Raw genomic sequence first — 143,757 nt, forward strand, 5'->3', positions numbered from 1 at the left:
AAGCTCGGCCCCGAAGCTTCGATTGCCAAAAAAAGCTTCGAAGGTCAGCCCTAAATGTTACACAGTATTGGTTATCTATCTTTTTATCTTGTAATGTTAGGAATCACAGCAATTATGGGGAATTGCCAACATAATTGCAAAGATGTGCCAGAATAACCTTGATCTCCACTGTAACCAACACATTAAGCCATGCCCTCAAAGTCTTGTTCCTCACATACCCATTGACGCAGTGGCCTGGCTTACTTATTTATAATTTTTTTTATCTATATTATATATAATATATGTATGGAATTTCTGCTTCATTAGATAGGACAGTGAGTGACAGGAAATGGGTGGTAGAGAGAAGGGGGATGACATGCAATGAAAGGTCGAACCCTGATTTGAACCCAGGATGTTGGCCATTACATGGTATGCGCCCCCATTGTGTGGTGAGCCACCAGGATGCCGGTCTGGCTTTATTAAACACCTGCTATCTGGAGCCTGTCTCCCTACATGATGGTGGGGCAAATTGCTACATAAATGATAAATACATTTGATTTCAACATAAATCTCATTGACTTCAGCATAAAGAAAAAGCATAGTCCCATGGCCATATATAACACGCAGATTTACTTAACTGATGTCTATATACAGTAGATGGATGACTGTGGATGGATAAATGTCAGGTATTTACGGTTTCTCCTCTCAATCTGTCCAGGTCAACTATAAAGCACCAGAGCCCATGGGCGAACACTTCTTTGCCGAGTCCTTTGATCGTGGAACACTAGACAGGTGAGCACACATTTTAACACATTAATTCCATGTTATGGACCATGTTGTGTTTAATATTGCCGCTGCACATAAGGCTTTCACAAATTGACTGCAGCATTTACATTTCTGTGGTTATTTTCTTGAGCTGAACTTGGGCATCACATTCCTTTGGGGGAAATCATCTAAAGCTGTGGATGTGGTGGTGATCAGGCTGTCTGTAGCCCACTACATTATCCTATTTGGTTATGGACTTTACTACATTATTCTATTTGGTTATGGACTTCACTACATTATTCTATTTGGTTATGGACTTTACTACAGTATTTCGTTATGGGCTTTACTACATGATTCTATTCGGTAACGGTAATACATTTCAGTAGCCTACTGGTACAGCAAGCAGTACATGATCATGCTTTTTCATAAATTGCCTGTATAAACAAAGGAAAATATATATTTTTTAAGACTAACTATATTTGCATTAACCTCTTAACTCATTCAGCGCCAGAGGCCTAGAGCATCTTAGTTCCTACCACGCCAATGCTCTAAAAGATAGGAATAAGTGGCGGTGTTTGCTGGGCTATATATATATATTCTATATTATAGCTATGGATACAAATACAATACTATAGCCCATTTGACATCAACTATCGTTCAATATGTGAAAAAGAATAAAAATGTTCATCAATAAGTTCACGTCTTATACAGTGGTGAATATAAGTATTTCCAAATCAAATGTATATAATAGGTATTATGTTTCATCATGAATGCATGAAAGGGGGGGGCGGGGGTCGTTTTTTGATTCTTTGATCGTCACCAACGGCATACGTTGTGGAGTAACGTTGCGCACACGTTGCGATCAAGGTGAATTCATGGTTGGATCAAAGCAGGATTGATATAATTTAGTCCTTACCTTCACTAGGAGGTACCCCAAAAAGAATATTCCAATTGTCTGATCGCGAGTTCAAGTACTGGTGTCCATCGTGTCGCCAACATAATCCACCACAACAGATGCATCAGTGGCATTTGACACTTCTCAATGCGATCGAGATACCCGCTCGACTCACCTGACAAAAGTGCGCCCGGAGACATTTGATTGTTGCACAGGCCAAGATAATGTTTCAAAGGGTACTGCCACCTGGGAGGATGCGGCCGGTATTGCACTTTGGCATTCTCAGGATGATTCCCCATGTTAACCCCGATTCTGTGTGCCTGTAATAAATGGAAATATCGAATAAAAGAAATAACGATGAAAACCCGACTATACTCGGGTCTGGCGCTGAGCGGTCGGGTCGGCGAGATAACCCGACTATCCTCGGGTCTGGTGCTGATTGAGTTAACAGGCACAGAGAAAAGTGGCCGTTTTAGTTTTTGAGGACTCCATACTTTTTTTGCAAAGCGTATCTTTATACTTGTAGCACATGATAAGCTTGGTCTCTTTTGAAAGATAACTTTCTGATGTTTCTTCCACAATAAAGAAAAATCTTAGTGCTAATGAAATAGAGTTGTACTTTGTACTCATGTTTTTCTGTAGTAGTTGCAATATCCAAAAATATTTAATATAAATCCGTTCAGAAATGGCAAATTGGGTGATTTAGAGCGATTTTGGTAAACTGTGTAAAATAAATAAATAAAAAAAGTTCTCCAGTAATCAAGTTTCAAGTTCAAGTTTCTTTATTGACTGCAATGCATCTTTTACTTATGGTTTTCGCTCGTCACTTTTCACCTAGATCCCTGATTTGCACACCCCCACGTGGGGTGTCATTGGAAGGCTACAATCATTGGCTACAACCCTGTCCAATAATCCTCGCAATCGGCGAATGATTGACAGTTCCAGAGCCTCTGGAGTCGGGGTTGGTAATCTGACACTTGCGTGTACAAAGTCGCACGCCTGACATATCGGTATGCAACTCGAGAACCCCTGAACGGATTTTGTCGAGTGAGGTAGCATTCGAACGGCAACAAATAGGGCTTTACTTCGATATATAATGTGTTGTATAAAGAATATATTATTCTAGAGGCTCGCAAAGTGCCGCGTTCCACCGGTGGGCAAATCGTCCTTAAAAGGGCCCGGGCCGTTGCCAGTTAAGTGGTTAACTATTTGATAAAAAAAGAATATATATATATTAGAATTAGAGGTGGGCATAGATTAATTTTTTTAATCTAGATTAATCTATCTGCAATCCTGGATTTAATCTAGATTAAAATGGCTAAAAATAAAATAAAAAATCTGCCGAAGGCATTCAAAATATGTGTTCTACCCAAATAATGACCAGAAGTAAGTCCTTACTTTTTCTTTCCTCCTTATGTTTCTCAGGCCAGGTGGCCCATTACACCATGAGCCCATCTCCCGTTTCCAAAATGCATTACAGACTGTTTGAAAAAGCTGTTTTGCTATGATAATTGGTAATGAAATATCAAAATAATGTTCAATAAGATGTACTTGTGTTTAATAAGTTGTTTTATTCAGAAGTTAACACAAATAAATAATATTACCAGTACAGTACAGTAGGGGTGGACGGTATAAACGGTATACGGTATAAACGGTATGAATTTGCTCTACGGTATGGATTTTGACTATACCGTCTAAACCGGTAGTGCAGCTCTAAAATACCAATGACGTCATGTAACCACAGCGCGACTATTTCACTCGCATTTGCCCCTAAAAATAGATAGAATTAGTCATAGATAATAGATATGTGCGAACTGGAAAAAGTTATTTAGGAGGCTTCGCGCAGTGGGCGTGCCAGCCCCTACCGCACGCATGTAAACACGGATCTAGTAGTCTAGTGGGACGGGACACGGGAGCTCAGCTGTCGGCGGCGTCTCCCTGAGCTAACGTTAGCTTAGCTACCGTTACAAAATGACCCAGTCAACTATTCACTTTTAGTTTAATACATGATGAGGCATTGTCTAACCGAACGGTATCTAGTCGGCCAGCTACCGATAGCTCCTGACATCAACAAACGCTCCACAAAGTCTAGTAGAGAGAGACGTGTGTGTGCTACCTGTTAGCCGTTAGCTCACGTTAACGCGAGTTAGTTCACCGTTCAAAACGAAATGTCCCATTGAACTAAATAATTCACTGAGGCGTTGTATTAACGTTATATATCCGGCTTAGCCGGATAGCTCCTGATATCAATGTCTTATAACACTGATTCGATGCGTATTCGAGCTGAGGGCTTGCTAACGTTATTCCAATATAATAGGGTCCAGGTGCAGCGCCGGAGAATCCTGGCCGTAGCTCTGCTCGAGGCTACTGAGTATAGGTCCAGGTGCAGCTCCGGGGAAACCTGGCCGTAGCTGGAGGCTACTAGAGTACACACAGACAGTGGAGCTTGTTGCGTGGTGGCGATGTCTCGCAGATAATACAAGTACAAGTCTAATTATATAATATATATATTTTATAAAAAAAAAAAAAAATTATATAAAATAAAAAAAAATTTTTATCAAAAACGATGATACCGTGATATATACCGTTACCGTCTATGCTTCAAATTATACCGTGATATAAATTTTAGACCATACCGTCCACCCCTACAGTACAGTATCTAGCACACTCTCAGGAGAAAAACAGAAAGAAGCATTTCAAACTTGAACTACGGTATGTGACATGGCTTGACTCGATCAGTCCAATCTCTATTTCTCCTTCTTCCACCAGTCACTCAGGCAGACCAGCTTGTTTTATGCAACAGTGTCTACTTATAGTGCCTATAATATTTTTCCCGTTGGGTGCCAGACGGGGCCAAACCCTGCCAATGCAAATCAACTGCTCCAGTGGAGTTGCTCAGTGGCCAATGGTGTCAACTGTGGTTGTACTGGGCAGCTCCCAGGTGTGAATGGAACTGTTTGAATGTGAAGCTGGGCGTTCCTGAAAAAGAGCATCTGTGCTCAGCGAACCTACCCTGGGTAAATAAAGGTATTTTTAGATTAACTGCGTCAATTATATTATCGCGTTAACGCTGTTAACGGCCCAGCTCTAGAATATTCTATTAGCTAGCCACAACTTCAGCATATCCATATCAATAGGCTATGAATGCTACACTAAGTGGGTGACCGGTTGTTGGGCACAATTTGGAAATACACAAACATGAACCACTGTTATCTTTTAGACGCTGTTTAGCTAGCTGTAACAAGCTTTTTGCAGTAACGTTACTCCTTCTCATGTTCCTCATAAAGGCAAGTAATCGAGGAGTCCATGCACTCAAAAGCTGCAAGAAGCACTGTGATGGATGACATTTCAATGTTTGATTACAGGAATTGTGTATTTATTCACAGAATTTACATTTTATTTGTGCATCACAAACTGCCCAATTGTACATGAAACCATGTACAACAAATTTCATAGAGCCTCTTTAACACACACTGACCGCAGCTTGACTATTATGAACTATTAATTATGTCCCCAACAGAAGGTTTTCCGTCTGTTCTCATCATTCCAATCATTCTATTGCACTAAAATGGGATTGTCAAGCAAAAAAAAAAAAACACAGCCCTAACCCCGCCCCTTGAACTTGAATGTGTGGTTCTAAAACGTTATCACGCCGTGACCCAAATAGGAGATCCGAGTCCAACTGAAGTGTTTTCTTTTCTTCCCAGCTGGGTGCTGTCCAAGGCCAAGAAGGAAGACACCGATGAGGAGATCTCCAAATATGATGGTAGGGCAGGGGGTTCAATACACAGCAAGCAACAGAAAATGTCCTAACATTTTTCAGTGATGGCCTACTGCGTGTGTCATTTAAAAATATTTAGATGAGTGAACTGACACAATCTTTTTTTATTTATTTTTTACCACCAATTATCAAAAATACCGTACTTTTCGCACTATAAGCCGCAGCAGCTCAATTTAATGATGTTTACATATATACGCTGCACTGGACTATAAGCCGCAGGTGTTTTAATTACCATATGTAAGGGTTCGTGCACAGAGGGGATTGTCGGGAAAGAGATGGCTGTTTGAGAAAGCTCCCATTTATTAACATTTGTTTAAACAGGAACGATAGCCAGTTAGCCAGCGCCGGGTACAGTAGGTAGCAACGTTAGCTCTCATAACGATAGCCAGTTAGCAGCGCCGGGTACATATAGGTAGCAACGTTAGCTCTCATAACTATAGCCAGTTAGCAGCGCCGGGTACATATAGGTAGCAACGTTAGCTCGCATAACGATAGCCAGTTAGCAGCGCCGGGTACAGTAGGTAGCAACGTTAGCTCTCATAACGATAGCCAGTTAGCAGCGCCGGGTACATATAGGTAGCAACGTTAGCTCTCATAACGATAGACGGTTAGCAGTGCCGGGTACATATAGGTAGCAACGTTAGCTCTCATAACGATAGCCAGTTAGCAGCGCCAGGTACATATAGGTACCAACGTTAGCTCTCATAACGATAGCCAGTTAGCCAGCACCTGCGAAATCGAGTGCCAAACTGATGATATCAGACGTTGATATCAGGAGGTATCAGTAGCTAGATAACATTAGACAACGCCTCATGTATAAATAAACTAAAGTGAATAGTTCGTTGACTGGGTCATTTTGTTTAATGCTTCAGTTATGTTGAAAGAGGAGCCCTGAGCTGCTCATACACTAGACAATTGCCCTAATGGTTTGTTGACGTGGTTATGTGAGGGGGAGGAGGAGGGGCAAGGCGTGCACTGCTGCAGCAGATTTAGGAGTCTGATCTGACGGTCACAGAGCTGAGGGAGTGCGTCCAGTTAGCTGTAAAAATCCATAGATTAGCCGCACCGTTATATAAACCGCAGGGTCGAAAAATGGGGGGGAAAGCCGCGGCTTATAGTCCGAAAAGTACGGCAATTCCATTATAATTTTGCTGACTGTCTGAGAAGAGTGCATAAGTGTATTTCAATTGTTTGTGTATATCGATAAAATGTTCAGAAAATGCCTAAATCAGTTTGTTTGTCACTGACTTCTCAAGCATTTGACAGTAAAGTGTGGTCGACTTTCCTCTAATCTCCCCGAACACCAAGATCAAACGCACATGTTGAATGACAAAACCCTAAGAAACATATTAACTGATATTTTAGGACTTGGAGAAAATTGTACGTTTATTTGCTCAAAAGGGTGGTTCTTGCCCTATAATAATCATGGTGTTTGTGGAAATAGGATGGTCAAATGACGACAGAAGCCCCCATAGTCAAGTGTGTTATTGTCCCTCTCCAGGAAAATGGGCTGTGGAGGAGATGAGGGAGACCAAGCTACCAGGAGACAAAGGTCTGGTCCTCAAGTCACGGGCCAAACACCATGCCATCTCTGCCCAGCTCCTCAGACCCTTCATCTTTGACACCCAGCCCCTCATCCTTCAGTAAGTTCCTCTAGGCCAAGCCTACACACTTTTCATACGGAGGGACTCAACCTGACATCACATTTAGCATTTAACATTTGGAAATGTAACAAATAGGGTTGCCAGGGTGGTGCCCCACGTAACGCACTTCAGTGCAACTCTGCCGTCCCGGGTTCGACTCTCGCAAAACAATGCTAAAAAAATTATCTAAAAAAAAAAAAAAAAGTTTACAAATAAATAAGGGTGTTTTCTTTATACATAATTTCTAACTTATGACTAGCCATTTATTAAAAAATAAATGTATATGAAAATTACTTTTTAAATATAATCACGTTTCATAGAAATAGACCTAATAGAAAGTGTGTTATCTGCCTCTGGAACCTTTTGGAGGGCCACAAATACGGTTGTGGTTGTCTAAATCTATTGTGGGCAGCCCTGTTCAAAACCTTAGTGAAGACCTTTGTTACTGTCTAACATTACATTTAACTTTAACATCAACAACTGGTTTTAATCTTGCCTTTGTGAAAGATACTTTTGCATTCTGTAACCACCCACTCAAAGTAACACTATTTGTTTGTATTGTTGTGCCAGTCAACCCTAGAGATGAGAAGACTGTCTTAAGAATTCAAAACTTCTTTTAACTAAATGCTCATATGACAGAACCTCTGGTACATAATTACAAAAACATATTGGTCTGTTCTTCAAGAGTTATTTCTGCCCATCACTGCTTTGTATGAGGATGTTGATAAAATATGTATTTCAGGATTTTTATGATTCAATTTTCTTCAGCTAGCTACCTCAAGTCCGTTTGTGTCTCAATCTGTGTTTCTCTCTCTAGGTATGAAGTGAACTTCCAGACAGGAATTGACTGTGGCGGTGCCTATATCAAACTGCTCACCCAGACCGCTGACCTCGACCTGGTAAGAACACACACACACACACACACACACACACACACAAATACATGTTCCACTAATTCCCAACATCATAATTCAATATTGTAGGAGATTACATTGACATTTGTATTCATAGACAGTTTCACTGCGTCCTCATGGGTCCTATATTCCTATATTCTGGGACTTATATTCACAGAGCGGTAGAGTTGGGTACCGTTCACATTTGAACAGATACTGGTACTTGTACCAGTCTGGAATTGTGGTATTGGTACCCAACGGTACCTTTTTTCTGTACTTAAAGGGGAGATGAAGTGGTTAACAATGTGATCCTAGTTTGTTTGTTGTGTACCTTGTGTAAGACGGGGTCCTATAATAAAATGTGAAATCCTGCTTATTTGTCTGAAAAATCAAATATAATTTCCCTGTTTTCGCCATGGGCGGCGCCATTTTGTTGCTGACGTCACGGTGTTGGTTTGGTGTATACACTGCTGATTAGCTGCATAGTAAACATGGACTGTCGGGTCAGGCAAATGTTGCCTACCAAACAACGGGACCGCGGTGGTTCTTTTTGTATTGCTCCTGGCTGTTCAAACTAATTTTACCGTGTGAAAGAGAGAGGAAAGTTGGTTAATTTCCACAAACTACCAGTGGAAAAAACAGTGGCTAGCTAGTTAGCGATGGCTAGTTAGTTAGCACCAGCCGGGTACCAGCGTTAGCTCCCAGAGCGATGGCTAGCTAAGCCAGGTACCAGCGTTAGCTCCCGGAGCGATGGCTAGTTAGTTAGCACCAGCCGGGTACCAGCGTTAGCTCCCGGAGCGATGGCTAGCTAAGCCAGGTACCAGCGTTAACTAGCCATCGCTCCGGGAGCTAACGCTGGTACCTGGCTTAGCTAGCCATCGCTCCGGGAGCTAACGCTGGTACCCGGCTGGTGCTAACTAACTAGCCATCGCTCCGTGAGCTAACGCTGGTACCTGGCTTAGCTAGCCATCGCTCCGGGAGCTAACGCTGGTACCCGGCTGGTGCTAACTAACTAGCCATCGCTCCGGGAGCTAACGCTGGTACCTGGCTTAGCTAGCCATCGCTCCGGGAGCTAACGCTGGTACCTGGCGCTAGGTAGCCAGCAGGCTAAATTCTCCCGACGCTGAACTGCCTGCACCGGTCTGTCTGTCGAAGACTGAGGGAACCGCATCAGGCTTCAGCTGATTAGTGGTCTTCTGGACAAACCTCCCACCCCCAACAACATAATCCGAGGCAATGCAGTGTTCGCTGGAGATCTTCATTCCCTGTCCAACAGGCTGATCGCGCCGCCTGAGTGCAGCCAGCCTGAGCCAACGTGCCAACAACACTGTTTTTTCCACTGGTAGTTTGTGGAAATTAACCAACTTTCCTCTCTCTTTCACACGGTAAAATTAGTTTGAACAGCCAGGAGCAATACAAAAAGAACCACCGCGGTCCCGTTGTTTGGTAGGCAACATTTGACTGACCCGACAGTCCATGTTTACTATGCAGCTAATCAGCAGTGTATACACCAAACCAACACTGTGACGTCAGCAACAAAATGGCGGGGCACATGTTCATAAATGCTACATAAATTGACATTACAAATAGTTTTTTCTTAGAAACGCCTTATTTTTATAACGTGATTTTTTTCTTCTTCTGTGGTTTATCTAAATACTAATTTGATGCTATGACTATGTGTTTATCGCTATGCTTCATCCCCTTTAACTCTCTTTGTAATAACAAAAAAGTGTATTCAGTTGTAAAAAAAAAATCCAAACTTCTCAAAGAACATTTGATTATTTATTGTTGTAACACACTACACAAAATAAATTGCATGACCATGTATTTTGTTTTTAAATGTTTAAATATCAACATTATCTGGCCATCCTCAGTAAATGTTATGAGACTCCTCTGACCTCGTCTGGTCTTTCCAAAGACCCAAGATACGGGACAGTAATATATTTGGAAAAGGCTCCCTCTAGTCTTGTCTAGTATATTACACTCTATACTAAACATGTAAAGGTACCCAAATTTGGTACCGATTGATCTAGTGTGATGAATCTGTAGTACCGATGTAATTCGGTCTGCACCCTTAAAAGTACCGAGTTTGGTACCCAACCCTACCGAGCGGTGCATGAGCAAGGCACACAGGATCCTGAAAGACCCCAGCCACCCAAACCACAAACTTGCCATCTGGCAGACGGTACCGCAGTCTCAGGTCCACATCCAAGAGAACACTGAACAGCTACTTCCACCGGGCAAACACAATCATGGACTACTGACGGATAGACTCTGAATTATCACATGAGCATAACGCACAATAGCACGTTATGTGACACAAGCACACTTATTACTAGGGCTGTCTTAAATACTTTGAAGCTTCGAAGCTTCGTTCGATGGCACAAGCTTCGAACATTAAAAAAAAAAATCGAAGTTTAAAAAAAATATATATATATATATTTTTTTTTACTTCGATTTGTGTGTGTGTTTGAGAACTACCCATCCCAGTTAGGACAGCCTAATCCCGTCCAATCTTTCGCCGTCGACTAAAGACTCACTTCTTCAACCATTATCTGAAATGATAAAAAAAATCTAACCGTGACTAACCTTACTGTCATGCACTTTTCCTAATAAACTAACCTACACTGTAACACGCAACACTTTGATAAACATTGTTACTCAGCTGATAGAGTTGTACCCTTCTTGCTGTCTTGTCGTACAGAACTTGTAAGTCGCTTTGGATAAAAGCGTCAGCTAAATGACTAAATGTAAATGTGTGTGCGCGTGCGCGGGGCCATTGGGTGGGGCCGGGGGACAAATACACTGGAGGAAAGTAACCCAGCTCAGCACTGCCCAAATTATATCATCACTATTGCCTGTTTGAAGGATATCATCCTCAAATACATATACACCTACATGCCTTGTAGAATTCCACACATAAGAAAGAAAGATACTGGGATGAATAAACAAAATAGGAAATAAAATTTAGATAAGGTGCTACTGAGATGTTTTGGTGAGTTCTTTGTTTTTTTGTGGAAGTTGCCCTTCTTAAAAATGCATGAACATTCACTGATAATTGGTCTGTAGTGGAGTCTACAAGGTCTACATTGCCGGACCTTGTAGACTGACATAATTCTGTGCATAGTTTAGTCTACACAGGCCATATTTCAAATAATCAAAATCTTACTTCATTCATCTTAAACATTCTTGATTTGGGGGGATTGGTAGTTCCCATGAAATCTGAAGTTGTTCAAACGACAACAGCGATCCACCTTGAATTAAATCACAGCCGAGTGAAACCTTGTTGGCTCAGTCACGAAAGGGGCTACTTAATTAATTAATCCAACCCACTTTATTTATAGAGCACATTTAAAAACAACAGTTTATGAAAGTGCTGTACAAGTCCCACAACATAAGATTTTTTATTTTTTTTCGAAGCTTCGAATTAAAATCGAAGCTCGGCCCCGAAGCTTCGATTGCCAAAAAAAGCTTCGAAGGTCAGCCCTGCTTATTACACACACACACTGCTGCTGGAATATCTATCTAGGTCGTCCTCGGACGGGCCCTCCATCGGTGCTTCCAGTCATCCCGATCCTCCATGCATCTGGCTAGCTCGCCGGTGCTTTCTGTTCCCGCATCTCTCCTGAGTACATCCACGTAGGTTAACGTGGGACGTCCTCGTGATCGATGCCCGTGTGTTGGTTCCCACAGCACAAGTTTGCTGGTTGGCATCTCATGGTGTCTCTGGCAGTGACCTGCCAGCCTCATTCTCCTGACTGCCACTTTATCGCTCACCTTTAGCACCCCCCCATACAAGTTTGCATTAGTGACATGCTCATCCCTGTTGATGTTGAGCACCACACGCATGTAATATTTATTATAATATAATAATAAAAAATGTATCTATTTAAATAAATAAAAATTATAGTTTGTATAGATCGTTGTGCATTGTTGTTCATAAATCTACTGAGATTGAGGAGCTGGGAAAAGTGAGTTTCTCACATTTTTCTGAATGTATGTATATTTAAAAAAGCTGTGACACTAAAATAATCTGAATCTGAATGATAGTGCAGGGTTAAGTTTCTACAGTAGTCCATCAGCTACCCTAAAAACATCTCGTTTGTTAGCATTCCTCGTTGATAACTGTAGATACCTGGTAGCAATCTATTTGTTTATATAAGGAATGCTAACAAGCTTTCTTCAAAACTAGGGATGCTCGATATTGGCTTTTTTTTTTTTTTTTTATATAACCTATACCGATATTGTCCAACTCTTAATTTCTGATACCGATATCAACCAATACCGATATATCCAGGGTTTCCCCCCCCAAAAAATGGAATAATTTCAGGTAATTAACATTACATATCTCTTGTTGTGGAATTAACACAACATTATGCATACTTTTGACAATAAATTAAATCAGAATTTGTTCTTTTTTTTTTTTTTTTTACTTTGGCCATTCCGCTGGCTCTTTTTTGCGTTTATCGCATTTTCTCTGGTCAAGAATGACCGACAGAAACAGGTTTGAATGGGTACAGATGGGGGGAAGACACTCTGAGAAAGATACGGCTGCAGTCCGGGAATCGAACTCGCTAACCCCAGATCCGTGACGAGCACGATTGTCCCCGGCGCCGAAATAGCGCTCGAGGTACGCGGTGAGCTACTGGAGCTCCCCAGAATTTGTTCTTACTTGCTTGCCTGGGTAAATAAAGGTTATAGAATTTTTTTTTGAAACAAATTTCACTTGAATTTGAAAACCGATACCGATATTTTCCGATATCGCATTTTAATGCCGATATCGACCGATAATATCGGACATCCCTACGAACGCTTCCCTTCGCTGTGACAATTGTCTGAAATTACATCTTAGTCATAGGCCTATGTAAACATTTCAAAATGGATAATGAATAGATTATCGTACAACCTCTGATTCCTAATGACAATCTCTACGGTCGTTCCCAGGACCAGTTTGTGGACAAGACCCCCTACACCATCATGTTTGGACCAGACAAGTGCGGCGAGGACTACAAGCTCCACTTCATCTTCCGCCACAAGAACCCCAAGACTGGCGAGTATGAAGAGAAACACGCCAAGAAACCTGATGCCGACCTCCGCACCTACTACACCGACAAGAAGACTCACCTGTATACCCTGGGTAAGACACGCATACCTCATAGGCTCATACCTTTGCTTTATGTACCAGGTAAGATGCACCTATCCTTGGTAAGATATACATACCTCATACCTTTTATATACCAGGTAAGATACACATACCCCTGGGTAAGACGCACATACCTCATACCTTTTTATATACCAGGTAAGATGCACAAGCAAGAAAAGTGTAGCAAGACATTCTGGGCCCTGTGCACATGGTGTCTATGCTCCCCCCATCTGTGACTCGTACCCAGGCACCTTCAGGCACTTATCAGTTCCACTTTTCACCTATATGCCCCTGTTCACACCTGTATATGCTAAGATACACAAACATCACCTAATGCATCAGCGAGACGAGACCCACCTGGTTACACTGGATGAGAGACGCAGACACACAAGGGGGAAGCAATCTAAATATGAATTATTGAATTTAAATATCATGGAATTGGACATGTACAGTCATGCACTTCCAAACCACACTCAGAGCTGTAAACATCCCCTAGGCTCATGATTTCTAGCTTTCCTTTTGTACCTTCTTTGGGAAAAAGTAACCTTCTCTCTTCTCGCCGGCCCCTAGTGTTGAACCCAGACAACAGCTTTGAGATGTTGGTGGACCAGACGGTGGTGAACAGTGGTAACCTGCTGACAGACGTGACCCCCCAAGTCAATCCCCTCGCTGAGATCGAGGACCCTGAGGACCAGAAGCCTGAAGATTGGGACGAGAGGCCAAAGATCCAAGACCCAGATGCTGTCAAACCTGAGGACTGGTCAGTCTGGCTGGCTGGATGTGTGTGTGTGTGTTAGACTAGGGGTGTGTGTGTGTGTTTTAGACTAGGTGTGTTTCCCAGTGTGTACAGTATGTCTACATCTCTTACCCAGTGAATGATGTGCCTGTCTTCTTGATACGGGAGGGGTGTGTGTGTTGAGCGAGGGTGTACACGCATGTTATTGCAAGAACAAGGACACAGTCTTATAGATGCGAAGTGAACTTGTCTTACACAAAGTGCAATAACTGAGTCGCCACTAGGGGCAGAGCGGCTTACAGTGAGTGGATGTGTGCATGACATTGCCATTCATAGAAGTGCTTCAAATAAAAAAAATTATATATATTAAAAATCTATTAACTGCAGACTGACAACGCTTTATCCCACCATTGAACTAGTTTGTGTGTTTTGACTCTGATTTCTATGTTCTGACTGGTGTGTGTTGTGACTGCTCGGTACATTATCTGAATTAAAAAAAAAAAAAATCTAACCCTAACTAACCGTACTGTCATGCACTTGTCCTAATAAACTAACCTACACTGTAGCACTCAACACTTTGATGAACATTGTTGCTCAGCTGATAGAGTTGTGCCCTTCCTGATGGCTTGTCGTACAGAACTTGTAAGTCGCTTTGGATAAAAGCGTCAGCTAAATGTAAATGTAAATGTAAATGTATGTGTTCCTCCAGGGATGAGGATGCTCCAGCTCAGGTCTCAGATGAAGATGCTGTGAAGCCTGACGGCTGGCTAGATGATGAACCAGAATACACCAGCGACCCTGAAGCTGTTAAACCTGAAGACTGGTAAGAGGCACACACACACACACACACACACACTGGTGAATTTTGTAGGTCTTACCACTCTTAGTCATTAGTCATGTAATCGGCTGGTTTGGTCATTATTATGCATGTTTTCATGCAGTATGCATTATTTTCAAGAGGATTATTGTTTATCTCTGAACACAACTTTTTAAGAAGTCCTTCTGCATGACTGTGGAGAAACGTAAATTAATCATGATTCAATTAACTATTCGACTATTGGTCATTGGCTATGATCCTTATGTAACCTCGGCACCCAGAAAACCCACTCAAAATCTTGTGCATCTTTTTGAAAAATACATTTGTATTAATTGAAATCGACCGCTTTTCCAGTTCCTGAAAAGTTATTGTGTAGCAAAGTATTGTTCTATGATGACAATGAGAGTTTGCACTTTTCACCATCCATCTCAATTCATGAACACACTTTAGTTATTCAGTTCTTTTAACACATTTCATGAGGATAATATGCCGCTGCTGATGTCACCATGCTTTATTCTAATATCATCAGGCCCACGCAGAGCTACGTTAGGGACTGTGTGATGAGCAGTAACGTTAGGAACTGTGATGAGCAGTAACATTAGGGACTGTGATAAGCAGTAACTTTAGGGACTGTGTGATAAGCAGTAACTTTAGGGACTGATGAGCAGTAAGGTTAGGGACTGTTGATTGATTGATTGATTGAAAAGTTTATTAACAGATTGCAGAATGGGTACAGTACAGTACAGCTCAATACATACAATTGTTAAGGGGATGCAGACCAGAGAAAGACTTTCGACTTGTTTACATCAGGGTCCCCCATTTTCAATTCATCATAACATATATGACATACATGACATACAGATAGACAGTACTGCTACATCTATACATTTATGACATATCAGATTTGCAAATACAGTACTGTTTGTGATACAAAAGTGTCCAGAAAAGGAGTGTATATACATTTGGCATAGAAACTGTACATTGGAGGAGGTTGGTTGGGTGGGGTGGGGTTGGGTGGGTTGGGTGAGGGCTGTACATTGGAGGTGGGCAGTAACATTAGGGACTGTGATGAGCAGTAACATTAGGGACTGTGATGAGCAGTAACATTAGGGACTGTGATGAGCAGTAACGTTAGGGACTGTGTGATGAGCAGTAACGTTAGGGACTGTGTGATGAGCAGTAACGTTAGGGACTGTGATGAGCAGTAAGGTTAGGGACTGTGTGATGAGCAGTAACGTTAGGGACTGTGATGAGCAGTAAGGTTAGGGACTGTGATGAGCGGTAACGTTAGGGACTGTGATGAGCAGTAAGGTTAGGGACTGTGATGAGCAGTAACGTTAGGGACTGTGATGAGCAGTAAGGTTAGGGACTGTGATGAGCAGTAACGTTAGGGACTGTGTGATGAGCAGTAAGGTTAGGGACTGTGATGAGCGGTAACGTTAGGGACTGTGTGAGCATTAAGGTTAGGGACTGTGTGATGAGCAGTAACGTTAGGGACTGTGAGCAGTAAGGTTAGGGACTGTGATGAGCGGTAACGTTAGGGACTGTGAGCATTAAGGTTAGGGACTGTGTGATGAGCAGTAACGTTAGGGACTGTGACATTAGGGACTGTGATGAGCAGTAACATTGGGGACTGTGTGATGAGCAGTAACGTTAGGGACTGTGATGAGCAGTAACGTTAGGGACTGTGTGACGTTAGGTACTGTGTGATGAGCAGTAACGTTAGGGACTGTGTGATGAGCAGTAACGTTGGAGACTGTGATGAGCAGTAATGTTAGGGACTGTGTGATGAGCAGTAATGTTAGGGACTATTGGATAAGCAGTAACATTAGGGACCGTTGGATAAGCAGTAACGTTAGGGACCGTTAGATGAGCAGTAACGTTAGGGACTGTTGGAAAAGCAGTAACGTTAGGGATCGTTAGATAAGCAGTAACGTTAGGCACTGTGATGAGCAGTAACATTAGGGACTGTGTGTGATGAGCAGTAACGTTTGGGACTGTTAGATAAGCAGTAACGTTAGGAGCTGTGTGTGCTAGAGCTGTCCCCAAAGCCTGTTTTTGGGATTCAAACTTTGGCAGGGTTTTTCGAACGAACGTTCGAACAATGGTTTTAATCATTCAAAAGAATTTGCTCCTAAATAATCTTTCTGGTTCAGGACTGTCTAGTCATGGCTCACATTTACGCATATAACGTAGATGGGGATGGGTACCGAATTAGGTACTTTTAAAGGTACCTACTGTTGGATTCCGATCAATCAGCCAGTATCACCTCTTCATCTGTTTGGCTTTTGTTATCACCTCTCCATCCGCTGACTCTGCGTTGTGTTTATTTCTTTGACGTCTTCTCATACTGGCTGTACAATCTTTGTCATTCCCCTTTAATGCAACTCCATAAGTATTCGACACTGGACAGCGTAGTACCTTTCTTGGAAAACGTTGTTTATTACATAAACAAAAGCCTCAGATGTTACCCATTTCGTATTGTCCTTGAAGAAAAGGTCTTTGATGGAACACTAAATCTAGTATTCTATCGTCTCTTCTGCTGTTCAGTCCAAAGGTGGCTAAGGCCTTGTCGTTAGCCAAAACCCTTCTCCCGTTAGCCGAAGCTAATGATGATGTGTCATTTCCCCTCCCCCACCGGCGAGGGTGAGAGAGAGATCGACGTCTCTGATCCACGTCCGCTCGCGTCAGCTTCGTGTCTAAAATCTAACTAATACGCGGAAAAACACTCATTATAATAATCATCATCATCATTAATGACAGGCCCGCCCCTCTTCTGGTTGTCATGTGACGCGCTGTCATGGCAACGGCTTGCAACCTCTCCTCATCGCTCTGACTCAAACCTCCTGCTGCAGTTCTTATCAGTTGTTTATGCTGATGGAATGCAGACACCCTGCTCTGCTACCACTGACTGCTGCTTGCCTGACTGCTGCTTGGAAAAGTTGTATTCTGAAATAAGTCGTGTGAGTGAGTCCCTCTCTGTGAGCCCTCATCTCAACTAGACTGTTGTGTTTGTGCGTGACTTTCATGACTTTCAAATTATTGTAAACACAACATAGTACTGTGATATTCTGATATATATCGCATTCTGATATATATTTTTTGTGTAAAATAAATAAATTAATAAACAAAAAATTGGAGGGGAAAAAAGCGGAGTTTCGAACCCATTAATTAAGATTTGAGTGCCAACATAACGAACGAAGGTCTGAACGTTTGGCTCAGCCCTAGTGTGTAGACACGATTTCTTTATTCAAATGTTAGTTACTCAAAATGTTATTAGTTAATTCTACTGGTACACACTGGTTGCTATGGATAAGTGGATCTGCTAAATGCCCTGGCCTAAAGCATTCTGGTAATGTGACTGAAGACACTGGTTGCCAGTAAGTCCACACCACTCTGAGGCTGAAAGCATAGCCTCTGATGTGCAGTGATTGGATTTCCAGCTGTCTGAGGGGAAAAAGAGGCTTATATGACAAAAGCTAATATTACACATAGCCTGAGGTCTGCGCCTGAGCCTGAGGTTTTCTCTTGCTCCTTACCATTCTGTTCGCGGCATGACCCACTTCTGCAAGCATTCAATCACATCTTCCTTCAGGCAGCACACGGAGGGAGGCTGGATTTATAGTAGGATGGATGGATGGATAGAGATGAGGAGAGGAAGAGTACCAGGACGTGTAATGTTTGCCAGTAGGTTCTGTGCATTGTTGACTGTGTGGATATTTTGTAAATCTGGGCCATAGAAATAAAATAATGTAAAGAACAGAGGTTCTCAACTTCCCATACACATCAATGCTGTGGTTAAAAACACGGAGCAGGAAATAATGAAACCATGGTGACCTGCATGACGTCTGCATGACATGTCCGCAGGGACCGAAACTAAAGCCCGCCGCCCGCCAGGGGCGGTCTGTTTTTACCTTTGGCGCATGACACTTAGAGGGCTGCCCGCCGTGTGGCATGTAGACGTGTAGTTCATAACCATAGATATCTATATATCTATGTTCATAACGATACTCTTGTGCGAGTACAGATTATAGCCGCTCGTCTTTTTTTTCTCCGCCGCGAGATCGTTAAAAAACTACAAGTCCCACATCGCACTCAAGTCAACGGTCCAATCACAGTAGAGTGACGTGACTGGTTTCATGAGAAAAAAAGCAAATGACCAATCGGAAGCTATCATTTGGCTTGTTTACTTCCATCTGCTCTAGTCTATATCGGACCTCCAAGAGCTAACGTTACTGTTTAAACAATGACCCAGTCAACTATTCACTTTTAGTTTAATACATGACGAGGCATTGTCTAACGGTATCTAGCTGGCTAGCTACTGATAGCTGCTGATATCAACAAATGCTCCAGCAATAGTCTACTCGAGTGCATAATACCTCCGTTCCCTCGTTAGCTAGCTTAGCTAGCTCACGTTGATCCATCTGTCCCAGTAAACTAAATTGTCTTAACGTTATCTACCGGGCTAGCAGTAGCTACAGATAGCTCCTGATATCAATGTCTTATAACATTGATTGAATGCGTATTCTAGCTGAGGGCATGTTGAATGTGATTTGACAAAAGAACGGTAACGTTATAAATAGGTCCAGCTGCATCGCCGGAGAATCCTTGCATGCTGAATGTAGGGTCTAGCAGCATATAGGGTCTAGCTGCAGGGCCGGAGAATCCTTGCTGGAGCTGGAGGCTACTCAAGTATACACACAGACAGTGGAGCTGTTTGCAGATAGCAAGCATTTTGACTTATTGCGTGGTGGCGATGTCTCGCAGATAATACAACTACAAGTATGATTATATAATATATATTTTATTTAAAAAAAAAATTTTTATATAAAATATATATATATATATTTTTAATCAAAAGAATTTTGGCAGGTAAGAAATATGCTTGGCGGGTAGACTCTTCCCATCTACCCGCCGGTGAGTCAAAAAGTTAATTTCGCTCCCTGCATGTCCGTCTCAGTCTCTCAACAAGCCACCGACTCGAAGCCCTATCTGACAACTGGTTTTGTCTCCTCCTTTTGATTTTCCTTGAGCAGTTTACATTGTCATTTTGTAGCGTTAGGCTACTTTGTTACGTTTTCGGTTGTGGGTGATGTCATCAAGTAGTGATAAGCCTACACTCCCTGACACCGTCTTCATCCATAGGCTACAGAATGGTAAGGAGAATCACTTCTCATAGAAGGATAGCCTCGCTATAGTACATGAATGTAAAGATCACCTCATGACGTTGTCTTAAGATGACTTGTTCCAACAATGAAACCAGTTTATTTTCAAGCCATAGTTTTATTAAACTGCCAGCACCGCACATCTCTCAGCCCAGAGGAAAGGGTGCTTATCACCATCTATTCATTATTCTATATCTGATCTGGACTGTAAAGCCTCCTGCACACATCAAGCTTCTTATTGACTTGTGCGGAGGAGAAAATATCCAAAGACTAGGTTACAGAAAAGGCTACTCCTGCACGCCGTCTTCTTACTTGGCAATTGCTTCCTTGATGAAGGTCTGCGGACCAATCTGTTTTTTAATAAAGTGATTGCAAAGTAGGCATTTTGGCTTCATTTGATCGTATACAGAGGACATCCTTTGGAGAGTGATTGGGATGATAAGTGTGGAGGACGAGTGTCTGAGCCGTTTAAACCAGTGACATCACAAGCACATGTGTGCTATTACCCGCATTACCACTAGATGTCCCCCAACAAACTAACTTCTTCTTTCAAAGTTTCTGCTTGTCTCACGTCATTGCCTAAGTTCTCATAACTTTTCCTAACTCTCCCCTGCCCTTTTTTTTTTTTTTTTTTATTATAGGGATCAGGATATGGATGGAGAATGGGAGGCGCCCCAGGTTCCCAACGCTCTATGCGAGTCTGCACCCGGCTGTGGCGCCTGGCAACGGCCAGTGGTTGACAACCCCAACTACAAGGGCAAATGGAAGTCGCCCATGATTGACAATCCCAACTACCAGGTAACCCTTCAGTTTACAACTCCTCCCCCTGCCTTTTTCACAGCAAATTGAAACACTAGAGCAATTACACAATGCATCAAATCTGCTTTATCTTAATAAAATGTGTATTCTTAATACTAGTTTATATCCTTATTCAGGTCATATATCCTTAATACTAGCTTATATTCTTATTAAGATTATATATCCTTAATACTTTCAGCGCCAGAGGTCGCTGTGAGCCGTGTGGCAAGAATGCCAACGTTTTAATGAATGGGGATACATGCCGGTGTTTGCAGGGCTAAAACTAGATATAAAACTATTGCCCATTTGACATCGAGTATCTATTGTTCAATTTGTGAAAACGTTTTATTTTTTTTATCCATACATTCCCGTTTTATACCGTGGTGAATAAAAGTATAGTTTTAGAGTAATTCTGTGTAATCCCAGGAAACGCCGCTATGCAGCGTTTAGTGCATTTAGAAACCGTGGCATTCCTCGCCTGGATCAACAATCAATCTGAAATCAACGCTATATTATCGGTATTATGCTTCATCATGCATGCATGAAAGGGGGGGTGGTTCTATGCTTCGATCGTCACCAACGGCATACGTTGTGGAGTAACGTTACAGTAACACTTTCGGATCACAATGAAGGCATGCTCGGATCAACGCAAGATTGATACCATATAGCCTTTACCTTGACTAGGATGTACTGCAAAAATAATATTCCAATTATCTCATCGCCATTCCAAGTATTGATGTCGATCGTGTTGCCAACATAATCCACCAAAGAACATGAATCGGGAGTACTTTATTATCCTCAATCCATGTGTTATAACCGCTCGCCATGCCTGACTAGGAAAACCCAGACCGGACTTTTTAGATCGACGTACAGGCCAAGCCAGAGTTTCCAAGGATGTGCAATACCGGCCGCAAGGCGTTCGACGGCGGTATTGGACGTTTGTGATCTCAGACCTATTCAGGACAGCCTGCACAACTAGATTGAATCCCTGAACTGGCTAAAACAATCGGGAGTAAGAGCAATGAGTAATGCTCTCTCCTCCCTAAATGACTACCAGCAAGATCCCCTTGAGCAAGGCACCTAACCGCCCTAATTGCTCCATTGGCACAGCTCAGTGTGAAGAGTAGAACAGTGTGACTGACTGTACTCGGCAGCTCCTAGGCGTGAACGTGTGAAGCTGGGTGTTTCTGGGAAAGAAGCAAGTGTGCTCACTCAATCTTTCCTATGTAAAGGTTAAAAGATCTTTTAACCATCGGTATTATCCTTCCTCATGCAAGCATGAAATGTGGTTTAGAGCGGGGCGCCCATCCGTGCCGTGATGATGACCAACGGGACACAGCACACACACATTCCACACAGACAGGCTTCAATCGCGGGATCAAAATATCGGATCAACACAAGATTGGTAATATAGTCCTTACCTTGTCTCTGATGTAATGCAAAAAAAAGTATCTAATTATCTGATCGCCATTCCAAGTACTGGTCGCGGTAGTCCGTCCCACGTTATCCGGCATTGCATATGAACGGGGGGGGGGGGGGGTTGATGCATCGTTGTAAGCGATTGGCCGGAGAATTTTGGCCCCGCCCGCACGGCTCAGCTCGGCCCAGAAAACAAACTACATTGTTTCAAAATGGAGTGTAATAGCGGCCGCAAGGCGGTAGGCGGTGGTATTGACCCTCTGCGATCTCAGACGCATTCAGTACAGCATGCACAGGCTGCCCTGATGAATTATGAATGGTAATAGCGAATAAAAGAAATACCGAAACAGAAACGTAGATCTACGTTTCCGGCACTCAAAGCGCTGTGCCACAGAAACATAGATCTCCATTTTTGGCAACCAAAGGGTTACGGTCGTATATTCTTCATATTGGCTTATATCTTTTTTTCCGGTTAGTTTGGATAAGATGTTGAGAATTGTGAATATTACCTGAATAAATACTGAATATTACCTGTGAAAATCTTAACTTAAACAGTCTGCAAAACCCATCAGTAAACAAGATAACATGTTTACATGCCTTAATGAATACATTAATTTGTCTTGCTGACAACGGTGCAAAGATATCAACTTACAAAGTTCCCCAAAACGACACACACGGCACAATGACAGGACCTTGCATCCGATTCATTGGGACAGCACAGCCGTCAATAGATGCTAGTCAATAGATGGTAGACTAGGTGTCACTTCCCATACATGGATTAAGTGCAAATGTACATCATTAATTATTCTTCAAACATAACTTGACATTATGTCATGGCACATGCATGATCTCACAGAAATGTCACATCGGATGTCTGTTTGTTTTGTGTGTGTTGTGGTTTTTCTCACAAACGCCCTCTGTGTTGTACTTCCTCCAGGGTGTGTGGAAGCCCAGGAAGGTGGCCAACCCAGCCTTCTTTGAGGACCTGCACCCCTTCAGGATGACTCCCTTCAACGCCGTGGGGTTGGAGCTCTGGTCCATGTCCAATGACATTTTTTTCGACAACTTCTTCATCACCAACGACCGCAGCACAGCAGAACGCTGGGCCAATGACGGCTGGGGCTTGAAGAAGGCCGCTGAGGGAGCTGCAGAGGTGGGTGATGGGGCAGACTACTGCATTTAGGAGGGGATGGTACAGGATAGTAGCCTAGATTAGATTAAGCACGCTTAGGACAAGGAGGTCACCAGTTTGAAGCCCTGAACTGGCTAAGACAATCGGGAGTAAGAGCAATGGGTCTCATTCTCCAACGGACTTGAGACAAAAAATTAGCTCTCAGGGCCATTTAAGACATCTTAGATTTTGGGATTCCCCAACCGTCCCTAAACTTGGATTTTATTTTATTTATTTTTCCGACATCAAATGCGTAATTTTTTTATTGTACAAATATTGTCTTATTTAAATTATGATTAATTAATTCCAAGGAGGCCTGTAGAGTTGACATGAAGGAATCACTATGATTCCTCCAAAAATAAAGCCGAATCCAAGCTTAGGGACGGTTGGGGAATCCCAAAATCTAAGATGTCTTAAATGGCCCTTAGCGCAAATTTCTTGTCCTAAGTCCGTTGGCGAATGAGACCCAATGATTTGAGTAATGCTCTCTCCTCCCTAAATGACTACCAGCAAGATCCCCTTGAGCAAGGCACCTAACCGCCCTAATTGCTCCATTGGCACAGCTCAGTGTGAAGAGTAGAACAGTGTGACTGACTGTACTTGGCAGCTCCTAGGCGTGAACGTGTGAAGCTGGGTGTTTCTGGGAAAGAAACAAGTGTGCTCACTCAATCTTTCCTATGTAAAGGTTAAAAGATCCATTGGAGAATAATTGAGAATCGAATGTATTGAGAAAGCCAACGCAGAGTCTGAATAAATGTTTGGTACAGTCTCAGTATTTCAGACACATTGATTGGTAGGTTATTTGTGGTGGCAGGCCAGGGTGGGTAAGACAAACAGTCGAGCAATGTATAAGACTTTTAATGCAAGACGAGAAACATTGAGGATGTGTCATTACATCAAAATAGGAAATCTAGTTGTGGGGTGGTCTGATAATGTGGGGGGGCCACGACAGATGAATCGCAACACAGGTTATGATTCTGTTGCAGGATTGCAAGTCGTTTTTGGATAAACATGCGATAGCCCCAGTTCATACGTCTTGTAGAAAATTATGTATGAACAGCTGAAAGGGAATTAACCATGTTTGTTCCCTTCTGATGGGGAACTTCAATTAAAAGTGTGAATTCTATATCAAATCTTAAATTTCGTTTTCTAAATAGTTGAAAAAAAGACCAGGTTTTCCTGTTTCAGTTTAACCTCTTAACACATTCGGCGCCAAACCAGAGATAAGTCGTGTTAAAACATGTTACCTGCCGGTATTTCACTTTTGGGATTTCAGAATGATTTCCTATGGTAACCCAACGTGGATGAATAATGAAAATGGGGGGAAAAAATCGAATAAAAGAAAACTTATCAAAACCCGAGAAATCTCGGGTCTGGCAGTCAATTTGTTAAGCTAGAATCGGAGAGGATTTTGAATTTGTGATGTCATCTGGATATAGAATTGTGGGCTGCTGTTTGTTAGTTACTAGTCAATCTTGTTTTGAGACGTTTTTTGTTTTTGGTCTCGGCGCTGAAAAACATCCTGGAATCTCTTGTGTGCTAATGGATCTTTCATATATATTGTTAACACAAACTGTACACACACAGGTGTTTCCCATGGGGTCTTAGGTTTTTTGTGATGGTGACGGTCTGAGGTCTTGACAGTATGGAAAGACATACGGTATAAAGTACTTCATATGTTATTGTCCATGATATAGAAATAATATGGTAGCAGGGAAATCTCCCAGTGGTTAGTCTGTCACACATACGCACGCACGCACACAAGCATGCGCGCACGCACGCACGCAAGCAAGCAAAAGTGTGACGGAGAGCTTAACAGCTGTTGATCCCACTTCAGTGGTAATCCAGTCTAAAGGGCTGAGAAATAGTTTTGTCACAACTACAATCGCTACAGTTGTCTGCAATTGTCACCCCGACTGGTGACAACCTGTTAACGTCTTGTTGTTTAGTTCCATTATGTGCACGCACACACTGCATCCTGCAGTTACTACTTTCACTCAATGGCCCCTAACCTCAACGCTTACTTGAACCTTAACTTACCGTAATTATACGTAGGGCTGTCTTCAACTAAAGACATTCTAATAAGTCATGACTAACCGTCGACTAATCCATTAGGTGATTCAATCTGTAACATTTAGTTCCCCACGTACACTCATGCATACTTATCTCCTTTTAAATATAATACTTACCAGAGCTTATAATTCTTCAGGATATAACTCATTCAGCATAAAAAAAAACGACTATGGCCAAGCTGACCATTAATCGACTAAGAGGCCTAATTCTCACCCTAAACCTTACATTGAAATTAATCCTTTTCCAAATCGGGACCAATCTGTATGTCCTCACAGCCCCAAAAGGCTTGCACTATGTCCAGAACACATGCAAGTATAGCAATAAAAAAGTCCTTGCAAGTATATAGTACTAATATATATTACTATGAAAGTATACTCTCACACCTCACCTTCCATCAGAGTACCTCTAGGTGGTGGTATCGCTCTGCTGCAGCTCAGGCATCAAGCCCTGTGTGTGTTGTGAGACGACAGAGGGGAGTGGTGGTGGTTGGCTCGTAGTCCGACATTAGCCGTTGGTTTGGCCAACCAGGCAGCCACTCATCAGAATTCCTGACGGCCTCATGATGGCCTTTTTTTCTTCTCCTCCTGAAGGTGGATTCCTGGGATGCCGGGCACATTGGCCCTTAATGCTCCACTCCCACTCTAACCCTGGCTCTTTCACCTCGCTCTCTCTCTCCCTTGCTCTCTCTCTCTCGTTTTTTTCTGTTTCACCATCTATGTCTCTTTCTCTCTTTGTCTCGGTCTCTATTTCTCTCTCTCTCTCTCTCTCTCTCTCTCTCTCTCTCTCTCTCTCTCTCTCTCTCTCTCTCTCTCTCTCTCTCTCTCACACTCACACACACACAGAGAATGTCTAGCATTCCACTGCTTGCACAGAGTCATTGTCTGCTCTCCGCATCATTAGCTTCTTCCACTACTGCTTCTGTTGCTGGCCCAGTCAGTTGCCATTCTTAATCAGCCATCACTCCGCTGGCATTCCACTGGCTGTTTTTAAACACAAACACTTCACTCTAACGTGTGTCAGATCAAGTTCTTCAACACACACACTGTTAGGAGAAGCTATACACTCCACTGTATCATGTGTTGCCAGATCAAGTTCTTCAACACACACGCTGTTAGGAGAAGCTATACACTCCACTGTACCATGTGTTGCCAGATCAGGTTCTTAAACACACACACGCCGTTAGAAGCTATACACTCCACTGTACCATGTGTTGCCAGATCAAGTTCTTCAACACACACGCTGTTAGGAGAAGCTATACACTCCACTGTACCATGTGTTGCCAGATCAGGTTCTTAAACACACACACGCCGTTAGAAGCTATACACTCCACTGTACCATGTGTTGTCAGATCAGGAAGGACTTTCACAGGAGAATATCGATTTTATTTATTGGTTTAAAATACAGAGACTGTGCATATTAAGGAACATTTACTGTAAATATGCCAGTTTAATGGCTAATTTGCAACTGTAGTCTCTGGGGCAGGTGACATGAGCACTACAATAATTAAAAAACAATATTAAAACAGTAGGAATCAATCAGGTTACAAGCCTGCTGATAAAATCGCATGACAATACACTAAAATACATTTCTCAATGTGCCTTATATGATCACGCCCTGCAGGAAAGCAAAATCAGTGTAAATATGTAACTCATGGATGTTAATTGTGTGATATTGTTGAAACTACTTTTTGTCCTTAATATTTTGAGTCTAAACTAAAAGATTGTCGAGTTGGGTGTGAGATTAGCTGTAAGATCTAGAAGAATTCAGCAAAGATGATGATTTCAGCCAGGCAGGATAAGGAGGTTGAGCCGTCACTGGGCAATGGGGGGATGAAATGCTTGTAGTGGTGCCAGATGGTCACCATGATGTTGCGTCAAATGATGCTCTTGTGGGGTTGTGTCACTGAGAGTGAAAAACGTTTAATTGAGTTATGGCATTTCACTTCTAAATGTAATTGATATTGATGTTCTATTGCCATAAGGAATATTATTTGAATGATTAATCTGTGCTCGACTCCCAGAGCTAGTAGATTATCTGCTCACAGTCTATAGTTTAAAATCATCTTAAACTGCCAGTTTTTAGGCCCCTGATATAACTTTATTGCTTAAATCTGCAATATGGAACTTTTTAATGATAAAATATTTAGTTGCGCTGAATAAGAAAATAGGTGGCAGGGCGGCCTAGAGGCCGTCAAGTAACCAAAATGTTGCCGGTTTGATTCCCATTACCCACAGGAGGGTGTACTCCTGCCATGAGCTGGCAACTGTAGGGTGCTTGGCGTTACTTCTATGGTGCCCAACATATCTGCCAAAAGTGCCCTTGAGCAAGGCAGTGAACCCCAAAACTGTTCCAGGGACGCTGCACCTCTCTAATGAAATGCATATGTGCGGAAAATGCCACATTCAATTTACAGTGTAAATTGAAATAAAAATAGAGTACTCTTCTCTCTGCCCTCCCAATAACGATGAATGATGTGATGGGATATTCCTTTATTGATCCCCTTGGGGAAATTCAGGTGTCATAGCAGCAAGGGGGGGGGGGGGGGGGGGTACAGGTGTGGGCAGGGTAATGGGAAGACAATAAATGGAGGCAATATACAAATGTAATGAATAATGGTAAACTGTTGACAAAAAGGTGTAGATGAGTGTATACCCACTGCACTAGACACACTGCACTACACAGGGTTTAGTGGTCAAGAGTCAGACATTTCTAATAGTTCTCAATTTTGGCCACTGTTGGTTCTCCAGCTGCTGGCAGTAGGCCATGCCCCTGGTTGTGGAGCATGATGGCCACTGGCACGAAGGACTGGCCGAGGCAGTTAGTGGTGTGTGTGGGGGGGGGTTAAGAGTCTGTGGCACTGGCTGGACATGCTCTTCTTGGCTAGCTCCTCCATAGAGGGGCAGGGGTGGAAGAAGCGTACAGCTTCTTTCTCATCCTCCTATCTAGTTTGACCAGTTCGACTCCCACTATGACTGAGTTTGAATATGGCCATCAGTGAATGATGTCATCTGGGACATTGAATCCTTGTACAGCTAAATTAAATGATAAGGTGGCAGTCCCAATTTTTTCAGCATTTCATCGAGCTGTAATTAACACAACACGAGGATTCAATGACATCGCTCGTAAAAACTGATATTTAAACAAATTTTTTGGATAATGTGATTATGTGCAAAATAAATCTGCATTGTTTTTGTTGAAGTCACCCTTTTTAACCTCTTAAGCCCGATCGATGAACTGAACATCAAGAGTCATGTATATTTCTGCTCAGGGACAGGGAGTGAAGCCTGAACATGCATTAACCTCTCTTAACCTCTTAAGCCCGAGCCATATTTTCTGAAGATTTGCCTAAATGTACATACCCAAGTAGATGGAAGATTGCTCCACTTATACAAGGACCATTTGCATGTTCTTGGTATCTAGGGACATCTATGGGTCTCAGGGAATGTATTCCCAGTGTCAGAAATATTGCGTCTGTTACTAGGCTTGAGTAAATTGTAATTAACCAAAGGAGAATATTTATAATTGTTCATCTTTGACAGTGACTAACACCATGCATGATGTTAATTTCGGCACCGTACCGGGCCTGTCAACAATTAAGTAAAAAAAATTCGGTACAATGAAGTCTAGTGTTTGTTTCTATTTTTAGTTTCTGGGCTGTGGTGTAGGACACCTGTACTGATGCTGTGTTGACAGTAAGGTTATGTAGGGGGTGGAGGCACTTTTGTCACCAGTCTTTTCCCAGAGGTCGTCTTGATACCACTCCTATAAATGCGGCACAGGCCACCATCGTCTGCATTAGTTGGATTCACATTCAACTCGTTGTTCTTCATCAGTGTGATCTGAGATTTAAATGTTGTAGAATGGGAGTTCCTCTTGCGCCATTACTGTGGCAGTGTTGAACTTGATGACCATTTCATCCTTCTCCGTTTGAGCGATTACTCTCATCTAACCGCTGGAAAGTAGTCTGGAGGGGCTCAGCGTTTCGGGTCAGGCGTCGGCCCCTGGAGGTTTTGTTTATGGACATTGTGCAACTTAAAGGTTTCAAGTTCAAACTGTGTTGACTCTGTAACAAGTTTAGAGTTGGCTGCGATGGATGGGCCACATTGTCTACAGCCGTTAATCGTCGTGGTTGAAAGTAGTACTTTTTCTTCTTCTCAGTGGCTCAGTTGGTCTCTCGCTGCCTGCTTGCCTGCACTTTCGTCATCAGTCGGGGCCTCTCTTTGGCTCCCCCTCCCCACCAGCCCCCCCTCTCTCTCTCATTTAGCTTTTTGGAAATAATCAGCTAATGGATTGTTTCATAAAGTTCTGTCCTCTACTTGGGAGACTGTGAATCCCATGCACTCGGCACGAATGCGACCGTGTGAGGTTTTTACTCGCACACAAATGCTCGCAGAGTTGTCCCCTGAGGCTGTTGCCGTCAGCTGCCACTCATTAGGCAATCGGCGCTCTCCAGAGGAGGGACGGCGGCACCTGGCAAAGAAATAAATAAATAAAAAGGCATTAATCACCATGACACACACACCACATAGAAAACATAACATTACCTATACTAACCTGATGTTCACATGGTGTCACAAATACAGTGATAATGACAAACTCACGTATGTCACAGATAGGAATGTGGAAATCCAACTACTGCATCAAATAATAATCAAACATTCAATTCAATTAATTTATAAATATAATGTGTTTGGCTAATGCAAAATGATTTCCTTAAGTTATATTTGTGTACCTATTACATCTTTTTTTTAGGGTAACCAATCAAACGTAATTTTACGAGGTATCAAATAATTGTACCGCTTGTCAGACCTGATCCATTGACTGTTTTTGTGTTTCCTCTGCAGCCGGGCCTGGCCACCCAGATGCTGAGTGCAGCAGAGGAGCGTCCCTGGCTGTGGGTGGTGTACGTCATCACTGTGGCCCTGCCCATTGTGCTCATCATCATCTTCTGCTGCACCGGGAAGGTCAGACACACACACAATGCAGATACCTTCATGCTCAATCCAATAACGCAGGATTATGGATTATTTAGTTTTTGTTTGTCATTCATTCACTCACATCTTTTATTTTTATTTTAAAAATTTTTTTTTTACTCTTAACACACAGACAAATCCTAATCCACACAGTACTTGTCGGGGGGGGGGGGGGACTATTTGTGTGATGAGAGCTGGTATTTATCAACCTAGTAACTAAGTGATTCTTACTCACCATCCACAGCGCTCTGCACATAAAGCTCAGTCTCAATTCAGCCTTTCGAGCTTACAAGAAGAATTTAATGGACCAAGCCATCAAAACACCTCCGTCAGAACTCTCCCGGTGATTATTTATCAGAGCTCTTGTCATAGAATAGTTCAAAATTTTAGTCCCATAATACTCCCATCTTGTTTTTGTGAGTTGTGGCTTCTTACATCTGGTTGTCCTCACATAGATTTCCCCATTGTGATGTAGAGTAGAAATGACTATCCTGACTAGGGGTGGGATAAAGTATTGATGGAAGTATATTAATATTGCTATACTTTCCCCCTTCATATTGTATCAGTATGTTGACGCCCACTACTGTGGTAATTATTTGGCTTAAATCAATTAAATAAAAACAATTGATCATGTTCTCTATCTGGTTATATTCTTGAAAATATAAAGATGATGGTCATTGCATGTTTTAAAAGAGTGAAAGTCTCTTGACATGTTATTGCCCTCGAGGTACCGTATTATTTCAGCTATGGTCAATAATGGGCTGATGAATTGCAATACATTTCAGCGTCAAACCTTACAATTGTACTTTGGCTGAAGTATCATGGTAATATTCTCACGTTGGTGATTCCCACCCCTAATCCTGACTGTGAATCACCCCTAATCCTGATGGTGAATCCCCTTCAGGCTCATTCTGGTGTTTTCCACACAAAATACGGGCCACGTTTGTTGAGTTTCTGAGTCAAATGGTAGAATTGAAGCCCACCTGAGTCCAAGGCTACAGGTGCATAAGCTAAGACTGAGGGTCGACAATGAAGAAACAAAGAGTTTCACAAAGTCCTTGTGAAGAAGGCTGTTCCTCTTTGTTTCTTTCCAGAGGATCCGAGTTGAAATGCTGACCTGGGATCACTGACAAGGACTCTATGACCATCTAATTCATTATAGTCTGTGGTATTTCTGATCCTAGATCTCCGTTTTTACTACAAAACTCTACAAACTGTAGAGGTATACGGTGTTACCCTTTCGCTATAAGAAATGCTAATGGAGGGGAAAACCACTGACAACCTTCTGTCCCCAACAGAAGAAGACCCCAGCTACGCCAGCAGCAGAATACAAGAAGACAGACGAACCTCAGCCAGATGTGAAGGAGGAGGAGGCAGAGAACGAGAAGGAGGAAGAGGCGGCAGAGGCGGAGGCGGAAGTGGAGGAAGACAAGGCTGAGGAAGATCAAGTGGAGGAGGAAGTGAAGAGTAACCCAGGTTTGAATCCCCTTGTTATTCCCCATCAGTCCCTCGTATGTTTTAAATCAGGATTCCGACACAGATTTCAAGGTCTTTAAAGGTTTGGAAAATGTGCTGCCACACTTAAAAATATTTTCCCCTGAGGGAGAATGTGTGTCACTAAGTATTATTGTTATTAGCCTATAGTTAAAAGGTACAACTCAGTGAATTAATGTTATATCTGCAATGTCTAAGAATTGAGGTCTGGATACGCATGTAATTTGAAAACCAAAAATATGTAGGATCCCTACGTTATTTATTTATGAGACAATTTTACCCCTAGACTGGATTTGGATAGTTACCATGATAAATTGACTTATTTTACTGCAATTGTCCTATATGTATTTGATAAACAAAAGGGCAGTAGATACTGAATTTCTGCAAATTATTTATTTAAATGTTATTTTCTAGCAGTGGGGTGCAGCCATTGTTGAAATTAATGTACTGGAAAGTGGAAACACATGAAGATGTTGCTTTAACCTCTTAAGCCCTTGCCATATTTTCAGAAAGTTTGCCTAAAAGTACATACCCAAGTAAATGGAAGATTGCTCCACTTCTACAAGGCCATTTGCATGTTCTATGGACCTCTGGAATGTATTCCCAGTGTCAGAAATATTGTGTCTTACTTCAATATTCACTTCAGTAAATTGTAATGAATCAAAGGAGAATATAAATGATTATATATTTTTTCCCCCATCTTAACGGTTTACTAAAAATCTAAGAGAAATGAATAAAGGGCAGATAATTTACAGGGGGGTTTGTAGATACAGTACTGAATTTTGCCATCCGGATTCCGAACACATACAATTTGAAATATCAATATAGAATATCAGGCCTATAAATTACCTCATTATGGCCAAGTCATCATCTATGAATCGGGCCAAATCTCCTCTTTCCAATTGCAGAGTTAAATCTGGATTTAGTACCACCAGGCGCCCATTACAGGGCAGCAAAGACCATGAATGAAGTACAGTTACTTTTGTATAATGTCCATAGCTCTGCCATTTTTCACTGGATTGCGGCGCCTTTTATAATTTACATTATAAAAAAGTAACTACTTATAGTAGATTTCACGGTTTGTGAATCACGCCTGTTGATACTAAATCCAGATTGAGCTCTGCCATTATTTGGCCGATCCATAGATGTGCGACTTGGCCATACTAAGGTCATTTACAGGCCTGATAATCAAATTGCATGTGTCCGTATGGCAGAATGCAGTACTAGTACAGTCTCTACAAAATCTCCTGTTTAATCATCTTCCCTTTATTCATTTGCTTAGATTTTTTTGTACACGTGATCTCAAGAAGGTGCTGAATTTTTCATGTCTGGTCATTTTTAGAATGGTGTTATTCAGTCAAAGATGAAACTAATTTGTTTGATATTCTCCTTTGGTTCATCACAATTTACTTAAGCCTAGTAACCGACACAATATTTCTGACACTTGGAATACATTCCCTGACATCCATAGATATCCCTAGATACCAAAAACATGCATGCAAATGGACCTTGTAGAAGTAGAGCAATCCTTCCATTTACTTAGGTATGTATTTGTAGGCGGATTTTCAGAAAATAGGACTCAGGCTTAAGAGGTTAATGTATGTTCAGGCTTCACTCCCTGAACAGAAAGATACGTGACTCTTGATGATCAGTTTATGGCAGGCTGTGATTGTGCCAAGAATATTTCACACATTCCTCATAGAACAAATGTTGTACTCCAGTAGCCACAGACAAGAAGAGCGATGAAGAGGACAGCCCTGCAGAGAGAGAGGAAGAGGAGGCAGAAAAAGAGGAGGAAGATGAAGACGCGGAGGCGACAGGTGAAGAGGTGAGAGGGGTCATTTAACAATGAAGCATTGGGAGGAGTGTTTTGTAACTCCAAACAAAGGTTGGCTTCAAATCACTTAATATTTCCAAAACCGAAGATGATCAAAACAGTAACGACAAACTCATGATCACGTTTTGAAATATGATGGTGAATTAGTTGTGTATTCATGGCAATTTCTTTTAAATCAAGGCACCAAAATAAAATAGGCGGTTTCAACTTGACAACATAAACAATCTAAATGGACCGAGTTTATTTCCTGTTTCGATGTTTGTTAATGCAGTAACTGACGGGAGTTACACTTGGGTCCAAACTGTTGCCCTAACATTGGAGCAAGCAAGGCATTTGGCGGTCTGGCACCCTGTAACACTGCTGTGCTCAGGCCACCCGCTGACTCTCGAATCTAGTTGTTCAGCTCTTGCCTCTCGTCTCTAAACTTCCCTCTTATTTCCCAATTGTAGAAACTGGAAGACGACGTCCTGAGAAGGTCCCCTAGAAACCGAGTGAGGAAGGAATGATGTGGCTGCTGCCTGCTACAACCCTCTGGATGTCTGGTTTCTACACAACCAACAGCCCTGACCTCAACCCCCCCCCCCTTAAACCTCTCCTCTGTTACCCCAACCCTAACTCTAACCTCTCTCCTGCCTCCTATCCCCTCACCTCAACCCCCGTCCTCGCCACACCTCCCTTCAGAGGCGACAGAGAGAAAATAAAAACCATCGAAGCAGTTGAAAGCCATCTCTCTCGTCGGGATCACCGGGAAATGGAAACAATCGCAACCTCCAATGTGGACATCCGATGATGACAACGATGATGTTGACATCCGATGGTGATGACAACAACGATGTTGATTCCAGTGTGAAGGAGACTTGAGTTAGCAGAGTATAAGGGCTTTGTTAAAAGAAAAAAGAAAAAAATAGATTTAACAAAACTTCCCGCACCATTCCGTAACAAGTGTGGATAGACTTGAACCCCTGTAGGGTCCTGTCCTGTATGCCTCAACCTACACCCTACCGACCCCTTCCATGCCCACCCAAACTCTAAACCACCCACCCCTACCCAGAATCTTAACCACCCACTCCTGTCAACATTCTTGCTAGTTAGCCCATGTCCACAGGTTAAATCAGTATTTATCAAGAAAAGTTCAAGGGCAAACACTACAGCTTGTAGTTCTAGCCACCCGCCCTCTCTCTTCTCGCTCTCTTTCCATGTCCTCTTGCTTGGTGCTGTCTTAATTCCCAATAGTGTGTATGTGTCAGAGGGGTTAACTAATACGTAGCATGGACATTTCTCGTTGAGGCTTGACTATACAAAAAAAAAAGTTGATGTTTTATTATTGATGTAAAAACAAACAAACTGTTTTTGGGGCCTGAATTTCTTCCATTTCCAGTCATGTATGACTCTTCTCCATGTTTTCATTCTGTACGTTCTCAAGTCCCATGTTTCTGTAATTGGGGGAACCCCTCGTGAGTCGTCCTACAGTACAGTTGGAAGTGGAGGTTCTACAGTACAGTTGGAAGTGGAGGTTCTACAGTACAGTTGGAAGTGGAGGTTCTATAGTACAGTTGGAAGTGGAGGTTCTATAGTACAGTTGGAAGTGGAGGTTCTACAGTACAGTTGGATGTTCCACCATTTGAGCTCATCCGAAGATGCATAGGGGTAGTTAGAGTTTGAGATGTAAAAAGGGTGAGAATTCCAAGCTAGTTGCAGGCTTTTAACTAGGGTTAGTATACGTTGCCTTACATGGTCCTAGAAAGATTTGACTTTTTTCTTTTTTTTCTTTTCATAAACGTACTGTGAGTCTTTTTTTAATACTATGAACATGACTTTTGTTTTTGTTTTTCTTCTAAACTTTAATTCCATTGTTTATTTTATTCCCTCTTGGGTCTTGATATAATTTGTAGGGATATAGTGTGTGTACAGTAATGTGTGAGGGAAGAAAAGAGAAGCATTTCCTGGTTGTATTGTTTCGTGTGGGAGGGAGGCGGGCAGGCCAGCCAGCCAACGCTCAACACACGATGACTGTTATTGCTGGCAGGCTTGTGGGTGAAATGTCAAGGTTGTTAGAGCAGTGTGTCCTCCCTCAAAGCTGACTCATGAGTTTAGAACGAAGGAAAAAGTCAGTCCCGGTGTCTGATTTTTAAAAGTCAGTCCCGGTGTCGGATTAAATACGGAATGGTGTGAAATATGGATCACGTCCGCATATATAAAACATTATTTCATTTTTTTTTAAACGACCAGAATATGGAGAAATTGCATGAAACCAAATTAAAATGTATCTTGCAGTTGATTTTTGATAGATTAGCCGTTGAAATGGAGACAAACACACTAAAATACAGATTGGTCAGGCTGTAATGTTAAAGCTCGTAAACTATATTTTTTTCCTGACATAATGGCTAATATAGAAACTTGTATAGCTAGAAGATTAAACAATAATATATGTTGCCATGTCACTGGCCAATCCGCATCCATATTTAAAATGACACAGACTCCAGTGTAGGCAGCCTACCTCTTCTCATTGGTGGAATGAAGTCTGTCTCCTCTCCTCCCCCATTGGTCTATTTGACGAGTAAGCACATCCTGCACTTATATCTCCTGAAATGTGCAGTGTTCACGCAACAGCAGCAGACGACATTGTCTTCTCAGGTTGTTGAACAAGCCCCCCCACACACACTGCTTTCTCAATGCATGGATTTATGTATTCTTCTGCTCCAACTTAGAAGAGAAACATGTGGTCTTAACCCGTTTGCTGCCTGTTCATTCAAACCTTTATTTTTTTATTCTCTAAATAATCATTGGAGGTTTTCCCTAATTTCCAACGACATCAAGATTACAGGCTAGGTAAAACAGTTACTGAAGTGGGGATATTTGCGATCATGTTTTTAAATTGACCATACGATAGTGGGGTATTGATTTTTACCGTGAGTCGATCATTCCAAGAAGCCGGGGCATTAAAACAAAAGGCCGACTTTCCAAGTTCAGTCTGTACTCATGGGGGTGCCTTTTGGGGGGGACCTTAAGCATACGCCAGATATTTGAGCAGGTCAGATGGGGACCGTAATTCCAATCTAGCATCATTATGATATAAATTGGTAATTTCCTGACAATGGCCTTAAAGATAAACTGATACCAATGTTTATTGTGCCTCTCTGCCAGAGAAGACCGACCCACTTTATCATACAGGATACAATGGTGAGTACCATATCTATCACCAGTAATGAATCGGAGAGCAGAATGTTAGACTGTGTCAAGGGGTTTAAGAGTGGAAGGAGCAGCATGTCTATTGATTACTTCTCCATAATCCAAGCCTGTAAATCCTTTACGTTCCTTGTTTGTGTCTTTTCTTGTTGTTGTTTTTTATACTCATTTTTGTTTGTTCATGCTGTTGATGACTAGAACAAGCAGTGAAGTCAGAGGCCATTATTAAGATGGTTACCCCATATTTAAAAGAGTTAAAGAGGCGCTTGTCTAGGTAACATACTCTCACGATGAACACACACATTCAAAACCAGGTTTTCTGCTGCTGCCGTTTGCGTTCTTTGTGCAAAACTGAGAACCAGTTTTTCTCTTTATATTCCAAGTGGTTGTTGATCATGTTTTGGAATGCCACAAATCTTCCCTTCTCCAGTGTCTTTCACAGTCATGTCTGCGCAAGCAGAGGGTATTGGCTCCCTCCACGGTTACACCAGCAATCTGGGGGGGGGGGATTGGGTGTCCACAAGGGGGGTGGGGGGATTCGTTATTCATTCATTTCCATATGGTGGGCGGGGAAAACTTGAGAACTTGAAAATTATGTTACTTACAAAAAACAAACAAAAAAAATTAATAAAAGAGATTTTGACTAAAATCTGAGGTTGGAGATGTGTTATTCTCTACTGTTATGGTTTTCTATGACCACAATGATTATTGAAATTAGGAGGGCAAGTGCAGATTCTGCCTGGAGGTAAAATGGAGGTCTTGTGAGGTGACCTATAACCTTTTCTCACCGGGGAAATACTAGGTAGTTTGTTTCCACTGTAACCGGAGTTATTTAGTCTTCATCTTTATTCTTCTCTACTATTGTTGCAAGCTCCCCAGGGACAATAGGCTGTCGTTCTGGTTTGGGGATTGAGAAAATGTGACCGACTGATGATGCATCCTTATGCAACAAGCCACCAACAACACTCGCCAAGTCAATTCTCTCCTAAAGATAGAATGTAGCATTCAGAGGAAAGTGTAAAATGAACATTCTAAGAATGTATTTAAACCATGTTCTCTTCTCCCCGTTTAGTGACAACTCTGTTTTTCTTCTTTTAGTTGTGTCTGCCTGAAACTGCCTCGCTAACATACTTCTAGACTAAATGGTGTACTGTCTGATGGGGAGACATTGCAGTTCACCAAACCTGGTTTACTATTTTCTAACCGTACACACTAAAGAGTTACAATAAAAGCTGCAAGGAGAGAACTAGTTATGACCGTTGAGATTTGATGTCACACTGTGGAAATGTGTAATTAAGAATTTAATAGTGGCATTTATGAAAATACTGTGATGATCACGGGGAGTCATGTTGTGTAAAGACGGATGAAAATACTGCTCCTCTGACCCATATGTATTGTTGTTGCAGTCATCTATGAATGGAGATACCATTTGTTTTGACGAATAAAAAAGGCCTAATGGAAACCTGACTGCAATTTGGACGTTTATTCCCCTTTTCTTTTGCAATCTGTTAGTCTGCATAGGTTTGCATAGCCCACCATGGCACCATGTTACTTTGAAATTCATTTTAAAACCTGTTCATTATCTCCACTAGGCAGAAGCCTGGGGAGAGATAATATAATCGGTTGTGTGTCTGAGTGCGTCATTCTATCTGGGCTGATTTGGATGAAATGTTGCATATAGCCATAGGCAGACAGCAGGCCAAGGACCTGAATTCTGGAATCTTTTTCAGATCGGTCAATGACGAGTATTTTATTTGAATCATTCAATGCTGTAAAACAACTCCCCTGAAACCGACATACATATTATGCTTCTCAAATGCTGGTCAACGGGTATCCCTCAAGATCTCAGCAATCTTAACATCATTGTCTTCTACAAAAACAACGGATCTAGAAAATAATGTAACAACTACAGAGGCATTTTCTTACTGAACACCATAGGCAGGGATGTGACTGAATCCTGGAGATCCGTAAAAAAATATTATTTGAGGCGGGGGTTTGATTGATTGATTGAAAACTTTATAAACAGATTGCAGAATGGGTACAGTACAGCTCAATACTAACAACTACTAAGAGGATGAAGACCAGAAAAAGACTTTTGTCTCGTTTACATAAGGGTCCTCTATTTTCAATTCATCAAGACATTTATGGCATACAAGACATACAAATATACGGTACCGTGTAAGAAAAAGATCATACAAAAATATACATCCGAAGGGGAAGAAACTACATTGGAGGGTGGCAGGGTGATTTTCTAATTGCAGCCACCCGTAGGTGCTCTTTGAGAGCGGTTTTGAAGGAGGGTAGGGATTCACATTCCTTTACGGCTGTGGGTAGGGCATTCCACAGCGTGTTTAGTCCCTTGTTTGAGCCGAATCTGGGTTGAACGTGATTTGTGGAACTCACTGACCTTTGGGAAGTACATTTCGACATGTACATACATGCCATGGGTATCTTGTAGACCATGCCCAGGGTTGTCTAGTGCAGTGTTTCTCAACTGGTGCGTCGTGGGGCCATTTTGAGTGGGTCGCGGATGTGTGTAAAAAAAAGACGTTTTTTTTTTTTATATATACTTTCTTTTGCACTACCTGAAGACAAAGCAGAGAAACAGATTGGACATTGAGCATGACCTCAGAGTTGCTTTGTCTACCATCACCCCAGACTTTGAGACTCTTGTCCAGGGGCGTCGTTTTGGTATGGCAAAGTATGGCACTCGCCATACCTTGGCAAATTAATATAAAAAATAAAATAAAAAAGATTTATTAAAAATAAATGTAATGTTGATTTAGAATTCAAATGTCAACATTATGAACAAAGTTCCGAAGCTTCTAACTATTCGGTACAGCCCTAGCATGTTTTGATATAGTCAATTATCTCACTTTTACTAGATGACTTACTATAGGTGCAAAGGTTTTTACTATAGGTCAAATATGCTGCCAGGGGAAAAAAGGAAAATGGACATACAAACGTTTTTTAGTCAAAGGGCAGCAGAGACAAGTGATACAGGGACACAGGTACGGTCTGGCTTAGTGATTATAACAGTGCAGTTCAGCATTCAGTAACCCATACTTTTTGAATGTGTTTTTGATACTACATTCTGTTGAACACACCTCAAAACTCAAAAATATTGTGGTTCTCTGCTTTAGTCTGTTGACACATTTCTATACTAAATGCTTTTGTAGTCCTGTGTCATACCTAAATGTCATATAAGTGAATTGTATAGAAACAACTCACCAAAAGTGACTATTGCACAACTGATTTGACAAAAAAATATCCACACTTCAACCCCCCACCCTCCCTTTTTGCCATACCTTGGCTTTTACTGAAATGACGCCACTGCTCTTGTCAGGAGCAAACAACATCCCCAGTTATCCCATTAGTTCCCTGGGATGTTAAGCTAAGAAGTCTGCTAAGAAGCATATATTATTTTATTATTATTTTATTTCATTGTGTTTATCCCTAGTTGCACTTTTGTTGCAACCCCAGTTATCCCATTAGTTCCCCCAAACTTACTGTAGGTCTGTTATGTTAAGCTAAGAAGTCTTCTAAGAAGCATATTATTTATTATTATTTTATTTCATTGGGTTTTTAGCCCTAGTTGTACTTTTGTTGCACTTTTGTGTGTTTATTTCATGTTTTTAACAGTGCATGAAAGATTGTGTATTACTGCAAACAAATGTTCTTTTAATAAATCATAGTGGTTCAAAAATTTGGGTCGCGACTTAATGACTAAGGAAAATGTTGGGTCCCGAGGCTAGACCAGTTGAGAACCACTGGTCTAGTAGTGGACAGGCGTATCTATAGCTTTTTTCAATACTCATTGCTAGCCGTTTAAATAATTTCTTTATCATGTCATCACCAAGAAAGCCTGTCCTATTTGGATCCCTTCATAGTTGCTAATTGGTTTAGATTTAGAACTTCAAGCCACAAGCGAACCTTTTCAAGTTCAGTCCAAATCATAGTCGAGCAGCTTGCAGACAAAATCAAAGAAATATATTTTTCTTCATCTGGTTTGAAATATTTCCCTATTCGCACTAGACTAGTATTTAGGCTACTTGTGGAGCAGTGGTAATAGAAAATGATCCTCTACCTCCGTGATTTCTAGGACCGATTTTTACAGAGGTGTCCAGAGATTGAACTTTGAGTTTTGACTGTTGGTGTGAGTGAGCGAAAATCATTGTTTCAAATGGCACCTCAAACTAATTCATAACAAAGTCAAATACACTGCCTTGTCGAATCATCGAAAAATCAAATAATGCAGAGAAATAAATAATAATTTTTGGGTGAAGTGCTCCTTTAAATACAATTAAAGCAGTAGTGTTCCAGGCAGAGACCACCCAAAACACACTTTCATTAGTCTAGGTCAGTGGTTCTCAAACTACGGGTCGCGACCCAAAGTGGGTAGGCAATTGGCAATTTCTTTATTTATTTTTTAACGTTCTGGCAACATATTTTGGCTAAATATGCCTATGTGTATTGATAACATAGTGCTGTAATAAAATGTTCTAATATGCATGATCAAGTTCAACAACGTGTGCTTTTATTTTGATGTTCCTTAATTCCAAGTTGAAATTACACAGTACATTAACACATTGGACGCCAGACCCGAGATAAATCGGGTTAACTCGCCATCGCTTGAGCACCAAACCCGAGAAAAGTCAGGTTTTGGTCGTTATTTATTTTATTCGCTATTTCCATTCATAATCCATCGAGGCAGCCTGATGTTATCATTGGGAATGGGTCTGAGATCGTAAACGTCCAATACCGCCGCCTAACGCATTGCGGTCGGTATTGCACATCCTTGGAAATTCTCTGGCTCAGCCTGTACATCGATCTAAAAAGTCCGGTCCGGGTTTTCCTTGTCGGGCAGGAGTAACGTTTATAACACATGGATTGGGGAGAATCGAGCACCGCCGGTTCATGTTCTTTGGTGGATTATCTTGGCAACACGATTGACATCAATACTTGGAATAGCGATCAGATAATTGGAATATTCTTTTTGCAGTACATATAGTCAAGGTAAGGGCTATATGCTATCAATCTTGCATTGATCCAATAATTCCTTCCCCGCGATCGGAGCGTGTGTCTGTAATGTACTGTGTAACGTATTCCGTTGGTGACGATCGAAGCATAGAACCATCCATGCATGATGAAACATAATACCGATAATCTAGCGTTGATTTCAGATTATACAATGGCATGCACATTTCTTGATTCTGATTGGCTGAAACAGTCAAGTTAGACGTTATTTCGTATAACACACGTGACCCCAGATCCCTCCCACAACCGAATAACTTTTTTTTTCTGTCTGAATGAATCCGCCATAGATAGACAAATGGAAGTATGAATAGCTTTTGAACGAATCCTCCAAAAAAGATACAGTCAACTGGAATATGTTAGTTCGTTACACATATGTTGGATTATGTAATTGGTTTGTCATGACCCATTGTGAAACAAAAGAAAAATCGCAGATTTTTTTTTTTTAATGGCCGTCTATCTATCTTTTATTTTTTTTTGTCAGACCATTGGATTTGATTGATTGATTGAAAATTGTATTAACAGATTGCAGAATGGGTACAATACAGTACGGCTCAATACACACAATTGTTAAGGGGATGCAGACCAGAGAAAGACTTTCGTCTTGTTTACATCAGGGTCCCCCATTTTCAATTAATCAATATGACATACATGACATACAGATAGAGAGTACTGCTACATCTATACATTTATGACATACCAGATTTACAAATACAGTACTGTTTGTGATACAAAAAGACGAAGAAACTGTACATTGGAGGAGGTTGGGTAGGTGGGGTGGAGGGCGGGGGTTGGGTAGGGTGGGGAAACTGTACATTTGAGGTGGTTGGGTGGGGGCCTGGGGGTAACTGTACATTGGATTATCGACGAAACCTTACTTAGTCCCAAGAAGAGGGTCTCGTGTATTATTGGGTTAGGAGTCGGACATTTACTGTACATTGGAGGGGGTTGGGTTAGGACAGGGGTCGGCAACCTGCGGCCTCGAGGCCGCATGCGGCTCTTTAGCCAATCAGCTGCGGCTCCCTGGCCCAAAAATAAATATATATATATATATATTTTTTTTTTCTCTTATTTTGGAGATCGATGTCATACTGTGACACTGAAATGAAAAAATATTTCATCAACTAAGATATTTAGTCAACAAAAGGCTTACCTTAGTGATATGTGGTGTTGCGAACAATGAAATATTTGTCTTTTTCTTTTATAGATTTTCCACAAATAAGAGAAGGACTCAAATATACCTGAATAGTTCAGGGTTTTATTTCAAAGTCGGTCTACAGACACTAGTGTTTTGTCTCCTCTTCATAAGAGTTTGAGGTTTTCCTGTGTTATAACAGGTAAAAACAGCAATTAAAAGGTCAAAAGTTTTCTTTTTGTTGCTTTATAATCCCATTAATGCAACAAACTGTGTGCTATAAGTATAAAGTATAATAAATCGCAAATTACTTTGGGTATGCAATTGTCAGGCGTTTTATGCTAAATGTGGGGTATGCTTGGGGATATATAAAACGTTATACACTGTGTTATCTTCATTTTAAGGGTAAATAGGTTGTGCGGCTCCCTGAGCATTTTATTTTGTGGGACGGGGAAAAGTGTCTCTTTTGATAGTAAAGGTTGCTGACCCCTGGGTTAGGACATTTACAGGGGCCAGTTTCGAATTGCAGTCTCCCGTAGGTGCTCTTTGAGAGTGGTTTTGAAAGTGGGTAGTGATTCACATTCCTTTACAGCTGTGGGTAGGGCGTTCCACATTGATGTGGCATAATTGCAAAACGTGTTTAGTCCCTTGTTTGAGCCGAATCTGGGTTTAACATGGTTTGTGGAGCTCCCTCTGGTGTCTACTAGTGGATCTACTATTGGATCTACTTTCTCTGTGGATGGGTTTGTGAACAAATCTCCATTATGCTTCAATTACTGTGTGTTTATTGTATAGCAATAAGGTTGGGTGAATTGGGCCATTATATAAAAGCATTACATCACTTGAAGTTGTGTGTTATACTCATTAGATCCTGCTTAGGCGTGTGATGTAATGCTTAATTGATTGTTGATCCAAGCGAGGAATGACACGGTTTCTAGTGAAATGCACTAAACGCTGTTTAGCGGCGTTTCCTGGGATTACACAGAATTACTCTAAAACTATACTCATATTCACCATGGTATAAAACGGGAATGTATGGATGACATTTTTTTTTCTTTTTCCCAAATTGAACGATAGATACTCAATGTCAAATGGGCAATAGTTTTATATCCATAGCTATGATATTTAATATAGTTTTAGCACTGCAAACACCGGCATGTATCCCCATTCATTAAAGCGCTGGCACACACGGCCATAGGCCCACAGCGACCTCTGGCGCTGAATGTGTTAAGTGTGGGGTTGCCAAAAAGGTTTATTCCACCCAATAGTGTAGAGTGTAATAGGAATAATGCAGGAAGGTCTGCTTTCATTTGTCTATGTTTGCCCTGCCCCCTACACTTAAGCCTGGTCTACAAGATACACTACACGACCAAGGTACCCATGTACATGTCAAAATACTTCCCAAAGGTCAGTGAATACCACGATCACAACACCAGAGGGAGCTCCACAAATCACGTGAAACCCAGATTCGGCTCAAACAAGGGACTAAACACGTTTCGCAATTATGCCACATCAATGTGGAACGCCCTACCCAAAGCTGTAAACTAAGGAATGTAAATCACTACCCACTTTCAAAAACACTCTCAAAGAACACCTACGGGAGACTGCAATTCGAAACTGGCCCCTACAAATGTCCTAACCCAGTTGTACAGTAAAGACCAAGTATGGCTTTGTCAGTATTCCAATGTACAGTGTCCCCCCCCTACCCAACCCCCCCCCCCCCCCCCCCCCACCCCCACCTCCAATGTACAGCCCCACCCAACCTCCTCCAATGTACAGTTTCTATGTCAAATGTATGTCAGTATTCCAATGTACAGTGTCCCCCCCTACCCAACCCCCCCCCCCCCCCCCCCCACCTCCAATGTACAGCCCCACCCAACCCCACCTACCCAACCTCCTCCAATGTACAGTTTCTATGTCAAATGTATATACACTCTTTTTCTGGATTTTTTTGTATCACAAACAGTACTGTATTTGCAAATCTGGTATGTCATAAATGTATAGATGTAGCAGTACTGTCTATCTGTATGTCGTGTGTGTCATATGATGAATTGAAAATGGGGGACCCTGATGTAAACAAGACGAAAGTCTTTCTCTGGTCTGCATCCCCTTAACAATTGTATGTATTGAGCTGTACGGTACTGTACCCATTCTGCAATCTGTTAATAAACTTTTCAATCAATTCAATCAAAGGAAAGAGAAAGAAATGGGCTGCCGTCTGGTGGAGATTTGTGCTCTACTGAGCACATATTTCTAGTAAAGCTGGCAAGTGGGCTTGGTGGACCTTGACACTTGAACCAGGAGATTAACCCAGGTCAGTATCAAGCCATGAGGCACAAGTCAAATCCTAAGCTCCAATAAAAAACTATGCTTCCAATATAAATGTAATGCAAGCAAGAAAGGAGAACATTTGATTAGTTTTGTTTCTATGCTAAATCCCTTTAATCGTTTCTTATTAATAATCCCTTTAATAATTGCTTCAAACTAGTGGTGTGATATTATTATGATAGAAGATCTATGAATCTCTTGCTGTTTGTTATATCATAAATCAAAGTCTAGTCTCAAGTAACTGGAACCTAAGTCCCCAGTAATTTCTCTGTACATCAATGTTACATCTCAAGTCAAGTCATGTTACTTGAGTTCCAACCTCTGCTCTGTAGGTCCTGCAAGTCCCAGATAAAACAAATTGAACTATCTTAAGCTCTTCCAGTGGCGGCTCGTGGATGCTTCGCCACTAGGGGCGCTATACCAAACATTTTGCAAACATGTACAGTACCACGCAACCGACTCATGGCAAGACGTGAGCGATTCGACTCACGCTCACGGCAATGAATCGGCTCTTATGAACGAGTCGCTCAGCTGTTACTACAACAACACACAACCAGTCAAATAAAGTATAGTCTAATTCACAACTTGAAACACAATATATAAATAGAAAAGTTAGAAACAAAACTCGCTCCGTCTCCAAACACACGCAGATCTCTCCCTCTCTCCTTCTCTCTCTCACACACAGCGCGACGTGGAATCGATTCGTTACACAATCAGACCTATTATATACCAAGAATAACTTCAGTATGAGTACAGGGCTGTACACATATTTTGCATATTGTTAAACGAGCCAAGGCTAGCTATTAAACTATCGATATGAATCGAAAATCTGGGACCCTGATGTAAACAAGACAAACGTCTTTCTCTGGTCTGCATCCCCTTAACAATTGTGTGTATTGAGCCGTACTGTATTGTACCCATTCTGCAATCTGTTAATAAAGTTCTCATTCATTCATTCATTCAAACATAGACGATATTGAACAAGCCATAATCCACGTATTTTCAATCCAAAAGCGAGAGAGAGAGAGACTCACTGTTTAGTTGACACGTCCAGGGCAGGAGGGCTTGCCTTGATAAAGTAGTGTATAATCCACTGTTGATGTATTCCAGACCACTGTCCACTGTGTCCAGACTGCATCCGCCATATAGCTTGTTAGCCAAGCGTTAGCTTGTTAGCAGAAGCACCACACAACACAAGTACTTCATTCCTTTGTCCATTTCCGCTCGAACAGACTGCAAACTACCTGGCGTTCTATCGCCATGCTCTAAGACAAACTCTAACCTTAACCAACTTTGAAAGAGTGCCTAAGCTTAACAGTCTAAAGAACTTGCAGTCACGGCACGCTCTGCTGCCTGCATCTCACAACAACACAACAACACAACTATCTCTCACCAACGGACCAACCTAGGAATAAGCTAGAATTGGAACATTAGAAATTGGATTCGGCCAACCAGAGATCGTCTCTGTGAAATTCTGCTACGGAAAAAAATACTGGCGTCGGCCAATCAGAGAGCGTCTCCGCGAAATGCGGCTACAGAAATTCTTGACGCTACTGGCTAGACCGCTTCAAATCGTGCCCGGATTCCAACATAATAGTCATATTTCAACGCACAACGCGTTATGCACTGATTGGCTGTGACGGATACAGCGATCAAACTGTGACGCGCACTCAGAGCGCTATCGCGTCTAGCCCGGGCCGAGAAATACGAAAAAATAAAAAAAACTTCACTTCCTGCTCAGGAAAACTAGTGTTTTTTTATTTTAGATAATAACGTTATATTGTGCATTGGAAATACAAACATACTTAAAATGAGTAAATATTATTCATTTTAAACATGTTTATATTATTTATAGGGCTATAAAACAAAAAACTAAAAAGTTTTATTTTCTTCTTCTCTGATTTAACAGCAGGTGGGGCGGCGCCCGTGCGCCCCTAGTGGCAGAGCCGCCACTGAGCTCTTCCCTCTTTTCTTGACCCTCCAATCACGAATGTTGCTTTCCTCAGTCAAGCTAAGGCTGCGGTTACACCTTTCGTTTCATTTTCGTATCATTGTCATATGCGTTTCGCCGCGACGTCGTGCGCCTCGAGTCACACTTTCGTTTTTTTTTCGTTTTTGTCACCTGAGCACACTGATGTAGTACACTGCCAAAGCAGTAGGTGGCAAACATGAAGGCAATTTCAACCAATCAGAACTTGAATGTGCCAATACACTTCCTGGAAGCTCCAGCAAAGAAAATGTCAACAAGGCAGGCGCCTAAGCTGCGCCACCATCTTGCCTATTTACTCAATGCAGCAATTCTTTTTCAGCAAAGCCTAATAAAAGTGCAATAAACAAAACGGATACATTCACTGTGTGTTCTGCCTGTCATTTGTTGATGAAACAAAACTAACATCAACACAAGTGACCACCAAGAGCGGATAGTTTAGTCTAAAAAAAGATCGGTAGCATTGTTAGCTGCATGCTAACGTCAATGGAATTTGCCATTATAACAGTATAGCATTGTGGCTAGAAGCTAACGTTAGCTCACGCTACTTAGCCAGCACCAAACTGATGATATCGGGAGCTATCAGTGGTTAGATAACATTAGAGACAACGCTGTGTGTATTAAACAAAGGTGAATAGATGACTGGGCCATTTTGTTTAATGCTTGTTAAGTTGAAAGAGGAGCTTTGAGCTAACAGGGTTTGATAGCTAATGCTAGCTCATGTTAGCCAGTGGTAATGCTAGCAGAATGAATGGATGTAAACTTTATTTAACATATTGCATAATGGGTACAATACAATACGGCTCAATACAAACAATTGTTAAGGGAATGCAGACTGTTGTAGCTTGGACTGGGGTCCTTATAAGAATAACTTGACAACACATGGTAGCTGCAGCTATTTCGGACACAGGGACACGGAGCTGGGAGCTCTCTGTTGTCACCGGAGGGCACGCAGATGGTATCTACTGCGCATGGGCGTTTTCGCAACAACGGCTCCGTGCAGACTACACGCTGTTGTCGGCGCGTTTTTTAGCGGTTCTCCAAAACGCAAACACAATTTAGCGTTTCAGCCATATCCACAAAAAAACGCCAAAAAACGCATTTCTGTGTAATAGGGACATGAAACGTATTCAAAAACGTATAAAAAAACGCCACAAAAACCCTAGTCTAACCATGGCCTAAGAGAGGGCAGAAGTTGAGATTGGTCTATTAGAATATGAATACAGGCTTTTCCTATGATATAGGAGACCACCACAAGGACCACTTAAAGCACTTAGTTAGTTAAAAGGGAACCCAACCCACGTTAAGAATTCCAATATGTTATTTCCATGGCCTTGATTTAACTACGATAGTTAAATCAATAAATGTGAGCTACTCTCTCCTAAAGCCATTAACCAGAGAAGTAATGTGATGTCATCAGGTAAAAGAGATGACTTGTGATGTCATCAAGTACAGTATAAAGTCTGGAGCTGCTCCATTGGTAATGAGTGAGAAACTGATTTTGTGGACCCACAGAGTGTTTGTTTTAGTTTTATATCCAAAAGTATTTTATTCTACAGTAGTGTTCTCAGTTCCGAAACAGGAAATGTACCCATATATATTTGGAATATTCTCCTGGGTGCTCTGTGTAATCTTTACCAACTTTGTAGTAGTTTCAGACTTTATACTGGATGACATCACAATGAATTTCCCTTTAAGTGCCAGTCAATATGTTTCAACCAAGCAGCTAGTATAATGCTATGTTCATGTGGCATTGGAGTACATCGTGCTGAGTGAGTTTCCCCTGGAAGTAGTATGTGAACGGCCTACCAATTCAGATAAACAATGTCAGAAAGTTGGGGAAATTGTTGATACACAAGTTGCCTATAGTTGTGACATTATGCAAAACAAAAGTGGAAAAAAGCACGTTATTTTTGGTGGAGTGCACTGTGCAGGTTATCAACTTGTTACAGTTACACAGTAAATCGAGGGCTTGGCTCAAAAGTGCGTAAGTGACATTTTCAGAATTTGACAGGAGAGCAAAGACAAACACCAAACTCAATTGAAGGTTCCCACTTACGCTTTTATGTTTTCTGCCTTTATTTGAAAAAGTTTAATTATAGTGAACTTATCCTTTTACCATTTGATAGAGCTCATCAAGAGCTTTAAAAGTATAATAAAATCATTTTCGCCAGAGGTGTCACTTACGCCCCTTTTGCTCCAAGCCCTCGAAATTGTAAATGGTGCATTCATATAGCTCTTTTATCCAAAGCGCTTTACAATTTGTTCCTCACATTTTACCCATAATCCCATTCACTCACCGACGGCGGAGGCAACAATGCAAGGTGCCAACCTGCTCATTGGGAGAAATTGGGGGTTTAAGTGTCTTGCTCAAGGACACTTTGACATGCTGCCTGGGAGGAGCGGGAATTGAACCGGGAACCTCCGGATTACCAGACAACTGCTCTAACTCCTGAGCCACTGTCACCCCAGTAGTGGCCTAAAGCCATAGTTTCTGTGTTTCTTATTATTTACTTTGTTATTGGGTCAATGTTTCTCCCGACTTTGGCACGTGAATGCTAGCAGGTTGGATGGAAAACATAACAAGATTTGCTAGCAGCTAGCTCGGACCTTCCGAGTTCCAAATTGCGCGGAACACGTGACGCAGATCTGGTCAGTCTGTGTGTTTGTCACAAAGATTTCCAAAAATGTTTGCCATGGCATAGTACATGATAAAGACGTACAATTTGACACTGGTAGATATTGGTGTACCAATGCATCACAACAAATATCACACCAATCAGCCAGATGGTGGCGCTATAATCAAAGGTCAAAATGTCCTTTTCCTTCACCTACAACTTTGGATTTTCTGTCATTTCGCTTTTATGTAAATTACCCTTTTTAAAAGGAAACCTGCTGCGTGGTGTCGAGGGTCAAACATCTTTCACTGTGTAATTCTGAAAGTTGACCTCCAAACGAATTTTGGAGAGAGAAAAAAACACATTGGACACAGGAAGTGTTAGTCGTGGACTCTTCTGTCTGATTTGCACCAAACTTCACACACGTGTTACTTCCATGATGGGGAAGAGGTGTGCAAAGTTTTGTGTCATTTGGCCACATGGTAGCACTATTTGAAAATATCACATGATAAGAGACATGCAATTTGACCCAATGACAGATATAGAGAGGCCCTTCCCTTCCGCTAACCTTTTTCGGAAAGAAATATGTATGGTATTCAAAGGCGAGAGAATTTTTTTTTTATCCTGTTTGAGTTGTGCCATGATTACATTTGTCAATTAAGTCAAGAAGGTTGATTGACAAGCAAGTTAGCTAATGTTAGCTAACATTATCACGCTTTTGGTGTTAATGTAAGGTTAGGTCAATAACAATTACACTTTTTGATATCTGTAATTCATGGCACAAAAATGATTTGTCTCTTGCCGTTGACTATACCGTTCATATTTTTTCCCTACATACTAGGGTCCTGTGGTGGTTCGGCAGAATGGGAGGATAAGTTGCAGCTTATCACAAATATATATATATTTTTTTTAATTTTCTTTGTAATATACACATTTTCTTACACAACAATATAGAGTATAGAAAGATGAAGTAGTCTAAACAAGCTAGTTCTTGAAAGAAGTAGGCTACAGTAGGTATGTTCTTGTTGTCCTTGCTCTTACAAACTATTCTGGGAACCCCATAGCCTATTCTGTATTGGAATGTTATGATGTGATATTTCACTCAAGACATGGGCTCTGTGAAATGAACGAGCACAAGTCTAGCTTGTCCAGACCATTAATTACTTTTACATTCAGTTATTTAGCTGACACTTTTATCCAAAGCAACTTCAAAGTTCTGTACAACAAGTCAGCAGGAAGGGTACAACTCTGGCAGCTACGGGTAAGTAAGATTGTTCATCAAACAGAATCAAACTTGAGTGCTATAGACTTGAGTGGATATTAGCATAGTAGGTAGGAAAATTGGCACATTCCTTAGTAGGAGAGTGCATACTAGTGAAAGTCAAAGGCGCTAAAAACAAAATTACAAACATCTCAAAACAAACTGGTCAGACTACTGCTTGACCTTACTCCTAGAACCCACCTCACCCCTGCCCACTTTGACAACCTAGGATGGCTTAGAGTAGACGACAGAGTACAGCGACTTGCAATGGGCCTGGTCTACAAGATACACTACACGACCAAGGTACCCATGTACATGTCAAAATACTTCCCAAAGGTCAGTGAATACCACGATCACAACACCAGAGGGAGCTCCACAAATCATGTTAAACCCAGATTCGGCTCAAACAAGGGACTAAACACGTTTCGCAATTATGCCACATCAATGTGAAACGCCCTACCCAAAGCTGTAAAGGAATGTGAATCACTACCCACTTTCAAAACCACTCTCAAGGGACACCTACGGGAGACTGCAATTCGAAACTGGCCCCTGTAAATGTCCTAACCCAACCCCCTCCAATGTACAGTAATTTACCTAGTATGGTTGTCAATATTCCAATGTAGTTTTGCTTGTTTGTACAGTGTTTCTCCCCCCTCCAATGTAAATTACCCAGTATGGTTGTCAATATCCCAATGTACCCAACCCCCCCCCCCCCCACACAACCCCACCCAACCTCCTCCAATGTACAGTTTTTACGTCAAATGTATATACTCCCTTTTCTTGACACTTTTTGTATCATAAACAGTACTGTATTTGCAAATCTGGTATGTCATAAATGTATAGATGTAGCAGTACTGTCTATCTGTATGTCATGTATGTCATATATGTCCTGATGAATTGAAAATGGGGGACCCTGATGTAAACAAGACGAAAGTCTTTGTAAGTGCCATTTGAGTGTTTTTGTTATGGATTATTATTATTATTAATATTATTATTATTATTATTACCAATAGAAGGTTACGATTTATGGGAATGTTATGATTTATCTGTATAGCAATTGAATGTTCTCAGTTGTATTGTGGTGGTTCACGTGACAGGTGAATCGCCACGGCACAGCTGATGGCATAAATAGGTAATGGGGATCAGCTGTGGGCTGTAGCACGGGGAAAGCATAATATTTTCTGACCGCTTCGGTAACGCTTTAGGATCGCTTTGGAAACACTTAGAATAGTCTAGCCATAAGAAACGCTTTGAACAATTAGAACCACGGTTATAGGAAATAGGATAGTTTTGATCACCTCTCCCATGTAACCTATATCTTTTCTAAATAAATCGGATATCACGTTGGTATCTGATAACGGAACTCAAGGTGTGGAGACTATTCTTTGGATGGAGCGAGTACGGAATCACTCCCCGACTACCAGGATGCGGACCCAGGTAGAGGCCGCTACAGTCTTTCTCTGGTCTGCATCCCCTTAACAATTGTGTGTATTGAGCTGTACTGTATTGTACCCATTCTGCAATCTGTTAATAAAGTTTTCAATCAATCAATTCAATCAATCAATCAAAAGACACTACAAGGTTAGTATTTTCTTTCCACTTCAGGTATTGGTTAAAGAAGTGTGTTTTTAGTCGACGATGGAAGATTGGGCGGGTTTCAGCTGTCCTGACTGTGGTGGGAAGTTCGTTCCGCCATTGTGGAGCAAGGACCGAGAATAGCCGGATTCTCTTTGATGACCCCCCCAGAGCTTGGATATGCGTGGGTCTGAGGCAGCCAGAAGATGCAGAGCGTAGGGGTCTTGAGGGTGGGCAAAGATGCAAAACAACACAATTTGAAAATGATATCCAAACAACTGACAGCAAGGACACACAGGCCTGGTACACATTTGCCAGGTCCCAAAAGTTGACAGGGTCAATGCATGCATGCAACACCACAGGGCCCAATAAAATGAGGGCCCCTACAAATCCGCAACCACCAGAACAACTGATTAATTTGAACTCTGGAATTAAGACAAGAGCTTCTTAAATTATGGGTTATGACCCAGATTGGGTAATGGGGCCTTGTCTTTGGTGCCCAGCGCCCCATGCTCATGTGAATTTTTTATTCTTTTTATTGTCTTCTTTTTTATTGGCTAATTGCATCCGGGTGGAGCATCATCGCCACCAACTGTCATGGTACATTGCCCTCATATCCTTGCTATCAGTCCTGTGTTTTGTAGATCGGTGAAGACATGTTTCAAAACAGACTTTCCAGAACTATTTGCAAACAGTATTTATTTAATCCCTGCATGTCCCCATTTGTGCCTTAATAATTGTATTTAATTTGTATATACAGAACAGCGAAGGATGGCATGATCCACAGTCTCCATTTGATTACAGTTATCCATATTGGAACACATACTTTCAAACAGAAATGCATTCAATCTGCAGGCTTATGTGAACACTATACTGCATTTAATTTAATTTCACAGCCTTTATTTTATACTCTGAAATACAATTGAGAGACAAGCCCTCATTTGCAATGCAGCCAAGATTACAAAAAATAAGAAGCAACACATTATGATTTAACACCACAAAACAAACAATTAAATAAGCACAATGAAACAAGACAAAGTAAATAAATAAATAGTTCGCAGAATCCAACATATAAATCAATTAAAATAGGAAACAGGAATGTTCACAATACGCAAGTAATGATAAGTAATGATCAGTTTGATCTTATTCCAAGTTATACTAGGTATGGGAAATATGTACATAATTTACTGATGGAAACAAGTAGTGTAATTTATATCCCACAGTTGAAGGTTAAGGTGACCAAGAGAACAACTGACTATATATCAGTGTATGCAGTTGAAATTATAGCAGTTTGACTTGCTATAGTGAATATTACATATTACTACTATGCTAATATGTCTATACTATGCACTCAAGACTGTAGCACTCAAGTTCAACACTAGTTTGGTGAACAATGTTACTTACCCTTAGCTGCCAGAGTTGTACCCTTCCTGCTAACTTTGTTGTACAGAATTTGTAAGTCGTTTTGGATAAGTGTCAGCTAAATGACTAAATGGAAATGAGAGTGTAGAGAAGATTAAACCTTTGCAATCATTATTACAGGATATTCTTTATTACAAGTTATTTATAGTTATTAAACTAGGAATTTATGTACGTTATGTACGTTTTTATGGGTACCAGCTCATGTAGGCATCCAAGGGAGTGATGCAGTAGATATTTAGGCTAACAACGGATTAAAAGCAAAGTAGAGTTGTCAATACCAATAAGTAAGGCAGAAATCAAAGCTTTCATATGGGACAAAATTAAGATGCAGAGGTTGTATATTAAAGGAAGTGTTGGCGAGGGAAGGGAAAGTGGGAAAGAAGAGTTCCTGATCAGTTGGATTAGACTGGAACATATTAAATTAAATTAATCTCGACTACACCTCCTTATGAAGCATCCAAGCAGCGGCCCGCCTGATCTCAAACCTACCGAAGTCGGCCCATGTCACCCCACTTCTTAGGGACCTGCACTGGCTCCCCATTGCTGCACGAATCCGCTTCAAGGCCCTCGACCTAGCATACCGTGCGGCAAAGGGAACTGCTCCCGCCTACCTCCGGTCAATGGTCTCTAACTACACACCCTCAAGACCCCTACGCTCTGCATCTTCTGGCCGCCTCAGACTATCTTGTCTAGCACAGTCTCTGGAGCGTAACAGTAAGAAGCATTTTGTATGAAAGTATCCTGTACTTCTGTATGACAACTATTAAAGAACTTGAACTTGAACCTACTCCTATCCAAGCTCCGGGAGGGTCATCAAAGAGAAGTCGCCTATTCTCAGTCCTTGCCCCACAATGGTGGAATGAACTACCCACCCCAGTTAGGACAGCCGAAACACGTCCAATCTTTCGCTGTCGACTAAAGACGCACTTCTTCAACCATTATCTGAATTAAAAAAAGAAAAGAAAAAAAAAATTATCTAACCCTAACTAACCATACTGTCATGCACTTGTCCTAATAAACTAACCTACACTGTAGCACTCAACACTTTATGAACATTGTTACTCAGCTGATAGAGTTGTGCCCTTCCTGATGGCTTGTCGTACAGAACTTGTAAGTCGCTTTGGATAAAAGCGTCAGCTAAATGACTAAATGTAATGTAACATGTGATAACTGTAATCAAATGGAGACTGGATCATGTCATTCTTCTCTGTCATGGATATACAAATTAAAGAAAATTATTAAGGAAAGAACTGGGATGTGCAGTAAATACATGCATTTTCAAATATTTCTGGAAAGTCTGTTTTGAAGCATGTCTTCTCTTCACCTATCTGCAAAACACAGGACTGATAACATGGATATTAAGGACAATGTAACGTAACAAGCATTTGAATCAGAAGAAGGGGAATAACTCCAATCATCAGACAAACTGATTAGTTCGAACTCAGGAATGAAGAGTTTCTTAACTATGGGTTCAAATCGGACCCAGATTGGATAATGGGGCCTTGTATTTGGTACCCAACTGCTCCTGTGTTGTTAACCATTAAATTCGGGTTTATCTTTTTTATGTGGACACCCTGAAGAAGTGAAAATTCCTTTAGAGGTACAATTGTACAGAATTTCTACAATGTTACGCTTTCTCCCCAATTTCCTGCTTTTGCTATTGCCTACTTGTGTTGTCAATCATTAACGAGGTGGGGACAGCGACATGACTACTGTTGGGGATGGAAAAAAAGAAAAACTTATTCCAAAATGGCGATGGAGACCTGCTTGTCCACTGGAAAACAATAGAAATAGCAAAAGAAGGACAGAGTTGGCTTGTTTGTTGTTGTGGGTTTTTGCTTTTTTTTTTAAATTACCGATATATCCAGGCTCGGAGTCGTTCCGTGCGTAAACCCAGAGGGGCAACTTGTAGGAAGGGATTTTAAAGTCTTGAGCATCATGCTTTGTTTAAAGGCTGTCAAGCTAGCTAGCTCCAGCTAACGGTGTTCTGCTACATGTAGCTACATCCGTAGCTTGTTGCTAAAGGTAGCAGCTAGCAGCTACTCAGTTAGCAGTGTTCCTGGCTGAAGGTAGCAGCTAGCAGCTAACCAGTTAGCAGTGTTCCTAAAGGCTGAAGGTAGCAGCTAGTAGCACTAGCTACTCTGTTCCTAAAGGCTGAAGGCAGCAGCTACTCAGTTAGCTCACTACATCGAGGGGGATCAGCTGTTTGCTACTAGACATATGCAGTAGGAGGAATAACCAGGCAGCAGATTTTTTTTTATTTAAAGTAAGTCAAATTGCAAACGTAACGTATTCTGGTTAGTGCAGTCGGATATTAACGTTAGCCTTCTGACCTTTTACATTTGGGTTGAAATGCTGTGTTTGTTGACTACTGGTGATTATTATTTCTCCCTGTCAAGTTTGAGAGAAGAAGGCGAGCAGCAGTTCGCCCCTCGGTAACAAAGTTAGCATTGGAGCTACGCAGCTAAGTAGCGAGCTAACGCCGCGGAGGCTAGGCAGCTACACTTGTAACCTTATTGAAGACTTGAGCAAACAACAAACTTCGGGGCGAGCGAGACTTCTCACACGGTGTGTAGTTCCACGATGTGTCGAGTTCTATCTCACGGCTGTGGGTAATAGTGATGTTAGTATATCTGCCAGCCAGGTGGTTCGAAAAACAAGCGAACTTTGTCGGCAGCTGTCTTCCAGTGAAGTTGTGTCGAGCCTCTCGACGTTCGCAACCAACTTTTAGTTGAGTGAGTAGAAGAATGTGCCTCGAGCCTGTTAACCTAAACACAAGCCGTGGCCATTTATTATTATCACAGTCCACCGGACGGTGTTGTCGAGATAACTTGGTGTAACTGGTACAAATACATCGGCTTAGTGTTGTGTTTTCTATGTATTCGAAACAAAAGAAGAAGCTGTGTTTTCTGGACACGCCTGGGGTTTTGACTCGCCACCTCTGTCCTCAGTGTCCTGAGCAGCCAGTGCTCCTCCAGCAGTGGCTCTAGCTTTAGTTTAGCTCGTTTACTACATCAGGGTCTAGATCAAGTTGTTGAGATGTTATTCAGAATGGATCGCTTATTAGAGTCCGCCAACTTTAGGTGATTTCAAGTTAGCAACGGGGGGGGGAATAGTACCAACAACTTTGTGGTGTGTTTTTCTTCTCCTCCGCCAAGTGGCTGCTGCTGACTGGAGGCATTAGCAAGACAAAGGTTGGCTCTATGGAGGCAGTGGTGGATTCTTTGTAAAAAGCGGGCAGGGGGGTGTAGTGGACGCCCATACTGAAAAAGAGGGAATTCAGCATTTCATCCGGACGACGGGCGAGAAACCCGAGTCCTTCGGGGTTTTACAACAGTCAGTTTGATGATGGCGGATTTTGTTGTGCCGCGACACAGTGCGGTGATGGAGCGGCTCCGCCGACGCATCGAGCTGTTCCGGCGGCACCACAACAGCTGCGAGAACCGCTACGAGAACACGGCGCTGGAGCGGCTGGAGCTGGAGCGCCAGCAGACCTTCGCGCTGCACCAGCGCTGCTTACAGACCAAAGCCAAGCGGTCCAACAAGCAGCGGCAGCCGCAGCAGAGCAGCGAGCAGGCGGTGCAGCACAGAGCCGGGCCGGGAGGCACCGGGGGCGGGACTGCAGACCTAGGAGACGGTGGCACGCCGGGGGAACAAAGCAGAAACAGCACTTTGATTGCGGTAAGTGACTCATGACCACAACTGTCATTCAAACTCTGATTTGTCATTGATACTGTCTTTTTCACTGGGAAGGGAACAACCAGAGAGCACGATACAGAATGAATGAATGAAAACTTTATTTAGCAGATTGCAGAATGGGTACAATACAGTACGGCTCAATACACACAATTGTTAAGGGGATGCAGACCAGAGAAAGACGTTTGTCTTGTTTACATCAGGGTCCCCCATTTTCAATTCATAGTGACATTTATGACATACACAATATATGACATCATGACATTTATGGCATAGGGACATACAGCCCTACAGACATACAGCTAGTCAATGCAGAGGCTGCAATGCAAATAGAAAAGTTATTATAGTGTTTGTTAACTATGTCCAGTGATGAACACAGCCTCAGGAGTTGTGTCCATGCATGCTCAGCGAGTGCTGGCTGGCCGCTGTCACATGATCTCAATGTTATCGTTGAGAGGGCTGTAGTTTACCAGGGCCAGTCTCTTTGCCACCAGGCTCTAGCACAGCAGGCGTATTTGGCAAATCCCAAGACCAAGGATTAATTTGGATCTCCTTGTGCATTTGTAGCTGTTGTAAACGACACAAGACAAGGGCAATAGCTTATTAGCGAATACGGTCATAGAGATTGAAGATTCAGTCAACTGAATTACCCAGGAAGGCTCCCTTTAAACAAAGATGACATAATCAAGACCCAAGACAACAGTGGATTACAAAATAACATGTTTTGTTTGATTGATATGATATATAAATGTATGTTCATCCCACATAGCATTAGCCCAGTCTGAAGTGCATGTTCCATAAATAGATATGTCTAGGGCTATTGCTTACGTCCAGTTGCACGGCTATATCATCACATACTTTCATAGATTATAACCAGCATTCTCCTCAGTTACGGTGACATGTCCTGTAGACTAGACTTGAGTCTTAACTAGCCCCCCCTACCGTGGCTTTGGAGATAGTGTTTTGATATTTCAATGGACACTATTTCAAAGCCACTGTCATCGATTTAGTTCAACTGTGGTGCTTGTAGGGCCGTTCATTGCGGCATCCATAGGGATTGCCCTATGGTCACTCTAACTTGCTGTGAAATTACTACTAGCCTACATTGTGTACTTTAGCTGTTTAGTTGTAATTTAGTGCTACTTTGTGTACTGTTACGGTATAGTTGTAATTACTACTACTTTGTGTACTGTTACGGTATAGTTGTAATTACTACTACTTTGTGTACTGTTACGGTATAGTTGTAATTACTACTACTTTGTGTACTGTTACGGCTTAGTTGTAATTACTACTACTTTGTACTGTTACGGTATAGTTGTAATTACTACTACTTTGTGTACTGTTACGGTATAGTTGTAATTACTACTACTTTGTGTACTGTTACGGCTTAGTTATTATTTGGTGATTAATGGCCTAGTTTTTCCACATTATTAACTGTTGGGGCACAATACTAGGCTTAGAGTTTTGTGTCAGAAGACACAAAGTGTCAACGTAAAGCTTGTTGGTTGTTTACAGAGTCTGATATACACTAACTTCAGAGCTTTTAATTTGACAGATCCTGACTTCCATGTGTGCCTGTATGTAGGAAGCAAAGTCACCAGGAAACTAGGATCAGCCGTTACCAGCCAAGTATTGTACCACAAAAGTTAATATTGTTGAAAAACCTGGACCATTAATTATTAATAATCAAATTACAACTAAGCTGTAATTTTCTCACACCAAGTTATAGCAACCATGGAGCAAGCCCTATGGATGCTACCATAGGGATAGGTGAGCCAAATCTTTGACAGTGGCTAGGAATAGTGTCTGTCCAAATATCAAAACATTAATTTATCTCCAAAGCTATAGTAGTGGCTTAATGATTGTTGGCACCTTTTACAATTAGGCCTATTGTGGGGCTTTTCCACTACCACACTGTCAACTGACCTGTGCTGAGCAGTGCCTACCTACCCGTACTTTACCGATCATCATATTGTTATCAATCAGGAATAGGGATCCCTCGATCGATCGGCCAGCGATCGGTATCGGCCGATATTCTGTATAAATATGAGATTGGTGAATTCCGATAATGCTTTATTTTCGCAGATCGTGAAAACCGATTGAAGAAATGCGCAGAAAACATGATCCAATTCTCAGCGGAGTTCTCACTCGCTGACTTCTCTCTCATGCGTACCTTTCACCCAAATCTAATCTGAACAACCGTTGCGTTGATTGGTTGGTTAGTGAATGGGGGCCGGGCTGTCATAGAATAATATTGGTCCCACAGGCAGGAATACTATCCTCGAGTTAGCGTAATTTATACAAATGGCAGTATTGATTTCGCCGTAACGAATCATTAAAAAAATATACCTAACTGGAATATGTTAGTTTCTTACACATATGTTGGATTATGTAATTGGTTTGTCATGACAAACCAATAAAAAATCGCGAATTAAGCGCTGGTTATCCTATAGCCCTAGTTATGTACATTTCAACAAAGTGGAGCCGCAGGGGACTTCCATAGCATACGCCTTCAAATCCTCTTACCTTGACGATTAAAAGCCTCCACAATTTAGAAAACAGTATACCCATGGCTGGTGTTGATATTTTACGATGCCAGCTTGTGAGAATTCGTTGTAGCCAGCCAGCTAACGTTAATGCCATTCAGAATTTATTAACATAGCTACAACAACACAGTAACGTTAATATAATTACATGCATCATTGTTTACAATGAACGGTGGGGCTAATCGAAAGGACTGGACACGGACAAGTTAAACAGCAATCAATTAATTTAATACAACAGGTAGTTCGAGCTGCACTTTCGTGCCTATACGACCGCACCACAGCCACAGGGATATGCGGCTTTGACGAGCTCTCTCTCTCCTGCCGATTAAATTCAGCAGCTCTTCCTCGAGTGCCTGTAGCTGCCTGCATTTGCACAACGGCGTCCATCCCTGCTGCTAGCTAACGTTAAAACTAACCTAAAGTTAGTTGTTCACCAACAATCTACAGACACCAACTGAACAAACACAGAACCGGACTACACAAGCAGATAGCGAAGCATCATAAATACTTCCGGTCGGGGGGTTTCAAAATAAAACACCGGAAATACGTTTATTTTGTACATTATCTAACGTTAAAACGAAGCTAAACTAACGTTACAACCAGGGTTTCCGTTAGAAAAATTTTCAATCTACCGGTCAAATGAGAGAAATTCCGGTCAGAGTTTATTGAGCTTAAAAACAATTGATAGGCAAAAGAATGACAACAAAACAAAAGAATGACATCATCAAGCAGCAGATTCAGCTGTTTTCTGGCTCTATCTGGGGACCGCACAGCAGCGCCCCCCACCCAACAGCTGAATTGCCAATGGCTGAATTGGAGTACTGCACTGTGCCGCTGCTGCTCCGGCTCTGCAGCTTCACATGCACTCGCACACCCAGCACTAAGCTCTCGCTGACAACGTCGTTGTCATTATTAGAAGCAACGATGAAACAAATGTAATGATTGTTTCGTTCATCGCATAGGCTATTTAATTTTAGCCTATTTTAATACAATTCAAATAATCAAATTGTGCTTAGACTCAGGGAATTATTTTCACTGGACATTAAGACCGGAGAGATTAAATATGTCGGACTTCAACAGATTTTGCCGGTCAAATACCGGTAATTACCGGCTAATGGAAACGCTGGTTACAACTATCCTAAAGTTTAAACTAACGAACTAACAAACAAACTAAATATAACTATTACACTATATACAAGAACACAAGCAAAAATGAATATAAACACGGCTATTATATGGGTTGTTATCAATGGGTTGGTTGAGAAGGGAAGTTTCATCTATCTAGGCCAGGGAACCTAGATACATCCGGGGTACAATGTTGCATAGGCTGCGCGTGGATGAGGGCATGCTGAATGTGATTTGACCAAAGCAGAGTATACACAGCTGTTTGCAGATAGCGAGCATTTTGACTTGTTGCATGGTGGCGATGTCTCGCAGATAATACAACTACAAGTATAATTATATAATATATATATAAAAAAAAATATTATAGATTATTATTATTATTTAATTATTTAATTCGTTTATTTGGACGGGACAATGCAAAATTAATGAACACTGGAGTGTAAAAATTGCCGGATTTAGCGCGAGGCTAATTTCCATCCGTTGTCCCCAAACATAAAAACAGGACTCATAGAAACGGTAAGAAATGTACAAATACATAAAAACAGGACACATAAAAACAGTAAAAAAAAATTGCAAATACAAAAATAAAAAAAAAGTTTTATAATTTATATAATATAATTATTTTTTTTCTTTTAAATATATGCACTGGTATCGGATCAGTATCGCTATCGGCCGATACCCAAAGCTTAGGTATCAGAATCGGATCGGGAAGGAAAAAATGGTATCGGAACTAGGCTTGGGCGGTATAATTTTTTTCATACGTCATACCTTGATGACCTAATACCCCGGTATACGGTATATGACGGTATGACTTTCATTTTCATCAGCGTGGGGGGGGGGGCAACCCGTGTTACCAAGTAAACAAATCACGGAGATGGCCAGTTAGCCCGCAGCATCAGAGTGCTACTATCGTTAGCTCTCAGAATGGTAGCCAGGAGCCCGCAGCATCCTAGTACTACTAACGTTAGCTCTCAGAATGGTAGCCAGAAGCCCACAGCACCCTAGTACTAGTAACGTTGGTATTGTGTATTCAAAAATGCACCGGACTGCGATGTAACGTTTTACCGTTTATTTGCTTGCTCCACCAGTGCACAACAACACACACTCTCGTTACCACAACGCTTTACGGTATTTTCACAGCACTGTCGCAACATTACCGTAAAGCGTGAACGCCGTTGTGATCCACATACACAACAGTTAGCTCTCAGAATAGCCAGTTAGCCCGCAGCACCAGCAACAGTAAGCGTGTCTCATTTAATTTCCACCACTGAAGCGAGGTTTCCCCTCCTCCTCCTGTGTGTAGAAGACAACCAGCTCTGCGGCTCGCTCCACTAGTGAGGACTGGTCTCGCCCTCTGCTGGCGCGTGTGTGCACTACAACGAACCACTGTCAACTCCGTTTCAGTGTAATATAAACTGAAACGCATCTGTGATTTTGACGGTATTGATTTTCAATACCGTCGGGATTTCTAAATACCCTGGTATACCGTAATACCGTCATACCGCCCAAGTGCCAGCGACGTGTTACGTTGTCTTTTCATGCCCCCCGTTGAGTGCCGACGACACAAATTGTCGTTTGATTTTTTTATTGGCGATCTGAATTCATATTTCATCAACAGTCTCCCGTTGGTACAGCAGCCCCTTTAGGAGCTCAGGTGGGAAAATACCGCCCCCTATCGTCTATCCCTGTGTAACTGCAGGCCATTCGATTAGACTGGTGGATCTGTGTGGGGGGAGCCAACTGGCTCCATTATGCTGGCGAGGGATCTGATGAACATGGAAGTGATCGCGAGTTGGAAAGCAGCCTGGAATATATATTTACAGCAGCCAATAATCAATCAATAAACGCGATCGATATTTGGAATGGCGATCAGGAATTGGAATAATCTTTTTGGAGAACATCTGATCTAAGGTAAGGAGTCTGTTACCAGTTTTAGGATAATCAGAGCTGTATTCACTGAGATAACAGCGTGTCCCGTATGTGTATATATGTGTGTGTGTGTGATGTTGAGGAAATGAGGTAATTGATTTCTCAGCTCGCTTCTATAGCGTGCATAAGTACACATATACTATCGATAATCTAGCGTTTATTTGAAAACGATTCATAAATAGGCCGACAAATGACAACGTGTCTAGTGTATTCGAGAATATTCCAATAAATGCCGTTTATGAGGGAATCTTTCTATTTTCCGGAAATTTTCGAGAAAACGATGGCTTTTCTAAATGCTATAAAAAGGATATGAACCGATTATTATTAAAAAAAAAATCTGTTTCAACAATGTTGACTGCAAACAAGTCATTGATAAGCGACGGGCAGATTAGACACATACCGTAGCCATAATTTAAAACATAGATTATGCGTTTTTAACGCTCTCATTGAAGTGGATGATGGCACTCAAGGACATTAATCAACGTTATGGCCGGCACTGAAAGTGTTAATAGTGTAGTAAATAATGTATTAAAAGTAACGTTATTTCCAATGTTTGCTATTTGGCCACATCCCACATTGCTTTCTCACTACAAGCCACTGTCCGTCTCCAGGGAAGGTGCACTGACTTAGAATGAGAGAATCCAACAGTTCACTCAAATATGTTTATGACAACATTTTAGGCAAGAAATTAGATATAATTGCAGGATTTTCATTTATATTTGATCTGCAACGCCTAGTTTGAGAGTTTGATCTGAATTTTGTGAGCCAGTGAAAAATGAAATTTAGAGGCAGAGGCAAATACATACAAAGTCAGTTGAAAGAGGTGAACAGAGGCAAACGCACAGCTTCACTCCATGTGGCGTGAAAGGTGTTCACTTGAGTAGAAAATATTTCAACTTGAGCAAGAGATTTGCAAGGCGAGATGGAGCAAATATTAGTATATTCTTGACAATGGATTTGAAACAGACTGCTGAATGCTCTGTAGCCTAGTATATTGAATAGGGTACATTTTTAAATTGTCACATTTTTGTAAATGTCAACAATGCCATTGAACAGTTAACAGTTTATAATAGTTACCCACTGGGACGTCTCTGTTTATAAACCATTACAGCACACCTGATAATTCGCCACATCCAATTCTACTTGCAATGACTAGTTTCTTAAATCGTAGCAAGTATTTGCATTTCACTTTTAAAGCAAATAGAAAATAATCTCCTGGGTTAGGATTTTCTCCCATTTCCTGGATGACAGGCTGGAAAGCAGCAAACATTAAATACTTAACCTGCAAACACAAGACGCACAATATTGATGTAACTACGGGATTTGCTGGGGGGGGGAAATCTTTTAATGCATATATCAACTACAATATGAGTTTCACTCTGGCATTTCTATGTTGTGAACTGATACCAGAGAGCTGATTGAGTCTCAGAGCGACGAACGTCGCTTACTCCTCCTACCTTCCCCGCCTCGTTTCACAGGTCTATTGTGTAATGGAGAAGCGCACAGGCAACACAGTACAGGACAGGTATGCTTGCCGTGCTGTACCGTGCCATGCTGGTCAACGGAGAAGCACCATTAGTCACTCGGGCCTCTTGTCACGTTGTTGTGGAAGCAGCAGAGTGGAGCCAAAGTTAGTTTCAGAACAGCTGAGTCACACTTCCATAGTTCTAACTCCTCATTCCAGTCACACTCCTATGCAGAGCTGTCTCTATGCTTTTATGCCACAGCCTGCAAAATGGCTCTGCCCACAAGTGCCTTATGATTGCATCAAAGCCGGACATCTGCGACCAAATTGGTTTGAAAGAAAATGCGGTTATTACTTTTAAATTGGGTGTACTGTATACAGACCAAAGATTAAGCTTGTCTGAACATGTGTGTAAGTTATGCAGTGATGTAGTTATCAGAAAAGTAAATGGACTATCGTTTCTGCGTAAGGAAAACATGCTATTATGGCTGTGCAGTGCTCATCGTCGCTTCCATGGACACTGTGAATAGACATGGCTGCACAGACGCTGTGCAATTTAATTATTTAACGTTTCCAACCTTTCATTTCTTATTTAGAAAAGACTCAAATATATGGGAGGAACAATACTATAATATGATTTATTCAATATGTTAAGGGCAAAATAATATGAGCGTATAGTAGCACCGGTTAGTTTACTTCCTCTTTGGTCAGAGATGTTTGACGGTGGAACATCATCCAACTTTCTGCATAGGAGTGTGCATTCCAAGGCTAGGAGGCATTCCATGACTAAGAGGCTTCTAGAAGTTTGCAAATGTCCAGGGATTTCCAAAATGTAACTTGTTCTGATGATTCAGTAATTTACAGTGTAGATTAACCTCTTAAGCCCTTGCCATATTTTCAGAAAATGTGCCTTAAAGTACATACCCAATTAAATGGAAGATTGCTCCACTTCTACAAGTTCCATTTGCATGTTCTTGGTATCTAGGAACATCTATGGACCTCAGGGAATGTATTCCCATTGTCAGACATATTGTGTCTGTTACTAGGGATGCCCCGATCACGTTTTTTGTCACCTATCACCGATCGTCTGAGCCATATCGACCGATACCGATCGTTTTTGGTTTTATATACAAATATATTTTTTAAAATTAATTATATACTTTTTATTTATTTAAAAAAAAAATATATATTATATAATTATACTTGTAGTTGTATTATCTGCGAGACATCGCCACCACGCAACAAGTCAAAATGCTCGCTATCTGCAAACAGCTCCACTGTCTGTGTGTATACTCTGCTTTGGTCAAATCATATTCAGCATGCCCTCAGCAGGGTATATCTGCGGCTCTGCAGATATACCCTACTCCCTCAGCTAGCCCCTTTCGTGACTGCGATGCAAGCCAGGGGCTCGAATACGCATTGAATCAATGTTATAAGACATTGATATCAGGAGCTATCTGTAGCTACTGCTAGCCGGCTAGAAAGATAACGTTAAGACAACGCCTCAGTGAACTATTTAGTTTACTGGGACATTTCATTTCGAACAGTGAGCTAACGTGAGCTACCTAACTAACGGAGGTATCATGCACTACTAGACTATTGCTGGAGCATTTGTTGATATCAGGAGCTATCAGTAGCTAGCCAGCTAGATACCGTTAGACAATGCCTCATGTATTAAACTAAAAGTGAATAGTTGACTGGGTCATTTTGTTTAAACAGTAACGATAGCTAGGTAGCTAACGTTAGCTCACAGAGGTCCCATGCACTAGACTAGAGCAGACTGCCGGAGACAATAGGAGCCTGTGTTGACATGGGTCTGGGAGGGGCAGGAGGAGGGGGAGGGGCAGTGCGCTGCAGCTCTGTGCTTGAGAGAGAAGTCAGCGAGTGAGAACTCCGCTAAGAATTGGATCATGTTTTTCGATCGGTTTTCACGATCTGCGAAAATAAAGCATTATCGGAATTCACCGATCTCATATTTATACTGAATATCGGCCGATACCAATCGCTGGCCGATACCGATCGCTGGCCGATCGATCGGGGCATCCCTATCTGTTACTATGCTTGAGTAAATTGTAATGAACCAAAGGAGAATATAAATTATTATTTTTCCCATATTTGACTGTGAATAACACTATGCTAACATTGACCAGACATGAAAAGCCAGCACCTTCTTGAGATCAAGTGTACACAAAATCTAAGCAAATTAATAAAGGGCAGATGATTTACAGGGGTTTTGATACATTACTGAATTTTGCCAATCCGAACGCCTGTAGCTGTTCCGCAACCGTTCCTACTTCGGGGGTAGGCCTGATTGGCCCCGACAGGCACGTGACCCGCCGCGGCCACGCCCCGCGGCAGCCCCAGGAGCAAGCGCGCTACTGCTGGAGTTCGCTTCGCCTTTCACATCGCTGCCATTGGCGAAAGCAGGATGAGAGCAGGATGAGAGGCGAGAGCGTAGATTTCGCTGTGTATCATTTAATCATTTAACATTTGAAAGGCATACATTGTTGTCATACAGAAGTACAGAATACTTTTATCCAAAATGCTTCTTACTGTTACACTGTTAGAGACTGTGCAGTGCACGGCTTTAGTCTCACTCGAGTGAGGAAGACCGCTGGTTCTCCAACATACAGCCCGCTGGTTCTCCAACATACAGCGGTGTGCTCTTCAGAATGTACCGGGAGAAACGTTTACTGTACCCCGCAGACATAATAAGACAGCTGGTTCTCCAACATACAGCCCGCTGGTTCTCCAACATACAGCGGTGTGCTCTTCAGAATGTACCGGGAGAAACGTTTACTGTACCCCGCAGACATAATAAGCATATAAGCAGTGCTTACTAACGTTATTAGTTACGTTATTTCTGACCGAATTAGTCATTCATTTGTCTGCTTTCGCCAACGGCAGCGATGTGAAAGGCGAAGCGAACTCCAGCAGTAGCGTGCTTGCTCCAGCAGTCGCCCCGCGGCAGCCCCATTTTTATTTATTTTTTTTTATTTTTTTAATAATCAAATTTTATTAATCAAGATCTACTTGAAATCAGCCCGCGATCTACCTGTCGATCGCGATCGACTGGTTGGGCACCACTGTCTTAGAGCGTTGGCGTGGTAGGAACAAAAGATGCTCAAGTCCGTGGCGTCCAAAGAGTTAAAGGCATACTAAGTCGTTTCAGCCACTAGATGTCACTAGAGAACCACCAAAACAATGTGTAGAACACCACAAAACATAGGAAACTACCAACGAACTAGTTAAGATCAAATTCAAACTAGGCATTGCAGAGGCGGCTGGGTGGCGTAGCGGAGATTGCGCTCGTCACCAATACAAGCGAATCCCAGTCTCAGCATTGCCTTCGGCTTGATCCGGCCGTCGTACTGGCTCATTTGGCAGTCAGCGGGTGGAAGTCGATGGGTGGGCATTGGACGTTGTGGACAGCGACCCCTACAGTTCGGTTGGGAGACGCCTGCACAGCAGAGACAGGAAATGGCGGGGGTAGTGTGAGCCTCCCATGCGTTACACCTCGCCAATGAGAGTCTGCGCTGGCAGGCGAAAAGATGCGGCAGGCTGCCTCCTCGTGTGCCGGAGGGAACACGTGATGCAAGGCTTCTATCCTCTCTACAACCGACCAGTGGGGGGCATAGTCGAGCAACGTTCAAGACAGGGGAGGGGAGAATTGGATACACGAAATTGGGATGGGAGAAAAATAGAAAATAAGGAGAAAAGGTGGATTAAAAAAAACTAGGCGTTGCAGATCAAATATGACTCAAGATCCAGCAATATCATATTAAACGTTCTACAAAAAATTTCGAACAAATATTTTAGGTTAAACTTTGGGTAGAGAAAGAGAAAGTTGACCGCGAACAAGCCGCCATTTTCTTTTTGAAAGCGGGAGCAGAGAACGGACGGACTGCCACCAGCAGTGTGTTTATCCAATCAGGTGTATTCCACATGGGGAAATGGAGCACGGAACATCATCAGAGACGCTTCTCACCCCAACCATGGACTGTTCACCCACCTGCGGGGTACTCTCTCTGGGACACGCTGACGCTACTGCAGCCTCCCAGGCAGAACCAACAGGACCACTAATAGTTTCTTCCCCTCAGTATCGGACTACCTTTTTCTCTCCATTGTGCTAACCATTGCACTTTACTGTACAGTTTTATTTATGTGTCTTATGCAACTGGTCACATCCTGGTTGGACGTACACAATCTCGTTGTACTGTGCAATGACAATAAAGTGAATCTAATCTAATAACATGCTCTGGCTGCCCAAAGGTTGACATCTAGAAACATCCCAAGCACAGCAGAATAAGAAAATACTGTGCAGATCAAGACACCACTACACACACCTAGTGGGTCATCATAAGTGATAATTAAGATGGCTTGTGTTTGTATGAGTCTATACATAGTTATTTTTTGTAATAATTCTACTCATTATGCCTTTAAGACACCAAGACTTTGAGGAACAATATAGGAAAAATCATGCTGTGGTATAAAAAAAAATGTAAAGGGGAGACTTGTGGGTACCATAGAACCTTGAGGTGAGAGGTCAAGGGACCCCTTTGAAAAATGCAGATATATGCAACTTTTTCCCTCGCCAACATTTTGCCTAACTTGGGAGCATTATTTAGCCCCCCTCCCGATAAGCATTATTTAGCCCCCCGCCCCTCCGAGAAGCCAGCATGATATAGTTGGATTCCTAAGGTTGTCTAGTTTAATATGATACCAGTATCTTCTATGTATAAAACCTGCCACAGCCTCTGGAAGATGGTAATGTTGGGCCGGTGGTGCAAACGCAGCTGTTGGTCTCTTGAGGGTTAAAGATATTTACCTGTATCCTGATAATTAGGCCACAGAGGTCCTCAATCACTCGCTAAAAGGCAAGTGTAAATCACCAATGACCGTTCTAACGCCACCTATTAGCTGTTAAACCAGCTTGTCCAACACTGATTGCCTTGTTAGATTCGCCATTTAGCTCAAGCCCAACCCGACCCGTGTGAGGTCAGTCCGTCCCGCTAAAACGTTCCCCCGCTAAATGCCCCTGCTCCCGTCCGTCCCAGAAAAGGCCGTCCGCTGCAGGCGATGCCGGAGTGGCTTCAAAGAGACACTGCCGCTGCTTTCGCCAGGGACTTTGGAAGGAATTCGGCACACTCCCTGCCCCCCCCCCCCCCCCCCCCCCCCCCCCCCACAGCCCTGGTGCTAGCTCTTTTGTTGTGGGAGCTCTGCCTCTCCCCTTGCACTCCATACACATGGTAATTAGTTTCATGTGGCCCGGGATCTGTGGTAGCCAGTGGTAGTACTGGTGGTTGCTGTGGGGGAGAGGGGGGGGGGGGGGGGGGGGGGGGGGGGTTGGGGGAGATGGATGGGGAGAAGAGGCACAGAGCAGAGTGAAGAGAGAGAGGGCATCTGATGGAGGGGAGGGGAGGGAGGCAGTGGGAGTCTGGAAGACGCAGACCAGTTTTTCAGGTTCATAAAGCACTGGAGTGAGTCACTGTTGTGTTTTTTTTCTCCTGTGGGGGAGAGCAGAGGTTAAAAACGAGCCCAGAGCAGAGATTCAGTTTGCTCTTTGCACCTCCCTCTCTCTCTCTGCACCTCTCTCTCTCTCTCTCTCTCTCTCTCTCTCTGTGCACTTTCCCTTTCACCATGTCTTAAGCCAGCGGTTCTCAAAGTGGGGTCCATGAGATTGTCCCAGGGGGTCCCCAGAGAAATAGGGAATAGTTTTAATTTCATTAAGGATTTAGTTATCTCCCCACCTACAGTATAGACACTTATGGAATTCTGGACTAATTCATATCTAACAACAAAACATATTTTCTCAGATGGGAGTCCCTGGAACAAAATATTATCAAATGGGGGTCCCTGACCTATTATGTGTGTATTTGGGGGTCCTTTTGAGAAAAGTTTGAGAACCCCTGCTCTAAGTTAGCTCAAAGAGCAGCCAGCACCAAGTGTGAGAACCCAAGATCAAACAAACGTCACGCGGCACACAGTGTACAGCGGCGGCGGCATTGTTCCACAAATGTACACATTCTAGGCGTGATGATCAAACGCCCCGCACACAATGTGCCTCAGTGCCTTCAGATGCCTTAACACACACAAGGGAATAAACATGCAGTGTGTGTGGGATGAAATAGTCTGGCTAGCGCTCTCACTCTCTGGTACTGTCTCCTTAGACACTTAATAAATAATATCCTAAACAAGCGGAATCAGAATCAGAAAGGTCTTTATTGCCAAGTAGTTTTCACATAGAAGGAATTTGCTTTGGTCATTTTCGGTGCAACATTAATGGACAGACAATAACGGACAGATAATAAAATAAAAAGGTGGAGTAAAATAAAATGAAATATGAACTAAGTTAAGATAGAAGCACAATAGAATAGAATTATGAAATAAAAAAAAATAGGCCAGGGCCACTGTCAGGCCACTGACAAACTCAGTAGAAGTCTCAACCATATTTCTGATACCTAATCTGTTTAATGGAAACCCAGGCCTGCTTGTTGATGGGGGCCAGAACATGTTTCAAGGGCCACCCAATTTGGGGGCATATAAGATAAGATATTCCTTTATTGATCCCCTTGGGGAAATTCAGGCATCATAGCAGCATGGGGGAAGGGGGGGGGGGTACAGGTAGTAAAAACAACACAAGCAGTGTAAACAAATAGGTCAATATAATTTACTATCTAACTAGCTGAAAAATATATTCACAGTGTCACATAAGGTGCAGATGCTGCTCTTCTGCCGTCTATGTAGATTTAATATGATGTTTATTTTGACACAACTTGGGGCCTACTTATTGTAAGACATTTTAAGAATTGAAAATACCTAATATGTTGTTGAGCCTTTCTTAATACATTGCCAATAGTGTTTAAAGAATTTTTTAATATCCATGGCCTCCTGCCCGTGCTTTATTTAGGCCCATCTACCAAATATGTCTTTATATATAATATATCTATTTAGGCCCATCCACCAAATCTATCTTTTTGGGCACACCTAAAACATGAACACCTTTAGCCAGAAAGCATATTTCATAACATTTTGAAAGAGCTTCACATTCCATTTGCGTGAGTCCAGAGGAAGGTTGGCCTAGAGATTCCACCTTTTATTATTTAATTCAAGGCTGAAGGCCCACCAACCTCTTCTGGTTTAGGACATAACATGAGTTAAGCCTACTTCACATCTAAAGGAGAGTTGCTTCTAGTTTACTGCTTAGGGTTGGCACTTGGCAGACACTGGTAAGCCTTTTAAAATCTGTTGAAGGGCTGCTAACATCACAATATTTCAACATGGGAGCTGAAATCTAGCCCAAGGAGTTGACTAAAATCTGATTGCTTGTGAGGGATGGGTTTTTCCGAGTTATGTAAGCCTTCCTTGACCAAATTTCTATTTTAAGGCTACAGCACAAAGCGCTCACAAATTTTGCCCAGAGAACTCTTTTGATTCAGTATTTAAGCTACATGTACTGTGTGCATGTGTTTGGCTGTGCTGACTCTACCACACTTAAAACAGGATTCCTACAAAGGTTTGAAATGTAGGGGAAATTTGAAATTATTTAGTCAATCTCTAGTTCTTCTTTAAATCTGAGGTTCACAAACATTTCCACGATGAGACTTTCTCCACAGGAGAGTCGTTTTTGCTTGGCAAGCATGCAGGAAGTAAATACATATTATATTACTAGCCTATTATCAAGGATGTGTATCAACAAGCATTACATCTGCAGGCAAAATAGAATCTGTCTAAGAATTATCTGGAAAAGTACAGAATTTTACAATGGAAAATATTTAGGAAGTATGGTATAAAGCTGTGGCATGAGACCAAGTCAGTGATGAGAAGCTAAAGTAAGTTAAGCTAGGAATAACGGCCCTTTCAGGGTTGTGCCAGTTGAATGAATTAATAAAACCCCTAGACAGTTAAGCCTACAGTCTTCCAATCTCTAGGTGGAAAAGGGTAGTAAATGTCAAAATCAATCACTTTTATTTGCTTTTATTAATGTATATATAGATACACAAAGTAAACTATGTAATATTGAATTTCCCCAAGGGGATTAATAAAGGAACACATGACCTGATACCAGAATTTGAACACTGCAGGGATATACAACAACTCTCATACTAATGGAGGAAACACATGCGCAAACTATGCTGCATAATGGGACTACACACAGTATAATATGATGCAATGTTACCATAGTGAAAAATGCATTGACCAATATACAGCATAGTACGATGCAATATAGCCTAACCATAGTAAAAGGGGGGGGGGGGATTAATTGATAAGTTTAAGATTGCACTTGAGTTGTATACCTAAAAGTAAGCTAACATGGTACAACACACATGCTAACTAATGAATGATTAATGAAGTTTGATCATTTATATTTTTGTTATGTAAATGTATGAAAATATTTTCAGGCGGTTAGATCAGGCAGTATTGGTGATTTTACATATTGTAAAATCATTCTTCTGTGCTTTGATTCTGTTATTAAAACTCAGCCTGATTTGTGTTTTTATTTATAAAAATAAAAATAAAAGAGATCCTGTGCGCCTTTTTATGGTGGAGATACACTGGACAACTTTTTTTGGGCTACTGTGGACAAGCGGACTTCTTAGCACATTTGTACCAATTGTGTCACAACATCATCACCACCCTTAGTCCACTGAGCTACCAGGATGCCCACTTCCTTATACCTGTCTGTAAATAACTTGAGAATTGATTGTCATTGTTTCCTTAGTTGCAGGAGACAGTCAAGAGGAAGTTGGAGAGCGCCAGCTCCCCGCTGAGCAGAGACCAGGTAAACGGCTTTGGCGATGGCTACCCTCCCTCCAAGAAGACCTGCCTGGACAACGGCACGGCCAACGGCATCCCGCCCCGCTCCCCCATGGACACCAAGCACGGCATCGGAGGCCTCGGAAGCATTGGTGACTCGTTGGTGTCTAACGGAACCCACGGTCCTGGTAGGGAATCCGGTGACGGCAGCACCACAGAGGAGGAATTCCGGTTGAAGGAGATGAAGCAGGAGCCGATGGATGACATCCTGCCCTGCATGATGCCATCGGGAGGCGGCGCTAACAACAGCCTCTTTCCAGACCTCAACTTAAACGAGCAGGAGTGGACGGAGCTGATGGAAGAGCTCAACCGCTCTGTGGCTTATGAGGATATCCAGGACATCTTCAATGATGGTTTTGAGGACCGTAAGGACGTGCCTGAACTTGCGCCTACCCCGGGCGGTGGTGTCGGGGGTCATCCGGGAGCGGGGTCCTCTGGAGGAGGCGGTGGAGGCACCCAGGTACCATCTAGCCAGCCGTCCCAAGGCCTCCTACCTCCAGATCTAGCCAGTGTGAAGACTGAGTTCTCCCCTGCCTCGGCAGTCTATGAACAGGACTCACGCACTGGCTCTCCCCATGTCAGACCCACTTCATCTGGCCCTCCTGTGCACCCTACCAACTCTCCTGCTGCCACCTCCACCGCCTCCTCCCCAGCCCTGCCCCAACCTCAGCAGTCCCAACAGCCTCCACCCTCCAGGAAGCTCCAGCCCCCGAACCACCTGCTTCCACCAGGACCCCCAGTCTCTAAAGACCTGTCCCCTGCCCAGCAGCTTCAGCAGCTGGCTGCCCAGCAGCAGAGGGTCCAGCAGATGCAAAACCAGCTCCAGCAGCAACAACAGAAACAGCAAGCCCAAAAACAGCAGCAGCAGCAAGCTGCCAAGTTCCATCCCCAGAGCTCTCACCCCCACCCCCCATCCTGGCCCCAGACAGCAAACTCCTCCCAGAGCCCACTAGGCGGTGCCTTTGGCATGGATAAGCCTAGCAGCCCCTCGCTCTATCCCCAGGACTTCAACCCAAACAACGGCAAGCAACTGATGATGCCAGGGCAGCCTAACAAGGGCTCGCCCAAGGCAGGAACTGGGGCTTACATGCAAGGCCCTGGAGGTCACCCCAATATGCTTGGCCACCCAGCTTCAGGAGCCCCTCTCAGTCACCCAGGTTTGGCCGGGGGCCAGGCCCCATCGTCCATGCTCAGCTACAACAACACCAAACCCCTGTCCCACTTCGAGGCTGGTGGCCCAGGGGGCCCTCGGGGGCCTCCTAACTCCCATAATCAGAACAAGGTGGCCCTGCTGTCACTCCTGAGGCAGCAGCAGATGAAGCAAAAGGCTGGCTTCCGCCCTCACCTGCCCCATGCACAGGTAAGACTGCTAGGTTTCAGTCATGCTTTACAGCATGATTTCACTCCTTTTAAGATTAACAATCAACCTCCCATCATTACCTGCCTCATAGTAACCACCAGCATTGAGCCTTTTTTCTGACTGATCAATAATTGGAAAACAGGGAAAAAGATAAACTTAATATGAACAGATCAATAGATTTACTAAATCTAAAAGAAGGTTGACCTTTGCACTACATTTCCAAAATGGAAGTAAGAGAATAGCATCCTCATTGATACATTGGACAACTAATATTAGTGGTTAATTGTTCATTAACTTATATGGCGATTTCTGTGCTAAAAAGTGAAAATATAGGCTACTCAAGTGAAATATCATTCAACATCAAGGATTGTACAGCCATATTCTGTTTGTAAATTGTCCATTAGTTTGAATCTCATGTATTACTAAATCGTGAACATGGGTCCTAGACACAATAGGCCAATTTACATTCGTTATCTAATTAGATTATGGCCCTAAGGTTGAAAACATGGCTAGTAAGTAAATACAATACACATCTAGTGTGTTTACCAACCTATTAGCATGTGTTTATTTACCACACTGTAGGTGAAGTGGTTAGATTGCTTGCTTTACAGGAGAGTGGATTGTGGTGTTAGGAGTCTTGACTGAGGAAACATTAGGCCAAGGTTTAGCAATTTCTTACATTTACATTTAGTAATTTATGTATGTCTTTCTATATCGCGGTCTTCTAGATACTTCTTCTTCTAGATACCTAGAACACAACACAGCCTTAGCATAATGCTATGCATATTTTGACTCGTAAAGGCAGTAAAGTGTCCACAAGTAGGTCTAAATGAACAAGCTACTTCACTACATGAGTTTGCCAACGGTATCATTTGACAGCATTGCGTCACTGAATAAGGCCTTAAAGAACCAATCAGTGTTTTTCACAGACATCAACAAATCGCCTGCTTTCATCATGATGCATGCAGCACATTTCAAGGCCATGTTGTACACACACACACACACACACACACACACACACACACACACACACACACACACACACACACACACACACACACACACACACACACACACACGTAAACACACACTATGACGATGGTGTATGATGGGAGTGTTGTGACCCTAATGAACAATGGTAAACAATAAGGCCTTGTTAAAAACTAGCCATGGGGTTGTCTGGCTGGAATTTCCAGTTTGAATAGAAAACCTTCATCGGTTTTATGTTAGTTTGTTTTGTCCATTAAGAAAGAAGAGGCGGTGTTATCAACACAAATAGCTTGTTTTCGTCTTTAGGGTAATTAATAAACATACATTATTGATACGAGTAGAAGGCCCACAGCAGCAGTCACATTTTCAGCAATTGATTTGTTTGCCGTGTATGACATAGGACTGCTAGGAAAAGTGATGCTGTGCAACTTGCAATTATTTATCCAACTCTGGGTGAATGAATTAAACCAGCACAAGGGGGCTACTAGTTGCTGCTGTATCCAGGCCTTTTGTTTCTTGTGTGCCAGTCGACTGTCTTTTTAGAGCTTTTTTGTCCCTACATGTCTGGCACGGGCCCCACGCTTCCAGGGAACACTGAGTGTATGTGTGTATGTGTGTGTGTATGAGTTTGTGTGTGTGTCTGGGTCAAGCAGCTGGTTGCTAAGGAGCTGGCGTGCATGCTCACACAGGGGGTTGGGGGTTGTGGGGGGGGGGGGGGGGGGGGGGAGGGGCTATGACAAAGCAGCCTTTCATGCACTCATCTCCTTCCCCTCTCTTTTCCCCTTGCGCTCTCTGTCTCTCTCTCTGTCTCTCTCTCTCTGTCTCTCCTGTCCTCGGCAGAGTATTTTCAGTGCAGCCCCCTCCCTCCTGTATGCTCCTATTTAAATATAGCTGCTCCTGCTGCTAACTCACTTCACTTTTTTCCCCCTCTCTCGCGAGAGGGGACACTTGTCTCCCTGACTCCCAGCTTTGCGCTGTGGTGTGTGGACGAACCCAAAATATCCCAGGGCCAGATCTCCAGGCCTCAGACTAGTCCTGTTAAGTCCGGCCAACTTTCCAGACCTCTCTATGGAGAGGTGGTTTAACTGGCCCAGCTGGCACCCGGCACCCCATACCAATACTGAATGGGCCATGTGTTGGAGAAAAACGCTGTGTCGCATGCGGCATCGCAGCTCAATAGTTGCATTAAACAGTTTTGGCCATTCAGTTGAAAACATTTTAGAGGCCTTTTTTTTTTTTAAAACAAATATTTTTTATTTTACAAAGTCTGTGAGCTGTTGTTCCCCGCCCCCATTCCAACCACTTTGTTCTCATGATACCTATGACTTGATTGATTTCCATCTCTTTGGTCTAGTTGGCCTAATTGAAAGTGTAGGTCATCTTTATCACATCTTTTATAGAGCCACTTAAACACAAGTTTCATTAAACGTTAGTGATTTCCCATTGCTTTGAGGACCAGTTGTCAACAAGTTATTTCTGAACTAATAATCACCCCACCTTTTTCTGCTAGGCCTGAAGCCTTTCCACATTCACAACCCAATTCATAATACCACCCCCCCTGGTGGAGAAATGTGCACACTACAGCAATATTCTTAATGTTTTCCCCTTTTCTGCTTCCATCAGGAGCAGAACGCTTACCCTGCCGTGCCGCACGGTCCAGGGGCGGGCAACGCCATGGCAACCCAAGCGGGGAGCAACGCCATGGCACCGAACCACGGGAACTCTGCGTACTTGAGTAGCCAGGCGGCCGTGGCAGCAGCGCTGAAACAGCAGCAGCAGCATCAACAACAGCAGCAGCAGATGATGGAGCAGCAGAAGCAGTACCTGTTGGGCCAGAGGCAGCAGATGATGGTTGAACAGGTACACTTTCAGACTGTGTGGGGGGGGAACATAGCTGTTTTGCTTATGTCAGCCCTGTGTTTCACATTGAGGGGCACTTTGTGAGAGGTCTGAACCGACCACGTTCATTTACATTATTTTATTATGTGCTGGATGATTTGGATGAGGTAAATAACAGGTGATTGTCATATGACTGCCAGTGAGCCATTTATGGCAGTATATTCATTAATTTATTTACAACTTTATCATTGAAGGTGGCCCTTATTTACAATGATGCCAAGCTTACCAAAAGAAATGACCAGAAAGAGAAAAAACTGTAAAACATTGGTTAAAACATAATCAATTATAAAATAATCACCTAAAAGCAGGAGAAGTCACCTCAAATACAAGATAAAAATAAGATATAAATAAGAAAATCTGAACTGTGCATAAGTTGGAAGAGTATTGATCTTTAAAGTGCGTTGAAGGATGTTCCGTGAGTCAGGAGCATCAACAGAAAAGACAGACCTCCCAAGCTCGGAACAATCTTGAGGAACCATAACCTCTTAAGCCCAAGCCATATCTTCCAAGAATTTGCCTAAAAGTACATACCTAAGTAAATGGAAGATTGCTCCACTTCTACAAGGTCCATTTGCATGCTCCTGGTATCTAGGGACATCTATGGACCCCAGGGAATGTATTTGTAATCTCTTACTATGCTTGAGTAAATTGTAATGAACCAAAGGAGAATATAAATTATTATTAATTATTTTCTTTGCACATGCAAACAACATGCAACACCATGCTAACATTGACGAGATGTGAAAAAAACTGAGCTCATTCTTGAGATCGAGTGTACAAAAAAGTTAAGCAAATGAATAAAGGGCAGATGATTTACAGTTTTTTTGTAGATGCAGTACTGCATTTTGCCATCCTGACGCATGCAATTTTAAATATGAATATAGAATATCAGGCCTATAAATTACCTTATTATGGCCAAGTCATACATAGAATTGATCAGGCCAAATCTCCTCTTTCCAATGGCAGAGATAAATCTGTATTTAGTACCACCAGGCGCCTGTTACAGGGCAGCCATTTTCCATCAGATTGAGACACGTTTTTAACTTTTTTTCCTAGACGTTCACAGAAAGGTACATTTTTTTTTATGGCAATAAAGTTCAGGTTTGTTTGACCCGTGAGATATAATCACAAAAATAACGTCAGAATTTTTTGGAAATAATATTTTCAACAGCTTTGACTGTTGGCTGGTGTGAGCTGGGTAGTGTAATTTCTATGAAAATTCGATGTCCATTGAAAGCCCTGGGTCTCCTCTCTCTTAGCACTACAAACATGAATGCGTTATTTCCTCGCGTCTAATTAACCCGGTTTCCGTCGGGATGCGCCGAGATATTTATGAACTCATATTTCACTAATAACACTTAAAATCATTGGTAAACAAACATAGTGCTGAAAATATACACTTTGACTGCTGTTTTGATAGGGTTAGGCAGGGCTGTACAGTGCGAGATATATGTCGCATGTGCTACAGCAACATCGGTCTGTGCGATGAATGGATTTACTTTAGTAGCACTGGTGCGATAGGCATTCGGTTCATATCGATACTCTTATTTTGAAAATCCTGTGGCAACTCTCATTTCCGCCTAAGCGCAGCTCCAGCCATAATAACTATGGCTCCGGCAGCTAGCAACGTTCGGTTCATATCGATACTCTTATTTTGAAAATCCCGTGGTGTCGTATCCACTCGGCTCCACAGCACACAACAGTACTCGTCTCAGTAGTAGCAGTAGCGTCTGGAACACGCACATTGCAACATAGCAAGGCTAGTGTGCCTATTTCGCCACCCAAAACAAATCCCTGCTGTTTTATTCCGCAACGGGTCAAATGCATCTAACATGCTTTGCAATCCTCGCCATTCCTTTATGACCACGTCGTGTTAAAGACCGGAATTAACGTTACGTTAGCGTAAAGCTAACAACGAGCTAACCCTGTTCAGAGCCATAGAGAGAACAGCAGAGTGGGGACTGGGAAGGAGGGGCAGGCATTCTCCCTTCTTTTTGTGTGTGTGCGTTTGAAAAGATCAGATGAAGTCAGACGAGTATATTATATTGATAGTAAATGTACTGAGAGGGTGGACAGATAATGTTGATATTTAAACATAAAAAATACAATACATAATAAATGTATTCATGATCATGCAACATAAAACAATTGCAGGAACGGTTTGGGAGAGGAAGGGGTTTTAGGTTGCGTGTTGTGAGTTCCAAAAGAATTTACTTTAAGTTTAAAGCTCAATATATCAAAACGTGGCACTTTATAGTGAACAGGAGGTCTATTTGTATTAAAAACAATAAATAGTTTTTCATTTAAATGTCTGGAAGAGCTAAATAAATCTTTTTCAAATTATATTTTCGTTACCTTTTTTGAGTTTATCTAAATGTTACTGATTGTGTTAAATGGTCTTATGATATCGTCTCATATCGATTGCAGGCACCTGCATTGTATCGTATCGTGGCAGATATCGGCAAATATCGTATCGTTGTCCAAAGAATCTATATCGTATCGTGATGAAACTGGTGATTCCCACCCCTAGTAGAGTCCATACACGTAACGTGTCTGGCTGTGTGACATCAACTTGTCAGCATGAAAATGACAGCCAAACATGGCACTGCAACTAAATAACACAAATACAATAGGCACTAGTGTTGTCACGATACTGGAATTTCTAACTTCGATACGATACCTTGAAAAGTATCGATATTCAATACCATTTTCGATACCACGGGGAAAAGCTTTTAACCCATTCTCCGCCAATCACGTGTTAAGGCGGGTTTCTCCGCCATGCGTTGTCTGCCAATCACACCGTAAGGCGTGTTTGAGATCAATATTTCATATTTTTGTCATGGTATTCATATTTCACCCACGGAGTCTTGACTGATGCTGTCTGAGCCATCACAACTCTGCAACGCTTCAATACCACCATCTGGTGGCCGATCGGCGAGTTGCCAAAACGGAAGTGCCCGTTGGAGCTCGGTCCGTCCCCTAATTTAGTCCGGCCACTCGTTTATCGTCCCGGGGCTCAATACAGACACCGTGGATATAGATCGTTGCTAGTGATGCACCCAGGGAACAAACTTAACTTTTTGACTCACCAGCCATTTGGCTGGTAGATTTTTAAAAGTACCAGCCGGGCAGATTTTTTACTAGCCAAAAATTATAAATAGCTTTTTAGTATATCGCCATGTGTTATTATTACATATAATACTCTCATATGCTATTTTCAATTAATATCATAAACAACATAAGGAATATTAGCATAATTTTGAGTGAACTGAAGGAATGAGTCAGTGTTAATAGTTTTAAATGCAAATAATTTATTGAAACATAGAAGTGGGGTCGGGACACACATTTTATTTCTATTTTTTAACTGTTTTAACCATGTAGTGTAGCACTTTGGGATCCCAGTGAACAAAAAGTGCATTACAAATCCAATCTATTATTATTATTATTATTATGTGTGGCTGCCACCCTGGCGGACATCTGTGCAGCGCATAGATGTCCGAGGGCTTGCAGCAAGCCAGAGTTTAACACAGTTTCAATCAATCAATCAATAACAACATTAACCAGACTCTCGTTGCGTCTATTCTGCCAACGCTAACGTTACCTCTCATTGTGTATTCTACCAAGCAAACCCGGGTTTAACGTTACCTCTCTATATCGGCTGACTGTAGTATTAGGCTAATAACAACAACAAACTTAACACATCAGCGATCTTGTTGTGACACTAAACTCTCCGCTCGTGGTAAATTGGGTTGATGTCGGTTGTTTCATCAATAAATAAGGCAGAATACACAGTGAATCCATTCTTTTTTGTTTATTGCACTTGGTTCTGTCGCAAACAAATCCTGAATGAAATGCATCCTTAGCGAGGCAGTAAAGATGGCGGCGCGGCGTTCTGTTCAGAGGCTACAAAGTGTGACGCGTCGAGTAGGGGGTATCTGCAGAGCCGCAGAGCCAGGCTGGACCAATAGGGTCGCTTGGAACCGAGTAGGGTATATCTGCAGAGCCGCAAGCCAACTTTATTATTATGATAAAAAACAGCGGTGACGCGGTATTCAGCCTAACTCTGCGGTGAGCGTGATGCAACAGCGATCGCGGCAGCTCTAGCCGACGCATGCAGTGGATTTTGTTGGCCGCCAGATGGCGCCCAGGCCTTAATTTATGACGGCCAAACATTAAATCTACAAGCCTGTGGCGGTCGGCGTGTGACTAATTTGTACCCTGGATGCACCGATGTGAAAATTGTGGCCGATACCGATAACCGATATTAATATTGCTGTTCTGGCCGATACCGATATTTACAGATGTCGATATCTCTGTATAGAAAACACGTTTTTATGATAATCAAATAAAGAGCTATTTTCCAAAACGCATAATTTTTTACTTTTGTAACTTATTTTCAGAAATGACTGATATTTTGAAACTATTTAAGGCCAAAACATGTAAAAAGAAGAAAAAAAAGATAATTTTTTTTTTTTTTTTTTTTTTTTTTTTAATATCGGCCCTATCTTGATATCGGACCGATACCGATGTGTAAAAAAACGGCCATATCGGCCGATATTATATCGGCGGCTGATATATCGTGCATCACTAATCGTTGCCATAACTCAATAATCAACATGATTTGGACGTGTATTAGTAATATACACCGGAAATGGATCGCATCGATCAACATCACATAATTGGGATCTGTTTGCTCCACTCTCATCGCCCAACGCTACGAGGAGACTGATGTGAGTTTCAGCGTTTTTCTTTATCATTTTCGATACAAACTGCTCTGATCAATATATCACCCATACTACATAAATCATTTAACGTCGGTCATTGAATTATACCTAACTTTCACCAATCTTCAGTTAAAAAAAATATATATAATAATAATAATAATAATATATATATAAAAGGTTACTCTTGATCAAACAAAGATGAATGTCCCTATTGGGATTAATAGTGCAATGACTTGCTTTTTCACCAAACTTCACTTAGAGGAAAACTCCAACATTTTGGGAAATTAGCTTATTTAACATCTTCCCTGGAGTTAGAGAAGAAGATGCATACCTTTTTTGTCTCTGTGCATGCATTAGGCTTAGGGAACGCCCGCACCGTTAGCGTAGCTTAGCTTCATCACTGGAAGTGGGTCAGACTTTTACCCTGAAGTTCCCTACAGTCCCCTACAGGCACGAAATACACTCTACATACAACTCCAAAACGTTCCTGTAACCATGTTGTGACCTGTGTATTTACCACGTGGAGAAATAAAAAATAAATTGAATTCGACATTTACGTTTTCTAAGCAAATATACTCTGAACTATTTCTTGCCGAACCACTCCTGTCGGGGCGCAGTGATTTCACGCAACGCAGTGCTACTTTCTAACGCTAACGCCAGTGTTTGTTTACATTTTCATTTCATTCAAAGGATCCGAACCGATTGAAGTTTATGGATACCATGACTGTGGTAAGTTTTAAGGGGCTAGCATTACACAATAAATTAGTTATACCACGAGTGGATTCACTCGCCCAAACCCTGTAGCCGTGCATCGCAGTTATGAAAGGGGCTAACTAGGTCGATAGTCCAGCAACGTTATGTCCTATTCATCAATCTCACAATATTCGCTAACGTTAGACAGATGGAATACAGCCTTCCATCTAAAAACATAAATTAAAACTTACCACAGTCATGGTATCCATAAACTTCAATCGGTTCGGATCCTTTGAATGAAATTGTAATCATCTGCTTTTGTAGGTGCATTGTCTGATATAATTATAAATTAAATATAATATAATTGTTTGCTTGATAGACGAAGGTTGCAACATAATTATGTAATGTCATGTCGTTGGCTGTGAGAGCAGCCCCACTGCACCCAGGCAGCGCAGCCGAGTGAAACCTTGTTGGCTGCGTCACAGTCACGAAAGGGGCTACTTAATTAATTAATCCAATCCACTTTATTTATAGAGCACATTTAAAAACAACAAAGTTTACCAAAGTGCTGTACAAGTCCCACAACATAAGATAAAAAAAATATATATATATATATATATATATTATAATTAATACATTTTTTAAAAAATTTTAAAGCTTCGAATTAAAATCGAAGCTCGGCTCCGAAGCTTCGATTGCCAAAAAAAGCTTCGAAGGTCAGCCCTAATTGAAACTGTTTTAAATATGTATAGAAAAATCGATATTTTTGACAACACTAGGAAAAAAATTTGTGACTGTTACAAATATAACACGTTTTATACAAAACTATCAACCTCTGTAGCACCAGTGCTATGTGCAAAAAAAGTTAACGTACAGCCTTGGGTTAGGGTCTTTACTCGTGGCTACATTCTTGGCTCCAGTACCGGGCCCGTCAGGCTTAAGGGGTTAAGCACAAGCCAGTAATTTGAGTGAGTCAGATGGGGTCCAAAGTTCAATTACAGCAACACTGTGATCTAAGGTGGTAGCTACCAATAGGGGCTTTGTATATAAACAAATACCAATGATTACTGCGCCTCTCTGCAAGAGAGTAACTGCAGTAAGTAAACTGCTTCAACAATCCTTTTCCTACTAATCAAAGGAAAGCTAGTTATGTTTCTGTACAAGAAGACCGTTTTCTGTTGCAGCTTGCTGGCAAGGTTGTCTATAATGGTATTTAATGTGAATTTCTCATCAAGCCAGATGCCAAGATATTCATACTCTGACTCTCAATGCTAGAACCACTCACAATGGATATATGCAAATCACTACACTCAATATTTATTATTCTAGTAAACGGCATGAACTTTGTTTTACTTACATTAAGCCCCAATTTAAGATTAACAAGCGCTTCCTTTCATTAAAGGACTATTCTCAATGGCCAGTTGTACAGAATCAGAAATACAGTACACAATAGTGTCTGCATATGGGACTGGAAACATGTTGTCTGTGCTGAGAATAGAACACATGTAGGTTATGTAGCAAATCACAAGCATACTGCATTCCATAAAGTCATTCCACTTTTTTGAGTTTGGATTTGCATAGTTTCGCTATGATTCTTCGTGCCTGTCTGGACTTGTATGTGCCTTGAGTCAGCAGTCTTTACAATCATTCATATTCTGTCTGATCCTGGAATCACCTTTAGTCGTCGCACACACTAGAGGGAGCCATTTTACTGTAGAAGTATCTTCAAAGTTATTTTGTTGGATCATAATTATGAGCTGTTGTCTTGCACTGGTGTTTCTGGTTTCTTTTGTGTGTATGTGTGTCTGTCTGTTTGCATGTTGTTAGTGTGCCTACTTATTAGGGATGCACCGATATGAAAATTTGCCACCGATACCGATTGTTCAACTAACACAATCGGCCGATACCGATATTTGTGGCAATTTTTTTTTAAATATATTTTTTTATGAAACTACTGTATATTTGTGTTACAAATTGTGCTCACCGATATGAACATAGGCCTCTTTACTTACTTAAAAAAGGAAACATCAAGAAATAGCACTATCTCTCTCCCAGTATGGTCTGCCGGGCTGCAGCTAGATACTAGTTCTACCAGTATGGTCTACCGGGCTGCAGCTGGATACTATTGTCTCAACCAGAGCTCTCAACCAATGAAATTTTGATTGACAGTCGATTCTGCCAATTACGTCACACACCGCTTGCACCCGCCTCTGCTGTTACCACCAATCGGCAAGCGCGTATAAATTTTTTACTTCCGCCTTTGTCCGCCATTGATTGTGACAAGAGGTTTTTTACAACAACAAACGGTGGCGCGGCCGACGTTTAGCTTTTAGCTCCGCAGGTTGACTAAATGAGGCATAATGATTTTACTGCAACGAATGTTATAATAAAACAAAGCCTTTCTATACATGTGTCTGATTGAAAACTTTATTAACAGATTGCAGAATGGGTAAAACTCGGGGCTCTATGAGCAACGGAAGGAACTGAGCTAGTATGAATGAGTATGCTTGCTACGTTCGGGTAAATAATACGCTGATGTTATTGAACGTGTAACACTAACTATATAACGTTAATGCCCCAAACGAATGCATTTCTTAATCATAAGTAGTAACTTTGATGCAGTAGCTTGTGTGTGTGTGTGGGCCGGGGCGGCGTTGTGCAGGTCGCGACGCGACTGAACTTTTTTTTGCCTTTTGACGCGACACAAATTGATGGATTTTATCAGCTACTGCCATTGGCACATTCTAGCTTATGGGCCGATTGCAGTCAACAAGGCACTTATCGGCCGATACCGATACCCGACCGATACATCGGTGCACCCCTACTACTTATTATATCCCTCAACGACTGTGTCGATGTGCACATTCATGACCCTCGGAGGAAGAACCGTTTTGGTTTTGGTGAACCATGACGTGTGTGCATGTCTGTGGGTCCTCTGTGTCTGAACATGGGTGCTAGTATATCATGAGTTTCTCTTGAGGATAATACGGTTCTCCTTGATGTCCGCGTGTCCCCCCAGGAGAAACAGCGTCAGCAGCAGGAGCAGCAGCTGCAGAGGCATCTGACGCGGCCCCCTCCCCAGTACCAGGACCAGCAGGGGCAGACCACCAACCAAAACCCCTTCCAGCAGCCGCAGGTCAACCAGTTCAGCGGTAAGATGTCACCAGACATGAGCCAAATGATTGAGCCTAGGGTATTACTTTAGGAAAGAGGACATTCACAAACAGACAGATACTTTCTAGCCATCGGTACAACAAAAAGGCTAGCAGACTGTCTGGCCATCGGTACAACAAAAAGGCTAGCAGACTGTCTGGCCATCGGTACAACAAAAAGGCTAGCAGACTGTCTGGCCATCGGTACAACAAAAAGGCTAGCAGACTGTCTGGCCATCGGTACAACAAAAAGGCTAGCAGACTGTCTGGCCATCGGTACAACAAAAAGGCTAGCAGACTGTCTGGCCATCGGTACAACAAAAAGGCTAGCAGACTGTCTGGCCATCGGTACAACAAAAAGGCTAGCAGACTGTCTGGCCATCGGTACAACAAAAAGGCTAGCAGACTGTCTGGCCATCGGTACAACAAAAACAAAGCCAACTTGTCAACTGCACCTCCAGTACTGGGCTCCATCTCTCTCAAATTTCCTCCCATTCCCTTTTCTAAAATGATAAATAAGTAACACAGCAGTGTCATCGAACATTGTTTCATCCTTTTCTTGTTCATACAATAGTGTTTCACAGTGGGGCGGGGGGGGGAAACCACATCACTTCCTTTCTTGTCAACGGGGCGACTTTTCCTCACAGCTGATCTGAGAGAAAAACTAACCATCGTCTTTCGACCAGCTTACCTATTTTTTCTAGATTGTAAATTAAGTAGGCTATATCAGATTGGTAGAACAGAATAGAATAGAATAGAATAGAAATACTTTAATCATCCTGAGGGAAATTTGGCACTACAAATCGCTCACAGTAAACATTTAGGTAGACAAAACAAAATCACGAATAAGAATAACAAAACATTGCCAAAGAATAAAATAAGTCTAAGAATAAAATTATAATAATAAAATACAGTCCGGGATTCACATTTCCTATGTTATGTATGTACATTCTAATATAAAATATACAGTAAAAAATATAGACATCTACATTAACACATTCCTTGCCAGCCATTGTACCCATCATTGTACCCAGTCTGTCAGTGCTATAAGTCTATGGAGTGGCTCACCTTCTTTGCAGGGCTATAACTTTTTAAATTGTATTGCTATATTGACATTACTATGGCCCATTCAACATCGATTATCTATCGTTCAGGATGTGGGAACGTTATATTTTTTCATTCATACAAAAATACCTTTTAGAATATAAGTGTTTTTATCGTTTTCTGCAGTAATTCCTAGAACGTGAGTTATAAGCCTAAACGCATATATAGATTGCCGTTTCCCCCCCATACACGCTATATAAAAAAATTCAACTGTATATGATCGGTATACGTTATGCTTCATCATGCGTGAAGGAAAGGGGGGGGGGGGTCGTTTATAATTCCCCGATTATCAGTAAATGCTTTATGTAGGTTGGGTGATATATTGATCAGATCAGTTTGCTCACAAGGAAACTCACAATTGGGTTGAAAATAACGCTATATTCCTCTTACCGTGGGTCAAAGAGACTGGCGGTGAAAGATCGGAAGTATATGACGCCGATTGCCTAGGTCCATTTCCGGTTTGTATGTCGCAATAAACGCTGAAATCATATCGATTATTAAGTTTAGAAAGCGATCCATTATGTACATTGTGTCTGTCGGGAGTCCTGCAACGATATGTGACGGTCGGATGAGTTTAATCGACGCACATCAGCCATATCCTGTAGGCGAGTGTAACTCGCCCGACCATCCACCAGGCGGCGGTATTGAGCAGTCGTTGCCGTCACCTATAGGGTCCAGCTGCAGCGTCGCGTGTGTATATATGAATGCCATGGCGAAAACATTTAATATTGATCTCAAAATCGCTGGACAGCGTTATTGGCAGAATGCTCATGGCGGCCAATATCGCTGTAAAGAGTTTTTGGCGCAGAAAGTGTTAAGTGTACAGTAAGTGTAATATTGACAATGTTTTAAAAGTAAAAGTCCAGGAAGATGGTAACTGTCACTCTGTGCTCAGTGAGGCACAGTGATGCATTGTAAAGTCTGATGGCTGTCGGAATGAAGGACTTTCTTAGATTCCTGTAAGAAAGAAATGGCAAGACTATTAAAGGTGAACACGTGGGAGCAGCATCAGACCATCAGTGGGCTCAGGCTCAGCCCACCCATTACTGCTCTCTGACGGCACTGGTGAAAGTTGGCCAACAATCCGACACCGCCTCTGGGAGGAGGGGGAATCGAACCGGGAACCTCCGGATTACCAAACGACTGCTCTGCCTCCTGAGCCCCCACTTATACACTTACCTCCTCAACTACAGCTATGGAATTCTGGATGTTAATGATAACAAACATCATTTCAGACGGGGGTCCCTGAGACTAAATCTTATCCAATGGTGGTCCCTGCCTGGCCTAATATGTATGCCTTATCAATGTGGGGGTCCTGGACGCGTGAATACTTTCGGCAACCAACATGTCCTTCCGCATTGCTCTGATTGGCCAGCGTTGGCCAGCGCTCTCCTTTGTGAATACCAGTGCTCTGCGCTCGTTCCCTACGCCGCGCATGCCCATGAGGCTCCCCCAGGTTAATACGCGACGCGATAATCCCCCTGGTTAATTACCTTTTAAATATCTGTTATGTGGTTAGGGTATGTATGTTTTTTAAATAAATGCCCAGTCTTGTAAATAATAATAACAATAATTGCGTTGTGAAACCTGTGGTGCTCGAGTGCAACATCCCTATATACTCATGTACCATGTTCTACAGTAAGTGGGGAGTGTAAACATTTATAGTTAAAGACAGTAGAGCTTGAGTACTTTCGATAGGGCTTTGATTCAAACCGGTGCATGAGATGAGGTTCTATATGTAGAACATGGTACAGTAAGTGGGGAGTGTAAACATTTATAGTTAAAGACAGTAGAGCTTGAGTACTTTCGATAGGGCTTTGATTCAAACCGGTGCATAAGATGAGGTTCTATATGTAGAACATGGTACAGTAAGTGGGGAGTGTAAACAGTGATTCAAACCCCCTCAATGTAGAGTGATTCAAACCCCCTCAATGTACAGTTTCTGACAGCTGGGCTGTGTTGTCACGCAAAATAACGTTATGAATAAAACGCGAAATAACATTATATACCGTTATGTTATATAACGTTACAATGTACAGTTTCTGACAGCTGGGCTGTGTTGTCACGCGAAATAACGTTATGAGTGAATCTGGTAGAGTGAATCTGGTAGTTTTGATAAGTATTCTACGGATTCGAACATAACATTACATTTCCGCGATTAGCCTCGCTTGGCGTGTGAGTGCCGTCAAAAAGAAAATGCGCATGTGCGCCTTACCGGCGTAGGGGGAAAACGAGAGCGCAGAGGGCTCGCCGATCGCTGGCCAATCAGAGCAACGCGGAAGGACATGTTGGTTGCTGAAAGTATTCACACGTCCTGGACGCGTCTATTCTTATCCTAACGCATGTATGCTTCCGCGTTCGCGTTTTGCGCTCTGATTGGCCACTGACGCTTCTGGTCGCGCCAATCGTGTGACTGCAAGTTCTTTCGCCGGTTAAGCTTAGGCACTCTTTCGAAGTTGGTTAAGGTTAGAGTTTGTCTTAGAGCAGGGCGATAGAACGCCAGCCCTGATTCCAAACTCTAACCATAACCAACTTCGAAAGAGTCGCCTAAGCTTAACCAGTGATAAACTAGGCGTTAGGTAGTTTGCTGCTGGTCGAGGCGGAAATGGGCGCGTATGTCACATGACCAGAAACGTCAGTGGCCAATCGGATCGCACCAGAAACGGCAGTGGCCAATCCGATTCGCAAAACGCGAACGCGGAAGCATACATGCGTTAGGATAAGAATAGATGCATCCTGGACACAAAGAAGTTAGCGAACCACTGGCATATAGTCTATAGCCTACACAGCATGTGCGCTGTTTACTGTAGGTTAAGATGTGCAACTGCTCTCTGTGAATTCTCTCTTTTACACATGTACACGTATATACATCTACACACGCATATTAAAGCTTTGGGTGTGGCCTGCGGCTAGAAGGGCTCTATGTGGACAGTCATGTGGCGTAGGGCCGGTGGGCATGGGGTTGTGATACAGCCATTGCATTGTTTACCTAGAGCACCACCCGCTATGTAAATGCTGCTCACCGCAGGACTCATTTGAATGGCAAACTAGCTGTACAACATGGTTACTGTCAACATGCCAAATTAGCTGTTTATGAGTCCTCTCCTTACCCATAGTAAAGCAGACGGTACAAGTTCTTTCTATTTATTTATGGTCACTTAAATGTTAGGTGTGTCTTTTTCAGTTTAATTGTCAAAGAAAGTCTGATACTGAATGTTATGTCATTTACATATACTCTTTCTCTTTGCTTTTACAGGGTCTTCTCAGCCAATGGGTAATGTTGGTCCCATGGGAGGTCCCACTCCCGGAGCCCAGCGCATGTTCCCTCAGAACCAAGGCATGTTGGGTCTGAACATGGGCCAGGGCGGTGGCCCAGCGGGTGGTGTAGTCCCACCTGCGGCTGGCAGCCAGGCAGACATGAGCCTGTCCTCCTGTGGAGGTGGAGCTGGTGGTGCTGGTATGGACGTCCAGCAGGTCCTGTACAGCAACATGAACATGCACCCTTCTCACCCTAGTCACCCTCCTCACCCCTCCCAGCAGGCCAGCATGCAGAGGCAGCCTGTGGGCATGAACGCAAATTACAGACAAAACCTGTTGGCTCAACAGCAGCACCTCAAGAACCAGCCCAACGCTGCCTTGTTGAAGCAGCAGCAGCTAGCAGCCGCCGCCAGGCTACCAGGCTCATTGCCAAACTCTATAGGTGCTAATATGCCCAACACTATGCCCAGTGCCATGCAGAGTGCCCAAAGTCAAGCCTGGCAGCAGCAGCAACAACAGCATCAAGGCCTGCAGCAAGCCATGGGCGGCCAGCCACCCTCTAGTAATGGAGGCATGACACCCAACGCCTTCGCCAACCCCAATGCCTTCCACATGCAGCAGCAGCAGACGCGCATGCCCAAGATGCCCACAAGCAGCGGGCCCTTCGGGGCCAACCCTAACGGCCGTCCTATGGGCGGCATGAACCCCGGACAGCAGATGATGCAAGCCAATATGGCTGCCCAGCAACGGGCGGCACCCAATCCACAATCCCTCAGCCAACCCTTGGGACAACCGATACCCAACCAACAGCCACAGCAGACTCAACAGCAGCAGGCGGCACAGAACCAGGGGGTGCTACCTGACCTCGGGGCATTTGGACAGCCGCAGGGCAACAGTCGTCAGGGGTTACAGTGTAACCAAGGTTACCAGGTCAGTCGGACTGCCAGTCAGCAGCAGCAGCAGCAGCAACAACAGCAGCAGCAGCAACAACAACAACAGTTGTCGTTTAGCTACAATGCAGCATCGGGGACCAGTGGTCTGCCCAGCTTCCCTGGGGAGAGTGACTTGGTAGACTCTCTCCTGAAGGGTCAGAGTACTCAGGAGTGGATGGACGATCTGGACGAACTGCTAGCCAGCCACCACTAACTCACGTGACCATTGTCATCTGGTTGACAATTTCAGCCCCATTGGGTTGGGAACGCATGCATCTCTCTTCTGTTGAAATGTGGGTAAAGGGCAGCTTTCTCCTCAGCTGTTTTCTAAAGCAGTGATGAATATTGAAAGCCTTTTAAAGGAAATCCAGACACTGTTCAGGTCTGTCGATGTGTTCACCAGATGATGGGAGGCCCCGCTCTGAGCATTGAAGATGCCAAGGCCTCTAATCAGTCTGTGATGCTAAAGATGAGATACCCGAAGCCAGTTGCCAATCCGTAATGCACGAATAGTGAAGGTCATGAACAGATGCAATGGTGGGAATGAAATGCAGTCTAGTCACTGTTCCAACATTGTTAAAAGACTTGTCAGTGGTGAGTGTATGTGTATATGAAAATATATATATATATAGCGTGTGTGTATATATAGATATAGATATATATATATACACAGATATATCTGTATAGATACAGATATGTATACAAGGTGGTATTGATGACTGGAGATGAAATGGATGATGCGCAGGACCAAGACCCTGTGTGATAACAAACTCGATGAAGACTACTACTGAACCTGTGGCTCAGTTTTAAACCACTGAATCCATGTGTGAACGCAACACACACACACAGACAGAGACACAAATGCAAACAGAAATGCTCACAATTCCAAAGCAAAAAACCACGACAACAACACATTGTTCCCCACCAACTCATTGTTGGACAGACATGCACCTATAATGTTACTCACATTAATCAAGCCAAACTAACATTGCCTGAAGATGCCAAACGAGCACAGTTGCAGATGTGGGTGCATAGTTAGCTCCACCCCTTCTTCCTCTCTACCCTTGGCCTTTAGCCCCACCCCCTCCTTCCTCTACCCCGTTTTATTTTATGCGGCCTTAAATGCAAATGTGAGCAACATATGACCGCAGTGGCAGCCCCCCCCCCCCCTCTCCACATTCACACACCTTTATTAGTAGAGTAGTGCATTGCCTGTTCGGAGTGCGTGCCCGTTTTCTTGGCTGCCGGTATAGTTGTCGGCGGGTGTGTCTGTTCGGAGCACGTGTCTGTTCGGAACGGGCCAACTGCTTGCCCCCCTTTTCTATATAAGATCCTGTGAAAGCAGTGAGACACTGGGCAACCTTTTGAGCACCTCTAGTGAGCAACAAGGATATGTCTTGGTATTCTTTTTAATCACATCAGAACATTGTATCACCAGGAACCATTTAAATAGAAGTTTGACCCAATGTCTCACTTTGTCACCTGTTGCTGTGAGTATTGCCCTATTGGTGTATCACCAACCCAACACAATGATACAGAGTCATCGTGTAATTTTTCTACATAGACATAGTCTTGGAATCCATATTAGATTGACAATATGATGACCGTATGTAATTTGACACGGTTCTGGACCATGCTTAAGTTTGCCTCTGCTGGTGTTGATTTAGAACAGAAACATTTTTAAACATTGACTTGAAAGTCTAATTTCTGGTGTTTATATGACATGTGTGTGACACTGTTTTTAATTCTAGAGTCTACCTATCCAGCCAGTGGCAACACTTTCCTACTTGGGGTTTTCTCTCCTTCTGTTGTGTGTGTGGACTAGGAACGAGAATCGTCCTCTTTGTCAGCTGTGCAATGGCCCATTGGAGGCGTGTTACAAATGGAAGAAAAGTTTGTTCAAAAGTTAGCTTTAAGTTGTTCAAAGGTTAGCTTTTGGTTAAGTTGTTCAACGAAACAATAATGTATGCATTTGTTCTGCAAATTCATTGTTAATTTCTGATTTATGCATATTAATTGCTATTGCTAAAAGTTACTTTGGGGTTATTTTCACCCCCCCCCCCCCCCCTAACTATTGCTGCCAATTTTCTGCCATACCTTTGAGCATACAGCCAGACTCGAAGACCTGGGGTTTCTTTTCTATTTTTAATCTGCGTTGTGATAGGGATCGGTGTAAATTTATACGTTACAGTAAATATGGGGAAACTGATTCTTTTTCTGGGGGGGGGGGGGCTGAAAATGCACCACAGCTGCGCCAGGATCCTTCTAATTACTTCCCATGCACATCCATGGCAGAGCGAGTGTGCATTTAGTTTCTCTATCTTACACAAGGGTTAGCTGTGATATCTCCAGCGAGGTTAAGGTAATGGTTTGGTTTATAAACAAATGTGCATTAAAAGATGTGAAGAATTTAATCTGATTAGGACATAAACCATCAAGTGTTCACTGTATTGGAGCCGAATTAACTAATTATAGGCCTCCAAAATCTCACACTTACCGGTCTGATGTGGAATGTGCATCTATCCCCGGAAATGTGCAAAATCAGTTTTCCCACATTTACTGTGACGTATATAAATATATTTTTTGTATGTATGCATTTCCTATTGTTCTTGAGAAGATAGATCTTATTTTTATATATTGCAGCGGATTTTTTGTAAGTATTTTATACTTTTGATATGGTTCTCTGTAAAACAAGAGTATTATGTAAATATAGTTCTTTAGAAATTGACTTTGGCTATGCGTCATATATATATATATGTGTGTGTGCGTGTGTGAAATCACAGGTTTTTACCATGGAGTAGTGTTGAACTGTCTGAAAGACCAATGTTTGAATCTACACAGCCCTTAAAATGTCATACAGTTCCTTATGTAGTTATCTTGTCCTTTTACAGATTCATATTTATAATTGAATATGTTTCACTCTGCATCGTAGCTGCCACCTGTTTCTGTTCAGCCGTGGAAGGATGAACCAGGACATTTATATTATATTTGCCTAAATGTTTTAATCTTCCATAAAATCTCATTGATCATGATAAATCCACAAAGAAGAAAGGTATTTGATAACATACTGCAGTGAAGAAACCATTGCTCAAATGCAGATGTCGATCAACAGAGCATCTTGTCTAATATATCTTTAAATGCTAAATTTGAGTGGACTAAGGAATAAACCACCATGGAAATAATGGCTTCGGTCCTACATTAAATTCTATTCTGACTCGTACAACTGCTGGTCACCTTCATGTTGTTAATAGTTTCCTTGTACTCGTATGAGGAAGTGTGATACAGTTGGAGAGCTTGCAGTTGCAAAGCTGCAATTTGTGCTGCATTGAGAGGACAATCTTCTTCAAGCTCTTTCAAACAAGACCACTAGGCTCTTTTCTCCCCAATGGACATTCTGGAACACATTGTGTGCCTGGGAGCAGTGTCTCTGCTGGGTGTGTTAGAGCAAGGTAAGGCGAATCGCTTGTTACTGATCTATTTATGCAATATAAAGTAGAGCGGTGTTCAGAATAGTATGGTGATGCAGGATGTGGATTTTCTTAAAAATTCAGGATTCGTTTTTTGGTCTGAGGTGGTTGTCCTATCCAACCAAATAACAATGAATGTTCTTCTATCATTGGCAAATTTCTCTTCATATCTTGTTTAACTATTTCTTATATATGTATAGCTAGCTTGAAGTTCACTTGACACCAACTATGGTTTATACGCTATTGATGTCAGTTCTCCTGATCCCCTGTGTCTGTGTCTAGCTTACTTTGTTCTCCAGGTCATCTATGCCAGGAGGAAGTACTCTGTCTCCCCTCCCTGTACTTCGGGCCCACCGGAGTTTGAGAGGATCTTCCGAGCCCAGTCAGTATTGTATATGTATTGAATACAGTATTCAACTATGCAGGTCAATTAAGAACTAATTCTTATTTACTATGACTGCCTAGCCCTAGTGAGAGGACAAAGGGGCCTCTCGAAGGGTAACAGGTAAAGGGTACCATAAAAAAAAAAAAAAAATTAATTCAGGGGCAGCCGCGTAGCACAGCGGACTAAGCGTCTGTCTACCACTGCAGAGACAGTGGGATCGAATCCAGCTGCGGTACCTCCGGCTTGGTCGGCCGTCCATACTGACACAATTGGCAGTGTCAGCAGGTGGGAAAGCCTGTGGGGTGGGTCCGGGTCGTTGTAAACAGCGACTCCTACAGTTCGGTCGGGGCGTCTGCACAGCGAGGGAAGGATCTGGGGGAGGTAGTGTGACCCTTCCACACGTTACACTCTCCCAGTGAGAGTCCGCGCTGCCAGGTGAAAAGCGGTGGGCTGGCTACACATGTGTCGGAGGAAGCATGTGATAGTCTCCGCCCTCCCAGATCGACGGTAGGGGGTAGAGTGCGCAACGACCAGGAAGGGGATTGGGAATTGGCATAATGACTAACATTGGGATGGGAGAAAAACGGAAAAAGGAGGGGGGGAAAAGATAAAAAAAAAAAAAAAAAAAAGTTAATTCAGATAACCTGGACATAGAGGATGCATATATCACACTAATCACAGAGTTGAGGGAAATAATTAAAACACCTAACAATCAACTAAATAAAATGACAAGGTATAAGACATGAACAGTCAGCAGCATGGGGGAGGTACAGGCAAATGCATGGAAATGACCTTGCCTACCACTAAACCTGAACGTTTGCTATTGTCAGTTCCTGCCTACTCCCAAGTTTATACAATTTGGAACATACACACCAGAAATATAAGCGTTGAGGTGTGGAGTCCACTCATCATCTTGTCTTGTATTGACAATGGAGACCCTGGCCAGTGGAGACCAGACCGGGGCCCTGTTCAGACCTGGCTTTAACATGCGTCTCGTTTGATAATGTAAAATGATTCCCTAATTCCCTAAAATAAATCCCTTTTTAATATAGAGCGACTACACAACCTTACAAATGCTTCCCAACAGTGAGATTTGAGGGGGCGCATCACACTAAAACTTGACTTGCTGGCATACCTTCAGCTACCAGTCAAAAATTGTCATAAATCAGTAAGCAGCTGCAGGATTTAAGGAAAAACATGCATAAACCGATGGGTTCTCAATCTGACAGCTTTATTTGCCAAAATAATCCCATTTATGTTATTAATCAGCATTAGAAAATATAAGCCCTACCAGAATTCCAGGGTGAAAGAAATGTTTTATCCTATATTGACAAAACTGCCCGCAGAGTGACAATTTGGATAGGAAGGGGCTTTAATTAGGCTAACTGTCTCATAAATGTTGCAATTATGACACGGCAAGCCCACATTATGATTCGTACAAATAACATACACATAATTATATTTTGGATTCAGACATCGTGGATAAAGGTAGCTTGCACAATTTGAGAACCAACTGGAGATGGGAAAATGTAGAAAGTGAGAGCAGATACTTTTGCTTTTCAGCATATAATTATTATACAACTCCAAAAGACATGACGCAGTTGACTAGGTGGTCCTTAAATGTGGCCCACGGTGCATTTGCGCACACTGCTAAGAGAATGTAGCCATATGAGACCCAGACCACCTTCACATGTGGTTTGAGCGATCGGATCTCAGTGTGTTCACACCTGTCATTAGAGCGCGTTACTTGTGGCCGGATCACCCAGATCTGATCTTAATACAGTTGGTTTAGTCTGATTTAGTCCGTGCCTGGTTTAGTCTGTGTACCGCTGTAGAAAAGACTAATGGAAAAAGTCTGAACTGTCCCTTTAATGAGCAATGATGTCCACTCCCTGACGGAGAGCCGATACTGATAAGGCCGTTGGGAGCGGCGTTGGGTAACCAGACTTGGTGTTCACTAGTCGTAACTATACAAGACTGGACTTGAATAGTGAACGTTACAGAATCATGATATTATGTTTCAGATGGACTATGACGAATTAGGGATACATTTTGAATGATTATTATATTGGAATTGGTAAAAGAGAAATTGAAAGGCTATTTCATTTTCCTATGACTATTATTTGCATTTAAGAATGAGATCATTCCGATTATTTACATGAATTTATTTTCGGTTTATTGATTCGTTAAGTATCCAATATTGATAAATATCTGTATTTGCAGCACACACACACTGACCTGATGAATAAAACCCACCTGCGAGTGGTTAACGTGAACTCAATCCAGAACAGTCGTCTGACCGTGACTCTTCTCACCATCACCGTTATTAACCCTGTGTCGACACGTACCCTAGAGTAGCCTATTGCTCCATTATGGCCACAGTTGGTGTGCATTTTTTAAGTTTGCCTCGCAACCACAGTTCTCAAGAAATGTAATGAAGACACAAACCCAACATAGCTAATGGAGATTACACAAATAATTTCAGAATATAAATAGAAGCTACATTTACTTACTAATTTGAGGGGGGGGGGGGGCATTCATTTTCATTCTTCATTGACTTGACATTTGGTGGTTTAGAGCCCATAAAATAGGAGAATCATTACAGTACCTGTACAACTGATTTTGTAGCCACAGGAAAATCTGAGTTGGGACTGGGCGATATGGAAAAAAGCTCATATCACAATATTCAGAGGCCCTGTTTTTGACATTGATGTTCTTCAAAATATCTGTGTAGTTATGATAATTTTCACCTGACCTTCTCAAACATTTCAGAAGAAATCTGAATTACCTTTTGCTTTTTAGCATTGATTTAGCCGGCAGAATTGTGTATTACACTTTGCGATATACAACATTTTTATTGTATACGATATGTATCACAGTTAGACATTCCATATGGGTATATTGCCCAGCCCTACTCTGTGTATACATACTTAAGCAATAATACACAAGCTTTGCTCTCATGCCTGTGGGCTCATCACAGCCGTGGCAATATTCATGACATACCACAGTTTCTTGTGTATTATTGCTTAAGTATATCATGAATATACTCACTGTTTAGAACGCTCTCGACCAATGTATAATGTGTGTTGTTTACTGTGTGTTTTCAGGGCCAACTGTTCAGAGTACTTCCCAATCTTCATCACTGTCCTGTGGATGTCTGGCCTCTTCTTCAGCCAAGGTGGGGCAGACTCACTGGGTCACGCTGACTCTCTTCTGACACCATGTCCTGGTGGGGCAGACTCACTGGGTCACACAGACTCTCTTCTGACACCATGTCCTGGTGGGGCAGACTCACTGGGTCACACAGACTCTCTTCTGACACCATGTCCTGGTGGGGCAGACTCACTGGGTCACACAGACTCTCTTCTGACACCATGTCCTGGTGGGGCAGACTCACTGGGTCACACAGACTCTCTTCTGACACCATGTCCTGGTGGGGCAGACTCACTGGGTCACACAGACTCTCTTCTGACACCATGTCCTGGTGGGGCAGACTCACTGGGTCACGCTGACTCTCTTCTGACACCATGTCCTGGTGGGGCAGACTCACTGGGTCACGCAGACTCACTCTTCTGACACCATGTCCTGGTGGGGCAGACTCACTGGGTCACACAGACTCTCTTCTGACACCATGTCCTGGTGGGGCAGACTCACTGGGTCACACAGACTCTCTTCTGACACCATGTCCTGGTGGGGCAGACTCACTGGGTCACGCAGACTCACTCTTCTGACACCATGTCCTGGTGGGGCAGACTCACTGGGTCACACAGACTCTCTTCTGACACCATGTCCTGGTGGGGCAGACTCACTGGGTCACACAGACTCTCTTCTGACACCATGTCCTGGTGGGGCAGACTCACTGGGTCACGCAGACTCTTCTGACACCATGTCCTGGTGGGGCAGACTCACTGGGTCACACAGACTCTCTTCTGACACCATGTCCTGGTGGGGCAGACTTACTGGGTCACACAGACAATCTTCTGACACCATGTCCTGGTGGGGCAGACTCACTGGGTCACGCTGACTCTCTTCTGACACCATGTCCTGGTGGGGCAGACTCACTGGGTCACGCAGACTCTCTTCTGACACCATGTCCTGGTGGGGCAGACTCACTGGGTCACGCTGACTCTCTTCTGACACCATGTCCTGGTGGGGCAGACTCACTGGGTCACACAGACTCACTCTTCTGACACCTTATCCTTGTTTCTCTGGTGTAGCTTTCAGCAAAGCTTTGTATCACAAGACTGGTTTTCTTCTCACACTTGTGCAGCTCGGCTGGGGTCCATTAAGTGATCTATAATATACTCGTTCTTTTAGTGTCTGGATTGCCTTTTTCATTTCTGAATGAAAACCACTTTAAACACCAAACCATTGACACATGACAGGAGTCTGTTGGAGTAGTGCATACACACACTTTGCACAATTAAAACAAATGGTGTCTATACGACAATCTGTGTAATGTATACACAGCGAGGAGAAGATAAACGCAGGAACTGCTACATCGGGGGCACATGTACAGTTAAGTACTGTAGTCGGAAGTATGTGTAAATCTTGGGGAGAGATTTGATTCACACAATATGCACGTACTGTAGTTTTGACACAAGCGCCTCTCGTTAACACGCAGAGTTGATTGGACCTAATTGAAATGGAACGGTTCCAACCTTCCTGTTGCCTAATTTGAACATCACACAACATGTCACGCTTGAACGCCATCACTGATCACACTCATGCCACTTTGTTGTTGTTTTTTCTCCCCTTCACTCCTCCTCCTCTAGGACTCTCCTCGCTGTGTGGCCTTCTGTACTTGTACGGTCGATACCTCTATTTCCGTGGATACACTGCGTCATCACAGGGCCGGTAAGGGGTCTCTTCTCTTTTGTTCACAACAGATAAATAATTTCCTTGTAAGGAAGGATGTGGTCCAGGTCATGTAAGATTGACAAGCTCTGATAATCACTGCTATCCGGTGCACGTTTCATATTGAGCTCGCTATCCGCTGCACGATTCTTATTGAGCTCGCTATCCGGTGCACGATTCATATTGAGCTCGCTATCCACTGCACGATTCATATTGAGCTCGCTATCCGGTGCACGATTCATATTGAGCTCGCTATCCGGTGCACGATTCATATTGAGCTCGCTATCCAGTATCCAGTGCACGATTCATATTGAGCTCGCTATCCGGTGCACGATTCATATTGAGCTCGCTATCCGGTGCACGATTCATATTGAGCTCGCTATCCAGTATCCAGTGCACGATTCATATTGAGCTCGCTATCCGGTGCACGATTCATATTGAGCTCGCTATCCGGTGCACGATTCATATTGAGCTCGCTATCCGCTGCACGATTCATATTGAGCTCGCTTACGTGAGAGTCGGGCAGTTCCCACCACACACAGAAGTGAGGTCTCTAGACCAATATACTAGGTCTACTAGAATAATATATGAGATTTTTTACTCTCAATACTGATTCTGATATTTGAGAGCTTCATTTTCCACTAACAGTCGTATTCAGATTCAGATTATTTTATTGTCACAGTTTTTTAAATGTACATACACAAACTTGAGATGTTTGTTTTTCCCGGCTCATAGGGGAAAAAAAACATAGTACACAACGTATATTCTATCTATACAAACTATAACAATAAGCTATAACTATAAATGTAAACTAGAACTATAAACTAAATAAGCTATGAATAACTATAAACTAAACATACACACAACTTATCTATACAAACTATACTATATTAACTGTATAAATAAACTATACTAAAACTAAACTATAGACTAAACATTATTCACAATGTATATTCGATCTATACAAACTATACAATACAAGGTATAATTATGTTAGCATCAGTGTGTGCATGTATACGTGTGCCTGTGTGGTGTGTAAGTCACTACGGTGCTTTTGTGTGTATGCTTGTGTGATAATTCAGAGTCTGTTTGTCATGATGAGATGCTTTTCCCCGTTATCTCTTTATTCTGATTCTCTCTCACCCGCCTCTTTCTTCTTCGCTCTCCCGTTCCCCTCCAGGCTCGCTCCTCTGTACTTCAGTGCGAGGGCCTTGTGGGCGCTGATCGGCTTCTCCTCGCTGGGCATCATGTGCTCCTTGTGTCGCGTCTTCCTGGGCCTGGACCTCCGGCTGGTCGCCTCCGTCCTGGGCCTGTCCGAGTGAAGAGGAGGAGTTTTAAAACAGAGGGTGATGGTGGTACATTTAGAACCGCTCAGACTCTGTTCAAGGAGTCTTCGCAAATAATTATTTCCCCTCATAATCATAATTGGAAACACCTTACAGTAGTGTGTAAAGCCTGAGGTTGTAACATGGTATAGTGTATAAAGCCTGAGGTTGTAACATGGTATAGTATATAAAGCCTGAGGTTGTAACATGGTATAGTATATAAAGCCTGAGGTTGTAACATGGTATAGTGTGTAAAGCCTGAGGTTGTAACATGGTATAGTGTATAAAGCCTGAGGTTGTAACATGGTATAGTGTGTAAAGCCTGAGGTTGAAACTTAGTATAGTGTGTAAAGCCTGAGGTTGTAACATGGTATAGTATATAAAACCTGAGGTTGTAACATGGTATAGTGTGTGAAGCCTGAGGTTGTAACAGGGTATAGTATAAATAAAGCCTGAAGTTGTTACATGGTATAGTATATAAAGCCTGATGTTGTAACATGGTATAGTATATAAAGCCTGAGGTTGTAACATGGTATAGTGTGTAAAGCCTGCGGTTGTAACATGGTATAGTATATAAAGCCTGAGGTTGTAACATGGTATAGTGTGTAAAGCCTGAGGTTGTTACATGGTATAGTATATAAAGCCTGAGGTTGTTACATGGTATAGTATATAAAGCCTGAGGTTGTTACATGGTATAGTATATAAAGCCTGAGGTTGTTACATGGTATAGTATAAAATAGCCTGAGGTTGTAACATGGTACAGTATAAAATAGCCTGAGGTTGTTACATGGTATAGTATATAAAGCCTGAGGTTGTAACATGGTATAGTGTGTAAAGCCTGAGGTTGAAACTTAGTATAGTGTGTAAAGCCTGAGGTTGTAACATGGTATAGTGTATAAAGCCTGAGGTTGAAACTTAGTATAGTATATAAAGCCTGAGGTTGTAACATGGTATAGTGTATAAAGCCTGAGGTTGTTACATGGTTTAGTGTATAAAGCCTAATGTTGTAACAGGGTATAGTATAAATAAAGCCTGAGGTTGTTACATGGTTTAGTGTATAAAGCCTAATGTTGTAACAGGGTATAGTATAAATAAAGCCTGAGGTTGTTACATGGTTTAGTGTGTAAAGCCTAATGTTGTAACAGGGTATAGTATAAATAAAGCCTGAAGTTGTTACATGGTATAGTGTATCAAACCTGAGGTTGTAACATGGTATAGTGTGTAAAGCCTGAGGTAACATGGTATAGTATAGAAAGCCTGATGTTGTAACATGGTATAGTGTGTAAAGCCTGAGGTTGTTACATGGTATAGTGTGTAAAGCCTGAGGTTGTTACATGGTATAGTGTGTAAAGCCTGAGGTTGTTACATGGTATAGTGTGTAAAGCCTGAGGTTGTTACATGGTATAGTGTGTAAAGCCTGAGGTTGTTACATGGTATAGTGTGTAAAGCCTGAGGTTGTTACATGGTATAGTGTGTAAAGCCTGAGGTTGTAACTTAGTATAGTGTGTAAAGCCTGAGCTTGTAACATGGTATAGTGTGTAAAGCCTTTTATATGTTCAGGCCTTACATTAGAATCATCTGATCTATGCGGATGATTTAGTCATACTGTCCCCCTATAGTGCTGGTTTACAGCAATTGCTTAAAGTCTGCTCTGTGTATGGTATACATTACAACATGATATCAAATTCAACCCTAACAAGAGTGTTGTTATGATAGTGAAAACTAAGGAGGCCCAGAAGCAAAAGTTTCCCTCCTTCTTGCTGTCTGACTGCGCCCTAGATGTGGTGCAGAGTGTGCAGTATTTGGGTCACAATATCACTGATGACATGTGTGTTGATGTGCAGCGCCAGTGCTGCCAACTGTATGCACAGGCCAATATGCTGGCACGGAAATTGTATGTGTACAGAGTGGCGGACAATGTGAAAATAAGCCTGTTCAGAGCCTATTGTACTCCGTTTCGGTTTTATACTGCACACCTCTGGTGTAATTATAGCACAGAAAAACTTTTTAAACTGCAGGTAGCATATAATGATGCATTTAGGATCCTCCTTAAGCTCCCAAGATGGACTAGTGCAAGCCATTTGTTTGTGACTAAAAATATCTCCTCCTTCCATGCTCTGCTGAGGAACTTAATATTTAAATGTATGCGTCGACTATTAGAGTAAAAAAACAGGATAATAGGTGCCATTACTGATGTCAAGCAAAGCGATACAAGGTACTCTTTGGAATCGATGCCTTTATGTATTTGAATCTATGTTGTTGTCCTTGTTTTTTGTATTGTGTTTATATGTGTAATATGGACCTTGAGTCTGGAATAAAGTCTTCATTCATTTATATGTTCAGAAAACGTAAAATCTAACACTTGAGAATGTGTGAATATACTCCACATTTATATGTTCCAAAAATAGCCTTCATTGGACCTTTAACAGCAAAGGTATATGCTACAGTGTAAATAATTTTTGCACACAAGAATATCACATACTATTGGCTAGATTACATGTAATGAGTTTGAACATTCATTCAAGAGAAATAGGCTATGTTCAGACTGCAGGTCTAAGGTTGACCAAGCAATGATGGCACAAGACGAGGCTTGGAGGCAGTTGTCAGCAGTCACCAGGTTTATTTATAGCAGTCGATTCCCAATATACACATTTACAACAAAAAAGAAACTACGAACAAACAATACCAATAGAAGAAAAGAGACTAACTTTATGCTATGCCTTTTAAAACTGGGCCCTAGCGGAGAGCATTGTCCTATGATGGTCAAAATACACCTTCCAGGACCTCCTATCTCCATTTTATGTATCTAGCTCCTCCTGCTGAGACGAACCAAATACAACAATCAATCATCAATCAATTATCCAATAACAACTAATTTCACCTGGGCTGCAACATACAATATACCACATCATCAATTTGTTAAGGTAACAAACCATTCAAGTTACCTGTACATTATTCTGGGCATTTAAATATGTATATCCCCAAATAACAACCAAACACCCCTGCACTCTACCACACATTCCCCTGGGAACCCCTCCTAGAAATAGACTCTCCAAGCTCCGGTTTGGCAGTTGCAGGTGTAAACGAGGTATCTGGAGTCATAGGAGAGCACAGAGATAAATACTCAGTAATAATTTGTAACAATTAATTTAAATAAACATAACAGACTCATGACATGTGTTTGCCATATATGTATCTGTACATGGGCTTAGCATGCATAATATGAAAGATACCAACAATGAAAAAGGCCTAAGCTAAGCATGAACACGTGTGGACCAGGGCTGAATCAAGCAAACCATGTTAGAGGTCTAACTGCAATTAACCATACACGCATCAACAATGATATGCCAGCAAAATGCTATTCTAAATAGAAGAGTGTTACTGTGGTGTGTGCATGGCCAGTGTACATCCTACTTCCAGGGCATGGGATAGCCCCATGATGGGCCCAAATCAGATTATTTTATCCTGTTTACTTTGTTTTTTAACTGCACTGATCAGGAGTAGCACTCATAATTTCATTGTATTATGTACAATGACAATAAAGCTTTCTATTCTAATCAATTATTTTGCTCACATGTGACTCAGATCTGTGAACAGCACAGATCACATGGAATCGGATCTTTTCAATTCTAATTTGGGTCACTTTCATAATTGTATCCTAAATCAGATCCAGTTATTTATTTTGTTCATCACAATTCTGCACTGGCGGGAGTCACTTGGTGAATACAAATATGGAAGACAGCTGTGATGGAGGTGTTCAGTGGAGGGACAGTGAGGTGTTAACCATACAGTATAAGTATTTGGGGTGATACTTCTGTACAAGCAAAACTTGAGGGGACGTATTTGTTTGAAAGCATAATTTATTGAAAGAAAATTGCTCTCTTTCACCTCCTCGCCCCCATTATCTCCTCACTGCTTATATCAACTTATCAACTTATAAATTAAAACATAACCTGACTTCAGTGTCGTCTGTGTTTATAGCCATCTTCATTGTGTTCATTTGCGCATCAGTTCAGGAGAGTGACCCGTTCACACTGGAATGTGATATTGGCCACATTTGAAAAATAACATGAACAGCCAAACAAATAAAACGGATCTGAGCAATAAATCAGAATTTACCACTAAGGCTTGCAATGTGAATGTAGCCAAAATGCCAAAATTAATGTCGACCAAAAAGTTGTTTTATTTTGTAAGCAATACAAGATTGAACAGTAGGTGGCGGCATTGTATGCTGTGAATCGGACTAGAATCAGACTAGTGTTCTGAGCATAAAGCCTTACATTCATTTTGATTTGAATATGTTTTAATACAGGGCCTTTGTTAGTTTGCTCATCTGTGCCTCTGATTTTATTGGACATGGTGATACATTTTGGCAGATTTTATGAATGCAGTGTGTGTGATGTTTTAATATGTCAAAAAGACCATATCCAGTTGTCAATGTTGGGTAACTTTTTACCTCAAATAATCAATAATGATCAATGATAACTGATCATATACTTCAGGTTGTAGTACCTCTCACTGCCAGTTCTCAATAGAGGCCTTGCACTAAATATCTGTGCAGTTTTCCAACATAGCTGCCTGTAACATAGCAACCATTATTTTGTGCATGGCGATGGAAGAGACGACTGATGCTATGTGCAAAACAGTGGTTGCTTGCTATGTGTTGATGTATAATAAATATATCAACAGAAACATAATAATTTGGTGTCTTATTTCTCGGTGTCTTATTACTGGATCTTGTAAAGTCACAGTAGAGCAGGAATGTCATGCATTTCCAGTGTTAACTTTACTGCTGCACAGAAATGAGGCATTTTCTTTTGAAAGTTGTTACCAATGGTTACAGGTTTTACTTTAACAGATTTATTTTCCCTCCATGAGTTGTAGATCAATAAATCCTCAAATTATCCGCACCCCCCTCCCATCTCTCGAATCACTCCACCGCCAAAGCACAATAAGAAGAGCTAGAAAAATTATCTCTGACCCCACTCACCCAGCACACCACATCTTCCAGCTGCTGCCCTCCGGGAGGCGCTACAGATCCCTGACCACCAAAACATCCCGCTTTAAAAACAGCTTCTTCCCCACTGCCATACGGACACTGAACTCCCTGTAACAACCCCCCCCCCCCTACCTCTGTTGCTATGGACATGGACATAAACTTTGATATTGTGGTCTTGGAATTATGTATTTATGTATTTAACCGCATGTAGTATGTACGTATTGAAAGTGATGTTATATGTTCTATGTTGCAACAATGCTGTAACAAAGCTGCACTGAAAACAAATTCCACCAGCCTGGCTGGGTGGTCATTAAAGAATCTAATCTAATCACTCATATTCCACATAGTGTAAATAGGATTGTATTTATTGCCATATACCTCTGAAACACACATTTCATCAGAGGGGTCAGAGCACCAGCTCTGGAGCAGGTACGGTAGGAGTTGAGTGCCTTGCTCAACGACTCTTCATTTACATTTACATTTAGTCATTTAGCTGACTCTTTTATCCAAAGCAACTTACAAGTTCTGTACGACAAGTCATCAGGAAGGGCACAACTCTATCAGCTGAGTAACAATGTTCATCAAAGTGTTGAGTGCTATAGTGTAGGTTAGTATATTAGCACAACTGCATGACGGTAAGGTTAGTTAGGGTTAGATTTTAATAAAAAAAAAATGTAAATTTGATTTCAGATAATGGTTGAAGTGCGTCTTTAGTCGACGGCACCAGGGATGGACCTTCTAGTCATGGGACAGTCTCTCTGACCACCAGGCTGCCTTGGTGGCGGTGCCCTGTACATCTCTATCATATAAATTATAAAGCTACTGGCTGAGGACTAAAAACACAGACGCACCTATGATATGACCATGCGCACACACACACACACACACACACACACACACCAAACCCCACTTTCACATACACAAGCATGCTCACACACCTTTCTGACTTTGTGATAATTCTTTTATTGTCTTTCTTTGAGTTTGTAGGCTACTGTGTTTTATATGCTTATGTTTTTGTATGATTAACGTTTTGCATCCTCCGATTGTTTTGTTTTAAGTTGAGGTCCCACTCCTTGTGTGTGTGTTGTTTTTACCCCCATCTACAATGTCTTATCTTGAGTAGTTCCTGTGCATCTCATTACCACTGGGGACATCCATGTTACAAATGCACTCAAGGCACTTTAGAGTGAAGTCTCTCCTATAATTGACAATTAGCCCACTTAGTAGGAGGTTTTACTGGTCACTCTCCCTGGCCTGGATCCAACCCTAAATCGTTTTTTTTTTTTTTTTATTATTATTACCAAATTCCATAATTATATCATTTGATTCCCTGAATCACAGAATCGTTACCGGGATTTATAAAAAAAAAAAGGTGGAAAGAAGTAGACTATTCAGGAGGCTAATACTTTATCAGGTTGTTGCTGCTTGAGGTTCCTTACATACTGTAGTTTAATACGAAGAGCATGGTGTTAACACAGCCTGGGGTCCTCTTGAGGTCACTCCTACTACATTTAGATGACATCCCATTGTCATTGCACAAGTACAGTACAAGGAAATTAAGTTTGCATAGCAATATGCCACACCTCTTCAAACAATATCTTACATAATATAATGTCTTTTGACTATTATGTACCCTACTACTATGCTACTATTCTACTACTACCTATCTTGCTAATGTCTATACTATTATGCACTCGGAGTGTAACACTCAAGCTCAACACTATTTGACGAACAATGTCACTGACCCTTAGCTGCCAGAGATGTACCCCTCCCCCTGACTTGTTCACAATCTGTAATGTAAGTCGCTTTGGTAATTGCAATATACAGTGTAACATGTGTATATGTGGAGTATGTATGACGAGCAGTATGAATGTACTCTGGACGAAAAGCCCTATGGATAATATACCATTATCGCAATATGTTAAACGCGAGGTTACATTCTACAGTATTATCTGTTTAAGATACTATTGCCAGTTGGGAATTGGGATACATGTGTTTGCCCACAAATACTTGTGTTTAGCTCATGTGGTAAAAATCAGATACTTTAGCAGAGGGAGATACGACCTCGAAGCTCAGCATCTGGTAGCATTAACCAGCCAATGGGAGTTTAAGATGAAAGCAGGGGAAACCACTGTTTCTGACGCATCTGGACTGCCTGCCTTTACAGTCGTATATTTTCTCACACAGTTCACATAGTTCAACCATTTTCTATATATATTTATTTTTTCATCACTTAATACACAGCAGGCTATCCATAAAAATAAATGAAAAAGTAATCCACTTAATGATGATGTCTTTCTGTCCCTCCCCTAAAACAATGTTAGATGTAGGAGTGCCCCCTTATTTGGTCTTTGAGCCCCTGGGATGGTTGCACAATCAAATCAAATGTATTTGTAAGGCCCGACAACACACGTTAATGTCCCCATGGGCCGGACACGTCTTCTTTAAACAAGTCGAGAAGAAACATCACAATAAATCAAGAACAAAACAAAAAAAACACCATGAAATCCAAAATAAAATATAAAATAACACAGACACAGACCATGTGGAAGGGAGAGACCTTAGAAGGGCCGTTCAAGGGGAGGATCTCCCTTCTTAGATGTCGGTGATAGCAGTGTTGCTATAAAACAGGTGAAACAGTTGGTAAGTACAGTACATATACGTGTAATAAAACACAAATATGTACATGCAATAGCAACTGGGGTACATAAGAACAGTTTGAAAGATTGAAAATAAAATAGAGCTGATGACTGATCCATTTGAGGTATGGGGGCGACGTAGAGGGGATCGTATCCTCTTGGCCATCACCATGGGTCGGGTCGTCCACCACTTTGATCATCACCACGAGACATCCACTCACAGGGGGACAGGCGTTAGACAGGCGTTTGCGTGTTTGTGATGGGCGGACATAGCAATAGATGCATGTGGTAAGCATATATGTGAATAGAATCAAGAGTACATAAGAGAATTGTGAAAATAAGTAATGAATAGAACTTCAACAACTGCAAGCATATGTACTGTATACAGGATGGGATACAAGACGATGGCTCAGGGCCATAAGATCTTAAGATACGATTTTCCTTAAAATCTGGTTTTCTTCAAATAAAAGCAGTTGCACAAAACACCCTTACAGTAAGTCTTCTCCTTAAGGTTTCCTTAAAATGTTCACTTGAGTATTTAAAGTTTTCTTCTGGTCTTGATCTTATATTTAAGGAGTCCCTTGAAGTTAGTTAAACTGTTGCACAAAAGGCATTAGCGACCAAAGGAAAGAAATTAAGGTACCTCTGACTCAATATTAAAGACTTCTTGAATACATTTTTGGTGCAAATTTTCCTCCAACATTCTTTGTTTACTTTTAAGTATGTGCTTTATTTTTGTCTATTCATCCAATAGTATAATATTTTCCTCTAACCATTTTGGTTTTCATGCTTTCTTTTCTCAACCATTCATTACTGTATACCGATACAGGTGAGGCTATCGCAAGTGCACGGAGCTATGCTTATGGGAGCAGTCTCCATAGAAACTGTAGTTTTCAGTTGTATAATCTTGTCTGCAGTAAATGCAGTGAAAGATGTTATGTTTTTCCTTAACTAATGAAACAATTTAAGGGATTCTGTGAAACACCCTTAAGTAAAACCCTTTAAGCCTTAAGTGTCACACGGGTGTGCTGTGTGGATCTCTAGTACATTTGCTATTCATTTAAATTCATACATTTAAATCCCACACTCAAACCTGATGGAATTAAAACGTTCCATTCCAATGCAATGGTAACAAGAATGCCTTTATATGAAAACAGAGGGGAATTAAAAGGCTATGATAGAAGGTAAGTTGAGTGTGTCCCACACTTTATATCTTTGTTTTATATTTGTGGACAATGGCATTGACTTGCAAATGTCAACCTCCTACCTAAAAAAAAAATAGGCTACTCCTGATTAGGCAGTTTTGAGACAGAACGTCCACCCTATGACAACACCATGTGATACTAAAGAATGTGTAGAAGTAGCACACATTGCATTGAGATTAATTGAAAGATGCATTTTTTTTTCTAATTCAGGACAATCTCAATGTATTCTTGTTCTAAAGGTGAAAATCTGTGGACAAGAATCTAGCGCTCCACACGACCTCAGTGGACCTCAACCAGCCTCAGTTCACCATCCAGCCATGTTCATCCTCAGAGGAGTAACAGACAAACTGGCGATGCCCTCATCTTCACCTTTCAACCCCTAGCCAACTCCTCTGCGCATGAATGCCTCCCTCTGCAGCACCCCAGAGACGCAGCTGGGAAGACACGACCGACCCACCCTCTCATTTGGGGGCCACAGATTCTCCTTCCACGAGGGCCAGTGGGTCGGGGAGAGGGACCGGGGACGAAGCACTGAAGTCAAGTGCAGAGACTGTGTAGAGCGCCTCAGGAGAAGGAACCAGGGAACAGGCCGACTCACTGAAGCTCCAAGTCGACATCCTGATGGACATGGTGGTCGACGCGCAGGACGCTGCCCAGCATCGCACCTCGCCACTCGAGAGGAGTGGGCAGAGTGGGCTGCCTCCTTCCACCTCGGTAGAAGAACAGCGAAAAGGTTGATGATGTGTTTTGGGACTGAACGTTAATGGCTAACGGGATGGTGGTGGCACAAAGCATAAATGACTGATGGTATATATGGTTGTTTGATTCTATTAATGTTCAGTACATTTGGACTAGGCCATGGTGGATTTAAACATAGCGTATCATGTTCTGACTGCTGTGTCTGAGTGCACAAAGTGTGGTGCCCACATGCTTCGGTTGCTTTATAAGTGATGCCATATTAGTTGTTATTTTCCCTCAGAACTGTGGGTAGAGGGGTTTCTGTGCCAAAGCACTTCCTGTCTTTACTTACCAAGTCCAAGTGGTCCACAGCTGTGAAACACGCACACACACGCGCACATAAACACACACAGACAGAAGGAAATTCGGTATGATTTGGAATTGCTTCATGTGCTTGCCGTTCTATTGTTATCAAGTGCATGTTTTTTTTAAGGGAGGAAAAAATTACACAAGGATCTATCCACATATCTGGTTAGAATCCAGTTTCTCTGTCTATCACAAGTTAAAAGTCTGGGTAAAGACAATTCTGAAATGTGTATAATGTTAATGTATAATGTTTCTAACATTAGATTGATTGAATGGAATAAATAAAGCTGTGATCTGGCCGGCCCCCACAATCCCAATTCAGATTTGGCTTGCAAACTCTGAACACATTCATTATTGCATTTCAGTGAGTTCTAGTAATGCTCTTTCTTTGCTCAAGGCTTTTGAATGGGTTCTCATATTGTATTATTATTATTATTATTATTATTATTATTATTATTATTATTATTATTATTATTATTATTATTATTATTATACTTAGGTTGTTGTGTGCTCTAGGCAGGGGTGTAGCTCCAGATTCTGGGCCCCATGAAAGAATGTATTTGTAGGCCCCCAGTGCTTGCGAGCGTGCAAGCGGAATTTTTTTTGGCAATTTTTTTATTGATGAAAACGCATAATATGGTTTTTACCTATACATTCGGATCAGCAGTTCAGCACCTGCACTGTTGGTGGGTGAGCCTAGTGAAGGATGTCGCATTGCGTTCATCTTCAATGAATGGACCAATGCAATAGTCTACCAAAGCCCCCCCTCTCTCTCTATATATCTCACACACACACACACACACACACACTTGAGAAACAAACATAGTATCAATGAGAGCATCAATAATACACCTGAGTGATGTCTAGTAAAAAAAAAAATGTTGGGCCCCCCCCCCCCCCCCCCCAAGTGCTGGGCCCTTGGAATCATCCTAAGCTACCCCCCCCCCCCCCAGCTACGCCCCTGGCTCTAGGAGTGTCTTCAATTCTTCATTTTATGGATAGGGAAACCCTATAACCCTACATAGCTTCTTCCAATGCTATATACAGTAGCTGCCACTTAATATGTTTACATATATATATATTATATTACTATATATTCTAATATTATTCTGACACATATCCTGTTTACGATAGCCAGGATAACCTCATATGCAATGATGAGAAACCTCAACATGACACCTGGAATATGCCGATATTAGCCTGAGCAAGGCTATCCTGGATCCAGTCCACCCAACTGAATTCTGCACTTCTGCCCTTTTCCAAATTCCATAATTATATTATTCAATTCAAGTGATTCAGTGGGAATAGCCTGAACTAAATCACAGAATTATTGTGAATCTTTTTTTAAAAAGGGCAGAGGTGGGCGATCCAGGGGCTGGATCCAGGCTAGAGGCAGACACCGTGACCTTACTGTTTAAAGGTTGCATGGACTGTGAAAGTTCTGTTTCCATGGCAAATACAGTAGTCGTCATATTCTTTATGAAGATGCATATCAACACTTGTATGTCCTGAATAAGTGAGAGATAATCAAAGAGTAGGTGTGTGTTAAACGTCATGGAGGCGAATAACCACCCGATGTGCAACATTATACAATATACAATACTATGGTCTGGGTGAATACTCTTTTCTGATTGGCCGGCAGGTGTGCGTTAAAACCGTCTAACCGTAACGCACACACAGTTTGGCTCAAGTTTAATTGAATTAATCCGCTACCCAACCTGTAACCATAGCAACTTTAAAGAGCACAGCTGTCAAAGTGTACTCATTATCAACCATGGTGAGCACAGCTGATTTATCAACTTGATTAACTAACGGCCGGGAAGGAAAACACACCAATGACCTTTCAAATAGTTTACCACACTAAATGCTTTTATTTTATGTGGCAGATGACCATGGTATAAGTGGAATAATCCACTTGTAGGTGTGTGTTGGGCACTCTGTTGCACGTGGGGTGGTTCTTCGGCTCCACGCCATGTTTAAAATGGTTTAACGCACACCTAATTGTTGATTATCCCTTACTTAGAGCTAGCAGGCTATCTGGACTGCTGCATGCATTTAAAGGAACATGCCAACTTTTTGGGAAATATGCTTATTTGCCATCTACCCTGGAGTTAGACAAGCAGATACCCTTTTCTTCTCTGTGCAATTATTAGGCTTAGGGAACAGCCGCACTGTTAGCCTAGCTTAGCATCATTCACTGAAAGTAGGTGTGCCAGTGTAGCCTAGTTCCCGACAGTCACGAAATACACTCCAAATACAACTCCAAAACTTTCCTGTAAACATGTTGTGACCTGTGTATTTACCATGTGGAGAATTATTATTAAACAACAGGGCTTTTATGTGAGGGAGTAAGCTATTTGATAAAACTTCAGGTGTACTATAGGGCTTATTTCACAGCCTGGATCCAGGCCCTCTGCCCTTTTCCAAATTCCATAATTCTATGATTCAATTCAAGAAATCATAAAATGATCTAGGAATTTTGAAAATAGGGCAGAAGTGGGCAATTCAGGGGGCTTGATCCAAGCTGGCACCTTGCATGGTTGCCTTTGTCATCAGTGTGTGAATGTGTGAGTGAATGTGTAAAATGTGAGGAATAAATTGTAAAGTGCTTTGGATAAAAGCACTATATAAATGCACCATCTAAAGGGCCCATGCTTTGCTATTCCTTTCACTATTTGGGCAATTTTACACAATTCCTGTGAGTCTATGGAACACATCTGTAAGGTTAAAAAAACAAAAAAATCATTGTTTTGTATTTCTATCAAGTACTCTAAAGCAGCATTTTTCCACTTCAAGATTTCAAGCTGTTTCGGGCTGGGCTCCGCCCATACTCGCAAATCGCGAGTGACAGTCACCCACAGTCTGCACTGGCAGACAGAGAGAGACATAGAGAGATGGGGGGGGGGGGGGGGGGCATAATCCCACGGGACAATGCATTGGTAACTTGTTTCAAATGACAATATACCCCTGTGGATATTATTGCGCAGATCGGAATATGCGTGGGAGTGTGCGCTATGATACTTTGCAGCGGGTTGATGTGGCACGGGTGCCGACGGGGGGGGGGGGGGGGGGGGGGGGGGCGGAGGGCGGGTGGGCGGGGGAGAGGGAGGGATGCGGAGCGTTTTGCGCGCGCTCCCGACTGCGTGTGTGTTTCCCCATGCGCGCGGTGTGTGTGGGGTGCTCCGTGTCCCTCTCTCTCGCTCGCTCGTCACAGTCTGTGTCCCGACTGCGTGTGTGTGTTTCCCCGCGTGCACGGTCGGGAGTGTGTGTAAAGTGCTCCGTGTCCCTCTCTCTCCCTCTCCCTCTCTATCTATCTCTCTATCCCTCTCGCTCGCTCGCTCGTCACAGTCTGTGTCCCGACTGTGTGTGTGTTTCCCCGCGCGCGCAGTCGGGAGTGTGTGTGGGGTGCTCCGTGTCCCTCTCTCTCGCTCGCTCGTTCTCTGCTCTCTCTTTCTGTCAACCCGTTTCAGGAAGTGTCAGTATTTCCACTTGCTCTGTTGTTGAGCGAATGGTTGAGTGTGCGCTACAACCATAGAGGGGGCGTTAGTTATGCAGACCAGCTCCTTGCTACGTAGGATAGCGAGTCAAATCAGAATGGCTTAGTTCACTGTGGGAGGATCTTGTCTCAACGGAATTGGAGCAATCCGCCAAAATTAGAATTAGAGACACAGACCCCATTGATACAAACCCCCATTGCTATAAAACAATGCTAAACACTGGAAAAGGCCATTTATAAGACAAGGGACCTTTAATTTGTTTTTTTATACGTTTACATTTATTCCAAAGCTACAAATGTAATAATTCTGGAATTGTTTGCATGTAGCATAACACTGGTCGCTAGCCAATTCTGATGTAATTTACCATAACACAATTACAGTAGTTAGCCCATTCTAACGTCAGTTAGCATAACACTATTACAGTGGTGGCTGGTGAATTCTTCACGGGGGGGGCGGAATTAATTAGTATCCCCCTCTATCTCTCCTTCTCTCTCTTTCTCTCTCTCTCTCTCACTCACACACAGCACGACGTGGAATCGATTCGTTACACAATCAGACCTAGTATGTGTAGTATATACCAAGAATAACTTCAGTATGAGTACAGGGCTGTACACATTTTGCATATTGTTAAACGAGCCAAGGCTAGCTATTAAACTATCGATATGAATCGAAAATGGGGGACCCTGATGTAAACAAGACAAACGTCTTTCTCTGGTCTGCATCCCCTTAACAATTGTATGTATTGAGCCGTACTGTATTGTACCCATTCTGCAATCTGTTAAATAAAGTTTTCATTCATTCAAACATAGACGATATTGAACAAGCCATAATCCACTTATTTTAAATCCAAAAGAAACTCCACTCTCTCTCTGATCAATACAATAATGAACACATTTGTATATCTTGTCATTTTAAACAAGTTACCATTAATTGTCTGGTTGATTATGATCCACCCACGACGAAATTAATTAGTTAGTTCAACAACAACACAGCATAGCGAGAGAGAGAGAGAGAGAGAGAGAGAGAGAGAGAGAGAGAGAGAGACCGCAACTCACTTTGTTTAGTTTAAACGTGGTCCAGGAGGGCTTGATATGTCCAGGCTGTTGATGTATATGTCTACTGTCCAGACTGTTGATGTATATGTCCACTGTCCAGACTGTTGATGTATATATCCACTGTCCCAGACTGTTGATGTATATGTCCACTGTCCAGACTGTTGATGTATATGTCCACTGTCCAGACTGCATCCAGCTAGCCATTATACTAGCGTGTTGTTGTTTGTTGTCGAACCAGCTAAGACAGAGTATAGCCTACCCTAGTTCGAGAAGCTTTGTGGTCCAGACTCCAGGCTTGAACTTTCCATAAAGGTGTCCATATAAATCTATTTAGTTAGATCCAACACTGTCTGAATGTACAGTATCTTGTGATTATTATCAATTTCCGACAACCATTTCCTAGTAGCCCCTCGAATAGCATCTGCATAGCCAGAGCCCAGAGCACAACGTCTGGGGATGCGATGTCACGTGCCACTCTCAGCCAATAGTGACTGCATCGGGCACTCGAGCAAGCGCCCTCTGGTATCGTATTTGACAGCGCTATGTTGTACGTACGTATTTATTTATACGTATTTGCATTTTGCCCTGTGAGTTGCGCAATTACGGCGGAGCAGAAATGAGCGCTCATGAAAACGGAGTGGAGGGGGCTAGGCGCCGGCTCGGCTGGGGGATGAATAGGCTGCTTACTCCTCATGCAAATAATTCTTTCTTCTTCTTCTTTTAACCAGGGAGGGCGGCGCTCTAGCGCCCACTATCGGCCAGCCGCCACTGCACTATTAGCTAGACCATTCTAACATCAGTTAGCATAACACTAGTAGCTAGCCCATTCTGATATTAGTTAGCATCCACCAGTGGCGGCTGCTGACCAAATTTCTTGGTGAAGCACAAATTATTATATTATATTATATATTAAATTATATTTTTAAAACATCCCCAAGGCTGCAACACCCCCATTCCTCCCAGGTGTCAGGCTCCTCATTTGCTTCCATTCATTTTGGGGACCATGTTTAAATAGCATACTTCTGAAGTATAAACTATACTGCTGTGACGATTTCAATAAAACAGACCATTCTGAGTCAATGGTACAGCAAAACTGTACATTGGAATATCTAACATGTATTTACCACCTTCCTCTGCACGAGGCCACAGATGGGTTTTATGTAACAGGACAATGAATGAATGAATGAATGAATGAAAACTTTATTTAACAGATTGCAGAATGGGTACAATACAGTACGGCTCAATACACACAATTGTTAAGGGGATGCAGACCAGAGAAAGACTTTCGTCTTGTTTACATCAGGGTCCCCCATTTTCAATTCATACCTAAGAGAGGAGAGGAGAGGGAGAGGAGAGGAGGAGGAGAGGAGAGGAGAGGAGAGGAGAGGAGAGGAGAGGAGAGGAGAGAGGAGAGGAGAGGAGACCTATTTGTTTACACTGCTTGTGTTGTTTTCACTACCTGTACCCCCCCCCCCCTTCCCCCATGCTGCTATGATGCCTGAATTTCCCCAAGGGAATCAATAAAGGAATATCTTATCTTATCTTAAAAGGAAAGATGAAATTACCTACCTGGGTTCCATCCTATAGAGGCAAATCTTTCCTGTGACAAAATGGGATCCAATGTAATAAAACTAAGTCAACCAACAAACTAGATTCCTGTACCGGATATCCTCTCTGGTAAACAAGAATACCTTGAAGACTCTAACAGGAGCACTCATTCAAGGGTACTACGACTATGCTTGCACCTCATGGTACCAAAGCACCTCAAAGGCACTAAAAACAAGATTACAAACATCACAAAACAAACTGGTCAGACTACTGCTTGACCTTACTCCTAAAACCCACCTCACCCCTGCCCACTTTGACAACCTAGGATGGCTTAGAGTAGACGACAGAGTACAGCAACTTGCAATGGGCCTGGTATACAAGATACACTACACCACTAAGATACCCATGTGCATGTCGAAATACTTCCCAAAGGTCAGTGAATACCACGACCACAACACCAGAGGGAGTTCCACAAATCATGTTCAACCCAGATAAAATAATTTTAAAAGTAAAAAAAACAAAAAAAAAAACAATTATAATTCTTTTTTTAATAAAAGAAAAATCGTCATAACTTAGAAATGATATTGCATAGGTCTATGAATCGATATCGCGATTCTGTTTCGATTAATTGCCCAGCCCTACAGTGTGTACAGTAAGTTAGCTTGGTGATCATCATTGTGATGTAGGCTAAGCTGGCTAGCTACTGTTAGCATACAAGCTTTTACAAACACTGTAGCCTACTTACTTTTTCATCCACAACTTTTTTTCTGATCCAGATGCATAAGTCCACTTCTTCATGTTGCTCAGTTGCTGGTTTATACTTCGGTCCTAATGTTGGCGCAAAGTTTAATTTAGCCTGTGTTGTTATAGCTGTACACAGCTTACTAAACTACTAGCTTGCTATGTTTCACACAGTCAAAACGGGTCCAGCTGCAGGTTCGGAGGTTAGGTTTAGCTCGGGCCAATCTCAAGTTTCTCAAGTTTCTTTATTAGTTGTCATTCAGAAGTACAGAATACTTTTATACAAAATGCTTCTTTCTGTTACATTTTGTATAAAAGTATTCTGTACTTCTGTATGACAACTAATAAAGAAACTTGAGAAACTTGAGATTGGCCCGAGCTAAACCTAACCTCCGAACCTGCAGCTGGACCCGTTTTGACTGTGCGATGCAGCAATCTCTGATTGGATTTTCATCCTCTGTGTATTATTGGATTGTCAAGGCTGTCAATCATTCAATCCCCCATTCAATGGCAAGAGTTTAACTGCACAGACCGTGCTTAGATGAAGTTAATAGCCTATTTTGATTGGCTATTATTTATTATTTATTTAAATTGGGTCAACCTGTGCAGATATTCTGCACGAAAATTACTGCAGTCATTACTGCAGTGCAGGCCTGCTCAGAGCTGGCAATTTTGGCAATTTTTTAGGAAAAAAAAAATCACTGGAATTTTTTTACAGAGGAAAACATTTCTAATAAAAATAATAATAATAATAATAATTTAAAAAAAATATATATGTAAATTAATAATAATTATGAATTATGAGTGCATTTGTGTTTCACGTGTTGTCATAGAGAAACCTCCACTGTCAAATACATATTTTCATTAAATACATTAGAAGCTGCCATCATGTTTGTAGTATAGTTGTTATGGTTTGTAAACAACCCCAACAGCACGACACAGACAGGTAGTTCAGAGTTAGCCAAAACCGAAGGGCGTATTTATTTTCACAAAACAGAAATGTGCAACAACAATGTTAATCCATTAGAGGGGAATGTCCTTTAGCCAAGTTGGGTTCTGCGGCTCTGCAGCACTGCCCTTAGCAGATGTGACTGCGGCTCTGCAGCAATGCCCTTAGCAGAGTTGACTCTGCGACTCTGCAGCTCTGTAGCACTGCAGCTTTACGCTATCCCACTCGCAGGGGAAATAGAAACGGAGAATGTCATTAGTTCCAAAACATAGAAAATACGAGGCAGAGTCCAGTAACAAAACAATCAACAATTCTTCAGTGTTGAGGAAACACAAAAACGGACGACGGCAGTGAGTCCAGGGCAAAAACGAGGATATCAATTCATAGAAAAATACTAGTCTTCCAAAAGACTCACCAGAAGCAAGGTCGAAGTGGGAAAACAAGGCACGGGTCCACGGAGGCAGAGAGAGAACACAGCAACAACTTCCAAGGGCGCACTGGAGGAAGACGAGAGGGAACAGCAGTAGAGGTGACAAAACGACCCGACACTGAATGTTCAGCAAACCGTGTATAAGAGGGCTCCCGTCGAGCTGATTGGAAACTCCTCTCAGGTGCGTGATGGTAATTGGCGCTGAGAAGCGCGCAGTGCTGGGCCAGCCCTCACAATAGTTATTGATAGGATATGTCTTAACAACCAGACTGAATTATGACTATAATTAACTGCAACACACTGTTTGCTGGCCTTCCGACCACTGCCACCAAGCCTCTTCAACTCATTCAGAACGCAGCGGCCCGCCTGATCTCAAACCTACCGAGGTCAGCCCATGTCACCCCACTTCACACAGGGACCTGCACTGGCTCCCCATTGCCGCACAAATCCGCTTCAAGGCCCTCGACCTGGCATATCGTGGAGCGAAGGGAACCGCTTTTGAATCTCTGAAACACTCTGTTGATGAACTACCTCTGCCTTCCTTGTATGCAAGAAAATGTTATTAGTAGATAATAACTTTTAAAGTAAAGTTAAAGTATAGGTAAAGTAGCCTATTCAAGACATTTCACATTATAGCTCATCCATTTGCTTGGCTGTATAGTGCAGCCTACCGTAGCCCCTTGATCAGTCATTCCCCCAACAAATCTCAATGGCCATTTTGTGGTCCACTTATTCTTAAAGCTGCATTGCTGCACCTGTCTGTGGCAGCTCCACCCAAGGATCTCAGTCCCTGTTCTGGCTGCTGTACTATCTTATAGTAGTGTAGGTGGGTTTACCCTCATCCCTCATGATATCTTATAGTCGTGTAGGTGGGTTTACCCTACAAACTGGAAATGGTAACAACAGATGAGGTACTCAAAAAACGGAGCGCCCTCCAACCTAACGAGGCCACTGGCCATGACAACATCCCCTCCAAATTCCTCAGAGACTCAGCAGCCGCCATCACCCCAGTCATCACACACATAATAAACCTCTCCATAAAACAGGGACACGTCCCCAAGGACTTCAAAATTGCGAGAGTGACCCCCCTGCAAAAAAAGGGCAGCAAATTAGACCCAGGCAACTACCGCCCTGTTTCTATTCTTACCTCCATCTCGAAAATCATGGAAGAAATAGTCTACGAACAGGTCGAAAAGTACCTAGCGAAAAAAAAATCGGATCTACGAATTCCAATCTGGCTTCAGAACATCCCACTCCACTGACACATGCTTTCTCTATTTGAATGACCACATCAAACAAGAGGTGGACACGGGCAAATACTGCGGCATGGTCATGCTGGACCTACAAAAGGCCTTCGACACTGTCAATCACTCCATTCTGATTGACAAGCTAAAAGCAATTGGTTTTATAAGTGAGTCTATAAGTGAGCTGGATGCAATCCTACCTGGAGGGGAGAGAACAGATGGTGGAGGTAAACGGTACTCTATCCCCCCCCCCCTCACATTGAGCTGTGGTGTTCCACAAGGAAGCATACTAGGACCGCTACTGTTCTTAATTTATGCAAATGACATGTCATCAGCTTGTGACTGCAACTTGTTCTTGTTCGCGGACAACTCAGCCCTGCTGGTCTCTGACAAGAACAAGTTACAGGTTGAAAAAACCCTCAGCTCAGAACTCGGCAGAATCTGCACCTGGCTCACTGATAACAAACTATCATTACACCTGGGTAAAACAGAGTCCATTCTCTTCGGATCAAATAACAAACTCAGCAAGACCGATGGCTTCTCAGTTACAGTGGGTGACAATATTGTCACAAGGAAAGATGAAATTACATACTTGGGTTCCATCCTAGAGGCAAATCTTTCCTGTGACAAAATGGCATCCAATGTAATAAAAAAAGTCAACCAACAAACTAGATTCTTGTACCGGATCTCCTCTCTGGTAAACAAGAATACCCTGAAGACTCTGGCAGGAGCACTCATTCAAGGGTACTATGACTATGCTTGCACCTCATGGTACCAAAGCACCTCAAAGACGCTAAAAACAAGATTACAAACATCACAAAACAAACTGGTCAGACTACTACTTGACCTTACTCCTAGAACCCACCTCACCCCTGCCCACTTTGACAACCTAGGATGGCTTAGAGTAGACGACAGAGTACAACAACTTGCAATGGGCCTGGTCTTCAAGATACACTACACCACACAGGTACCCATGTACATGTCGAAATACTTCCCAACGGTCAGTGAATACCATGCCCACAACACCAGAGGGAGTTCCACAAATCATGTGCAACCCAGATTCGGCACAAACAAGGGACTAAACACGTTTCGCAACTATGCCACAACAATGTGGAACGCCCTACCCACAGCCATAAAAAGATGTGAATCCCTACCCATATTCAAAACCACTCAGAGCACCTACGGGAGGCTGCAATTCTAAACTGGCCACCGTAAATGTCCAACCCGTCCCCCCCCCCCCCCTAATAGAGAGTCTCCTCCCCACCGTATATATTTTCTCCCCACTGTATGGTGTATGTATATTTTTTCTCCCGCCCACCCACCCCCTCCTAATGTACAGTCTCCTCCCCATCATATGTATATATTCTCTGTTAGCATCTATGGGTAACAGTACTGTATATTTGCATATCGTATATGTCACAAATGTAACAGTACTATATACCTGTATATGTCATGTATGTCCCTATGCCATAAATGTCATGATGTCATGTATGTTGTGTATGTCATAAATGTCACTATGAATTGAAAATGGGGGACCCTGATAGATCCACAAAGAATGGATAGCACGGTGCTAATTGCACCCTTACTTACAATGCATTATGAATTGAAAATGGGGGACCCTGATGTAAACAAGACACAAATATTTCTCTGGTCTGCATCCCCTTAACAATTGTGTGTATTGAGCCGTACTGTATTGTACCCATTCTGCAATCTGTTAAATAAAGTTTTCATTCATTCACCCTTATCCCTCATGATATCTTATAGTAGTGTAGGTGGGTTTACCCTCATCCCTCATAAGATCTCAATAGTTTATGAGCCACCAGAAGCTCTTATTTCAAATGTAAGCCCTATATCATATCATATATGTCTTCTCTTTCGTATTTCAAAACTCCTCTTCCTGTTCATCCATGCCAAAATGCCACAACCTCCATTGTCAGCAAACAACAATCCATTACAAAGATGTGTGTAGTATGTATGTATAAACATCAAGCTAAGTGTATGGAATGTTGAGGTCAGGGGCAGAGACAAGGACGCCAGGATCTGTGAGGAGAAACTTCCCTCTTATAATATGAGGCTAGATGCCAAGTGGATTTGTGTGTGTGTGTGTGTGAGAGAGAGAGAGAGAGAGAGAGAGAGAGAGAGAGAGAGAGAGAGAGAGAGAGAGAGAGAGAGAGAGAGAGAGACAGAGAGGATGTGGAGTCTCAGGTGGGAACAATGACGTGTTTCAAAGAAGTGGGTCAAAGTCTATTATTCAGAAATGAGAAAATACAACCTAAAACCCCCTGACTGGTGCTCAAATCTTTCATTTTAATACCTGACTTAAGTTAATTCCATTCTCTCTTCTGCTTTCCTCCTGTGCTGCTAGTGTAAAGTGGTTGTTTTTGTTTCAATCTTTATAGGTGCTGTAAGTGGTATTTCTTTGTTAAAATATGTGTTAAATAGCTCTACATTCCAACAGCCATCACTGTTTGGTCAGTAACATGGATCTCCCAGTCGCTCCGCTCTGCACTGACCGAAGATACATTGTCTGGTATCCCTTCCCACTTGATCTAATCAGGAAAGAGAACCCTAGATATTTTGACTTATTTCAAGAAATCTTTCCATGACACATTTGCTTACTCCACTGGTAGATTATTTTACAAGGACACATTTTCTTAAAACTAGTTTTTAGTTCTTATTTCTCATTTTAGCAGTGTGGAGTTCTCTCTCCTGATTGGATAAAGTGGGAACGGGATACCAGAATATGTATTTTCTGTTTACTGCAAAGCAGAGGGACTGACCAGACCATATCAGGCTGTCGGAGTGTAGAGCTATTATTTTAACATGTAGACCACTTATTTTAACCAAAAAAAAACCACATACAGTATCTTTAAACAAACAACATGACTGAGCCCATCACTGTACAAGCTTTGCAACGAATAACCATATACATCTGTTAATATTTCTGGATGGTTTACAGTTGTAAAGTTAATCTGAATTACTTGGAGTGTGAATGTGATATATCATTTGAAAGTGCTCAACATCAAGACACATATCTTAATCAAATTATTCTCCCTAAACTTTCGGAGGACGACGCTAAACAGTTAGAAGCACCGATCACATTAGAAGAACTCAAGAAGGCCATATCCGGAATGAAAAACGGTAAGGCTCCGGGAAAAGACGGTATCCCATCAGAAATGTACCTTTCTTGTTGGGACATATTTGGACCCTTATTACTAAATATGATCTTATACTCAGTCAAGGAGGGGAGCTTCCATAAACACCACAATATCGCACTCATTTCAGTCCTTCTCAAAAAAGACAAGGACCCCACTGAGTGCGGTAGTTACAGACCTTTAAGCCTCCTCGGAACCAATGTCAAACTGGACCAAACTGGCTTCATAAGAGGTCGCCTGATCAATGATAACATAAGGCGAATACTGCACATACTAGATGCAGACAAAGAGGACACCACACCTAAGGCGATGCTATCCCTGGATGCTATGAAAGCATTTGACAGGCTGGAATGGTCGTTTCTATGGGCAGTATTAGAAAGGATGGGGTTAGGAAAAGGATTCATTGATATGATTAAAGTACTATACAAGGACCCATTGGCCATGATTACAACAGGCACATTCATCTCCGAAATCTTTCCGGTATCACGCTCAGCCAGACAGGGTTGCCCTCTTAGTCCCGGACTATTCGATCTATCATTAGAGCCTTTAGCACAATATATAAGACAATCCCAATACATAGAACCAATCGTAATCAAGGGCACACAACATAAAATTAGTTTATATGCGGACGACGTAATATTGTTCATGCAAAACCCCAACACCACATTGCCGCATCTACTCAAGTTGATAGAGAACTTTGGTGATTTATCGGGATTTAAAATAAATTGGCCGAAGTCGGCTTTCCTTCCTCTTAACATCCGAGCAAAAAAAGACACAACCCTCCCAGGTGCGATACCCATGGTTAAACATTTTAGATGCTTGGGTGTGGAAATATTTCCCACCATAAGGCAAACGGTGAAGCACAATTACACAAAAATACAGAACAAAATCAAAGACGACCTGGACAGGTGGGCAAAACTTAAAAACTCAGTACAGGCAAGGGTATCAATAGTTAAGATGGATGTATTACCAAGAATCAACTTCATCAGCTCAATGCTACTGTTGTGAAGGATCAGATTAAACCGAATATATATATTTATTTATGGATATATATTTAATAGTATTTGTATATCGTTTGATATCCCTTGTATATTCTTTGTACATATACACTGAATATCCCTTTAGTCTACTACAGCCCATAATAGTTCATTCTCTCATTGGACAAGAACCTGGTGCCAGCAGACAGGCCCCTTGAGTCAAGTTCAATAGTGCCGACGAACATGTCCCAACTAGCCCCGGTTCCGCGTAGGAATACGGCTACCGAAATACGAATGGTACTATTTGTTCACCGTGCATATAAATAGGGCGCAAGTAAAGTAGAACTTTCTTTTAGTCCATTAGTCCTTTACCCTCCAACCTAGTAACAGACGTGAAGCCTCACCCACGACCCACGTGTGGTGCAGTATGGCCTATTTTGGCCCCAGAATAGGCATTGAGACCTCGTGTAAATTCATAGCTGAATTGTCATAGTTTGGCACTGTACCGTCGAGTGGGACGTATTTGTATTAAGTAATAATAGTCTATTATGTATGGTGCATCGTTCGGTTAAAGTTCTAAAGTGAGCAGCACCCCCATCGTTTCCTCGCGTTATCTAGAGTCTTAACCAGGCTGGGCAGACCACGCGTGGTGCTTTCATCCGAGGAGTTCTGGGCGAGGACGAGTGGACCTGCACATTGGATTACCTACCCGGACGACTGCTGAGCCTATACGGCATGGAATATCTATTTGCTTTGGGTGCTTTGATTTGTGGAGCGGATAACAGCCAACGCCAGTGAGTGTTGGAATTACCCCCGAGAGGAGCCCAGGTGAGACGGCGCTCAACCCAGACCGAGGCCGCCTCGCTTCTCCTTTGTTGTGGACCTACAGCTACCGTCTACAAGAGGGCCCAAGTGTATTCATCTGTGGATCAAGATCCTGCGGGCACTGTTTTCTGTACCTGAATTCTCCCCAGGAATCGTTGGCCAGATGGGATGCAGCTGACGGCTCTCCAAACCCCCCCCCCCCCTTACTGACTTACAACCAGCAGGACCCCTTTAGTATCCCGCTATAATCCTTAAGTACCATCGCTATAGTTTCCCTAAAGAACCAGGTTGTATACTTGCTTCCTGCGTAACCAGAGATTGGACATTCATTGTTGATTTGCCTACGAATACTCATTTGCCTTACAAGTGCATTCAAATCATAAATGTAATTAAGTGAATGTTGTATATACCTTTTGCTATATTAAACCTTCGACTGTTATATTTGTGTGGACCTGGTTTCATATGTGGGAAAGTGTTCATCATACTTAGATATCGTGTACTGGATGGCCAGAAGTTAAAGTACATCAAGCGGTAGTGGTTTAATGATACCATACTTATCAATACAGTCAGGGAATTGTACCCCTCAGTTACAATTGGTCCTTCGAGCCGGAGGGTAACTAGTGTAATATTAATATAGTGTTATTAATATTGAAATGGCCTATGATGAACACTCCACGAAACGGTCCTCCTAACGTAGAACGCCCGCGGCGCAGACGACAGACACCTCAGTACTTAGAGGATTACGCTGTCAGTCAACTACCTAGCCTTCTACAGATGGTAAACGCGGTAAAAGTAGAAAGTAAAATTATGTCTGACCTTAACGACCAGGTTACCCCGACCACAGAGGCCCTAGTGGGTTCTAATGTAACTGACCAAGCTCACGGTGGGGACCAGGAGGGAACAGACATGCCTTTACCCCCCGCCAATACCGAAGAAGTAGTCCCCGACCAGCTCCGGGAGGAAGACAACCCTCCAGAGGTGGAACCCTGCACGGAACAAGATGAGGAGAGCGCCGAGGAGATAGAGCTCCAGGACTCCCCAACGAGGACAGCCAGGAGCGGCTCACCTCTACAAGCGTCTTCCCCCAGCGAGGCGGAGAGGATGCTGTCACAGGCGTTCCTCGTGAGCCTGACAGCCTCTACCGAACGCGATCGACTCCAGGGTGAACGCGATCGACTTCAGGGTGAACGCGATCGACTCCAAACACAGCAGCGGAGCGAAGAAGAGCACATACGCCTGGAGATGAGACGCCTTCAGACGGAAGAGAATATGGCAAGAGACCGGTCCAACACCCAGCGCGCCGCTGACGGTGCCCAAAGAGAAGCAGAGCGCGACATCGCTCTCATCCAGCGCGAAGCCGAGCGCGACAGACTACAAGCCGAGCGCGACAGACTACAAGCGCAGCTAATGGAGCAGCTGATCACCAGGGCAACACCCTCTCCCTCCGCCAGGGGTTCAAGGGCCTCGTCGAGACAACAGTCAAGGGCAGCATCCCCTAACCGACCAAGCGACCCTGAACTTGACCACCAGAGAGAGCCTATACCCCCCGCAGACCCCCTTCCCCGACCGGTCCAAGCGAGACCCAGCTACAAGGAAGGAGCAGCATACACTGCGGAGAGGCTAAATAAACGACTACAGGATCTAGAGGACCTGACAGAAGAAGAAGAGGGAGAGGAGGAGAACCAAGCCCGACGACAGCACAGTACTCCACCGGACCAGGAGGTCCAGTACAGCCCAGGCTATACCCCCGCGGCGCTGCGCTACAGACCCCCGACTCTATTCACGGGTGAGCATGACGCACGACCAGCCCCGAGGAACAGCACCTGGACCAGCGGGCCATGGTACCCTGCCGGTACCAGCCCACAGAGAGGCGCAAGAGGAGACTCGCCTAGGAGGCCTCTCTCCCAACGCTCACCGATGTGCCAGCCATCCACGGCGTCATACATTGGCACACCGACGTTTCCAGACTTCACCCATGAGAATCGAGCACAGTACACGGAGCTCCGGATGTGCTTAGAGACAATGATGGTGGATGTCGTTGACGAACGCCACAAGTATGCAATATTACTGAAGCACCTGAAAGTACCCCGAGCGCACAATATAGCGCTAGCCTATGCCACCTCTACGACCCCATACACCGCGGCTCTAGCAGCGCTGGACCAGAGATATGGACGTATATGGGATTACGTAATCCAAGAGATAAGGCATATTGACCGCCTACCCCCAGCAACAGACAATCGCTCACTAGACGACCTGTCTATAAAAGTGCAGTCCCTGGTAGGGATGCTGGGAGCGCAACGAGAAAAGGGTATGCACGAGCTATACGCCAACTCTAACGTCGAGAGGATTTTAGAGAAGCTGCCGCCCGCCAGACAAGAGCGCTTTAGGCGGCAAAGAGACCACCGTGATCCTAACGGTCCCGAACCATCCCTCCTCGATTTAGCCGACTTCCTGACGAGAGAAGTCAGCAGCCTACGCTTGGATACATTCGTGCGGAGCACACCAAGCTCCAGAGAGGGACCTAGGAGAGTAAACGATGGAAGAAGATCAGTGACTGTCATGCACCAATCAGAATCAGTACCGAGCAGTAAGAACCACAGTACCCCCTCGAGAAAAGAGAAGTGGAAGATGGTGTGCCCGTACTGCGAGAAGGAACACTGGCTGTCACAATGTAACCTGTTCAAGAAGATGAATGCAGAAGAAGTGAGTCAATGGATAAAGTCCAACAGGCGCTGTTACCGATGTGCGCGCAGTCACATGGCAGCCGAGTGCCGCCTAAAGAAGAGGTGCAGTCGGTGTGACGGAGCCCACCTAGATGTCCTACACGACAGTAACAGAAGAAAGCCTGCACCTGCACCATCGAGCAGCACAAAGGCAAGTGTCATGTACATTGACCCCGCCAGCAGCAGCGGCGCCCAGGTGCTCTTAAAGGTAGTCCGTGTAACATTGAGCCACCAAGATAAAGTCATGGACACTTACGCCGTCCTTGATGACGGGTCAGAGAAGACCCTTCTCCTCGCATCCGCTGCGGCCCAGCTGGGACTGCGGGGGAGCGAGAACCAGATGACGATTCGGACAATAAGAAGAGATTTAAAGACGATAAAAGGCGAGAATGTCTCCTTCACTATCGCAGCAAGCGGGCAGCCAGAGAGACGGTATAGGATTACAAATGCTTTCACCAGCCAAGAAATAGGACTATCACAGTACACCTACCCCATCGCCAAGCTGATGGATAAATATGTGCACCTGCGTCAACTACCTATCCCGCTCATAGACGGCGCCACCCCGACCCTGCTGATAGGCTCCGACCATGCAGACCTCATAGTCCCGATAGACCGGGTCCATACAGGACCCAGAGGCTGTCCTGCAGCAGTCGAGACCCGCCTAGGATGGACACTACAAGGCCCCCTCGCTAAATCTCTCAACCGAACAGCAGCCACTAGCTGCCTCCACTCCAGAGTGACAGAAGAAGACACCACTCTCCTGCAGCATGTCGAGAGGCTATGGACACTAGAGACAATGCCCTTTAAGAACGAAAAGAAAGACATTCGTTCTAAAGAAGACATTTACGCCATAAACCTCCTCGAGCAAGGGACAAAGAGAGTCATAGTCGGCGGAGTGATGAGATACGCAACTCCACTCCTGAGGCGAGAGGGAATGCCCACCTTTCACGCCACGAAAGAAGCTACGGAGTGGTATCTATTGAACACAGAGCGGCGCCTAGCCAAAGACCCCGCTCAAGAGAGTGTGTACCGCGCTGAGATTGAGAAGCTAATCACAGCGAGACACGTAATGAAGATTGACATTAAAGAGGCCGATCAGACGACCGAATCATGGTACGTGCCGCACCACAAGGTCCACCACAACGGCAAGGATCGCATTGTGTTTAACTGCAGCTACCAGATCGGATCCCAGAATCTGAATAAAGAGCTCTTGCCCGGCCCCACACTCGGCCCCTCTCTACTAGGCGTGCTACTACGCTTCCGCCAGGACAAGGTGGCTATCAGCGGGGATATCAAAGGGATGTTCCTGCAGGTGAGACTAGTGGAGGAGGATAAGCCCCTACTGCGGTTCCTATGGAGAGAGAGGATCGGAGATGAGCACCCAGCCATCTACCAATGGGAAGTCCTCCCCTTCGGAACCACATGCAGCCCGTGCTGTGCTACATTTGCACTGCAGAAACACGTCGCAGAGGACCCAGCAGCAGATGAAGAGGTCCGACACAGTGTGAAGAACAGTTTCTACGTGGACAACTGTTTACAAAGCGTTTCGACCCAAGAAGAAGCCGAGGCTCTCCTACTCAAGCTACGCGCCACCCTGATCAAAGGCGGCTTTGATCTCAGGCAGTGGGCCAGCAGCGACCCGCAAGTATTGCGCAGCCTCTCCCCCGCGGACAAGACAGCCAGTAGCGAGACCTGGATGGCGACCATCCCAGGAGAAGCCCAAGAAATGACACTAGGACTAGTCTGGCGCTTCAAAACAGACTCGCTCCACTATAGACACAAACCCCTGACCACGGAGCAGGGAAGGTCGACGGCAATACCGACCACCAGACGGAGTGTGTACAGAACACTCGCCAGACAATATGACCCGTTGGGATGTATTCTACCTTACACCACCAGGGCAAAGATGATTGTACGAGCACTATGGGACAAGGACCAGGGCTGGGATGACCCAATACCCGCACACCTTGCCTCCACATGGAGAGAGTGGGAGACGGAACTCCGCTCACTCCCAGGCGTCAACATACGCCGCAGCTACTTCCCACCCACAGTGAGGCCAGAGACATGCAAGATGGATCTACACGTCTTCAGCGACGCCTCCGAAGTAGCCTATGGATCTGTGGCCTACTTGCGTGCCCAAGAGAAGGGAGGAGAGATACACACCGCTTTCATCCTGGCTCGCTCAAGAATAGCCCCACGAAAGCAACAATCTATCCCGCGTCTAGAGCTCTGCGCAGCCCTAGCAGGAGCGCATCTAGCCACGTTAATCCAACGTGAACTCACCATCCCGGTGCAAAGAACAATCTTGTGGTCAGACTCTACGACAGTACTCACATGGATCAAGTCTGATTCATGCAGATACAAGGTCTTCGTGGGAGTCAGAATCACAGAGATTCAAGAGTTAACAGAAGCAGCAAGCTGGCGGTATGTGGACACCAAACACAACCCAGCTGACGTCATCACCCGGGGAATGTCCCTAGATGACCTCACCCGTCACAACATCTACAGTGACGGACCAGAGTTCCTCAAGCTCCCGGAAGAAGAGTGGCCTACGCCCACCCCACGGGAGGCGAGTAAAGAGGAGGCTGAAAACAAGAAACCTATGTTCTGTGGATTGAGCACAGTCGCCTCCACAGACCCCAACATAGATGATTGCCTCACCCTACAGAGTGCGCAGCTAAAGACATTCCTGTGGCACCACCCAGAGATTCAGCCCACCACTGACATTTCAGCAGCTGACTACGAAGAAGCAGAACTTCTTCTACTACAACGAGCCCAGAGAGACTCGTTCCCCGATGAGCTAGACTGTCTACAGGGAGGAAAGCCCGTCCCATCAGACAGCAGACTGCTCCACCTGGCACCCGAGAGTGACGCCCATAATCTCATCAGAGTGGGTGGTCGTCTGCGGAGAGCCCCCGACCTACCGGATGACGTTAAGTACCCGATAGTCTTGAACAGCCGACACAAGGTCACAGAGCTGATCATAAAGAAATACGACGAGGATGTGCACCACGCAGGAGCAGAGAGAGTCTTCGCGGAGATCAGACGTCGCTATTGGATACTTCAAGGGAGAGAAGCAGTGCGACGCTTCCAGCGAACCTGTCTAGACTGCCGAAAGTGGCGCGCGCAGCCCAGCATACCCCGGATGGCTGACCTACCTCCCTGTCGCCTCCGACTCGGCGACAAGCCCTTTCACTCCACAGGCATGGACTGTTTTGGCCCGTTGTATATAAAGAAAGGAAGAGGAACCGAGAAGCGGTGGGGTATTGTATTCAAATGCATGACCACCAGAGCGATACATATCGAACTCCTTCCAACCATGAGCACAGACTCATTCCTTATGGCCTTCCGAAGATTCACATCGCGGAAAGGAAAGTCCTAATGACAGTCCTCACGGAGATCGAGGGAGTATTGAACTCCAAGCCCCTCGGTTACGTCTCAAGTGATGTAGCAGATGTCGACCCAGTCACCCCCAACACACTCTTGATGGGGCGGCTGGACCCCGCGCTACCCCAGACAATGTACAGGCCTGAAGAAGCGAACGGCCGAAGAATGTGGAGGTACAGTCAAGTACTGGCTGACAAGTTTTGGAATAGCTTCCTACTCCACTATCTACCATCTCTACAGACCCGCCAGAAGTGGGTAAAAGAGAGAGACAATTTGACAGAAGGAACAGTCGTCATGATTATCGACCAGTCACTACCCAGAGCTATGTGGCCGGCTGGCCGCGTAAGCAAAGTGATCACCGGTGCCGATGGCAAGGTCCGAGCAGCTGAAGTGCTCGTCCAAGGGCGAACTTACACACGACCCGTGGCGGGGCTAATAGAACTGCCAAGACTCCCAGACACTATCGATGACGACCATGACCCCATGACTTTGTGAGTTGACTGACCCTTACAGCGGACCTTGAGTGGTAGACAGTGCGGTTAATCTGTCTCTGCTTAGCTAATTAGGTGGGACTAATTAGGGGGCGGCTGTTGTGAAGGATCAGATTAAACCGAATATATATATTTATTTATGGATATATATTTAATAGTATTTGTATATCGTTTGATATCCCTTGTATATTCTTTGTACATATACACTGAATATCCCTTTAGTCTACTACAGCCCATAATAGTTCATTCTCTCATTGGACAAGAACCTGGCGCCAGCAGACAGGCCCCTTGAGTCAAGTTCAATAGTGCCGACGAACATGTCCCAACTAGCCCCGGTTCCGCGTAGGAATACGGCTACCGAAATACGAATGGTACTATTTGTTCACCGTGCATATAAATAGGGCGCAAGTAAAGTAGAACTTTCTTTTAGTCCATTAGTCCTTTACCCTCCAACCTAGTAACAGACGTGAAGCCTCACCCACGACCCACGTGTGGTGCAGTATGGCCTATTTTGGCCCCAGAATAGGCATTGAGACCTCGTGTAAATTCATAGCTGAATTGTCATAGTTTGGCACTGTACCGTCGAGTGGGACGTATTTCTATTAAGTAATAATAGTCTATTATGTATGGTGCATCGTTCAAAGTTCTAAAGTGAGCAGCACCCCCATCGTTTCCTCGCGTTATCTAGAGTCTTAACCAGGCTGGGCAGACCACGCGTGGTGCTTTCATCCGAGGAGTTCTGGGCGAGGACGAGTGGACCTGCACATTGGATTACCTACCCGGACGACTGCTGAGCCTATACGGCATGGAATATCTATTTGCTTTGGGTGCTTTGATTTGTGGAGCGGATAACAGCCAACGCCAGTGAGTGTTGGAATTACCCCCGAGAGGAGCCCAGGTGAGACGGCGCTCAACCCAGACCGAGGCCGCCTCGCTTCTCCTTCGTTGTGGACCTACAGCTACCGTCTACAAGAGGGCCCAAGTGTATTCATCTGTGGATCAAGATCCTGCGGGCACTGTTTTCTGTACCTGAATTCTCCCCAGGAATCGTTGGCCAAATGGGATGCAGCTGACGGCTCTCCAAACCCCCCCCCCCCCCTTACTGACTTACAACCAGCAGGACCCCTTTAGTATCCCGCTATAATCCTTAAGTACCATCGCTATAGTTTCCCTAAAGAACCAGGTTGTATACTTGCTTCCTGCGTAACCAGAGATTGGACATTCAGTGTTGATTTGCCTACGAATACTCATTTGCCTTACAAGTGCATTCAAATCATAAATGTAATTAAGTGAATGTTGTATATACCTTTTGCTATATTAAACCTTCGACTGTTATATTTGTGTGGACCTGGTTTCATATGTGGGAAAGTGTTCATCATACTTAGATATTGTGTACTGGATGGCCAGAAGTTAAAGTACATCAAGCGGTAGTGGTTTAATGATACCATACTTATCAATACAGTCAGGGAATTGTACCCCTCAGTTACAGCTACCGTTACCTCCTCCAGAGGGCTACTGGAAAAGATTACAATCCTCCACATACAAATTTATTTGGAATAACAAACCACCTCGCATAAAAAGATCCACCGCACAGAGAAATAAAGCAGACGGTGGCATGGCAGTTCCAGATTTTTTACAATATTTTAAGGCTTTCACATTAAGACCATTGACAATATGGTTTGATCCCCAGGCTTTGGTATCTTGGAGAGAATTGGAAGAAAACATAGTAGCCCCACAGAGACTGAAGGACATAGCACACACTAAACTTTCAATCAAGCACTGTGAGCGGGAATTTGGCCCCATAATTACCCATGCAATCAGAACATGGCGAGAAACACAAAAAAAATATCCTAACCCTCAAAAATGGCATAATCACACTCCCATATTCAATAACAATGCACTCTTAATGGGAAAACGTCCTATAAGATTCCCTATATGGGAAGACCAAGGCATACACTCATTAGGGGATATTTTTAATAACCAGGGCTTCTGTAGTTATGGAGAAATATGCACAAAGTTTAACCTCACCGAGTCCACATGGCTTTTTTACATACAGTTACGCCTATGTTTGAGGTCTCACGGTGTTCCATTACACATACCAGTTGAACACCACAGATACCACACATTTTTCTATGAAAGAGAAACATTGGGAGGTTTTGTATCAGGTTTTTATTATCAATTACTAACGTCCTCGTATGAAACCCTTCAACTAGACACTGTCTGGAGGAGGGATATTCCAGTCCTGGAAAGTGACTTTGATTGGCAAGAAGCATGGGCAAATGTCCGTGTTACATCAAGGAACCCGGACCATCAACAAATCAATCTTAACTATATTCACAGGACATACTTGACTCCTATAAGACTGAACAGAATGGGCCTGAAACAAGACTCAAAATGCACCCAATATACAAATGGAGACGAAGGGACATTTATGCACATGTATTGGGACTGCCCACCAGTTAAGGCATTCTGGAAAGATGTGACCCATCAATTATCAAAACTCGTATCTTGGAATATACCAGTACACCCCTCTGTATTAATTTTAAATTATGTTTTTGAGTTTGCAGTAAATCCACAGCTAAAGAGATTGGTCTTATCGGGTATCACAGTAGCTAAAAAACTGATCGCATCACGCTGGTTTCAACCGGAAAAAATGTGCCGGAAAGTTTGGTCTCTTACATATCTCGATGTGATATATCAAGAAATATCTACAGCAAGAATTCTGGGTCTCAACGAATCCAAAATGTCAATGTGGGTAGAAGTGGTGGAGAGAATAAAAGCTAGCTTATAATGGTGGTGTCTGTTAGGAGTGAGGGATAATGGAGGTACTATCCAAGGAGGGGTCCGGGAGGGGGGGGGTTCGAGCTGGAGCATATGTGTGTAGGGTTTTAGAAAATAGGTATTAGGGGTATGTTCTATATAAACATTTATATAATTGTAATTTCGCTGGATATACACTGTATACGGTTAAAATGTTATTATAGACTTTTTTTTTTAATCTTGTTTCTGTACTTGCATGTAATTTTAACCACCTTGACTGTTAGTTTCATTATGCATTATGTGTTGAGTACTGACTTTTAATAATTTTTGTTTTGCAATAATAAAAAAAATATATAAAAAAAAAAAAAAGAAAGTGCTCAACATCTACTGTCTTTAACTATGAATGTAAGTGACACTCAGGTTTACAAACTTCATAACAAGGTACGACAGTCACTGTTCATCTAAAAACGCGAAATGGACTCATGGTTCTTTGTCGCGAGGCTTCCGGTTGTTTCCTTGATGTACGGCATCTGACGAGAAGCTTCTCTGAGAGTAAAGAAGAAGAAAGGAAGAATCTTTTTTTTTTATCCACTTTTTCTCCCATTTTCAATTTTTCTCCCATCCCCAATTTCGTATCATCCAATTCAACCCTCCCCTGTCTTGAACGCTGTTTCATGCCTCCCACAAGCCGGCTGCAATGTGGACTAAGTCATACATTGCACGAGTCCCCTCCGATACTCGAGGTAACAGCAGTCGCATCTTTTCACCTGTGCGGCGCGATCTTTCAGCGTCAGGGGTCTGGGCTTTGGAGGGGCCCGCCCCCATCACTTCCTGATTCTACTGCGCAGGCGCACCAACCGACCTGTAGGAGTCGCTGTCCACAACACCCGATCCCCACCCATCAGTTTCCCTCCCCCTAATACTGCCAATGTGTATTAGTGCGGACGACCAGCTAAACTGAAAGCAATGTGGAGCGCTGGGCTCGAACAGGCGAACCTGTTCGAGCCCAGTCTCCATTCGTTGTGAGCGCCTTGCCCACTGCACCACGTAGCCGCCCAAGAAAGGAAGAATCTGAGTTGAGATACCGTGCTGTAGCACTGCTCTCCTGATGGATGCCTCCTTATCAGCACAAAGGAATGCAGACTTTCTTAAGGCTGAAAGTAGACCCTGATGTTCCTTCCAGCGGCTATCTGTCTGCTACTTAATGCTTTCATGTCTGTAGGTCTAATCGTTTGTTTTTCTTTAGTTTTTCTTCTTTCTTTTTTTTATTCACGTTTGTATTCACAAAAATGTGTTTCTTTCCACCAAAACTCCTCCTCCTGGTCACATGGACACCTCTTAACACCTCTTCTGTCTTCCAATGTAACCCTGTAACAAGCCACATCTCTTTTCACGCCAAATTAACACAACCACCATTGTCAGCAAGCATAACAATAATTCACTACAAAAGGAGGTGTGTGTGTGTGTGTGTGTGTGTGTGTGTGGTGCGTGCGTGCGTGCGTGCGTGTGTGTGTGCGCGCGCAAGTGTGTAGGTGTGTGTGTGTGTGTATATATATATATATATATATATATATTAGGGCTGTCAGTTTATCGCGTTAATTAGATTAATTAATTACACAGCAAATTATCGCGTTATGAAAATTAACTCAAAATTAATTACATTTTTTTTTTTTTTTTTATAATTCTTTTTTTATAATAATTGTTTTGTATCTCATTCATTCCATAAGAATGTAGAATACACATTACAGACTTTTTTTTAATATGGTCCATTTGCATGTTCTTGGTATCTGATTCTAGGGACATCTATGAATCTCAGGGAATGTATTCCCAGTGTCAGAAATACTGTGGGCTAGATCCACAAAGAATGGATTGCACGGTGCAAGTTGCACCCTTACTTACAATTCATTATGAATTGAAAATGGGGGACCCTGATGTAAACAAGACGAAAGTCTTTCTCTGGTCTGCATCCCCTTAAAAATTGTGTGTATTGAGCCGTACTGTATTGTACCCATTCTGCAATCTGTTAATAACATTTTCATTCAATCAATCAATCTGCGCGGTGATTGATTGAACAAACATTTTATTTTGAGTCAATTGTAATGAACCAAATGAGAATATCAATAATTTTTTTTTATCTTTGACTGTGAATAACACCATGCTCAAATTGACCAGACCTGAAAAATCTAAGCAAATTAATAGATGGAAGATGATTAAACAGAAGGTTTTGTAGATACAGTACTGAATTCTGCCATCTGGACACATGCAATTTGAAATAAGATTATAGAATATCAGGCATAAAATGGTTATGCGATTAAAATGTGATTAATTAGATTAATTAATTACAAATCCTGTAATTAATTAGATTAATTTTTTTAATCGCCTGACAGCACTAATATATATATAGCACCTGAGGAAGCGACAGCGAAACGCGTTGTGCAAACAATAAATAAGCAAAAACGAGTCCTGTGGAGTGTGCGGTCCCTTCTTTCCTTTGAAGGTTTTCTCCTTTTAGTTATATATATATATATATATATATATATATATATATATATATATATATATATATATATATATATATATATATATATATATATATATAATATATATAATGCTTTAACTTTGGAGATTAATTTAAATGATTTAAATCTAGATTAATCTATGGAGTGAAAAATCTTCAACGTTCTGAACTTTCAGCAGTATATTTGCTTGTTCGGATATAAGAAAGAGGTCTAGCTGAGGTTTTGTTGAACATTTGTATTTCACAGGAGATAAACTGTATTCAAAGAAAGCTTCTTTGAAAAGAGTCTTTGAATCTAAATATACTATCTTTGTGTTAATTTTACATTAATTCCATGATTTTACTAAGTAAATATCTGTTACAAGCTTCGGTCTTAAGTAGAAAAATGCTATTTTTAATCTAGATTAATTACAGAAAATTGTGAGATTAATTAGTAAATTTTTTTTAATCTATTGACAGCACTATATATATGTGTGTGTGATTTTATCTGATTATAGACATTAGATTGCAAATTTCACATTTTGGCCATGGTCTGATACTTATTTAATTTGTTTAATTTAACATCAATACTTTTAAAAAGTGTAATAGGTTTGCAATTCTGACTAGTCAGTGATCATTTTATCAGTGCAATTAAAGTCTCGGAGGTATTAGTTCACAGCATTACGAATAGATATCAAGTATAACACACGTTCATCTTTGAGGAGCAATTTCACAGTTTGATGCTGTTCTATATTCATATACATTTTGTCACACCCTTATCACACCTGTCAAGATATCTAAAGCCCTCAACAAGATTACCTAGGATACACCTTTGTGGCAACAATCATTTTGTTAAATCGTGTGCATTGGCATTAAAAAAAAAGAGGATATCTCATTTTGGTATGAAACCTGTCATATGCAGACAGTTTCACAAACTGGTTCATGTGAATATGGTGTGTGTGTGTGTGTGTGTGTGTGTGTGTGTGTGTGTGTGTGTGTGTGTGTAATTTAGTATGTAATTTAGACAAAATTTAGTAATATCTTTAAACTGGGACTTGATTGCTGACCTGACCAGCTGACTTGATTAAGGGGCGTGTTTAAAGCGGCCATTTTGTTTCCTTAAGTGACCCATTAAAGGCTGCTTCCTGCTTAAAGACAGCACTTGTGTACTGAGTGTGCTATCAAAGGCCTGTCACTGCTTAAAAGCAGAACCTCAGCCTCTCCTGGAATCACTCTGTACTACATTCTGTTGTGGAAGGACAGCACATTCACTGAGAAACTTACACTGCATCAGGGTAAGACATTTTAAGTAATTTAGTAATATCTTTAAACTGAGACTTGATTGCTGACCTGACCAGCTGACTTGATTAAGGGGCGTGTTTAAAGCGGCCATTTTGTTTCCTTAAGTGACCCATTAAGGGCCAGGTGTTAGACAACACTAATTAGTGATAGGGATTTAAAGGCTTGCTGGCTTAGCGTCAGCGAAGCGTCAAGAAACGAAGAGGGACAAAGAGGAGTTTTCCTGGAGTTATTCACAGAGGAATCCAGGGATCCACCTAGTGCTAAGTACACCATAATCCTATTTTACACTCCAGTCTGAAAAATCTCCCTTTTACCTCCCACTCTGCTATTTCTCTACTTCCTCCCAGCCATTCTTGACACCACAATGTGTCTCATACCTATATCCACAATCTGCTCCTCCAGAACAGATTCAACCCACCCACGGCAGTTTGCTAGCAACCCGGCTAATCTCTCCTACCCTCCTACAGCCACTAATACACCTGTCACAGTACGGGGAGGCTTATGGAATTGTCAATCAGCAGTCAAGAAAGCTGACTTCATTACTGCCTACGCCCATAGTCAAAATCTGCAGCTCCTGGCTCTAACTGAGACCTGGATAACCCCCAATAACTCATCAACACCTGCAGCATTATCTACAAACTATAACTTCACTCACACACCTCGACCTTCCAGACGGGGTGGAGGCACTGGCCTCATGACATCTCCTTCATGGGCTACAAACTTAACACCACTCCCAGAACTATCACTCTCCTCTTTCGAATATCATGCAGTATCTGTCTCTAATCCTTTCGATCTCACCATTGTTACACTCTACCGCCCTCCAGGTCCGCGCGATCACTTCACAGATGAGCTGGACATGCTTCTAAGCTCCTTACCGGAAGATGGTACCCCTCTCCTTCTATTGGGCGACTTCAACCTGCCTGACTCATCTCAGTCAGTCATAGTAGTCTCCCTCCTACAATCGTTTGACCTGACTCCCACTCCCACGCCTCCCACCCACAAAGCAGGCAACTCCTTGGATCTCATATTTTCCCGTAACTCCAGCATCATTAACACCACGGTAACTCCCCTACATGTATCTGACCATTCCTTCATATCCTTCTCACTAACTCTCATGCTTAACCGAAAGGTCTTCACCCCAACTCAAACCGTCTCACTCAGACGCAACCTGGCCTCCCTATCCCCCTCCACCCTCTCCTCTGACATACTATCCGCTCTACCTTTGAGTGGCACCTTCTCTGCTCTCTCCACAGAGATGGCAACCTCCACCCTCCTCTCAGCCCTTACAACCTCCTTCGACAAGCTCTGTCCCCTTGTTGAGAAACCTGCCCGCCGTTCCCCACCCAGTCCATGGCTGACAGATCCAGTGAGAGAACAAAGACAGGTCCTGAGAGCAGCTGAAAGGAAGTATAGAAAGTCACGCCTCACTGCTGACATCGACACATATCACAACCTCTTGTTAACATTCTCCAAAACCATTACTAATGCCAAAGCTTCTTTCTTTCACCATAGGATCGAGGCCTCTGCCAAGAATCTTTGCAAACTGCATGCTACCATGTCCTCCCTCCTCACTAACCCCCCACCCCCCCCACCCCCCCCTCCCTCATCTTTCTCTGCCGAAGACTTTGCGATCTTCTTTGAGGAAAAAGTGGAGAACATCCGCAGCTCCTTCTCCCAACCCCCACCCATTCCAAATGCTGAATCGAGAACCTCATCCTTCACTCTGTCATCTTTCTCTCCCATTACAGAAGCCGAGACCCTGACACTGGTAACGTCGAACCGTCCGACTACATGCCAGCTGGACCGGCTACCCTCCCCACTCCTCCAGACCATAGCACCAGACATCCTCCCATTCCTAACTGCAACCATCAACTCCTCACTCAACTCGGGGGTGGTCCCCACCTCCCTAAAACAAGCCAGAGTCACGCCCCTTATAAAAAAAAAACCCTGAACCCTACCGTCATAGGCAACTACCGTCCTGTCTCTCTTCTCTCCTTCCTTTCTAAAACACTTGAACGTGCTGTATCCAACCAACTTACTGCTTATCTCTTACAGAATGACCTCCTAGACCCTAATCAGTCAGGCTTCAGGACTGGTCACTCCACAGAGACAGCCCTCATTGCGGTCACAGAGGCACTTCACTTAGCAAAAGCGAAAGGCCTCTCCTCTGTCCTGATTCTCCTAGATCTATCTGCAGCCTTCGACACAGTCAACCACCAGATCCTCCTTGCGGCCCTCGCAGGAATGGGAGTGGCTGGCTCTGCGCTGACATGGCTGTCATCATACCTCAATGACCGCTCCTACCAAGTGTCATGGAGAGGGACCCTGTCGGCCACCCGCCCCCTGCGGACGGGTGTCCCCCAGGGCTCGGTTTTAGGACCCCTTCTCTTCTCCCTCTACACTAAATCACTGGGTAACATTATCACGTCTCATGGCTTCTCCTACCATTGTTATGCCGATGATACTCAACTCTTCCTCTCCTTCCCTCCCTCAGATATCCACGTCTCTGAGCGGATCTCGGCCTGTCTGTCCGACATCTCCGCCTGGATGACGACCAATCACCTCAAACTGAACCTAAGCAAAACAGAATTGCTCCACCTGCCGGCCAAATCCTCCCCCCTGACCGACCTTTCCATCACAGTCGAGAATGCAGCTGTGACCGCGTCCCCGACCGCCAAGAACCTTGGTGTTGTCCTCGACGACCAGTTGAACTTCTCTGCTCACATCGCAGCGACAACCAGAACCTGCCGATTCCTCCTGAGCAACGTCAGAAGGATCCTCCCCTTCCTGACAAAAGAAGCCACCCAACTCCTCGTCCAATCAATAGTCATCTCCCGCCTCGACTACTGCAACGCACTGCTCGCTGGCCTCCCGGCCACTGCCACTAAGCCTCTCCAACTCATTCAGAACGCAGCGGCCCGCCTGATCTCAAACCTACCGAAGTCGGCCCATGTCACCCCACTTCTTAGGGACCTGCACTGGCTCCCCATTGCTGCACGAATCCGCTTCAAGGCCCTCGACCTAGCATACCGTGCGGCAAAGGGAACCGCTCCCGCCTACCTCCGGTCAATGGTCTCTAACTACACACCCTCAAGACCCCTACGCTCTGCATCTTCTGGCCGCCTCAGACCTACTCCTATCCAAGCTCCGGGAGGGTCATCAAAGAGAAGTCGCCTATTCTCAGTCCTTGCCCCACAATGGTGGAATGAACTACCCACCCCAGTTAGGACAGCCGAAACACGTCCAATCTTTCGCCGTCGACTAAAGACGCACTTCTTCAACCATTATCTGAATTAAAAAAAGAAAAGACAAATCTAACCCTAACTAACCGTACTGTCATGCACTTGTCCTAATAAACTAACCTACACTGTAGCACTCAACACTTTGATGAACATTGTTGCTCAGCTGATAGAGTTGTGCCCTTCCTGATGGCTTGTCGTACAGAACTTGTAAGTCGCTTTGGATAAAAGCGTCAGCTAAATGACTAAATGTAAATGTAAATGTAAATGTGTGTGTGTGTGTGTGTGTGTGTGTGTGTGTGTGTGTGTGTGTGTGTGTGTGTGTGTGTGTGTGTGTGTGTGTGTGTGTGTGTGTGTGTGTGTGTGTGTGTGTGTGTGTGTGTGTGTGTGTGTGTGTGTGTGTGTGTGTGTGTGTGTGTGTGTGTGCGCGTGCGTGCATGCGTGTGTTCGTTCAGGCTGCTGCTGGCTGCTGCTGCTGGTACCAACATAGTCCATATTTCTCCCACTATTGCACAATTTATCTCATCTCCCCTTTTCTCTTGACCTCTAATCTTCTCGCCCCTCTTGTTCTCTTCTCATCACATCTCCCCTCATTTCCTGTCCTCTGCTGCCCTGTTCTCTCCCCTCTCCTCTCTTCTCTCCTCTTACCTATCAGTGTATCTCCCCTCCAATTCTCTTATCTACTCTTCCTGCCTCTCCATTCCTCTCCTCCGCACTTCCTCTTCTCTCCCACACCTCTCTGCTTTTCTCATCACCTCTCCTCTCATCTCCTTTCCATCCCACCACACCCCTCTCCTCTCCTTCCTGTTCTGTTCTGTTGACCATAATATTTTAATAGATAAGTTATCTTCCATAGGTTTGGATGAGCTTACTGTTAACTGGTTTTATGATTATCTCTCATTGTCATGTACATTTTAGGCAGATCATACAATCTTGTATGCCACTTTCAAGGTCCTGCAAGACTCCTAATATTATTATCACACTTCAGTTCTCAAATTGAAATAGTAGAATCCTGTAAAAATACATAGGAATTTCATTAGGCTCTCTTTTTACAACCATGTGGAACACCCATCTAAAAAGTAAAAATAGGATTGCATATATTGTATTGTATATTGTATAGTGTTATTCCGCCTTTACTATTTTTTACTGTATGAAGCACATTATCAGGGCTCATACAGAACAATGTATGTATGTTTAT

General features: G+C 42.8%; 3 protein-coding genes across 4 annotated transcripts in view; all 3 read left to right on the forward strand.

Moving 5' to 3' along the window:
• Positions 1–34,931, forward strand: part of canx (calnexin) — a 52,125-nt gene extending 17,194 nt beyond the window's left edge. The window contains exons 3-15 of the mRNA XM_084332298.1: positions 698–771; positions 5,347–5,405; positions 6,922–7,063; positions 7,881–7,962; positions 12,901–13,093; positions 13,670–13,859; positions 14,545–14,658; positions 20,459–20,615; positions 22,972–23,187; positions 30,123–30,242; positions 31,550–31,727; positions 33,467–33,573; positions 34,032–34,931. Coding sequence (XP_084188424.1) covers positions 698–771; positions 5,347–5,405; positions 6,922–7,063; positions 7,881–7,962; positions 12,901–13,093; positions 13,670–13,859; positions 14,545–14,658; positions 20,459–20,615; positions 22,972–23,187; positions 30,123–30,242; positions 31,550–31,727; positions 33,467–33,573; positions 34,032–34,088 — 1,689 coding nt within the window. The 3' untranslated portion in view covers positions 34,089–34,931. The remainder of the gene's footprint in view (positions 1–697; positions 772–5,346; positions 5,406–6,921; positions 7,064–7,880; positions 7,963–12,900; positions 13,094–13,669; positions 13,860–14,544; positions 14,659–20,458; positions 20,616–22,971; positions 23,188–30,122; positions 30,243–31,549; positions 31,728–33,466; positions 33,574–34,031) is intronic.
• A 21,029-nt stretch (positions 34,932–55,960) lies between these two features.
• Positions 55,961–94,631, forward strand: maml1 (mastermind-like transcriptional coactivator 1). 2 transcript variants are annotated; one of them, XM_084332378.1, is made up of 6 exons: positions 55,961–57,809; positions 73,612–75,066; positions 77,680–77,916; positions 83,370–83,408; positions 86,392–86,524; positions 90,885–94,631. In XM_084332378.1, exons 1-6 carry the CDS (start codon positions 57,474–57,476, stop codon positions 92,030–92,032), a joined length of 3,348 nt encoding a protein of 1,115 aa, XP_084188504.1. In that variant the 5' UTR covers positions 55,961–57,473; the 3' UTR covers positions 92,033–94,631. The 2 variants fall into 2 exon arrangements, with proteins under 2 accessions (XP_084188504.1, XP_084188505.1); XM_084332379.1 differs by lacking the exon at positions 83,370–83,408.
• A 572-nt stretch (positions 94,632–95,203) lies between these two features.
• Positions 95,204–101,849, forward strand: ltc4s (leukotriene C4 synthase; the record flags this gene model as incomplete). Its single annotated transcript, XM_084332018.1, has 5 exons — positions 95,204–95,267; positions 95,568–95,667; positions 98,778–98,848; positions 100,446–100,527; positions 101,708–101,849. The coding sequence occupies 5 exons, from the start codon at positions 95,204–95,206 to the stop codon at positions 101,847–101,849; spliced, it is 459 nt and encodes a 152-aa protein (XP_084188144.1).
• Positions 101,850–143,757: the final 41,908 nt, after the last annotated feature.

This window comes from Notolepis coatsorum (assembly GCF_963971535.1).
Source record: "Notolepis coatsorum genome assembly, chromosome: 16".
Taxonomy (NCBI): domain Eukaryota; kingdom Metazoa; phylum Chordata; class Actinopteri; order Aulopiformes; family Paralepididae; genus Notolepis; species Notolepis coatsorum.

Bases quoted from the DNA above. Each gene is read 5' to 3' on its own strand.
- maml1 (XM_084332378.1), top strand. From the start codon at position 57,474: ATGATGGCGGATTTTGTTGTGCCGCGACACAGTGCGGTGATGGAGCGG. The intron at 75,067-77,679 runs GTAAGACTGCTA...TGCTTCCATCAG, and splicing joins CTCACCTGCCCCATGCACAG to GAGCAGAACGCTTACCCTGC. The intron at 86,525-90,884 runs GTAAGATGTCAC...TTGCTTTTACAG, and splicing joins GCAGGTCAACCAGTTCAGCG to GGTCTTCTCAGCCAATGGGT.